The sequence below is a fragment of the Trematomus bernacchii genome, unplaced genomic scaffold (genome assembly GCF_902827165.1).
Source record: "Trematomus bernacchii unplaced genomic scaffold, fTreBer1.1, whole genome shotgun sequence".
In the NCBI taxonomy this organism is placed as follows: Eukaryota; Metazoa; Chordata; class Actinopteri; order Perciformes; family Nototheniidae; genus Trematomus; species Trematomus bernacchii.
In genome coordinates, this window is record NW_022987698.1 from 4,946,218 (window position 1) to 5,061,620 (window position 115,403).

Here is a 115,403-nt window from a genome sequence, read left to right on the forward strand (position 1 = left end):
CTTGGGACTCATCTTTTGACATTCAACACAGGTGCGACAATAATCCTCTATAGCTCTTACCACCCCTGGCCAGTGGAACCGGCTTCCAATCCGCTGCCTTGTCTTCTCAACCCCTAGGTGGGCCCCTAGGACATGGCTGTGAGCCAGATGCAACACTGTGGACACATATTGTTTTGGGACAACCAACAAGTCTCTTCGCTGACCTTCAACCTCTTTGGCATAGTATAACAGATTATTTTTTATTAGGAAATTAGGAACTTTTCCCTCTATTTCCGTAACATTGCTGCGTGCATGCAACAGATTGGGGTCCCGAACTGGCCCTTCAAACTTGGAAGCAATGAGACTTCACCCTCCTCATCACCTGTGCTTAGGTCTCCAGGGAAAGCAACAAAAGGGTTATCATTTGCCTCATCTGCACTGGAAGATTGCTTGCCTTTCTGCTCCTCCGGCACAGCACACACAACTTTGGGGGACTGCTGAGGAGAAGTACCCTGGGTGGCAATTTGTCCTTTCTCTCGTTTTCCTTTGGCACGCTTGGGATTTTTGGGATTCACCTCCTTCTGGTGCCGCAGGCGCTTGTATAGTGGGCAGTCTCGCCCCACCAAGACTGGGACTGGTAGGGAAGGAACCACCCCCACTTTCAGCTCACAGCTGCCTTTAACCGTGGTAAGGTGGATGAAGCATGTGGGGTATAATTTAGTGTCCCCATGGACACAGGAGACGGGCACAGTCTCTTCAGATGGCAAATGGTCGAGGAGGTGGGGTTGAATGAGGGACACCACACTTCCTGAGTCCACTAGCGCCTCTGCATCTGTTCCATTTACTTTGACTGGTATCATTTGAGCCAGGGAGCTTTCTTGTACCCAGCAAGAGTCAAGAAGGTGGCAGGGCCTTGCACCAGATGAGTTGGCGGTCGGCATTAGCTCATCCTTCCCTGGGCAGTCCAGGGAAATGTGGCCTGTCTCCCCACACTGGTAGCAACGCGGTTGGCCCTCTGGCAGGTAGGACTGTCGTCGCCTTACCTCTTCTGGTTCCCGTGGCGGTTCTCGTGCCAGTCTAGTCCTTGATGCTTCCCCACTGACTTTCCTGCCCCACTCGGTGTCTGGTCGACTTAAGCAGGTCCGCTGTGACCACTTGGCTCTCCACTAGGTTAACCAACTCATCCAGACTGGCTAGATTCTGCTGGCTTGTCATTTTCTTGATCTCATAGGGCAGAGACCGAATGTATTTGTCCATCATTCACTCTCTAAAACACTTAACTTTTCGGGGTTGCATGTCAGCCAGGCTCTGGTTACCCGGGCTAGGTCATACATCTGGGCCCTGGCTGACAACTCTGGCTTGTATTTCCAGTCATGGAACCGCTGGGCTCTTGCTGCTAAGCTGTAGCCATACCTCGCCAGGATTTCCCTCTTCAAGACGACGTAATCCTTTGCTTGGTCAGGAGGGAGGTCGAAGTAAGCTTGCTGTGCCGGGCCCAGGAGGAACGGTCCAACCAGATCAGCCCAGGAGTCCCTTGGCCAGCCATCTCTTTCAGCTGTGCGCTCAAAGGCTGTTAAGTAGGTCTCTATCTCATCCCTCTCTGTCATTTTGGGGATGAATCAACCTGGGTTAGGCTGCACGGTTGCTCCCCTCTGGATAGGAGTGGCTGCTGTTAGGCCTTTTTGGACCTCCACATGGAGAAGCGCATTCTGTTTCCGCTGCTCCTGTATCATCTCCTGTTGCAGAGTCTGCTGCTCAGTAGAAATGCGCACCAACTCTCTTAGTACATCCTCCATCTTAAAAACGTTTTTGACTGCAACACCACCACTAGAGTCCTTATGCCCGCATTCTCCGCCAGTGTAACAGGACTGGGCAGATAAAGAGGAAAGTGGTAGTGCAGCAATCACGACAGAGGCAGTGTTCAAATCCAAAAAAAGGCTTTATTGCTATCAAACTCAAAAATACTTTCCATTAAACAAAGGCTAACGTAGCCGGGCCGCTAACCGACTTACCAGCTTACCAAAACGTTTCCTTACACTGGGAGCCTCCTGCTCCCTCCATGTGCCACACACAACTGAGCAACTCTGTGTGCTTTGTCTCCATTGAGGGAGTGATTAGCACCAGGTGTGAGGTCTCCACACCTGATGATTGGAATATTTCAATAACTTTCCCACTTTCCTTTACCCTATTTTAATCAACAGCCTTTGTAATTGAGTATGAGAGCAGGTCACTGTGCTATTTCACCTAAGACAGGTGGTATTTACTGTAGAGAGAATGCTGCAGGCTATAGAGGATCACAACAAGAGAGAAGAGCTGTTCATCCATCTCTCCTGTATCAAACTGCCTGAACGAACGAAACAGCCAGCAAGGGTAAGGTAGATCACCCTTGCTGGCTGCTTCAAGCCCAGCCCCATGCTGCCTCGTAGACGCTACCAGAACTAGCTCCAGAAGTTTCTAAAAACAGAAAGCAAGTGGCCAAGTTGGCACACACTGACAGTGACAACCCACACCTTCAGGCCTCCCTACAAAGCCACTCCACAACAAAACATTTTGCCACGAAAATGGCTAAAGTTTGTACCTTTATTTCCAGTCTATGGTTTGTAGCCTACTCACAGCTGTGAACTAGGAAGTTTTGGAAGACTCCAGTGACGCGCAATGAGTGCACACACAGGTTGCGCGCAGGCAGGTAGACAGACAGGTAGAGAGACAGGTAGAGAGACAGGCAGGTAAACAGGCAGATAGACACACAGGTAGAGAGACAAGCAGATCGTGGAGGGACTTACAGTCCATTGAACAGTCGTAGACACCAGATTTTATTCAGTGTTTATGTTGGGGCATTAGTATTTTTGATTAGTATGTTAGAAGAATTTCAACAAAAATATCCAACAATTTTTCTAAAATACATTATCCACCTCAGCTCTCAGGATAAGCAAACACACATTCTTAGCTTTGGCTCTGTCTCAGTCTACATGAACGTAAGCCGATTTGACTCTTGTCATCGGCCTGCACTCTTGTATACACAACCACAGAAAAAAACACCAAATCCACCTACACAATAGGCCTATATTTATAAAGCTGAAAGGGAAAATGACTCCCCACAGAAAATGAACACATCACTTTCCTGTAATCTCTCCTATCCCCCTACATTGTCACACATCTTTAAATCCAATTGAATCAGCTTGAAATGGAGAGCAAGCAGTTCTGTAAATCCGTGTCAGTTATAAAACAGGAAGCACTGAAAACAGACTGCACATGTCATCATTCAGTTGCTTTGCATTCCTCGCTTCAGCTGGAAACAAAACCCTAACACCGCAATTAAAATGTGATAAATCAATTATATTCTTTGCTGAATTCAACTTACATTTTAGTTTCAAGAAAACAAAATGACTCACCTTTTTAACAAAATAATTAAACCTGCATATTAAAATGTGCTTTTAAATTGTAGGATGAAAATACATTTATTTTTGAAAATCATTGTTGTCAAAGAGATAACAATTATATATGTTTTTATAAGAGACAATAACAAATCTGTTTAGCACTGCTGTGACTGACAAATGTGTTAAAAGGATGATTTAATATTTGTTTAAGTATCCAACTCCAACCCATTCCCTCATAAAAAAACAAACATGTTCCCACCTGTTTATTGACAGCTGCTTGCTAGTAGGAGTGTGGTTTCACACATTACTACAAGCTAGACTCCATGCCTTATTTTCTCATCTTATTTCCTTATTATCTTGTTTGTTGGGTCCTCCTGCCTGCTTCTACTTAACCCTGCCTTGAGGAGCAATAGTGCTGTTAGACAATGACAACAATTGCTTACTGTTGGCCAAAGAGTTGAAGATGGTATATCTTTTCACTGTCATTTTATCTTGGCTACACATCATGAGATAACGTAGTGTAATTGAGAAATTATACTATGATTAATTTTTTGTCCACTGTTGTTAGGTGGGTTAGCTGGGCCAAATAGCTGTTGTTGTTCCTTTTGATTTCAGCAAAACCGTGTTTTAGATTCTCAAAGTCAAATTATTGTAATAATGGTGAAATCATGAGAGGAAAATTACCCTTATCACCACAGTTGGCTTTGGCTATTGAACATATTCATCAAAAGAGTAGGGATGGGATAACTGTCCTAAAGCAAAATGCACCTTCAGCACAGAGTAGCCATCCTTAGATCTACTTTTGTAGCCTGCTCATGTTGAAGGATGTCACATGAGAATGTTTAAAGAAAAATATTTTTAGGTGGGAAACTGTGTGCAAAGAGTAAATAGAAGCAGTTGAAACCACAAGTCATCTTGTCTCCATTGTCCCTAACCAAGACAGGCTAAAATAGCAGTGTTGGGAGAACACGCACACTAGAGCTGGAATGTGTTTTTATTAGTGCAGCATGGTTACGGTTTCAGTTCTGTTGGCTGATTTAAAGATCCAGAGCTGCATAAGAACATCTGCCTTGCACAGATTTATTTGGAGCACTGTGTGCTTCACACCACCCTCTGTCTTCTCTCTCTCTCTCCCTCCATCCATCTGAACAGTAAATGTGTTGCAAAGGCAGCGTATATCGGAAAAAAAGAGGATGAAACATTATTGATGAAATGAATCAGTCTTGGCATTACTGCCCCATGGCTTACAATGCATATGGTTAGAGCATTGAGAACATAAAGAAATACGAATGGAGGTAATATTTAATTCCTATGGCTTCACTTCGAAATGTCTTGTGCTAACATGAATACTTTCATGAGTAAGTTAAATGCCACAGTAATCTAATTTATAATGCCACAGGGCCTGAGAGAGCTCAGAAAACCACATTTGAATCCTGTCTCAAAATCCAAGCGACTCATTCTAACATTAACATTTCCATTTTAACACAGCATGCTTTAAACATCTGCTCAGTTGGGTTTGAAAATGTATCCCTCAAACAGTTTAAATAGAAAATATATTAACCTGGTTCACTGGTAGCTTGGTTAGGTTACAATTGTATGGAAGCCTGTTTGCACCACAAGAAAAAAAAAGAAATCCTGTAAGTCAATATATTGACTACTATCTCAATATATTGACTTAGCTATCTCAATATATTGACTTAGCTATCTCAATATATTGACTTACTATCTCAATATATTGACTTAGCTATCTCAATATATTGACTTACTATCTCAATATATTGACTTAGCTATCTCAATATATTGACTTACTATCTCAATATATTGACTTAGCTATCTCAATATATTGACTTAGCTATCTCAATATATTGACTTACTATCTCAATATATTGACTTAGCTATCTCAATATATTGAGTTATATATATATTTTTTTATTGAAACAATTATCTCAAATACAGAATAAGGCACATAGACATCAATGTTCATCATATAAGCGGTACAACTTCATATTAAGGTACACAAATTAACCATCAACTAGTTGTTAATTAACACGCATATTAGCAGTATATTGGCTCTTTATTAGTCATTATAAAACACGTATTAATGCCTTATTCTACATGACCATATTCTACAAGTAATCTGTGTATGGTACACTTGCATGTATGAGATCATTAAGTGCCTTGTAACTTCTTTGTTTACATGTATAGTTTCACTCCGTTTGAATGTCAGTGGACTGCAAATAAGTCAATAAAGGAGCATGGCTGCTCATTCCCTGGCTCTCAAAAGAGTTTGGCTGGCTGTTTAATCTATGTTCACACTGAGACAGTACAACAAATAGAGAGAACAGTACACCTATTGTGTAAGTATGATCACAAATACATAAACTCTGGTAAAAATCTGTTTTTATTAAAAAGTACAGGCTGCATTATGTGTTCTCAGCCTTCGAGAAACTTGACATGTGTTGGTACATGTGTCTGAACCTCTCTTTAGTTGTTCATTAATAAAACAGATATTTCAACGTGAGCCTACTTTGTTCATGTGCTGTTGAGGTTAATTTCAGTAGTTGTGTGCTATAATGTATTTACAAAGTGTGAAGAGGAGGCAACTTTAGAATAGGGAACCTGTTCCGGTCAATTAGAGTCAAATTACTAACTTATTGGTTATGAACAAGACTTCACTTTAAAATAGGGAACACATTCTTAGATAGAAATACCTAATTTTGAGTTATTTAGACATATTGAGGAGAGCATATTAAGACCAAAGCTCATGTACAACAACTTCCTTACTTGCAATAAATAAGGACTAATTAGAGGGTTATTGAGGTAAAAATCTCAACTAATGGCCTATTACTTGTAGAATATGGTCATGTAGAATAAGGCATTAATAAGTGTTTTATAATGACTAATAAAGAGCCAATATACTGCTAATATGCATGTTAATTAACAACTAGTTGATGGTTAATTTGTGTACCTTAATATAAAGTTGTACCGCTTATATGATGAACATTGATGTCTATGTGCCTTATTCTGTATTTGACAATATATAACTCAATATAATGAGATAGCTAAGTCAATATATTGAGATAGCTAAGTCAATATATTGAGATAGCTAAGTCAATATATTGAGATAGTAAGTCAATATATTGAGATAGTAAGTCAATATATTGAGATAGTAAGTCAATATATTGAGATAGCTAAGTCAATATATTGAGATAGTAAGTCAATATATTGAGATAGTAAGTCAATAATTGAGATAGTAAGTCAATATATTGACTTACAGGATTCTTTTATTTTTTGTCCTGTGGCGCAAACAGGCACAATTGCCATGGGGTTAGTGCTGATCAGGCTTAAACAAAAAAGATCCTAACAAATAAGCATAATAAGTGAACCACATATTAACAAATTAGGTATCAAAAAAAGTATTCATTGTGACAGCTGACCTGACCCCACTTATCCTTTTGTATTTTTTCATTTGTGTCAATTGTAGGCTTTTTTACAAAAAAACATAAAACATTGAACTTCAACAAAATAAAAACATTTAACCAAAAACACATTTATACAAGTAGCTTTAATTTGTTAAAGAAAATGTGTGTATTATTCTTTGGATTTGTTGTCAACCTGTATGTTCCTGCTTAAATTTAAAGCAGGCAACTAAACCACGTGGGAGTTAAAAAAATCAACCTGTGTGAAATCGTTTTTTTTAACTTATCTGGAAAAATAGCGGGATTTCTGGGCTAAAGTTACAGCTCTGTTTGGGAACGTGGGTTGCTCGCAGGCAGGAGCAGAGCAGGGAGGGACAAGAGGCGGTGAGAATGAGGTGGGGGAAAAAGGCAGAAAGGGAGAGCGTAGGACTCCCCTTCAGGCATCCCAACAAGTCTGGACTGTTCTGCTGCTGCTTGTGTTCAGTTCAACGCGTTTACGACTCCTGAAGGGATGCAGCGACAGAAGTTCACTTATTGAGCTACAGTGGATCATTGCCTTCTGTTTTTTTGCAGCTGTGACTTTGGACACGGGTGACTGGGAATACTTCTGTGACTTCCAGACAGTGCACGGAGAGCTAGGGCTGGATATGCCACAGGTGGAAAGGTGAGGAGCGGCAGGCTGTGGCCCCGGTGCACGGAGCAGACTTCCCCAGGTAAGAGGAGTCAGAGGCGGGGAGCTGAGCCCCGGCGCTGGGCTCTGTGGCAGCCCTTGTGTCTCATGTGCACTTGCATAATAAAAAGATATTTATGGAATTACTGGTGCTTTTCTGAATTGAGGTTGTGCACACTTTGTAAGCTGCATTTCTACTTACATTTTACAGAAATATATATATGTTTGTATGAAAATGTATTTCTGCATTGATTTACTCTGCATGTTCATGCTGTTAGGTGATAACTCTAGTCTAGTTGGACGATGGGCATTTATATCTACCAATACTCAACTCCTCAGATTATTAATTTCCCTGCAACAAACCCTTGACTTTGAACAAGACTGAGCAGAACAATCCCCTTTTTTTCACCCTTCATGAAATGTAATTGATCAGAATTTATTTGTAATGTCTATTTAAAGGAACGGATGTCTAACTCCCACATAATATGTAGGCCTAATTATACCCCTTACAAACACTGTCTGACTTTGCATAAGTGTTCATTACAGTTGCAAAGGAAAACGGGGGAGTGCACAAGCAAGTTGACCTCAGCTGAACCCATTTGGTTATAGGGCTATACTCCTGGCTGCTACACCATGATGCTGCACAAAGGAAGGGCATCAACTCCTTCACTTCCTCCTCTGCCTTCTCTGCTTTTATGTCTCGTTGGTTTCAATTGTCTGTTCCACTTCTAAGTGCATCCATGTTTTGCTGTGGTCTGTCTCTCACGCAACACCGGGATATAATTCCATTGACATTGACGTTTTAATTAATGGCTCAAAAGCCTTTAGCATGAATTATTAGACGGTGACCCTTCCTCTCTGCCTCACCTTCAGTCCCCCCCTCCTCATCTTTTCATTCACATTATCAATGCAGCCACACTTGGTTTCCTTTCTTGCGCCACTCTGGTGCAATATGGACTGATCCCAAGTGTGTCATCCAGAGGACTGTTGCTGATTACTGGGTCTGTTTGATGTTTTTAGAAGGGAACATTTTCTGTTAACTATAATAGAACATTATGTTCAGAGGGGTACTTTTAAATATTGTTGTTTCCTTCACAATGTCAACAACAATGGGCAAAGGAAAAGTTCTGGGTGATTTAAGTATTTTTTTAATGTTACTGGTTCTTACAAACGTTTTCCTGTGTTTATTTTTGGAATAAACTAGCTGTAAACTAGGGGATTTTAAACCTTTGTCTTCATTCATTTATGTCTTTGACGGAGATACCCTATTGATAAATGCAATAATTTCCCTGATTTATTCCATCTGGCTATTGTAAATAGTAACACAAAGCTTGTAAAAAAGGAGGATAAGATTAGTGCTTCCTTTGAAACTTGTTCCAACAAGAGGTCACAGAATATTTTTAAAAGCTGACTGCTTTTAGTACTTTTGTTTAGTTTGGATGAAGAAACTGACTTAAAGTTCATTATTGACGGAAGTGAGGCATGCTGTACTTGACCTGAGGGCACAGGTCAAAGGTGAATGACCAGTCAACTTGTTTTTGACCCCCAGACAGACTCGGAGTAAGTCTCTTCTGTTCTTGCCACCAGCAGCTTTTGTTATCCAAGTACACAACAGTCTGGTGTGTGAGCAAATTTGCAGGAGACTTTGGTAATTTACTGTGGCACCCCACCCTACTATGACCCTACATCCCCCTGTCCATGTGTGTCACTTTCTGTCCCCTGATGACTGATGTTATGCTGAGAGTAACTGGCTCTTACCCAATCCTGCACTCCGTCCCACGGCAGTGGCCTGTGGCCCGCCGCCCCCCCTGGGAGAATGGCATCTCTACTAAACCACAACTCTGTGATCCTGCCTGAGCCGAGCTTTCAGAATGCAGCCTCTGTACTGCTCCTACCAGATTCAGTGGGATGAGTCCAAATCTCTTTTTCTTCCTGTCCCCGCAAAGTAGGGCTGCTCAATTAATCGTATTTTAATCGCAATTACGATTTTGGCTGGCAACGATTATGAAAATAACATAATGGAAATAAATTAATAAATTATCTTTTTTTTTTTTTTTTTTTTCAGTTGAATTATACTTAAAGTTCAGTGTAATCAACTGTTAAAAACATACTGTTCACATTTTTCTTTCAATAAATGGATGTTTTCAAAATAAATAGATAATCGTTTTTAATAATCGTGATATCAATTATTGACCCAAATAATCGAGATTATGATTTTTGCCATAATCGAGCAGCCCTACCGCAAAGTCCTTTTCTTCCTCTATCTATGCCCTTGTGACAGGTTATTTTTTTCCCCACACCCAGTCCTCACTTGACTACTGTTAAGGGTGGCATTTAGCTGCACTTTGATACTAAACATTGACCTTCTAAACCCCTGTGTTTTGTTTAAGTCCCAGGTGCCCTATGGTGGGTGGGGCTATAAAGCAGTTACTTCCTTCTGTTAAAAATTCCAGGGGTGGAGTCCACCCTAGGAATGTACTTGATGAATGTCTTTGCATATGCTGTAATAAAACATGACTTTATCAGCAAAGGATGTTACTCCCACAGTACTCTAACTTTAGAAAGGAGCCTTAATTAGAGTAGGGTTTGTGGGTATGTTGTGTGAGTGACAGGAAGAGAAAGCTTTCAACATATACCGACACCAATTTTAGTTTCCAGCTGTTTTTTGATGGCTCTCACGTAATTAATGCCTTTTAATTATGATCTGTTAAGTAACTAAAGATGTAATTTCTCAGAAAAGGCTGTGGGTATGGACTGTGGTCTCAAAACCTGGTTAACATAATGAAACCAGAAATATGCATGGTTTCAAGATTACAGTAAATGAAAATAACATCAAAGGTGAACATGCTGATGTGGCTCGTCATGAGCTAATTGTACCTTATTTAATTGTATTGCCGTAGAAGTCTGAGAATAAATACTTTTAAAAAACGGAAATGAGCATTACATTTGGAACATATTAAGCTTAATGTGTGCCTTTTGAGTTTGGTAAAAACAACTTTTGGTTTTGTGGGCTCTGCATCTTAAATCAGGAACACACATTCATGGCTAAGTATGAGCTTCTGGCTTGAGGAAATGTCTAGAAGTCTTGAACAAATAAAATAAAATGGGAAAAGGCCAAGAGATTCTGGTGTATTTTTTGTCATGAGTGTTTTTAGAGTTTGATAATGAGTATTCACTGTGTCTATGCTCAGTACACAATGTATGAAAGTACTTTTATAGAAAAACCCAAGTCCTTCTAAAACTTTACTAACATAATTCTTTAGGAATAGTTTCAACATTTTGGGAAACTTGCTAATTTGCTTTCTTAGAGAAGGATAGATTAGAAGATTGATCCCACACTCACATCTGTGGGTCAATGTAAAGCTACAGCCAGAGGACATTTAGCTTAGCTTAGCATAAAGATTGGCAAAATGGTTGAAAAAGCAAGACTGGCTCTGCCCAAAGGTAACAAAATCCAGCTGACAGAACCCCTAATGAACATGTTGTCATATATTGTTTGTTTAATCCATGCAAAAACTATATTTTTGAGGGGTTGTGTGCCAAACTATTTCTTGGCCAGGTGCAGTGATTAAAACAACAACATTTTTTGTTGTTTCACTTTTTGCACTAATATCCAACTGAGATAGCAGTGTCTCCCTGTTTCGAGTCATTTTGCTAAGCTAAGCTAACTTGGGCCGTGTACTGCTATGTATGAGACAGATGTGACAATGGTGTCAGTTTTCTCATCCAACTCTTAGAAAGAAGCCAATACATGTTTCTCACAAAATGTGAAACTATCCATAACAGCTATTGTATAGCCATAGTATTATAGTACAGCACTGCAGCAAGAGCCCTTTTTTCTGTCTGCTGGGAATGTTTTGGGGCTTGTCTGCGTGATTATCAACTACAGCTGTCTCATGTGGGCTAGTTCTCAGGGGACCACTGACAGTCAGTCTGGTTCAGGTCAATGTCCTATCAATATGCCAGGCAATGAAAGTGACCACATTCCAGATGATGTTGATTTTCCTTGCATTCCTTGACATGCTCAGAAAATCACGTAAGTCTGATGTTGTCCTGCTGCTCTCTCTTATACATTTGGTTTCATCAACTTAAGTGGTTTCCGGTGGTTTTGATCCTGACAATGTTTACTGTAGCTACCATAGCTCTACAGAGTAGATCAGAGGTTTTGTCCGTTGGCTCAACATCTGTCAGCTATTTGCAGTAGCCACTGTGTCTTGCATTACCTCTATGAATAGGTGATTGTGTATATAGGTTGTTATGGAAAGAAGTACCCCACATACATATCGGATTCCGCTTATCAGATGATTGCTGTCACAGAAATTGGCTGAGATTGATAGCTCATAACTTGTGAGCAGTGGATAGCGACACTGATGATGTGTAAATGTGACACAGGCCAAAAAGAAAATCTATAATGTGAAAGTCCTGGACTGTCTTATTGTTTGCACCAAAGAATGTAAAAATTCAGTTTCATAATAACACAATTGCATTCAGTTCTGGTGTCTGCACTCCAGACATATAGTAGTACATTCTTATGGAAATATGGTTCATGCAGTGGGCAGTATGTGCTTTACTCCTGAAATAAAAATAGTTAAATCTGGCCAACAGACTTTAGAGGAGTTTATCTGCTGTACATTCATTTGTACATACATTTTGTCCTGATTTATTTTATGCGAGAATGCAGTGATTAATTTAGCTGGTAAGGAGAACCAATGTTGCCTTTTTTATTTGACAATTTAGGACATAAATGTGTGAAGCCAAGTATAATGTAAATATCTCATCAGTGATTGTTAATATTTGCATCTGACACTATACAGGTTAAACACAACAAATACAATACAAGTAATGAAAAGTAAAACATAAGCAGATCATTTTCATCATTACATTGCTCAATGTGTTTCCAACATACATGATTAAGTGTTTGCGATGTTTACTGTGTTGCATTGTCACAACAGTGCATGATGGACAATGTAGTTCTGTTTTGGCAATTAAGAAAATGAATTGTTAAATATGTGGGGTGTTGATTTCATACTCACAGATCACAATTGCATAAACATATTTTATCAACTTGAGTTTCGGGTTGCCGGTCAGGGAACATTTGTTTATGCGTATCTGGTATTTGCCATTAATTTGGATGTGTCCACACATGCATTGTACAATAGGTCAATGTTTGTATTGACACAAAGTTAATGATAAGAGTTACAATAATATTTTCCCTGGCTTCAGTGTGCATATTTTGAGGTCATTATCCATTGTAATTTGAAGGTCTTATTAAATTCATCATAACAATATATTATATTGTAATTTCGAATCAGCTCTGATTTGGGTATTTATGCTAGTGTAGGAAGTAGGAACTCTTTAGTCTGAGTAGTTTTACAATGCTAACAGTGAACATGTAACATGCAAACATGACTTTCACCTAAAACATCTTGTCAAGTTTAACTGGTATAATAAAAGCAAAACACTTGGTAGTCAGACAAACATTTAGATCAAGACAATGTGTTCAAAGGGAGCTTGGCAGGCATATAGGCGTATATATCAAAGATGCTAGGTGGTTCAGAACAGGTACAGGCAGGAACAATGGCAATAACTCTAAAGAAACATGGAGACTGTGACTAATAACAGGGCTTAACTACCCTCAACATAGGCTGTGGAACAAATGACATGTGTAATGCTGAACAGGAACGTAATAACATTAGGAGACTCAAATAAATTAAAAACAAATATGACTGTCTGACATCACAAACTGGAAGATTGACAATAATGTTGACTTTGACTTTGACATTTTGATGATTGTGATGAATATTATGGATGCCAACATTTGATCTGACAAAAGAGGGTTCCAACAGAGACTTACACGACCTGAAGCCACAAGGAAAGAAGGAGTATTAGTTCAAACCCTGCAAGAATGAATAATTAAAAATGTTTTCAGGTTTATTTATTTTGTAATACATTTGGTTCCCAATCAAATGTATTTTTCTCAATTTACTGGTACTACTTTGATGGTCTCAAAGAGTACAATTTTTTAATTGTTATACATTAGCAAAATGATAAAAAAAACACATATAGGTACATAAAGGTCTTTCTTCAAAGTGTGTACACCCATTCAATACAATGTAATTCAAAAGGGGGCTTCAATTAAATGTTTATGAAACAAATGCTGCTACAGAAAATGTAAAATAACTATAAAGTTACAATTTTGTAATGTGGTCAGACTGTTTTGCATTGAGTTCTGATGGTTTCAGACATGATAAAACAAGTGTAATCTACTCTCTTTGTGCCCAGGTTTGTAAAGATGGGGACCTGGTTTTTCAGTGTGACTGTCCTGCTGTTCTCCATGAAACAGGCTGAAGCTCAGGGTACATATAAATCACATTCTCCTCCCAACTACCACACCAGCTCCAATTTTCCTCCTCACGTGTTTGTTTAAATACAAAAAGTGTGTTCTCTCATGTATTCTTCATCCCTCTGTATTTGCAGGCAGGTGTAATAATGTGCAAGCAGCAGATATTGTTTTCCTGGTTGACGGGTCTTCCAGTATTGGCCGAGCAAACTTTCTTCAGGTGAAAGGCTTTATGGCTGGAATCGTCAAAACATTTGCCAGCTTTGTCAGCGAGACAGGGATACGGTTTGGTGCAGTACAATACAGCGACACCTCCAGGTGACTGAAAGGATTCATATTCACAAACATTCATATTCATTGCTAGGGATGTAACGATACCAAAAACTCACGGTACGATAATATCGCGATAACAAGTCCACGGTATGGTATTTATCGCGATATTGAAAAAGAAAGAAAAAAAAAAAGTTCAAAAACTTTTGGGGGAAACATTTATTTTGAATTCTTTTTTTTTTTTACTTGAAAAAATGTTCTTTATTAAATAATAAATCTGATTTGTACAGCATTTTAGTAGGATAGTAGTATTTTAAAGTGTCAAAAACAAAGTGACGGTAACAGACTGGAACAAGAACAACCAGTGTTTTTTGACCTACTAGTACTACCAAACAAAGTAGGCATTTTCTTTGTGCCACTGCATCTCACAAATAAACAAGGACATTTAATAATCAGACCCTGCAATAAAATAAATCAAGTTTCACTTTAGTTTTTCAAGTAACTCAACTCAAACTCACTAACTCACTCACTCAGCATCATCAGACTTTTTTAGGAATATGAGCATGTCCAAATTTCCAGGTAGATGCTGGGATGTTTGGGCATTTACAATATCCCCTGCTGTGGAAAAAACTCTCTCGCTTGGTACTGATGTTGCTGGGACAGCAGTGGTCGCGTTAACCACATTTTTTTTTTAACAATGACTGAAAAATCTGAAAGCAGTCTGTCATTTTGACAGATTAGAACAAACTCGGAAGAGCGCCAACGTTTCCCCGCAGCGAGGCTCTGGTGTTTGCCGTGTTATGCATGCCCTCCAAAAGGAAATGATATCCTTTCCAAACCGTACTTTGCCGTACGATCCTGTCTGTCAAAATGACGGACAGCGAAAAAGTCTAACGCCACCTCTGTGGGACAGAGAGATATGCTTTGGCCATGGGTGACAGCAGTGGGTAAAACTGTGCATTGTCTCTCCACCACTTCAAAAACAATACAGTTTTCGCGGTAGATTCTGTCAGACTCACGACGGAATTGAGACGTTTATTTATCGCGATACCGCGATATTCGGTATATCATTACATCCCTATTCATTACTCTTCTGTACATGCAATGACAAATGATCCTAGAGCAGGTGCAGCATTATGTATTTAATGTAAATTTCTCTCCCTCCAGAGTTGAATTTAAATTAACTACCTACCTGGATGGCACTGATCTGGTCAACGCTGTGGAGAGTCTGAACTATAAGGGTGGAAACACACGCACTGGTGCTGGTCTCAAGTTTGTTGCTGATAACTTCTTCAATCCTGCGTCGAGTCGGGATGTCCCAAAGGTCTGAGGAGCAGCCATTCTTAGGACTTTTGTATTTATAAAATTGCATACTTAACATAGTGCTTGTTGTGTTTCTTATTCCACCTGTGGGTACATTTCAGATCACCATCCTGATCACAGACGGGAAGTCACAAGACAGCGTGCAGGAACCAGCACAGAAGCTCCGCAGTCAGGGAGTTCAGGTGTTTGCAGTCGGTAAGTGTCTCACCTAGCAGTGCCTCTGCAAAGCAAAGAAATTGGGATTTTATTTTACACTTACAGTAAGCAACATTGATTTCTAATTTTTTTTAAATGTTCTGTGTTTTGTTAGGTATAAAAAAGGCAGACAGGAGTGAACTGTCTCAGATCTCCTCCCAGCCCAGCAGTGATTTTACATCCTTTGTTGGGGACTTTAAACTGCTGAACACTCTTCTTCCTCTTGTGAGCCCTCAACTGTGTACCAAAGCAGGAGGAGTTTACGCTAGTGATGGTATGTAGGTCATGTGGGTGATGTGGGTTACCTTAAAAAACGTAGACTCAGACTTTATTGTCACATTGTAAACCTGCATTTAATTGTATCTATGTTTCAACCTGCTTCCACCCTCTCCTCTACTTTCAGATGCGTTTTCTGGTCCGTCAAACATTGAGTTCACAGGCCAGACGTCTTATTCTCTAAGGTTTCGCTGGAATGCAGCGGGGGGTCCTGTGAGTGGCTATGTGATCCAGTATGTGCCACTCTCCGGCTTGGGTCAGCCTATCACAGCAGACATGCGTCAGGTAAGTTCAGCTGTTGAAAGTAAATTCCTGACACCTGGAGGTGACACACACAAGTTTTTAATTGCAGTTTAAGAAGCCAAAGTCAATCGTGCTTTGCAAGAGAAACACATGCCTTCAGGATTGGTATAAACATGTATTTGGGTGGATCTTCTTCATGTAGATGCTGTTGGGATTAAAACTTGGCAGAGCGAAGAGTAACATTTGCTTATCCTGGCAGACATAATGAAAATAAAAGAATTTCATGTCTCACCCATCTAAATTAGTCACTAACTTCGCAAAATATCCTCTGTCTCTCCCCGCAGGACACTGTCCCTGCCAGTCAGAGGACGTTTTCCGTACGAGAGCTGAGGTCAGGAACCGAATACCTGGTGACTATCATTGCCCAATACCCAAACAGTTTGGGGGAGTCTGCTTCTGCCAAAGAACGAACAAGTAAGTAAAATGTGAAGAGCCAACAGCTTCGGGCTGTGAGGTTAATCACCAGTCACTCAAAGCGTTCACGCCCTAAATTATGCATAACTTTAAGCCATAATATAATTTAACATGTGAGTTTTGTAAAAAATTAACCCCAATACAGTTGTAATAAATGGAAGTAGAGGCTATAGGTGCATTTATCATTTCATGTACTATTCTGTTCATATTTGTGTTTCTGCTGTAATGTTGGGAACATGGGGGTCTTTGGGGATTGACGCTCTTTTAGTGCCAGCATAAAGTGGCCATTTGAGTAATGCAGTTTTTTTTGCATCTTCAACACCTCTCCCACACAAGAAAGAACCCTTAATGTTTAATGTGTCACCGTCATACATCTGCAGTGTCTTTTTTTCCTCTTCATAAAGAATCTTTACCAGGGGTCACCAGTCTACGCCTGGCTCAGGCAGGCTTCTTCTCGCTCGCTGTGGACTGGGGTCAGCCTTCGACTCCTGTGCAGGGCTACAGACTCACCTATGGACCACGAGGTCAGGTCACCTTTTATTTAGTTTAGTTGAGTTTATTTGTAATAAGTATGTTATCTCTGTCTAACATACTTTCTCTTTCTCTCTGCCTCTCATCTGATTGACTGCATTAGAAACGTCTCTCCTCTTTTTGGCTTGAAAAAACATTAAGTACCTGTGTTGTAGCAGAATCATCTTTTCACAAAAAACTATTTTGACAGAATGAATGATTACATTTCAAATGAAGGAGAAAAGAAGCTGTAGCAGTCGATAGCAGTTAACCTTTGGCGGCAAGTTGGAAACATGTTGAGAATGTACAGCAGTCATAGCTGAGGAAACATGAGCTTTCTAACAGTTTACCACCCTCAGGCACCGACTGTTTGCAAGGATTTTTCTGCCAAATCATTACCTAAAATATATAAAAGTATATTCATCATCACCAAACTTTAAATACAGATAGATGGTGGAAACCTTCACTTATGTTACATATTGTCAGTAATTTTGTCCTTAAATTTCTAGAGACAGGGTGTGGCATAGATTATAACAGTGTCAAGATGTCTGGGTTCCTATGCTTTGATTCAGGAGAGAAAAGTGGCCCCTGAGGGCTCATACAAACAGTTTCTGCATCCGAACATGTGGCAGGAGTGCCAGTCTCACATGGTGCTCCTCTTCTGACTAGTTAGGCCTGAACATGTGTGAGAGTATTTAAATGAGGACTCTGTGTATCCTGTAATGAGTGGTGTGAAGTTTCTACCTGTTGCTATGTCTGCCTGTACTCGCACTGATAACTCCAGCGATCAAAACTGATACTAAAAGACACACACACACACACACACACACACACACACACACACACACACACACACACACACACACACACACACACACACACACACACACACACACACACACACACACACACACACACACACACACACACACACACAGCTGGCTCTGACAAGCTCTCTACAGTTGGCTTGCTGCCAAACTTAAAGGTGAGAATTAGGTAACCCTAATGAATTGAGGTCAGATCACATATTTTGTTAGTTAATGTATCGTTTAACAATCTGTACACTAGGGATGCAAAGATCCAACTTTTTAATTCCTGATGCTGATGAGTATTGGCCCATCCTGAGTTCTGATCCAATACCAGTCTTACATTTTAAGCTGTATGCCTCACTGTGTGAAAGTGACTGTGATCATGCTTATTGTCAAAGGCATCATCAGGCTTGACCTAACTAATGCTTACTTAATTTCGTAACAAAAAAGTTACAATTAGAAACATGGATACATTTTTACTGAATTGTTATTTATTATTAAAATTATAAATCATCATACAGAAAAATGACAACAAATCTTCAAAATGAACATGAATTCAAGTGTAACCCCTTTTTTAATGCAGCAACAAAAAAAAACTGATACATTGTTATTAAAATTGGCCAAGCATGTCATGTTAGTATTGTTGCATTCCTAATAAACAGTATATTTTGTGCTTGCAATTAGTGAAGTAATTATTATTCGGCATCCCCTTCGTCTTACACTGTCTTTTATGTGTTTTTGTTTTGTCAAGCACTTTGTGACTTTGTCTGTGAAAAGCGCTTTATAAATAAACTTTACTTACTTACTTTTTTGGAAGAGCAGGTCAGCCCGCTGCTCAGCTGTTGGAGCGGTCTCTGCCTGCAGACTCCACTTCTGTCACCCTGGAGTCCCTTCAGCCCGACACAGAGTACGTCATCAGCCTCTACCCTCTTTTCCCCCGAAACTCTGCATCCCCCTCCATCCTCAACGCCCGCACACGTGAGTCCCCCCTGTAGCCTGTTATGAATACCTTTGGTACTGTTATATGAAGATTTAAGTTGTAATTTGATCATAATCAGCCAACTCAATATAATACAGACATTGAAAATATAGTGATATTGTCTCCTTGTGGTTGGAATGTGTTTCAATACAATTGGCAAATATTATTCAAAGTGACTGAGTGTTCATGTTTTTGCATGTGTGTAGTGCGCCTTGAGGCAGTGGAGCAGTTATCAGTGGAGACGGAGTCAGAAGGCAGTGTTCGTGTGCGGTGGAGAGGCGTCAAGGGCGCGCAGGCCTACCGTCTGGTCTGGGGGCCTTTCACAGGTCAGGACAAGGCTCACACACACAATTTAAAAAATGTTTCCTTTCTGACAGTCAGTATTTACATATATCATTTTTGCTTCCCCTTCACCAAGGACGAAATGTCGAGACGGTGGAGGTTACTGAGGAGTTTCACACTTTGTCCAGACTGCAGGCCGACACTGAGTACATCGTCACCATCATCCCGCTGTACGAGGGCATCAACGAGGGTCCTGGAGCAACGGCCAGGTTCAAGATAGGTAGGTGTAGTCAGTAGTTTATCAAAGCACCAAACAAATGGTCTCTGTGTTTGTTGCCCCGTATTCCCTCTCAAAACTCACATATGCATAAACAAAATCAACAAAAATGCCACGTATTGTGTCCTTTTGGTCTTCCTGAAATGAGTGATTGTAGTAAAAATAATGCTTGTTGAATAGATGGTTGCTTCAGTTGTGCCCTGCTAAGCACAGGGACAGAAAGAAGAGATGAAGTAGATGACCAACAATCTTCTTTGCTGATTGTCTCTCTCCTGAAAACCGTTCTATGTTACCGCTTAGCTCTTCTTAAGGAACATTTCAATCACACCTACACACCCGTTACACACACACACCATCTGTCTCTCGTGAGTAAGGCCCATATGGTGTCACTTCAGTCGGACCGGTGTTATTTGAATGAAGTTCTGAGTCACCGCAGCGTCAATGTACTGAACAGGAAACCTTGTGTTGCTAAATCCTGCTTTCAAAGAAGTAAGATGTATACAGTGCTGTGTATACTGTGCACCACAGTACCTTGTGTGTTTGTTCCTGTGTCAACCAGAAGAGTGACTATTTGTAATGTCTGCGGTTTGTGACAAATTGTCTGTCCCTTCTCATTAGAAAAAAACATTGAATCTTGTTTTAGAAAAGACCACATTGAATAAAGCCTTTTATATTTATTTGCAACTTTATTGTTGATATTTGTATTTATAACATTCTCTCAGATGTAGGATCCCTCACATTAAAGGTAGGGTAGGTAAGTTTGAGAAACCGGCTCGAGATACACTTTTTGTTATATTCCATGGAATGCTCTTAACATCCTGATAGCAATGAATATCTTAAGTGCTTTGACAAAAAATCCATACAAACATTTCATCTGTGGAAGCCGTAATACTGTAAAAAGCACGACCAATCATGTTAGCCGGCCCGGCTAAAATAACTGGATGGCCTACCTGCCTGTCAGCCTTCCATCTGTGCACAAACTTATCTCGTGCCCTCATTGGTCATGTGCGCGTTTGTGTGTGTTGGAGGAGGGGCTCTGTAAGGAAGTGGCAGATTTTTTCCGGCTGTGTATTTTCAAATTCTGGCGCACTCGAGCTGGTTTCTCCAAAATGACCTACCCCACCTTTAAGTCCCAAACAATATATTAGAGACTGCAGGACATTTAAGGTCTGAGTAAAAATAATTGTAATGGATTTTATTTATTTTGTATCTTCCTTTTTAAATTCCCAACCACTTCAATAGCTTTGTATGGTGTTCAATCCAATCTGTTATGGTGTAACATGTTGAATTTGTTAGTGTATGTATAGTCTGACTCTAAGACGGACATCACCAGAGGCCTGTTGCTCCGCAGCTGGTCTGACTTTGTTCTCTGACCTCTGTGCTCCACACTGACACCTGGTACTTTTTGTTGATTTGTTGATATATTTACTACATGAACATGAAAAGACCCTTAAGCAAAATACAGTATCAGAGAGAAAGTGCTCTCAGGTCTGACCTGTGTGATATTTTTTGTCACAGATGGCATTTCTTTGAAGCAAGTCAACTATACCTGCAGCCTAAGGGCCGAGGAGTTGAAATCTTAAAACGTACTAACTGTATTTGTTGGCTTTCAGTGAAAGAATATGGGCAACTCCTCAAAACAGCAATTTTTTTTTAATGTCAATTAGCAACAGATTATTGAACCCTTAGGCAGGTTGTGTACGTTAATATGTTAAAATACTGCATCTGGATGTAATAATGGTTTGGAAGGGTTTCACAGTGGGATGTATATTCAGGATAACTTTGTCAGTCATATGTTCAGCTGTAGTTATATTTCCATTGACACCCTTATACAATCTATTACACATTTTACATAATGGCAATTGACGGTGACTATTGCACAAATATGTTCTGCCTTTGTAAGACTAACGTAAGACAAGATGCCATCATATGTTGGATATGTCATGATATACAAACTACAGAAGGATGAAGATGATGATTTGAGTAATTTCATTCTTTTAGGAAATATCCTTTTAAAGTAACCCAAATGATCTAATTTGAACCAATATTTTTGAAGTTAGACATTTTTAATTATTTGATTGGACTTATTTCATTGCATCCATTTTGGTTTGTCTGTAGGAGGAACTTCCTGTTTAAAAGCAAGGAGTAGGAGCTTCTCAGGGTTAGACCGTTGTTGAAGTTAGTTAAGTTCAGGTTCAGGCCAACCTGCCAAGCCTATTTTGGTTTTGTTTGACTTTTAGATTTCATTTTCTGTATAAGTTTCCTTTCTGTATATTGTTTGGTTTTCACAACCTCACCAAAACCAGCCAGCTTTTTGGTTTTGTGGAAACTTTAATTAAAATGTACAGCTAATGAAGACTGACTGACTTTGACATTTTACTGATTTAGACTGAAGCCTCACACTAGCTTAAGGAGGGTCAACACTTCTTCACAGAACAGGAACTGTGGAGTTTCTGCCTCATCACATTGAAAATAAAGCATTTCAATCTATCATTTTTCAATGATAAGTTGATGGAAATCTAACTTTACTTATGGCATATCACAAAATCACATACATATGATATATCATGTGTGTCCCTCAGAACGCCAGGAGCCGCAGGTGCTCAGAGCAGCCATCACCGGCCCCTCCACCATCCGCCTCACCTGGAGAATCATTCTGTCATCTCGGGGGTACCGCCTGGAGTGGAAGGAGGGGGAAGGTCTGTATGCATGTCACCTGTCCCTTTTGTAGTTGTTTAGTACATAACATTTAACATTGTATAGTTTTCAGGAGGACTATTGCTACTATGACGTTTTTATTATCATCAAAAGCGGTATGAAATAATGCAGGCTAACAATAGCTAAATCTAAAAGTATCATGTTGATGCAAAATGTATTTGTTTTAAAATAAACATAAAACACAACTAAAATAGACAACAGTAATGCTAAATGCAGTTTTCATACTGTACCTTGATGACTTGATTTTTTGTTTGATGGCTGAAATAAAACAAAAAAAACGATAAAATCAAAATGCCAGCTCTTTCAATTTGTATATACTGATAGTTTAGGTATATCTTGAACAATGCACTAGTTCTGTTTTTGTTTTGTGTTGGTTATGTTGTGTAGCATAAATGTACTACACTTGCATTTAAATGTGAAACCCTGTGTTACAGAATAGTCATACATTTTCACATCCTTGAACAAACCCACTAATATCCAACCGTGTGGCTTCCTCTCCAGGAGGCCAAATCCAGAGCCTGACCTTTCCTAGAACCACGACCAGCTATGAGCTAACAGGCCTTCAGCCCAACACAGAATATATCATGAAACTGTACACCCTGTTTGATGGTCGTGAGGAGGCCACACCTGTCTCCACCTTAAACAGAGGTCAGTAACTCAGCCTGGGGGAACAAAACTCATTATGGATTGATTGATGGTTCATTAATGTGCTGGGGTTGACTTCCAAGATGGGTTCAAAATGTTTTACTGTAGAGATATTAACATTTTGTTGTTGGGACGGCTAAAGCTCCATTGGTGGAGCTGGCAGCTTTTATTCTGTTTCTACAATAAAGGCACTGGTTGCCATTAATAAAATCTTGAATACAAAAAAAAAAGTTAAATGTTTAGCTGAGTGTCGCAAATCCTCTGGTCTTTCAGAGGAACAGCCAGTGGGGAGGGTCTCCAACCTGATAGTTGTGGAGTCCCTGGGCAGTACCGTCCGACTCGGCTGGACGGGTGTAGCCGGTGCCACGCAGTACCGCATCATTATCCTCAACAAAGCAGGTACACTGGCTCATTTTAATTAATCATTTAGATCTTGTTAGTGCCTGACTATGGATAAAAACAGACTAGTAAAACTGGTGTTTTTCTTGTCATGTCAGGGGGATCAGAGGAAATCCGGAATATCCCTGGAAACCAGACGACCCTGGACCTCAGAGACCTGACGGTGGGAGTGTCTTATGGGGTCAGTGTGACAGCGCTGGTGGGAGAAAACGAAGGAGACCCAGTCACTGTCTACATCAAACCAGGTGTGTGGTGCAGTGACCGTGCTGCTCGTAGCTTCATCCTGTTGTCATGTTCCTGTAACTGCCCAAAAGCAGATTTGCAAAACACCCATTTAATTGTATTAAGAATTAATTGAATTAACCTTCTATTCTGTATTTTGACATAACTTTGCTGAACACTGCACATTTTTAAAGGCTGTTCATAGATACTGTAAATTGTATTATACATACCTGCGATGAATGTACATTTAAAAGCCCATAGCTGTCTTCTTGTTGTCTTACTTGAAGTAAATCCTCAGACTTGCTTTCTTAAAAAGCTGAATACATAGAATTTTGCCACATGAGGACCTGTACGCCTTTCATTTCAGAGCAAGGTATTGGCAGAGTGACTAACCTCAGGGTGACAAACGCCAACAGTCGGCGAATTCGAATAGCCTGGACAGGTGCTGCTGGGGCAACGGGTTACAGGGTTACCTGGAGACAAGGCAACAGTAAGTGTTATATGATGTATGTTTTCAATGTGTTTGTGAGTGTATCCTTTTTAAACTTGTATCAATGTATTTGTATGTTTAAGGTCAAAATGAAGATCAAAGTCAAAAGTCAACTTTATTGTCAATCTTCCAGTTTGTGTGTACAGACAGAGAGATCGCAATAGCGTTTCCCACAATCCCGAATATAAAAACAAATGTATATAAAAATATGTGTGCAAATATATATATATATATATATATATATAAATATACATATACACAGTCAAAGACACATTTTTACATGTGCACACATAGCAAAAGCTGTATTTCGTCATTACTCTTTAAAGAAACAGATTTTGAATCTGACTGATTTATATCTGTACACTTAGTCTTCAGTTTTTGTGCATCATTTGTATTCCTTTCGGTTCTGCCTTACAGGTGAAGAGCAGTCCCGTATTCTGGGGGCGCAGGTCACATCCTTCACCATGGACGGCCTGCAGCCGGGTGAGGATCTGGTAGTTGGGGTTGCGACTGTGGTTGACCAGCGTGTTGGAGAGGTGGTCACACTGACTAGTCGGACTAATCCCAACGGGGGATCGGTGGCTGCCCTTCGCATTGTTGACGTTACATCTCAGGGGATACGCATCGCATGGTCACGTTCCTCCCGGGCAACTGGTTATAAGGTCACTTGGCGCAGTGATGATGGTAAGCAGTGATTAGCAAGTCAAGCAATATGAAGAATAGTAAAAGCTTAGTTTTTAGATATTGTTATTTAAACCTATGTATCTTGAGTTAGAGGAAGACATACACATCTAAATGTTCATTTCTCTGCCATGTTTTGCCATCAGGAGTTGAAACAACTCGTAACGTGGCCGCTGATGTATCTTCTTACACCATTGACGGACTACAGTCAGATTCAGCATACAGTGTATTAGTTTCTTCACTTACCGGCTCTCGAGAGGGGAGTCCTTCCACCCTGAGTTTCACAACAGGTACCACACTGAATCAAATGCATATTATTGCTTTGGTCTAGAGTGTCTTTTGGGAGAAACTTGGCTATGACGAGTGTAGTACAAAATAAAAATAACTGACTAAATGTTTCCTGTTCTGACCTCCAGAGTCAGATAATTCTGTGATTGGGACTGTGACGTCACTGCAAGTCCAGGAGGCTCGTGGAGAGGTGGTCCGAATCACCTGGGTTGGTGTGCAGGGAGCAACGTCTTACCGTGTGTCTTGGAGGAGAACAGATGGTAGACCTATAGCTTGACATGTTTTTTGGGGGTTAAAATCCCATATACATCTCACAAAGCATCAATTTGACTTGAAGAAATAAGTTGCTTTCTATTGTGGTGGGTGATTTATTGCAGCCAGACTGTATTACACTACTCACTGTTGCGACTATGTGATGCTGTAGGTGGTGAAGAGAGGAGTCAGCTGGTGGCGGGAGATGTGACAGCAGTGGATTTAGACCAGTTGGACCAGGGAGCCCAGTACGAAGTGCGGGTCATGGCTTTAGTTCAAAACAGAGAGGGAAACCCCGTGTCTGTCAGAGTCACCACACGTGAGTCCTGTCTTTCTTTACTCAGACATTATCTTATTATTGTTTTAATGCTTAAAATATCCAGCCAAAGTGTGTAGAATTTAGCAAAATAAAGCAACTAAGTACAGCAACATACTTTTTTAAAGAATGGATGCATATAACAGTACTTTTTTTATAAAAGTGCTTAATGTAGTAAAATATAGCTTTAGAATATAATACACAGTATATTGCATTTTAGGCCTCAGTAATATCTTGTTTAATGTCAAATGTTTCTTGCTAACATTCAGTGACTTAGTAAAACCTTGAAAGTCACTGTCAAGCCTGGGAATACTGTTTGTCTTGTGTGCCATCGTTTAATATATCTGTAAATCTTGGGTTCCAACAATTATATTTGTTGAAATGTCTTATGCAATTGAAATGCTGCTTCTCTATACCCATATATACAGCTGGTTCCACCTCCCCCCCATCACCATCACGTACCACAACTTTACGAGTTGCGGAGGTTACCAGGGATTCAGTGCGGCTTGGCTGGACTCCACTTCCTGGCGCCACAGGATATATTCTACGCTGGAGAGACGAGAGAGGTGAAGTGTTGCAATTAATTTCTTTAAGACTATGCCTGCTCTTCAGTCCCATCATTATAACTGTTCACATCTCTCAGACACTGGTCCAGGCTTGTCTGTTACGCTCCCCGCTGCGTCCAACTTCTACCAGGTGACTGGGCTGCGATTGGGCCTTCGTTATCGTTTCACCGTGCAGCCCACTTTTGCAAATGGATTGGGAACAGAGAGCTCTCTAGATGAACGCACTGGTAACAAAGCCGCACATCCTGTTTTATGTACTTACCATACCCATTGACACATTTTCATACCTTACATACCTCTACAACATTGTCTTCTCACAGTGTGTGTGGGCGGACGTCTGGACGTGGTGTTTGTGGTTCCGGCATCTACCGATCGAAGTAGCCTCGCAAAACCACTGCGTGAACTCCTCGCAAGTGCAGCAGGGTCTCTCAATACTATTGGAGCCCGGGACTCTCAGGTACTGCCTTTTAAAATAAATCTTAAAACAGGCAGTGGAGAAAACCTGCATCTGCTGCCAATATTCAGATGTATTTTCTGCCTGTTTCAGGTGGGAGTTGTAGTATATGGCTACAGACCCAAAACATGGTTCCCACTTAGTCGCCATAGCAGGTATGACACACTTCTTCAACAGATCCAGTCCACACCATTTGATGAAAGCCCGGGAAATAACATTGGTCAGTTTTTTTCTCCGTTTGATTACCTTTTCTGTACAAACTGCTTGATATGTTTGTGTTAAGAGTTGTGATATGGTGTGTCTCCCTCTGCAGGTGAGGCGGTGACCTACACCAGGCAATACCTGCTGACCCCCTCAGTTGGACGGAGACCGAGGGTCCCTGGTGCTGTCGTCATCATCGCTGACAGAAACTCAGCTGACAATCTGACTCTGGCAGCCCTCGGTCTTAGGGCTACAGGTGAGAGGACCAAGAATCAAACACACTGCAGTCATCTGTGAATGAAATGTAGTGTTTGCTCTACCTGGAGGTATGTGACCACATGCACCAGAAAGATCACTGTAGTTGGTTTCATCTGGACAATTTAGTCTTAAGATTTCCGCTAGCAAGTGTATGTAACTTGAATTAAAAATGTAAATCAAAAAAACAGCCATAGCTGTGACAGATGTCCCCTCGGGAACACAAATCCTGAAAAAGTTGATCTATTTTTTGTAGGGATGCTCCGATCGATCGGCCGCCGATCGTTATCGGCCGATATTCACTCTCGGCCGATCGATCGGTGCTCTCTATAAAGGCCGATCAGGAGAGCCGATCACATGACGTAAAATACATGACACTTTTCTCTGTGCGCGGCAAAACAAGCTCGCCAAAATGGCATCACCAGTCTGGCAGTATTTTAAGGTGTCCGAAAAAGACAATAAAGTAGCGGTATGCAACGTGTGTGAAGCAGAAATCCTGCAGCTCCGCCCGCTGTGACGGACCGGTGAGCGGAGCAAAACACACACTTCAAGTTAGACCTAACACACTTAGCTATTTTATCTACCTCTGGAACAAGCTAAACTAGTTATAAATATGTTTTTATGTAGGTAAGAATGGAGAAACCAGCTCGAGTGCGCTAGAATTTAAAAGAAAAAAAATCTGCCCCTTGCTTCAGACTTCCTTACAGAGCCCCTCCTCCAACACACACGATAAGTTTGTGCACGAGATGGAAGGCTGACAGGCAGGTAGGCCATCGAATTATTTTAGCCGGGCCGACCCCACCTTTAACTGAGTTTTAAACATCACTTTAAATGGAAGATCCCCATAGCCCCCATCCGATCGGATCGGCGATTGGTATAGGCCGATACTGATTCCGGCGATCGGCCCCAAAATTCCCGATCGGAGCATCCCTCATTTTTTGTACGGGTGTCTTCGTCTGAACTAACAAGAAAACTGAACTATATGTAAAAAAAAAAACACACATATGAGACATACAAATTCAAAAGTCTTCCTCCTTCCTGTGTGTGTGTGTGTGTGTGTGTGTGTGTGTGTGTGTGTGTGTGTGTGTGTGTGTGTGTGTGTGTGTGTGTGTGTGTGTGTGTGTGTGTGTGTGTGTGTGTGTGTGTGTGTGTGTGTGTGTGTGTGTGTGTGTGTGTGTGTGTGTGTGTGTGTGTGTCTGTAGGTGTGACAGTGTTAGCTGTAGGTATAGACCAGGCGAACACAGAGGAGCTGCGTCGGGCCGTGACGGACGGCAGCACCCAGAACATCCTTTACACCCGTGATGCAGCCCAGTTGGGCACCCTACACACTGACCTGGCAGACTTGCTCTGTGGCATTGCCAGAATACCAGATGTAAGAAGAAACTATGTTTTATTGTTCTTTTTTATTCCCAATATTGTGTAAATACAATAGTGTGACTCTCTTGGACATGGGTTCCAACAAATGTTGTTCATGGTATTTTGTGACTTAGCATGGAATCTAAATACAGTTATACATGAAGATAAAATACAAAACCCTCTCATCTCAGACTCATTTTTCTGTCCTTGTTTAGGTAGGTCCAGGTACAGAGCAGTGTACCGGTCAGTGCCCTCAGGTGAGTTCTGTAAATATACTTTTGCACAAAATCATGTGATAATAATGACAGTTTATTGGACTTGAAACATCTTTAAAGACTTTGTGGCTCCTTTTCCCTACTGTATGATTTCTAAATGTACATTTTTTAATTCCCTTTAGGGTGAGCGGGGATATCCCGGTGAGACGGTAAAGAGCAGACTTTTGATAAACGTTTTAGCACTTTCCTTTTAATTTGTATTATTCGCTTTTAAATGGCATGTTTATGTTTGACTCCACAGGGTGAGAGAGGCAGAGATGGCACAGATGGACGCAAGGGAGATCCTGTGAGTCCTTTATTAACAGTTGCCTCTTATCAGCAATCTACTGAATTTGTTTTCATACTAATGTTGTGTTGTATGTATGTGTGTGTGTGTGTTTGCTTTAGGGTCGTGATGGCCTGCCTGGGAGGGAAGGCCCCGGAGGCCCTGAAGGTCGCCCAGGTCCTCCAGGTCAAACCATCACCGTTGACCCCTCAGTGGGGGGGAAAGGAGAAAAGGGAGAGAGGGTGAGTACAGCTGACAGCTGAGGTTATTTAAAAGCTTGACAAACTTCCTAGTGAGAAAAACGGTAACGAGGAGTCTGTTTCCTGATCAGGGTTTTCCTGGCATTGATGGAAGTCCAGGGTTGCCGGGACGACCAGGTTCCTCTGGAAGTGGAGGGCTCCCGGTGAGTAAATATCATGTTGGTTAAAAACAGAACAACATAGAGTAGCCTATATGTGTGTGATTGGGTTCAACAGATAGTAGTTAAGTAGTTAGTTAGATCGTTTTGGGGGAATTGTAATGTTTCCTTAGGACAGAACTGGTGTGGAATTTGGTATTTGGTTATTGGTTATCTCAAACAGCAATATGAGGCGACCTTAGCTCAATTGTAAATCTTTGGTATGTAATTATGATCCCATAAACTAAAAGCAAGTAAAGGAGGAGGCTAAGGCATCACCATGTTCAAACTTTTGTCTGAGGCGAGGCCCACTGTCTCAAACTTTGAAGACCTTGTGCATAGAGGTAACAAAATTATGCTGTGTTTGTGTCTGTAGGGTTCGCAGGGCATACCTGGTATACGAGGAGATCCAGTGAGTACCTTGTTCTCCTGAAAAGTTGTAAATTGGATATTTGAATATTGTGACTATAGTTCTTTTTCTCTTGATGTAGGGTCAAATAGGTGGGACTGGGCCACTGGGACCAACGGGCACAAAAGGTGAAAGGGTGAGCTGAGCAATCATTTTCATCTTTTTCCAGACCCACCTTACTAGGATTTATTAATATTTATTGAATCACATACAATTATTTATTTGTGCGAGTTTGAAAGAGACAGAAAACAAAGTAATGTGCCAATTGTGTGTGTGTGTTTGTGTGTGTGTGTGTGTGTTTTTGTATGTTGCTTTGCTGATGCTTCAGGGAGAACCAGGCTCAGCTATAGGAGGGGGTCTTCCAGGGAGGAAAGGAGAGCCAGGCCTCCCGGGAATACCGGTAAGAAACAAACTGTTGTTACTTTGACTCCAACCCACCTATGCAGAAAGATCTTTATATCTATTTGTCTAACCTGGATTCTGTCCTCACCACCAAGTACCTACTGCTTATTTTATCATAGCTTCAATTCTTTATTTTGTCTATATGTTACTATGTTTAACGTGTCCTGTCTGGAAGTGATATGATTTTAGCTTACCCTTTTTAATAGCAGTTCAATTAATAAAGATTTTTCTTTTCCATTATTTTTATACTATATGTGACCCGCTCTATCGAAATCAGTCGGAAGTCGTAACGGCTCATTTCAAAATAAACGTGGATTTGCGTAAAAAAATAGTTTTTCAGGGTTCGGGTGTTTTGTTTGATTTTAAATAAACAAAGTCTTGGCTTTCAGAATATGAAACTTTTATTTCCAAAATCCCACGATAAATACATGTTTGAAGCGTGTAAAGGGAAGATGACAGCTCTCACTCGCACCCTGCTGTTCCGCAGCGCCGCTCCCCCTCCGGACTGAAATTATGAATGTAAGGCGTATAGTAATCATAGATAACACGGCAGGATCCGTGACAGTTTGTTTTCATCTGATTTCAAATAAGCAAAATCCTGGCTTTCAGAATATTAAACTTGTTTCGGCAAATTCAGATGAAAAATACAACTTTGAAGCTTGTAACGGCATAAATACAAGCGGAGAACGGAGTAACTTGACGTCACAGCAGGCATAACAAGAGTGTTTTCTCCGGGAAACAAACACACACACACAAACGCAAAAATACACTCACACACACTTGCGAGCTTCCCCCAGACCAGTAATCCAAACAAAAATATTTTCCCTCCGTACTACTTTGATAATTTGCTCCGCTAATAATCAATCAGATCGATGGATTCCAGAGAAGAGGAAACTTTGAAGGCCTTTTTCTCAAAATGATGACTGAGAAAAGATAAGGCTGAGTGAGTGTGTGTGTGTGTGTGTGTGAGGAGCTCCACGGATTGGTCCATTTGGACCTGGGCATGGTTACGTCACTATACTCAGGAAGAAATAAATGAAAGAAAAATCTCCAACGAGGCGTTCTTGGGCAGCATAGACAGGTCTTTTCTGTGTTAGGGTTTTACTCGCTACAGGGTGTACTTTGAGGGTTTGTGACTTTGCAGACCGTTTCCATGCAGAAAAAGCTACATAACACACAAGGGGACGGGTAATAACCGGAAAAGCATGACATGGGACCTTTAATATTTGGAGTACAAAAACAATCCTGATATCATTAGAAAGCTAGGAATATCCTCTTTCCAACAGTGTATACAACTCAACATGTGTCTTCGGGTCAATGCGACTGATTTCGATAGAGCAAGTCACATATGTACTTTGTATTGTCACATTAACTTGTAATTACCCTTCCAACCAAAACCCTCTACAAAGCCTTGGTGTAGCTGTTGTTGATGTATTAAGTATTTTCTGCATTCTAACCATTGTTTGTGTTGTTTACAAAGGGTTCTCTTGGTCGGCCAGGCAGCGACGGCGGCAAGGGTGGGCCCGGTGTTCCTGGGACACCTGGTCAGGCAGGTCGCGCAGGTTTACCAGGAACACCAGGACTCTCCATCAAGGTTAGCCTCACCCACTGCCCCCTGAAAGTATCTGTAGTTTGTATCAGCTCTTTGATACTTTATATGAAAATACACCTAATATAAACACCAGCAGAGTCACTCTATTAGCTCATGATGCTGTAACAAATCCAAACACAGACTGTCTTTGATATGCCATGCTCATCTTCTGTCCTGATGAAGCTGTGTTAACCAATGTCAGATCATTGGCTGCTGTCAGCCCTTTGGCATGTTGGAGTGACGTATGGACCAGCTGTGTTTAATTACCAATGTGATAATAATTGAAACAGAATTTCAAATGATTCCAGGCCATTTGGTGCGAAAACATTTGCACGTTTAATATTCAGGCTTTTTGACTCATTGAACTCTTTACAGAACAAGAACACATTTTACAGTCTCACATGCACAATTATGTTTTGTATTAAACCAATGAAACAGAAATATCTTGTTATCTAAAAATATGTTTCCCAAATGCACGATATCCAGATTGTTGAAATGACAGATGTGGTCTGTTCTTTCAACAAATAATCTTCTCTTTTAGATTTCCAAATTCTGTAAAAAAAACCTCTTCTCCAGTTTTCTCTATTGAGACCTTGATGAATTCTCAAAGGAGTCTCTTGGCTCCATCCACTCCTCCAAGATGAGACTGTTGTTGTCAGACTCATACACATGGTGGCAGCATCGAGCCACTTGCTTATTTCTTTATTGGAAGCTCAAGCATTTACTGTATGTGCCAGGAATGTTACACAATATAATTTCTAATGCACGATTTTATAACTTTTTGTCCATCCTTTTTGAGAAAAAAGACCTACATACAGACTTTACTTCATATAGTTTCCACTGCATCGAAAAGGTATTATAATATTTGTTAGAGACAGATACTGATTGTATAGGACAGATTATCTGGAAACTCATATGATTAGGAGTATCGGTTGTCACTCCTAGCAAACTATTACAGCTGTTTTAATTCCTCAGTAATAAAAATAAAGACAAATTATTTATTACTATTATGTCCCAAATTTCGATTTCCTTTTATTAGTTTGCCTTAACGTTGAGATATGTTTCCTAACAACAATATTAAGCACCCTTTTTGTCTTTCTTCCTCTTTCTGCAGGGAGACAGGGGCAACCCAGGAGATAGGGTGAGTCACACCACAGCATCACCTGCTTGTCCTCTCACTGCAGAAGTATCCCACGGAGCACCCGAGCATAATGATTCTGAGCTCTTATCTCTCTTTGCTGACAGGGACTTCCAGGAGTCGGCAGTGGGGTGGCCGTGAAGGGCGAGAAGGGCTCCCCAGTAAGCGCCGTCAATCACTGCCTATGTGCTGACATGTTGGGTTTGCAGATCCACTCTGAATGTGTGCATGTGTGGGTATTTTGCATTAACTAATTGCATTTTTTTTATCAGGGTACTCCAGCACCTGCGGGGACTCCGGGTCTTAGAGGGCTACCAGGTCCACAGGGCAGCAAAGGAGACAAGGTAGCTGCATATTGATTCGGTGAATGAGTGTTTGAGCATGTGAGGTGTTTAACCCAGAGTAATTGCTTATGGTTGCTTTTCAGGGTGACGGTGGTGATGGGAAGGCTGGACCTGCAGGCAGGCAAGGAGAGCCTGGGGACCGGGTAGGTTGAACACAGTCGTTGGCTGATGTCATGGTGATGAGTCCGGTTTTTGGACATAGTGAAGACTAGAAAACCCTGACGGCACATACCTCTTCTACACCTGAACAATCCTTTTCTTACACATCACAACCACAACAAACACAATGGCACAGCTAATACAAGAATGAAATGACTTCAACATTTTGTAAAAGAATGATTTGTGTGAAATTTGCTGGATCAAAGGTATCAGCATGCTTTTAAAATGGCCACATGGTCTCGCCATCACAGTTCAAACTTTAGTAGACCATGGCCCTACTTTCCACCAACTATCACTGAAATATCTTCATTTTTGTTAAACCACATAAATACACAGCACTGAAACATAAAATCCTTAATAAGATAATAAATGTATGAATACGCATTTTGCTCATGTCTTCCAGGGTCCCCGTGGGCCTCCAGGAGAAATTGGTGGCAAGGTAAGATAACGATAAGAAAATCACTTATCTTGTAAGCTTAAAATAGAAGAAATACCTTTCTCACTCTTTCCATATTGATAGGGTGACCGAGGACAGCCAGGTGAGGCTGCATCACAGGGAGACAGGGTGAGTCCTTCGAGGAGAGTGAATCAGTCAAGGATGTCTGTTTTTGAATGTGTGTGAGTTTGTGGAGTGATAGTGTGGGTTTTTAATAGATTAAATGACTGTGTTCCATATTCACAGGTAAGTACTTTGAGTCTCAAGTAAAGGGTGCTGGGTGCCCTGCCCATCATTTTCTTATAAAGGAAATGCCACTGTGAATTCAATTGATCACATTAGACTAAAAGAGCTTGTTTATTAAAATAAGAGAAAGATTCTTAAGTCTGTCATTCTGCAAAGTTGCCCCTTGGCAAAGCAAGCTAAACATTTCTGACGTTGTTAATGCGAGATCCGTCACCCTTTTTATGTAAAATGCAGGTTGTATTGACAATAAGTAAGGTCGAGGAAGAGAGAAGACATCAAGAACCAAACCTGAAAAGACTCTAGTTAAAACAATTAGTCACAGAACATGTAATTTGACTTGAAAACAATCAATGAATCTGGACATGTGTCTCTTCGCAGGGGGAGAGAGGACTAAATGGTGAAACTGGGGAGAGGGTGAGTAGAGCAGTAGTGGTTCAGTTTTTTATATAAATGAGTTCACCTGTTGAAATCCTTTCCTTTTAGTGCTGTTTTGTCCTGCTATTTGAATAATGTTGTTGTCTTCCAGGGGGACCCAGGGAAGCCAGGCCTCGCAGGAACAACAGGGTTGAGAGTGAGTGACAGACTGCCATGTTGTATTGGCTAATGGCATCAGTGCGCCTTTTTGTTTCATATTTCCTACTTTAAATGCAAAGATGGTTTCATTAATTAATCTTTCCATTTGTCATCAGGGTTTGCCAGGGGCCATTGGAGCCACAGGAGAAAAGGTGAGACTGATCAAATGAAATGTATTCATACGAGAAGCAGCAGGTCAATAGGAACGTGATTCCATCACAGGACCTTTAATAATCAGATTTAATGAATTTCCAAGCAATGATGAAAGAACAACTGAACCTGTCTGTTCCCAGGGAAACGATGGTGCACGTGGAGAGCCTGGCAGAAGTGTGAGTGATCAGATCATGCAGAAAAATGACATATAATAATGTATCTGTCCTTTCATATGGAGATTCGCTTAATGTCTATGTCAGTCTTTGTCTGTGATGATGACTCCTTACTGTATAATTCAAATCATGCAGGCTCCAGGTTTGGGAGGAAAGAAAGGGGACCAGGTAAACTATCAACTGTTATACTTTTGAAATCATTTAATCTAAACATGTCGCTGTTCCTCCACTCTGATGGGTTTCCTCTCGTTTTCTGTCGTCAAACAGGGGGACCGAGGCCTGTCTGGATCTGACGGGGCGAGGGGTGATAAAGGAGATTTAGGCCAGAAAGGAGAGAGAGTGAGCAACCAGAAGATGATGATGATGATGCCTAAAAATATCTGTTTTTGTCTGTGGTCTGACATTTTTTCCTGTGTCATTTTTGTAGGGGTCTTCAGGCTCAGGAGGCTCCGCTGTTGGATCTAAAGGAGAGCCGGGAGATAGAGTAAGTTCACAGCAGAGGCATCATAACCTCCCTTTTATCAGAGCAAGAAATGGCACATAATAATGTTTACGGCTGCTGTGATATATTTAAGCAATAGCTCACGACAGGCCGTGGTATATGCTCATTATATCACAGCTAAGGGGGTTGTCGACCCTCCGCTTCGCGTCGGGCCGAACCACGCCCCTTAGCTGTGATATAATGAGCATATATCACGGCCTGAAGTGAGCTATTGCTTTTATAAAACGGTTACCAAGTGTGGCAATATGAAAGAAAAATACACACTCCAATTTAAATAGTTTTTATTAGTAAATAATGATGTTCAAAATAAAATAGTCCCTCTGTTGCCTTCTGCACGAAACATAGTGCGAGGTGGTTGCTATGCAACAACACTAACAACAGCTAGCGAACATATTAGACAGAGAGCGTTGATCCATTATTTGGCTATTTATTTACATTAATGTGTATGTTGCCGTTTATTGTGCACCCACTGAAAAACTGTCCAGCATCAGTAGCATGGCTTACGTGGTTACTTGTATAGGCTGAGGTTGTTCTAGGCTGTTGCTTGGCGTGGCGAGAATATTGCTCCACTTTCTCCGGTCCCCGAGATTCGGCTTCCAGTAGCTCTGGAGAGAGCTTTCGCACCTGTGGCCACTAACGGTCATAATTTCTCTGCTTTGTTTCAAGACCCGCATCAGAAAGCTTTTGAATGGTGATACTTTTCCAGTTGGTCTACCTGCTCTTCACGTAGCTCTACATGTCGTCGTTTAGGTGCTTTTTGTTCTGGAGATAGGCACTCCTCAATCCACTCCTCCATAGTAAGACCCCCCCCCCCCCGGAGGTCGAAGTTAATCTTAAATGTTTTTGCGGACCTTTTTGATTACAGATTTGAAAACATTGTTGCTTGCTTTAAAAGTAGCACAATTCATTATGTCAAACCTTGGAAAGTATCTAAATATCCCTGCCCTAATGCCAAAGGAACTGCACACTGAATATGTTTTTGCCGTTTGATGTCTATGTCTGGACCGTTGCGTAAAAAGGAGGGTTTCTGCCCCGTTACTTCTCCGCTGCTTTCTTGTTCCAGTTTGAATTGCTTTTCAGCCCAACTGTATACTGTTTATCTCAGACGCGGAGGGATACTGACTTGTTGTGAAAAGTAACTTACAATTCTACCCGTGGTATACGCTCAGTATACCACGGCTAAGAACCAATCAGATTGCTTGATTTTACTTGTCCGTTTTATAATCCTGACTATAACATCTATTATTTATAAAACATTTCCCTTGTGCCACCTGTCAGTGCAAGTGATGCCTCAAAATCACTGAAATTGAAAATACATAAAACATGTGCTCTGCCCGCAGGGACTTGCTGGTCTCAGTGGAAGGCCGGGTGGCAAGGTGAGAGATATTTTATGTGCGCGTTTTAAGACTTTCTGTTTATTCCTGCTTTATTTGATTGTCAATATGGTCTTTTAACTGATGTTTAGGGAACTCCAGGAGAACTGGGAGAGAATGGGGAGAATGGGCGACCAGGAATCCCCGGAAAAGCTGGCCTTCCCGGGAAAGAGGTGAGTGGTGTATGCCACAACCATATCTTAACTGCCAAAAGTAAAACAATTCATTTTCCAACGATAGCTACTGCCACACCTGTTTTTAATATCCTCTCAGAATTCTCTACATGGATTAGGAATTATGGCTGGGTAGTAATTACTTTGAATAGAAGCTATTTTTAACAAAATATGAGTTATTTTTGTTTTGTTTTTGCTCTTTAATGTGAGGAGGTACTGCTTTTCTCTGGTTTTATTGCCGTCTAGCCAGGAACATCTTGGAGGCAATATGTTTTTGGATTGTCCCTCTGTCTGTCTGTACATCTATCCCATTCTAAGGATCGTGATATCTCAGGAACACTTTGAGGGAATTTCTCAACATTTGGCACAATCATTAAGGATGAACTGATTATAATTTGGTTTTCAGAGAGACAGCTTTTTGGCCATCCCTCGTCAATTCATATTCAAATTATGACAATTTCACACAATTGACTAATAAGATAAAATTATGAAGTGATGATATTTTGGACAGACATGGAACTGCAACCTGACCTTTTGGCTGAGGCATAAAACCACAAATTGCTATTTTAGAAAATGATTGTTAGTTAGTGAAGCAATGATGATCTTATCATTGTATCATGACCTTCTTTTAGGGGTTTCCTTTACATAGTTAAACATGACATTGTATTATTGTTATAACAAAGTCAAGCACTTGCTGTTATTGCATGTTTTTCTCAATGATGTAATCAAAGATCAGATTGCTGCTTTCTTCTTCTTTCTCCACCATGCGTCTCTTGTAATGATGCCATTTAAGAGGTATAAACAATTATTGGTGGGCAAATACATTTGTGTGCTCTGTTCACTGACCCTCTGCTCAGTTGCTCTTGTGGATTTAGAAATGTACCAGCATTAAGGTTCCCTATGTTAAAATGAACAAACTATTTTATTCTTTTTAAAGGGAGACAGAGGAGAAAAGGGTGATGAAGGCACACCTGTAAGTATATGTTTTTTGTATTGATGCAAACATCACAACATCCACTCTCTGCATAAAACGTGTGTTTATTCATAAAGATGATTGCGTACAAGTCACCGCAAATGTCTGGTTTGTTTTTAACTTGCTTTTCATCAGGGGGAATCTGGACTTCCGGGGAAGTCGGGCGAAAGAGGACTGAGGGTAGGACAAGTGTCTTTGATACATTTTAGATTCAAGTTTCCTTGTTAAACTTTAAAACGACCATGGTACATCAAAGGGAAGTTCAGTTGACATGTTTTTTTTTTTTTTTTTTTTTTTTAAACAATATATTTATTGATTTTTTCAATTTTCACAACACAATAATGACGTAGCACATACATGACAAGTACATAATTACAAAGCAAAAAGACAAAACATGACAAAAAACAAAACAAACAACAACAACACAGTTCAGTCTCAAACATACACATATGTAGGTGGTTACACAGTTGACATGTTGAATTGACCTCCCTCAGGGACTGGCTGGTCAGCCCGGACGACTAGGCGAGAAGGGAGACCTGGGAGACCCTGGAGAGTCAGGACGAAATGTGAGGCACACATTTATGTTTCATCATACAGACAGCTTTTCAATACGCTCTTGTGCTTTTTCACTAAAGCCTTGAGAGAAGAAGCACTAAGGAAGGTCAGCTGCTTATTTATTGATGTGTGTTCGATCATAGGGCAGCCCTGGACCTGCGGGACTGAGAGGAGATAAAGGAGAACTGGTTTGTTATTGGCTTTATTTTTTTAATTAATATATATTTGATTTCCTATCGCTGAATTTACATATTTCACTCTCTTCTTCAAGGGTCCCCAAGGGCCTCCAGGACCACCAGGAAAAGTGGTGAGTGTATCATACTCTACTGTATGTGTAAAACACAATGAACCCTAATGATGATTAATCAACATGTGTTTAATTAAAGCAAACTAGAGTTAGTAACTACAGTATGCAGCATCTTCTTACTTTTGAAAAAAACGTCCTTTAAACACAATTCTGATCCTTCATGTTTGGTCTCTTCGACAGGCTGACATCCAGGGCCAGCTGAAAGGAGTGGGAGGAGAAAAGGTGTGAACTCTATTTGTGAAGAGCCATTGGATTACAATTGGGACCCCCCTCCAGTCCAATTTCAGACAAACTGTGCCTAAAAACGCCCCAAATAGTCATGGTTACCTCTAGTTACGACTTACATGTTTGTAATTTCCAGGGGGATGCTGGCGACCCAGGAGAGCACGGCGGCAAAGGTCAGAAAGGCGAAGCGGGGACTCCCGGAGCTGCAGGCCTACGAGTGAGTTTGTCTCATTCTTGCAATTTGTAAATGCTTCCGTGAGCATCTGAGAAGCCCCCGTACAGTATCTGCAACTAGATGCCCACTGACCCCCTTCCATGTTGATTTGCTATGCGTGACTGATGATCCTTTGTGACTTCTCTGCTTTCCTTGCTGCCTATAAAGGGCCCTGAGGGACAACGGGGACCTGCAGGCACAAGAGTATGTTTTATTTCTGTCACTTTGTCTCTGCTTCAATCCTCATGAATATATGTATTTAAATACACTAATCGGTGGTGTTGGTCTTGTCGTGAAAGATTACCTTAGTTAATTCAGTCATTTTCTATGGTCTTTTTTTGCTTAGAGATTCATTTCCTAGAAACTTATGATTAAATCTCTCTTAAATAAAATATTTAAAAAGGGGCTTTTGCACATTTCTTTGTGGACAAGCTCAGTTCTAGAGATTTGTTGAAACAAGCATCATTGTCATTTCTATTATTTCCAGGGTGATGCAGGGGAAAGAGGAGCGCCTGGAGAGAAGGTTTGGAATCAGTGTGGCTGGTCCTCACAATCTCACCTATTGAAGCTACAGGAACACATGTCATTTTATCAATATTGAAAAAAATAAACTGGTCTCAGTTTATTTGTATCTGTGTAGAAGAAAGCACCATGGGCAGTGATACACTAACTGTTCTGTTGCTGTAAAGTAAATGTGTTTTCAAACCCTAAATGTATTTGTGATAGGGAGAAAGGGGAACTTCCGGGATAGATGGACGTTCTGGTATAGATGCTAAACCAGGTGCTGCTGGACCCCCTGGTCAGAGGGTACTTCAGTTTATATTATTTTTTCTCTAAAACCATAACAACACATTGTATGTAGAGATTCACTGGGTGGTGAATTAGTGCAGCTAATACAATGTATTGTTCTGTTCATGTTACAGGGTGATGCTGGAAAACAGGGGGATCATGGGAGAGACGTGAGTTCATTGCTTCTGTGTGGTTGTAATCTGTATTCTAAGCAATGATATGAAAAGGTATGCTCATAAATGTTTAGTGTTATGCTCACTAAAGTTGTGTGATTGATATGTATTGAGTAAGTCAATAAGATAAAGATAATATCAACTTTATTAATCCCAAATTGGGAAATGTTTTCGTGCAGCAGCATGTCAAATAAAGTATTGCACATAATTATAAATAAAAACAGTAGAAAATAAACTGATACAATACAAACATCTAAAAATAGAAGATAAAACAGAACTAATGGGGGAAATATAAAAGTTGACCGTGAATATACAAATGAAATATGTAGACTATCTGACTAATAAAACACTATTAAAGGGCTGTATCACAGCTAACACAATATAAAAGTAGGATGTTATTTACATTTAGTAAGCAAGAATGGCTAATTAAATATAAAGTTAAAATGTACAGTGTGAAGTTTTAAGTCCAGTTAACAAAAGAGAAACTATGGAGCAGTGAGTTCTCCGCCAGCAAGAAGTGATTTCAAAGTAGTTCAAAAATGTTTACTTTTGAGTTATGATCATATCATCCAAATTCTGTATCGAACAGTGTATTATGTTTAGGAAAATCTGCCCCGAATTGCATAGTATTTGCACTTGATGTGTACATGCTGCAGAGGGCACTGTGGAGGTGTTCAAATTCAGTTTGCACTCCTATGGCCAGTTGCATAAGATGTCTGAAGGTAGTCTTCATGCCAGTCCAGTTTCACAGGAGACTATAATAAAATATTGACTTTAATAATAATTCTGAAAGTCCTCAACGAAGTAACAATTAGTAAAGAGTCTGAATCTTGTTTTAAGGGGCAGACCCATGACTGATCTATTACTGCTGCTGTACATCCATAACTAATCACAGTGGCCATGTTTGCTAAGTACTAAATTAAACATTTTAAACTCTCTTTAGACTTTTCTCACATTGCTACAGTACAGTCCAAAATGTGAGCAAATATCTATACATTTTGCTCAATGGGCATTTATTCGAAAATGTGCGTTGGCTTTATTATTTACCAGGGTTTACCAGGATTTAGAGGGGAGCAGGGCCTCCAAGGGCCTGTTGGGCCTGCAAGCGCTGCAGGGATACCTGTAAGTACACACACACACACACACACACACACACACACACACACACACACACACCACACACACACACACACACACACACACACACACACACACACACACACACACACACACACACACACACACACACACACACACACACACCGTTAATACCTGTATATGCGTATCTCTTACATTTTTTGTTTGACCACATTTACTTTGGTTTTATTGTCCCGATCTGTGTTGTTATATTTCAGGGCAAAGCAGGTGGAGATGGCAAACCTGGTTCTGCTGGCAAAATGGTAACTCTTTACAAAAACTGTTATTTTATAATACTGGAGGTTAGCTTGTGTATAACAGTGAATGGGATTGGAAAGAAAGAGCATTTTTCCATGAAATTCCATGCACTGCTTTATTTTGATCTCTCAGAATATATCTCCATAATTCTCTGATTTGGTAATGGCCTTGTAAATAAAGGACTGAAGGAATATATATGTTGGGGTCTGCTGCATAATGCCAGTCTTAATTAACTCTGAAGCAACGGCACATAATTATCTGAGTGCTCCAGCAGCAGAGCGACCATTACTCAGTTTGTTTGTTTGAACGAGTCTCTAATGCGTTTTGTTTTAACCTACAGGGCGAGGATGGTGTCCCCGGTGAAGATGGCAGAAAGGTTTGTAGTTGTTTGTCCATTTATATGCACATCTACAATGTAGAGGGTAGGGTTTAGTCAAGTAGGGTTTTGTGATTGTTTTGAATAAAAGAGTTGATGCCCAACATGTTTTTGACAAATGTATCTGACACATCTATAACCTCCCCCGATATCCTCATCTAAATAGTATGTTAAAGTCAAGGATATTTGAATAGTTTGAAGAACACCTCATGTAAATCACTTAATAAAATTGACTGAATATGAAATAAAAAATACTTCAGATAGGAAAACTTAGTGTCTGTTTCAGGAAAATGTTTATAAAGATTGTGCTTATTATGTCTTTATTTATTTATATATCTGACTCTGCTGTCTTTATTCTGCAGGGGGATAAAGGAGAACTGGGAGCAGCTGGAAGAGATGTCAGTTTTTGCCAAGTCTTCTTTATATAACTATCTCTTTGTTGTTTTGTTGTCAGTTTGTGTCTACGCTGTATCCTGCCCTGTCAGCCTGCCCTGTCTCACACCCCGCTTCCTGTATTGATCCTTGACTTTATTGTATTACATGTCAGCTTCCTTCCTTTCTTTAATCCTCATCACTTTCCCTCTCAAGTGTGTATTTATCAACAGTAGTTTGTTCTGACATTGACATTACCATCACACTCTCACTCACTGCTGAATCAATAGCAGCTATATAACTTCACTAGCCTCTAATGATCAAGCCGAGCCTTTAAGAGGGAGCCACTTCTGAGAAGAATCCAGAGAGGCGCCAAATGTCAGAGTTCTGTTTTCATGTGCAAATTCACATTAATTATCTCTAGAACATCAGTGGAGGGGTGGCAGCGGCCACCTGCTTTGATTTTATAGTTCAGCCTTTTACGATAGGACAGGAGGAAGTAAGCCTGCATAGAAAGAGTCTCAGTTGTGTAATCACGTGTGTTTTCCAGGCCCGGGACGGGACGAAAGGAGACCGGGGCCTTGCTGGGGCGTCTGGACCCTCTGGCCCTTCGGGGGCTCCTGGCGTACCTGGCGGCATTGGTCCTCCCGGACAGGTGCTACTGTCTGAGACACATTTGAAATACATTATGATTTGGACTGTTAGTGTATTATCTTCACTAAACTACTGTCACTGTCTGTCAGGTGGTGTATGTCAAAGGAGTTGCAGCCTCACCGATCCCAGGCCCACAGGGGCCCCCAGGAACCCCTGTGAGTATGCATGACTTTGTAGCGTTCTAACATGGTTGTTAATTATATTATTTAATTGCATATTACATTTGCTGTTTTTCCTAATGCGCGAGTGTGTGAAGAATGATACGGTCTTTCAAGGGCTGATTTGTATTAGCAGAAGATAAAATGATTATACACAGAAACAAATTCTCAGCTTCTAATTATGTTTTCAAATGAATTTGTTTGTTTTTTTGCAAAAAGTAATCTTTACAGAAGCAGGAGCTAGGAACGTCTATCTGAGGGTTTCCAAAACGTTTCCATGCCAATACCCCCCAAATAGCATTAGCTAATGGCCCTTTTTGCAACAGTTTTTAAAAAGCCATTGACATTTTGATTTGCTTTCTTACTTCTATCTATCCAATAATAATAATAATAATAATTGTGTTTCAAACCTTTAATCATTGTAATACATTTAATACATCTGTTTTCAGGAAGCATTGCTTGTCCTTTTAGCAAGCTAATGTTAGCTAGCTACAGTTCAGGAGCAGACTGTTACAGGTCAACACTGACAAAAAATAGGCACGGCAAATACAATTTTGATGTTATGCTATTTTAAATTATATGTAATAATAATACACATTATAATAACACTTTTATTTTGTTATGTTTTTGTATATTTTCTTCATCTAACCTCCAATTTGCGGAGGCCCCCTGGCGGCCCCCACTTTATGAATCTCTACTCCTGCTGATATCTAGCTCTCATGTGGTCATGTTGTCCCCAGCAGCATCGATTGCCCACATGTAGCTGCAGAGATGTGTGTTTTTATCTACATCAGTCCCAGTTTGCTTCCGCAGCCCTCCCGCAGTCTTATCTCTTGATGTTCTTATCATTGTCCTTGCTCTGTCCTTCAGGGCATACCTGGGATCCCCGGAGCTGTGGGAGGCAGAGTAAGTCCTAGTTCACTGTATTGGTTGCTTTTAGATTAAAAACCACTTAGGCGTTTTTTTTCTTACCATTTCACTTTTTTTGTTCCAGGGGGATAGAGGTCCATCTGGCCTCAAAGGTGATGCTGTAAGTTAAACGTCCATCCCTACTGCATTGGAAGTGTGACATGAGTGAGGTTGTATGCGTTTTATGTTGACACCTTGATGTTTTTTTATTGGCAGGGCGACCCAGGAGAGGACGGGGCACCGGGTAAACCAGGGACAACAGTGGTAGGACACCAGCACAACTCCTGCCATGACTGGGACTTTTGGAATAATTTATTTTAGATATTTGTCCTCTCTGATGACTGATTTTGTGTATTTCTCTTCACAGGATGTACAGAGGGCTCTGTCCAGCCTTGGGATTCAGGTATATAGACTGTCACTCAATTAGGATTTGAAATTAAATTATTCTCTAATATTTTAGTTCGTCAAGCCTCTAAAGCAGAGGAACAAAACCTTTATAGTCAGTATTACATACGTTAAGGAGCTACATCTTAATTCCATAGATACATTTTTACATTTGAGGTTGTTGCTTGATGATTCCTTTTGAGATGGAAATGTCTGTAGTGTTGATGAAGAGTAATGGCTTCACACTGACTCCAAAGCACACATGTGTTTTTGATGGATAATTTTGACTGTTACTCTTTTTATCACTACCTTCATCAGAATTATTTCATTATTTGTATGCAGCTGTATACAACTACTTCCCCCAACAATTTACATGCTCTTAATGCTTTTTCAATGTTCTTGGTTAATATTCAGATGTGTGTAGTGGTTATATTTCAAATGTAAAAATGCATTTGTGTTGTGGAGTTAATTTGAAAATACATTGCCAAGCTGTAGATTTCTTTAAGACAGTAAGACACATTTTAATGGATATACGGATTCATATTTTTAGCATAATCTTCGTGCTAATTATGTTGTCCTAAAACTTTAGCAAGGACTTATTATTTGTTCATTTGTTCTTGCATGTGTCATTGTGGCATTTACATCGTCAGGATGTATTTATTACTTGTCAATTAGTTTATAAATAAAAATGTCAGAGTTGCTTTGCTCAAATATAGGATTGGCATTATATTAAAAAACGAATATACGCTTTAAAGGTCCCATGTCATGGCCATTTCTATTGATCATCATTCCATTGTTGAGGTCTACTAGAATAGATTTACATTGTTCAATTTTCCAAAATCACATTGGTTTCTCATACAGCATCTCTGTATAGTATTCACTCTCTGTCCTAAACGGCTTGTTGAAGCTCCTGCCCCCCCCCTCCCTATGAGCCCACTGTGCTCTGATTGGTCAGCTCGCCCACTCTGTTCTGATGAGTCCACCACCGTTACAGCTGAACATCAGTGTTTATGTGTTACAATGGCGTTTGTTAGCAACCAGAAAATGACACCAGTAATGACAAACAGATGAGAATGCTGCGTGGGGTCTGGGTGCCGTGTTGGCGGGACGTTGCGGGGCTCGCTGCTCCACCCTTTGAGGCTCGAGGAGCGGACAGTGTGAGCTGGATTACTGGTGTCGTTTCCTGGTTGCTGCGTGGGGTCTGCGAGACAGCGAGACACCGCAGAACTCAGCCTGATCTCCGCACATACACACACTCACGGCCGCGGCTGAGAATATAATGCTGAGTGTGTGTGTGTGCGAAGCTCCGCGGAGAAAAAAATGGAAAAGGAAAAATCTCCAACGATTCTGGGGAAGCATAGACAGGTCTTTTCTGTGTTAGAGTTGTACTCGCTACACGGTGTTCTTTGAGGGTTTGTGACTTTGCAGACCGTTTACATGCATAAAAAGCTACATAACACACAAGGGGACGGGTAATAACCAGAAAAGCATGTCATGGGACCTTTAAGTAGTAAAAGCCACAGCAATATGTTGGGCTTGTTGTGATAATGACATATAGACAGAGGTTTATGACTGTATTGTCACTTCTTAGATTGAATGTCACTCTGAAGTTTGCTTACCTTATTAAGTATTCCTGCAGTTAAAAAAAACATGTCTCAATCCCTCACAGCAAAAACAGAGTTTGTGCTTTTTCATTTTAAAAATGATCACAAGACCCTGCTTATTTTGAAATCCAAGTTATTATTATAAATCTGAATGACTTATAATGAGGTCTCAAGCATTTCCTCACATGTGGCTGAAAGTTACGAGGCTCTCCTCAACCATTTCTCTTTCTCCCCTCGCCACAGGTGTCTGATCTGAAGGTGGTTCTGGACAGAAAGGACACACCGTCAGCTCCCACATTGCAGAAGGCAGCTAAGGGTGACAAAGGTGACGGTGGCGAACCTGGACTGAGAGGACCCTCTGGTGCAGATGTGAGTATGACTAAGGTCTTTTTTTTTATAAAAGAACTTGATGAAGACTCTCAGTAAGATCACTGCGTGTCCAGATGGTGCACACTGTCCTGATGTATAATAAAATGTTCTGGCACACCTGTGTTAACTGTGTTTAAAATGTAGATTTGTTTACCTTTTTCCATTTCCTGCTGTGCATCAGGGTTCCCGTGGTTTCCAAGGAGAGAGAGGATCAAAAGGGGATCAAGGGGAGCGAGGAATCGTGGGAAATCCTGGGCCTCCAGGGAGAGCCATCGGAGAGCGAGGTCCACAGGGACCCTCAGGACCCGCTGGAGAGTCGGGCAAACCAGGGATACCGGGGGTTCCTGGGCGGGCTGGAGAACTGGGGGAGGCTGGAAGACCTGGAGATAAGGTGAGTTCAGGACTGGTGGGTTAAAAAAATAGAAGATATTTTCATTACCACATCCTCCTGCTGACATGATATTTGTATTTCAGGGGGACAGAGCAGAGAAAGGGGACAAAGGAGAATCTGTAAGTGTTTGACATTGTTTTTGTGGAACTCTACATCAACATTGTAAGATCAAATTAATGTTTCTTTATATACAATATGTAAGCAAGTCAGCACTGGAATCAGAATTTGTTCTGTTTTTCAGGGTAAAAGTGGGCTCACAGGATTAGCCGGCCCAGCAGGTCAAAAGGTAAACTTCTTCTCATCCTTTTTATCGATGCAGTAAAACTATGGAGATTGCACGTTTTGTCAATATTAGATACACATTTGTCTGTTGGTGTGTGTACTTTAGGGAGCATCTGCTGAGTCAGTACTGGTAGGACCTCCCGGGGCCAGAGGCCCTCCAGGGGTTGTAGGACACAAGGGAGAACCTGGTGCTGTAGGACTACCAGGACCTCAAGGAGAACGAGTACGATTTTCATATGATTCATATAAACACACTAACAGATCATGGAAAATCTCACGTCTTGCACCGTTGATTGTTTTCTATATGCTAATGAGCTACATATATGTTGTGTCTTAAAGGGGTTTGTGGGATCTCGTGGAGATAAAGGAGACAGAGGACAGTCTGGAGATAACGGACGTGACGGCTCACAGGTAGATGGCTCTCCTGATAGAATGGAATCTAGATTGGAATATTCTAATAATCAAGATCTTATTTTGATTTAACTGTTGCTACTAATGCAATGATACAAAAATATTCCATATATTAATAAGAAGCAATCTGTGTTTTGTTATTTCAGGGAACACCAGGAGAACCAGGAAAACCTGGTCAGGATGGGAAACCGGTAAGTGTGAAGCTCTTGATGTGAACTCATTCATAATTTTGAAGATGAAGTTGACAATATTGTGCCTTTTCCTTTTTATTAGAGCATGTTATATTATTGGCTTTGATGGTTAAGAAATATGTGTACTATTTATTTCGGCAGTTTAGGTAAGTGTGTTTCTTTCTTATGAGAATAACAATATATAGTTAGTTATATATAGTGAATAATATACTAATTATATTCCTGCTTATTGTGTATTGGCCTTATGTCGTTTATAGTATTGTTATACATAAATATATGAATGAACTAATGCACTCCGCTTTGTAAGAAATTAAACCAGCAGTTCCAGTTAATGTCCGAGGACACGCTAAGTTGTTATCATTCTCCTTACCATTTTATCTACAGTGATCATTCAAATCCCATACACAAATTGTGTTCTCTATAGCATATTTGTCTGCTCGGGTGCAGGGATAAATGAAAATAAAAGAGAGGGAAGGTTTTAAGCACTTCCTCACACTCTTTGTTTTCCTTCCCTCCATGTCGGAGCAGGGCCCAACAGGGCCTGCTGGGCCTCAAAGTCTACCAGTGAGTAACCAGCAAGGCTTGGTCTTCACAGCAAACCCCTGGGTTGGCTTATGGAGCTCTTTTCCCCTCTTGGGCCGAGTCTTCACAGATCCTAGAGAGTAACCTTTTGCAGCTGGGCAGCTAACACCTCCCTCTTACCTGCTCTCTCTCCTCATATGTTTCTTATCTCTGTCCATTTCCTTTTTTGTGTTGTTTGTCTCCCCTCTTCCATCCCACCTGTCCCCCCACCCTCCTGTCACCCATCTTCCTCTATCTTCCATCCTCTCCAGGGCATGCCTGGGTTCCCAGGAGTTCTAGGCAGACCGGTAGGTTTCCTGCTGCTGGCTGGCATGCTTGAGCTCTGGGGGAGGGAGAGCTGGGGAAATGTGTCTCTGTGTGGGGAATGCACCAAGGCTTTAGAGAAACATAAAACAATAAAGGACATCATACATTAAATGTATCCTGTAAATATAATGTATGATGTCCTTTATTGTTTTATGTTTCATGTGGAACCTATATGCTGCAGGTCTCCCTTGAAAAAGAGATCTATGATCTCAATGGGACCAATCTGGTTAAATAAAGGTTTGAAATGAAATGAAATGAAGAGATACCTACAGTATGTGCTTTAGCTCAGACAGGAAGTAGATGCTTTTGCATTAAACACAGGAGACAAGTAACCAAATCATCAGGATGCACACATTGTCATGTACCTTCAAGGCCAATTTTACCCCTTTTTAAACTATTTGTATTGGAAATATACTTTTGGGAGGTGCAGTCTGGGATAAGATTCAGACCTTAATCAGTTTCTCATTAAACATTAATCAAGACCACCTGTCCCAAAAGCATCTGAGCCAATCTCACACATTTTAAACTTGTGAAACACCACATATTTGTATGAAAAGATGAAAAGAAGTCGGCTGACATCCTGAGCTGACGCTCTCACCACGATCCAGTGTACAGCAGTAGAGAGGAATACGAAATTAGGATTTTGCTCGTAGAATTATTATGTTTTCAATTCGCTTGAGTCTGCTTATCGTGCATGCAGCTGTTCCTGCTGCTGTCTGTTGTGCTTATCTCTCGCACGGCACTGATTTTTCAGAGCTTACCATATGAGTGTCTATCTGTTGACATTGTTGATCCTCTGTGTTTGTGTTGTTATGAGTCAGTCAGATGTTTATGTGTTTGTTTATTTGTGTCTCCTAGAGAGATGCTTGTGAGAATCAGTGGCACGTCTTTATATTACTTATGTAAACTCCATGTTGTTTAATATTGAGCAAGAAGAATACAACTTTTGTGCTACATTTTTAGAAACATATTTATGCATAAATATGTTGCAATGAGTAATAGTTTGACTTTTTGGGAAATACAGTTATTCTCTTTCTTTCATAGAGTTAGATGAGAGGGTCAATACCTGTCATACATGTTCCTTTTACAAATTGCTTATCAACATGTTGTCATATAGGACTTTTTTTTACCAACTGGGTGCAGTGGCTACCTGGAGTGTCGTCATGACAGTGGGGTTACCAAGCAATCAGGGCAGACTCCAGCTAGCCATATTTATTTAACACGAGTGATATCAATCTTCTCGTCTGCCTCTCTTCAAATACAAGGTTTTCCAAGATGTCAAAATATTCCTTTAAAATGTGGCATGTGTGCAGGTTTGTGAGTAATTGAAGGATGCAATCTACTGTATGTGACTTGTATTTGCTTTTAGGGAAACCCAGGAGAGCCTGGCATGAGGGGGCCAACTGTAAGTATTGCACATACAACAGCATGGGTACAAATACATGATGTTAGTCGAATAATCGATTAGTTGCTTAAGAAAGATAATTGCTATTGCTAACTATGTTGATAATTGTTTCACAAGTTATTTTCTTAGCCTCTTAAATATAGAGATTTCCTGCTTTAAAAAAAATCTAATTCAACTTAATATATTTGGGCTTTTGGACTGCCAAAACAAGACCTCACCTTGAACTTTGACCAACTGTGATCAATATTTAATTTTATCTTCATATTTCATAGACCAAGCGATTGATACACAGTGAACATAATCCATAGTCTCTGCCCTACACGTAACAGCAGCAGTTTAAATATTTGTGGTCTGTGTTTTGATCAGGGCCCCATGGGTCCCAATGGCCTTCCAGGTCCATCAGGTGTGAAGGTGAGTTAGCTATATCTTGGTGTGCTAGGTGTGACGACATATATGCTTCTTTTAATTTAATTAACAATTCTTATAATAATGCTTTTTTGTTTGTTACTTTCAAAGTCATAACAAGTTTGTTTCTTTCACAGGGCAATCAAGGAGAGCCAGGCGTTGGTGTCAAGGTAAAACAACTTCACTTCTCTACTTGTCTTACTAAAATCTTTGAGATTTAGGTTCATTTGCCCTAATCAAATTCCAGTTGAGATGGTGAAGCTTTAGATGTGCAGTGTGTGACTTATTGCGTTGCTCTCTGCAGGGTCCTCCGGGGGCCCAGGGGAGCACAGGGCTGCCAGGACCAGCAGGCCCCCCCGGAGCTGTGGTGAGTGTCGCCACCTCTTATCTTCAGGGAAAAACTGCCCTCATGTTTCTCGTGAAATTCATCAAACATCTGATTATGTGTATCTAATTATGTTCCTTCTTACTATTGTATTTATTTCTCTCTGCAGGGTCCTCAGGGCGCCCCAGGACGGTCAGGGCAGGTGGTGAGTATGCGAACCTGAGCTGGCTGCCATTCTACGACCATTTTCTTGGTTTCCTGTTTGTTTTGAACATGTGTTATCATACCTCACTAATATGAAAAAACAATAGTATTGATATTAATTGATCATTTTTGGTGTTCTTGGTAAATTAGACATAAATTACAATCAAACATACTGACGTTTGTGGGTTTTTGTTTTTAGGGTGAAGCTGGTAAACCAGGAGTCCCTGGAAGAGATGGGGTGCCTGGGAAAGAAGGAACACATGGATTACCTGGGAAGCAGGTGTGTGTCAGTGTTTGTGTTCATGTAATCTACTGTGTTCGACAGTGTTTAGTGTGCACGGAGCGGTTTTTATCAGGTCTCCTCGTGACATCATTGTGTCATTTGCTCCTCAGGGCATTGCTGGACCTCCAGGCTTGGGCGGCTTAAAGGGGGAGCAGGGAGACAGCGGTCCTCCAGGGAAGGTGAGAACATGCTGTTTCTACCCATCAGCCTCTGGCTCAGCAGACAGTCAATGAAATTGCATTTGATGTTGCTTTTATTGGATGTGAAGAAAAAAAACATCTCTGTAAAGCTAACAGTGGCTTACTGCTGCAAGACTTTTCATCTGAGGCCTATTCTGAGTCAGAGGTCGTGCTCGAGCTGCTGCTGTTCGTCCAACTGGGGTTGCCTGTATCCCTGTAATCTTTACTCTTCTTTATGTCCAGGAGTCGGTTTTAGTGGCTGCTAGCTGTGTGGTATTGTAGCGCTCTGTATTGTATCTCTGAGCAGATTGCAGCAGTATGAGCCTTGAGCCTGTAGGGAGAGGAACATGACTAGCGCTCTAAACAGCTCACAAACTGAAAACATCATAAAATAGAGACATTTTCTGTTGGAGAGGGGATCTGTCAGTAGCCTAAATTCAGGAACAACAATACAATGGGCATACATTTTGCGTGTTTAAATCAAAAAGTGTTGTTGTACATAGCAACATCAATGATATTAATATTGTTCTGTGATGGAGTTATTTGTGAAAGTTGCAGATATGGCCACTCATTACAGAAACATACTGTATCAAACTTCTTGTCCTATCTTAAGTTACATTTCCAAGAGATAGCCGTGTGCTGTTTGCTATCTTCCTTTTATAAAAGTGATTGCTAAATTCATTGCTTTCTCTTATCCTGTATCCGTCCCCTGTCCATACAGTCGGTAATGATAGTATTATTAAGTGATTCATTTTTGTAATAACTTTTGAATAACTGAATCCTAACTATAGCTACCATGCCTGTATATTTGATTTGAATTTCAACAGCTCTCACTTTTCATTGTCTAGCAACAGTAGTTTGCTTTTATGGGGAAAAAGATGGAGTTTCATTTTAGCTATGAGTAGTTGGAGCCACTAGTCAAGGGAGGAAAGGAAATGTCAGGTATACTCCCAATTATATATGTTCTTGGAAATGTAAAGAGCAGTTTTAATAGCCTTTTGACAATTATATTATGGTGTTCATGTTGTTCCCCATTTTTGTTGTCATTTCCATACAGACTAAATGTTTTTTAGTTTGATTTATGGGAAGTGTTTATGCCATCCTAACTTAGGAATCTTTAAATGATCGTTCTGTAATGGCTTTATTTCTATCCCAAGATAAGACAGTCTTATAAAAAATCCTAAACTGGGTCAGACAGGATTTCGCAAGGTCTCGTTTTTGTTTCTCATGTCGCTTCTATGCAAAGGATGGGGTCTAGTACACCTTTTACCTGGGGAATATGTCGGTGTGGGTAATCAATTGTGTGTGTCTTCGTTAAAGTATGTCCAGTTCTCTGTGGTAATACAGCTGCCTCTGTATGAGAGGTCTGTAGATCTGTATGAAAGCATTTTCCATTAACTTCTCTCAATGATTTTGCTTAACAGTATAGGGACACCATTTTTACAAGTTACAAGTCAAAGGACATTATTTCTGTCAGTAAGCTACCTAGTAGTAATATTAAATATCCAGCATGCAAAAAAATCCCCCCCATTTGATGGCTATTTTGAGCAGGGATTACGCAGTAATACAAGAGCTCCATTTTCCCGGGCGAGCTGTCTCAGTGGGATTTCTCTGTTATGCGACTGTTATTGATTGACATTCAAAAAGCAAATTCTCTGGCACTTGCTCATCCAGTAAAATGAGTTCTCACTTATCAGGAACATATATTGTCACTCTTTCTTGTGTTTGCACTACCCTCACAGGTCTGTATTATCTGGTGCAGCACAGCCCTGGAGTGTTTTCGCAGAATGGTAGCTAAATGGGGAAAAACCCTGTGGAGGCCTGTCTTGCCTCCCACTCTAAAAATAACAGAGGAGCCAACCGTGAATGTGTATTTCAGCTAAATCCTTGCATAGATTCATGGGTAATTGGCTTGAGCGTTCTGTAGCAGACTGTCAGTCTGAAGGGGCAAAAAGCTGGTCTGGATTTTATGTGTAAATGTATATATATCTTGTAAGTGCGATGTTAGCAACATCCCTGGCGGGTCAGAATTCAGTTTGCATATAAAAGTAAAGAGCCCTCTTGACAGATACATTTTGCAATACTCAACGTATTATCATGCAGCATTCTCAGCCTTCAAATGGAAACCACCTTACCACTGACACCAACATATAATTGTCTGCATTTGAATGACTGCAGACGTCTGTTAATAGGGATTGGCTCGGCAGGACAATGTCTTTGCCAATACTGCTGATGAGGATCACAATTAAGCCACATTCAGCTCAATGAGACAGAAAATGACAGAGAAGGTCAAATGCATTCACAACTTTTTCTCTGGAGGGCTCATCACTTAATCACATAACATCATCGCTGCTGTTTGTCTCTTATGAAACATGGCTCAAAACACCTTTTTGTTCACAAATTCATATTATTATTATTGCAGTTAGCAACACCAATCTCTAACTTATGAGTGTGGACTGTATCCTATGTGGTGTTGCTGTTGAGCAAATTACATCTGTCATCAGGAAAACGTTTCTTTGATTTTGTTTAACGCCTTTTCTAACAATGTTTGCTTGTAAAACTTTTCGATTTTCCTAATCATGATGCCTTTTATATGGTGCTTAACTTAAAGGGGACCTATCATGCAAAATGCACTTTTGTAAGTCTTTTATACATTAATGTGTGTCCCCGGTGTTCCAGGGAACTCACCAAGTGTCAGAAAACACAACCCTCTCTATTTTCCTCCATACCCAAATCTCTAAAAAAGGGGCTGCAACGGATCTGATACAGACTGATCCAGATTTGAACACTGTCCTGACGTCAGGACAGTGGCGCTACGGCTATTGGGCCAACTCCACCAATCAGGAGGAGACAGCCACGGCCATTGCCGTTCGAAAGTGCTGGAGACGCTGTAGTACATATGCCAGGCCTGTAGGTGGTGCTGTTCTCACAGAATAAGCCCTTGCAAAAACAGGGGTAAAAAAGTGCAAATTGAGCAAAATGAGGCATGGCTAAAATGCATGATCTGTTTGGTATTTTGAAAAAAAAAAAGTATAAATATGCCTTATATAGGTATGGTCCTACACTATATTATTATAATATAGCATGATAGGTCCACTTTAATGTATGGTAGCCGGTATCCGACTCAAACTCACATGCTATGCTAGAGTAGCCTCTTGTGTGGCTTTAAAAGCTTCTACACTCTGTCTCTACCTTAAGTTAATATCATATTGTAACCTTTATCAGAGAGAAGGGTATGACATGTAAGGTGCCCAGCTGGAGTGGAAGCAGGGATGTTGCGATTACAGCATATGGTCTCCGTCTTAACAACCAACCAGAAGGTTAAACTCCTCACAGGAGTTTCTTTGCCAGTAAAAGTGTCTGGAGTAAAAGACACAAAAAGGGAGCTTGCTCGTCAGGTTCTTGGTATTCGCCACCATTCCCGCTGTTTGTTATGTTCACATGAATCGTGATGAGTGTTTTGAACAGCTCCCTCACTGCTGACTGCCTCAGGTTCAGCACCTTGGACAGAGCCGCAGTGACTCTGTCAGTGAGTTCACTCGTTTGATGAATAACGAGGCAACACTTTCCCATCTGCTCAAACGCTCCACCATTTGTTTAAACACACACGTACACACACACCCAAACTCATTTAGATGAAGTAACATTGCATTTTCCAGCCCCGCAGCTGAAATCGACTTTTAAAAACAAACATGTGCAAAGCTTTTCTAAAATACAGCTGACATTTTTTTTTTTTTGGTTTCAGTCCTCCTGAATGAAAGCAGTAGAGCTTCCTTTTTGCCCCGAAAACCTTTCTGGAATTTGTCATTTTGTTAACACAGAATTAAAAATGTGAGACGCCCCAAAACAAGAAAAACGGCACTTCACAAAGTAAATTGTGAGCAATAACTACCACAAATTGTTCCTTAAATTGTCAACGACGATTTCAAAATGACGTTATTAGCACAAGCATTTGTCAAGGAAGTGTTATGGCCTTGCCTCCTACAGAGAAGACACATATAGATTGTGGATAAGTAGTAGGAGTTGTGCATTAAATTGGCTGTCCACACAAAAGACATTAAGACTCTTCATCTTTGAAAGCCGGAAAAGCAAACGGTTCATATACTACTTGAATACCATGACTTTTAAGTGTACATTTCCATCAAGAACCCTTACAATTCTGCACAGGTAATTACTATTATTTTCTCCATTTTTCTGCACTCAGGCAGTGGCTGGACCCCCTGGACTGAAGGGAGAGAGGGTAAGTCCCTGTTATTAGCATTAACAATTTTTTCCCATTGAACTGAACATACCCAGTAAATGCAGATCAGTGCGGAGATGAAAGACTAAAACTATTTATGAAATAGAGGAAGCAGAACAGAGTGGCTCAGTGAAGCTGACATCTCTTTCCTGGTTATGATTGATGCAGGGTCTTAGTGGTCAAACACTGCCAGGAACGGCTGGAGAGAGAGGTCTATTGGGAGAAAAGGTGAGGGTGATCGAAACCATTAGCCCTGAAGGTTCCCTCTCAGCGAGTGCCACCAGACACGAGCGTGGAAATGTCAAGTGCTTTTTCATTAATATGGTATCATAACTGCTTTGTTTCAGGGTAACAGGGGAGACAAAGGTGCTGGTGGAAACAAAGGAGAGAGAGTGAGTACCGTCATGCAGCGGGGAAACACATATTCATAAAGTTAACTAAACTAAAAGTTCACGTTGTGTTACCTTTCGTTATTCTAGGGAGTGGATGGTGAAGCAGGAGACCCTGGAGAAGATGTAAGTAATCCGCTCCTACTGCCACTGCTTTCTGGATTTTGTGGATTTGGGTTGTGTAAATAGACTTCTGATCCCAAAGGTCTAAGGCGATCGTCTATCCATGAAGTTTCATACCGACATAACACTACTATTAGGGATGTAATTTGGGGTAAAGTTCTATCAGGATGGGGACAAAGATGTCAACGAATTAAAAAAAAATTCTCAAATGACATTGTGTATAAAAAGATAGCCTGTTGATTATGTCTGAATCACTGCTGAAGAGCTATTCAGATAAACTTGTATTACCACTAAACAGTTATTGGTTTTATAATGTATTAGGATGCTTTGTCAAAGTCCCTTCCTTGAAAGTCTGTCAAATATTTCATTCATCCCTAATCAAACATTTAACAGCGGTGTTATTGAAGTCTCCAGACCTCTTATCTAAAAGTGTCCACTGTAATTGAGACCAATCTCCTCTGATGCTTGAGGTTTTGATTATTTGTTGTCCTTGAGGTTAACGAGGTTTTTGATGTGTAACTAAACTTATGACAGTACACACCTATACTGATTAAATGTGTCTACAGTGATATAATAATAAAGGCAAACCAGTATTTGGTGGGCATACAGAAATGTTTAATACTTTAAACAAACTGCAACTGTAAGATATTATTATTCATGCGTCTTTTATATAACAATAGTTGACATGTTTCCATTTCCAATCATGTTTTATTGGTATGGGTTTCAATCAGTTATTCCAGTTTCCAAACCCCTATATATCTGTTTTTGATGCAGGGGGCACAAGGATCTTCTGGGTCAAAAGGAGATAAGGTAAGGATCTGTTGTGTTTAAATAATAAGCCTGAAATCTGAACCCAATCCATGCTACAGTTATGACAAAATGTTTGTTGCAGGGAGAGAAGGGCATAGGGCAGGCAGGGCCTCCTGGAAGGAACGGGCCTCAAGGTTTGAAGGTGAGTAACAGCATGAGGTGCGCTACAGTGTACATGATGATTAATAAGATGTGCCACATGTCAAAATCTAACTCTGGCTTCACTCAGGGAGATCTAGGCCTTCCAAGTCCAGCTGGTCCTCCGGGGCTGCAGGGGAAGGCAGGGAGTACTGGGCCGCCTGGCCTGAGGGGAGAAATTGGACAACTAGGACCTCCAGGACCACCAGGGGAGAGGGTCAGTGGAGCGGCTGACTTCCTTATACTGCATGCTATCTGTTTTAATGCTGGTGGTTGATTTTCAACTATTGAGGTCTTGTGTTTCAGGGCCTACAGGGCTTTGGAGGCCGTGCAGGAACTGTCGGACCCCCTGGTCCTTCTGGACCCCCTGGACAGGCAGTGAGTTTAAATCCCTTTTTAATTACACTGCAATTAGTAGCTAGCCTCAGATTAAATTAAATTATTTAGGCGTGATTTTTTATCCTGCTTAACTTCTGGTTTTTGTTGTATGAATGCTTATAGATGGTTTCCTAAGTTAGGACATGTGCAAATATATTTTATTTTGTTAAGGCTGAGAGTACAAGAGACAACAATGATTAATGCAATACTTTGTTTTCCCAGGGCTCTCCCGGTACTAACGGGGGCAAAGGAGACAAGGTGACTATCCTCGCAGGCACATATTCCTGTCTACCTGCCTTAATGTCAACAGTTGTTTTTAATTGAGCAAATATTTCTGTTGCCAGGGGGAAGTCAGCGCCGGTGTCCCCGGTCCCAGAGGAGAGAGAGGAGATTCAGGGCCGAGAGTAAGACATCATTTTCAACATTGAGGATGTGATCTAATGTTAATCTGCCTCTGGATGATAGAAACTCTGTGTACCTTTTCCTTTCTGTCATGTCTTAGGGAGAGGAGGGGCGTGCTGGCCTGGATGGGGAGAGAGGGACAACGGTAAATACCAAGAGTTCATTTGTATCCATCACTCAGGAACATCGCCCAAAGCCTTTCTTCTTGAGCTTTCATTGTTGTGTTTTTCAAAAACCTTCTTTAACCATGAGTCAGTCTGTATGAAGGCGTAAATGGAAAAACACATGCAGAAATCATTAGAATAAACAAGCTGTACAAAAATCAATATCTTAGATTGTAAACTTGTTTTTTAATAGGCCTTGTCCTCCCTCACAGCGTTGCAGTGCTTATAGTTTTTAGAAAGGATCAACCCGTGCTGAACCTTTTATCAAACTGTACACCCTGAGGAGTCGTGACGTCACTGGGATTTCAGTTTTGCTGTCAAGCCTGCAGTTAGAAACATGGATGGTGGTATTTCTGTGTGCAGCTGCAAATAATGTGTGTTTATGTGTTTGTCAGGGTCCCGCAGGGATTCGTGGTGGTCGGGGAGAGAAGGTAAATACTACCAGTCCTTTCCTCATTAATGTGTCATCATGCTAGCTGGGTCCCCCAAGCTTTCTGCTTATGTTTAGTGCAGAATAAATTGACAGATCTGAGTGAAATGTTTTGCCCTCTATCTTTTTTTCTCAGGGAGACCTTGGGTTGCAAGGTGACAAAGGAGAGAAGGTGAGTTCATTTTACTGTCGTATAAAATAGTTGCTCTCTTTTACTCTCTTTCTTTATATACATTTTTGTATTTGTCAAGATGACATTGAGACAAAAAAGAAATGGAAGAGGAAAAAAAAAAGCCTTTGTGTGGGTATTTGCTGTTTTGAACGAGCACTTTCAATAGCGAGCAGGAGGAATATATGAATACACACAATGTTGATTAGCTGTGATAGTGTAAGTGACACCACTCAGGAAAAGACGACAGGATGAATCGTTTTGCGTTGATGTTTTGGCGTTGGATGTTTACAGCTGTTCTGTCACTCACAGGGGGACACGGTGCTGGTGGGAGGACCCGGTGGAGAAAAGGGCAACAATGGAGAAACGGTCAGTGATGGTCCTGATGTGGAATAAAGAAAATATCCACTTACATTTGGTTTTGCTTGTTGTTGATTTAACTGTTGTTCCATTATAGGGGGACAGGGGACCCAAAGGTGTACAGGGAGAAAAGGGGGTGAAGGGTCAAGAGGGCCCTCTAGGAGAGCAGGTAAGATTGTCTATTGCCATTACATCCGTTGTTTATTTTAAGCATTAAATCATTTGAAATCTAAATAAGACGCGGTTGATATTTTGTCATCTAACATGGATCTGATCTCTTGCAATTAGTATTTTAACTTAGAAATATGAATCACCTAAATATCACAAAGTATTTTTTTGGTTTGCTTTCTTCTGTCTCGTTTCATCTTTGTTTCTCTTCTTGTTTATTCCTATGTAACGATGTTTTGATTATCAATACCTGTATGTCACACTAAAAAAGAACAAAATAAAATAATTACAACACTACAAGGCAACCAGAAAAACATTACATTTAGACAATAATTGATATTCCAATAATTAGAGCAGATGTCACTCAAGTGTATTCATATAACAAGTGATCAATTTCATATTTCTGTGTATGTGTTCGACATCAGGGTCTCAGGGGAGAGCCAGGAGACCGAGGATCCAGTGGATTCCCGGGTGCCCGTGGGCCCGGTGGACAGAAGGTGAGCAACGCTGAGCACGGATGATTATTGTGATTGAATCAGTGTCATAATTATTAGCAAAGCCAGTCAGTAATCAGTGCACGTAGTAATTTGACTGCTCTAATTACTGTAATCCTGTCGTGTGTCTGTAGGGAGAAGCAGGCCAACATGGGGTACCTGGTGAATCGGTCTGTGATTTTAATTCCATCAAAATACAGATTTTGCATTTTCTGTGCATGGTTTTCTCTCTTTGCTGGACGGAGAAAGGAATGGTTTCTGTTTTATCTTCTAGGGTTTATCAGGGAAAGACGGGCTGCTGGGGCAGAAGGGGGATAAAGGAGAGCTCGGTATCGTAGGAATGAGGGGAATCAAGGTATTTCCTGTGTGTTTGTGTGCGCGTGTGTGTGTGTGTGTGAGAGAGACGCTGCTTGTTCATTCTGTGTGGTTTCAACCTTGAAGCACCTTTCAGGAGCCAGTGATGCAGTTCGCATTTCAATGAAATTCATAACATTGATATGATTGCAGATTATTACTGCAAATTTTGTTTAAAAAATGTGCCTGCAGAATATTTGCCTTAACCCTAACATTATGATGATTAATACCCAGAAATTGGATTTTTTTTTTTTCTCAGCCATTTTTCCTTCACTTCAATTATTTATTTGAATAACATTTGAATCACTGAAACAACCAAATATAAAGGTGATGATTCGGAGGTTGTTTTCTTATTAAAATAACCTTTTATTAAAGGTGGGGTAGGTAAGTTTGAGAAACCGGCTCGAGATCGCTAGAATTTGAAAATACACAACCGGAGAAAATCTGCCACTTCCTAACAGAGCCCCTCCTCCAACACACACGAACGCGCACATGACCAATGAGGGCACGAGATAAGTTTGTGCACAGATGGAAAGCTGACAGGCAGGTAGGCCATCCAGTTATTTTAGCCGGGCCGGCTAAAATGATTGGTCGTGCTTTTTACAGTACTACGGCTTCCACAGATGACATTTTTTTATGGATTTTTTGTCAAAGCACTTCAGATATTCATTGCTATCGGGATGTTAAGAGCATTCCATGGAATATAACAAAAAGTGTATCTCGAGCCAGTTTCTCAAACTTACCTACCCTACCTTTAAGTAATCTAGTTGAGATAAAGATTTGTTTTGCAAAGGAGACCACAGTGCAGCAGGAAATATAAGTACAGACAGAAGATGTGCAACAAACTCAACACACAAGCAAATACAAAAAAGCATCATGGTAATTGGACTTATATATGTGTATATATGTATATATACACATATATAAGTACAGTCCATTTACCATATATATACCCTATATATGTTCAGGTGGATGAGACTTGAAGCTTTAAAATAACTTTCCAACATTTAGGGAAATAAAGCTTGTTTGAATCTGTCCAAAGTTTACAATTCTACACCGTCTTCATTTACAATTAATGCAAATTATTAATTAGCTTTACTGCGATGCAGGAAGACAAATGTTGGCAGGCTAGCTGTATTCCTTCCCCACCGAGCCGTCACAATTGGTTCATGGACTTTGGTTCTGAAGCCTCCAGTTCCATATTTATACTGCCTCCATCTTGTCTTTTTGCAACCATCAGTGACAAAAGAGGGTGGATCTAAGTACAACCAAACACCTACAAATACATTTTTAGGCAACAAAGAGGTTATAATAAATGTATGTAAATGAACTGAAAACACACTGGAAAAGGCTGTAAACAAGACTTGTAACCAGCTATTAAGATAATAAACTTGTCAGGAAAAAAGTAATACGAGAAGTAGGTTCATTTTCTTATAGACTTCTATACAATCCAACCTCTTTTTGAAACCAGTGCTGGATATTACAGAGCATGCACGTTTAAGGCCCTTGGCATTGGCTTCACTCTTCAGACCCTAAGCTCAAAGTTCAGACTCTTCATTTTATTCTGTACTAAAGTTGTGTGAAATACTAGCCACATTTTAAGTCTACAAAGAAAGATGTTGAAAGAAAAAGTCCATCCAAGTTCACTGTGTTCGTTTGAAGATAATACCAGTGTGCTATCACATGTAAGGGTGGATTTAGCCCGGCTGGAACAGACAACATCCGCCAGAGCTCTGCAGCTGTATTGCCACTTGTCTCAACACCCGTTATCAGGAGAATGAAAGCACCCTGTTCCGCCTCATGTCCGCCGCTGTTTAGAAGTAGCTGGTGACATTGTTTTCATGTCCACTCTATGTGTAAGTGCTCAATGCTGCAGTCTGATTGGCAGGTGAAAGCACTGAATGTATCTGTAGATGGGCTCTGTGTCTGTCTGGCTGGTATGGAACGTCTTGTCCCTTTTGTGACTCACAAGCCTCTCTATTATGTCTCTATCAATTATGAACTTGTGTGTTTCCAGGGTGACCGAGGACCCAAGGGGGCTTGTGGAGGCGATGGACCCAAAGGAGGCAAGGTGGGATTTAGACAGGCAGAGAACATTTTGTAGGAGGAAGAAGAAAAGAAGAAATAAGCATGAATACAGAAATTGTAAAAGGGATAATTTCCCACCCACTGGAATTTTGACACTTGGGTTTTTATTCTGTCCAAATAATGAACAAAGAAACGGAATCATGTTAACATTTCTCTAATAGCTAGTGGTGTAATGTTTTGATTATAATTCAGAGTTGTATAAATCATATGAGTCAGACATTCATGATTCATGTACAGTGTGGTGAGTATTTAAACATTGGATGAATCGGAATGTGTGTGTTCAGGGGGATTCTGGTATTCATGGGCGATCAGGCCTACCAGGAAGAAAAGGCGAACAGGTATGAGTAATATCTGTGGTATAAAAAAATTAAGTTTTTCATTAAATTCCTTCCTGTGACAGTTGAGATTGGCATCTACAGGCATGCTCTCTGTTTCCCAGGGGGAGCTCGGACCTTCTGGGGTCCCAGGGATCTCCGGAAAAGAGGGACTAGTGGGCCCCAAGGTATGTGCTTTATTATCTCTAACTATCAATGTGTCCGAACATAAAGTGTAACCACTTTTATTTGACTCGAGTGCGAACCAAGTCCATAATGCAGCGATTTGAGTCTTTGAAGGATTAAAGCCAGTCTTTGGAAGATTGCCACATGTTGACCAGTCTTGCAAAAAATCTGTAAATCTGTTTAGCTGGTGTGTATGTTGGAACGGTGGAATGATTTTTCAGTCTGTTTTAGGGTGACCGTGGCTTTGACGGGCTTGGAGGACCCAAAGGAACTCAGGGAGAGAAAGGTGAAAGGGTGAGTTTCTAACTTCAGCTTGAGATTCACCGTACACGCTGTTCCTTATCTCTGTGTACTATCAGAAGCACAACATCGCTCATTCTCACAACTACAGGAAACCTTGAGATCCATAGATAACTGTCTCTGTGCTTCTTCTAGGGCCCGTCTGGCGTCCCTGGCCCCCCCGGCCCCAGAGGAGTGGACGGGGTCCCGGGCCTGACTGGCACTCAGGGACTAGCTGGTGCTGGTGGCCCAGAGGGTCTTCAGGGACAAAAGGTGATTCTCCTTACTTTTGCTGGAGTGCGACAAATTCTACACGTCACATATATGGGGGCAGTCTATAAAAATAATACTTTATTCACAACATGAGTTACCTTCGGAATTTATTTTTGAACATACACGTTGGTGAGAATCCAAAAACAGAGAAACTTTGTTGAGTTTAACAACAGCAACAATATTAAACATCTGTCTACAAACTCACACCGCACGGTCTCCGATTTGCAGAGGTGTGCTACTTGTCCGTGCAAATGTTGTTTATGTGGAAGTGCTTTAAACGCCATGGTTTTAGCATCGTTTCATGTGTTTGGGAAGTTTTGCTTTTGCTAAACTCTGAACCCAATTACTTCGCTTTATCAAGAATTGTCTCAGTTTTTTTTATTCTTTGGTTACTGTTGAGGCATTTGAGAAAAACAGTCTTCTTCAACAATTTGAACACAAGGTATATAATACATACAAATGTGATATGCAAATTAAACAAGCCTTTCTTACAACAGTTAATTGGTGCCCCATTAATCAAGACTGTGAACATTTAGGCTGGAGCCACACGGGAACGGTAACGGTCGTATCCGCTACAGTTCTCTATCATATAGACGGTTCGGCCACACGAGGCCGACAGGGAAACGTAGATAACGATAACAATAACGATAACGGGTCCCAAGGTGGGTAGATCTGGGGACGCAACGCTCTGGGGGGCCAAACGGCTCTGTGTCTACGCCCTATACGATCATTTTCTGAGAACGATTAAGCAATAGCCCCGCCTCTCCCCACCTCTCCTGCTCAGAGATCAGCTGCTGGGCTGTCAGAAGAGGGGGAGGAAAAGAGAGGCAAACGGAAACTCTGCCGCACGGTTCCCTCGTCCCTTGGAAGAGGCGGAGAGGTGGGTGTTTTTCATCTGCTGGTGGACTACCGGGGAGATTTACAGCAGGAGCACACGCTTGCCTCAGGGAGGGAGAAAAAGAGCCAGAGCCCTGCCTCTCCCCACCTCTGCTGCTAAATCCACCGCGGAGAATAAACAGAAGGGCAACCATGGCAACCATGCTAGGGAAGTCTTCTTCGCTACATTTGGTGTATTTTGTTACAGGCCCGGCATATGTACTACAGCGTCTCCAGCGGGTCGAGCGGTCTCGTGTGGAAGGACACGTTTCTGGTGCATATTGCGCGTGGAAGACTTTTTTGATATCGAATTCGGTTCGTTTGCGTTACCGTTCCCGTGTGGCTCCAGCCTTAGTGGTGACCTAGCAAAGAACACAAATGTATAATGGAGTAAGATTAGACAAGGTACAATGGCTTCACTATGATTGCACACAGTTTCAGCAGTCAGAGGTGCGTGAGTGGCAACAAATATACTTTTTTCGTTTTTGACAGTTGTGACATTTAGGATATAATGCAAGACTGCCATAAATAGAATAGAGACTTTTGTATTACTCCTGAGTTTGCTCTCCTCTTCTTCCTCACCTGATTGCTGGTTTTGATTGCTGTGTATTGCTTCATGTTGATTGACAGTTAGATGGGCCTTTCTGCTGCATCATCAAGTAAATAAAGAAAGCCGGTGACAGGAGAGCAGGGCTATATCGAGTCTCTTTGATGGGCGCACCTTTTTTCCAATTGAGTCAACCTAGTTGCATTCATTTCCCAAACCAATATTTGAGCTAGGGTGCAGCCTGAAAGGAAGACTGAGCATATGTTAATCGGATGGAAAAGCAATAAACACCAAGACAAAAACTTTAAAAACAACCTAAAAGGACACAACGAACCAGAACTGCATAATGAAAGTATTAAAGTTGTATTCTTTGTAGCTTTGATGTCTGAATCATCCGTTTGAGTTTTGCATACAGTATCTGGTTTGAAGAAGCATAAGTACAATGGAAATGAAGTTCAACCTGAACAGTTAACTTTCTTTTTTTCACTGACACTCTGCAGACAAAATACCACTTCCAGGGAATATGTACACAGGGACAATAAGATAGTTTGTAACATGAATGTTTTAACTTGTAATGCACATTTTGTTCTAAATATATCCACTGCAGACACAAGATAAGATAGGATTTTATTTATCCCGAAGGAAATTGTTGTGCCAGTTACAAATTGTGACATATTTTGTGTTGTAATGTTGTGTCTCAGGGAGAGAGAGGTCCGATCGGCCCCTCCATGGTGGGTCCACGCGGTATCCCAGGAGTCTCGGGGGAGCGCGGAGAGCAGGTGAGTGTCACACTTATTTCCTCACTTGTGTTCTTGGCAGCCATCTTTGATTTAAAAAAAAAAGAAGCCTTTCCAGGTCGGGAAGTTAATGGAATACTTGTAAAAAACATCACAAAAATATTTCCATCATTCAGCACTTGTTAAAATTCAGTATCACACATTCCACAGTGTGCCAACTGCATACAGTTTGTCAGGGTAATTTAACTTCAACTGTGCATGTGAGCTACTCTGTGCCCTTTCCTTTTGACAGTTACATTTGTAAGGACCCAAGACTGGTAATCTCAAATGACAACCACATATTATCAGAGCTTTCTCCGCTTTATTTTCATACATAGTTTGTCAAATGGATCCCATACACAGGATGTAGACACTGGCAAACCAAGTTTAATTACATTTATTGAATGTATATGTAAAAGTGGCAATTGCAGTTTTGACTTTTCACTTTGACTTTGTATTTAGGTCATGTGCCGCACCTGGTCTCAGCCTAATGTATTAATGTGCTGCAAGCCTCTCTGTGGGGTGTGTGTGTGTGTCTTAATACCTGTCCATGTTGCAGGGAGAGCTGGGCCTAGATGGAACCAAGGGAGACAGAGGAGAGCCAGGCATGACGGTCAGTGCTCGAGCTGAACCGCGGGGCTCAATCTGAACAGGCGGACACCAATGAGCACACAAACATATGCAGAGTTTATATTAAAGCTATGTTTGTAAGTGTTTTTTCATCTGTTTCCACTCTTTATTTCGAATTCAGGAGTATGAAGTGAGAGAGTACGTTCGCTCGGAGATGGGTCAGCACTGTGGTGAGTCTTTCATGCAGCTTGCATTGCTTATTTATAACAGAGCTGTCCCCAAATTGAACTTCAGATAGTAATCACAGCACATGAGTCACAGCCTCCACTGAGCCCTATGAAAGTAAGATAGTGAAAGAGCTGAAGAGAACTACAACAAAGCCATGACTCTTTAGACTGACCTTTTTTCTTCCCTCTCTTTCGGCTTCCTTCCTGTCCATCTGTCTGATCCTCAGCGTGTGGAGGTAAGTGAGCCATTCGACTGCAGCAGAAGGGCTGTGATTTAGCATGAGTCACAGCAGTATGCTATACCACATATGCTGCTGCAGAGTCTGTCCTGAGAGCAGTCAGTCTCATACATTACAGTATATATTAGTAGAATGCTTTGGGGCATTTGCCCTCATTAAGCATTTGTGTGTGGTTTAAATGAGCATTTAACCTCATGCACACAAAAATAACACAGAGACATTAACTGTTGGCAGCATTGGGGTCAAAGTCAAGATGGGCTTACAGTATATACTGTAAGCTTAATGTCAAATATTTTTTAAGATTAATCTTAAAAAGTCTCTCTGCATCCTGTGTAGGGGATCCTGCCTAAGATAGATCTTTAAAACATCTGATTAATGGACTGAAATGGCTTATTATGTGTATACTTTTGTTGCTCTTTGATTTTGAATTGATTTTTATGATAATACACATCACTGGATACAATGCTCAAACGAAGGCAATGACTTTTCTATTATAATGCATATCATCTGAACTAGCTGAAATAAACAACACATTTTTCTAACCAGTGAGAAGGGATGGCCATTATAGACTCAAAATGATCAACTTTTCCTAAAGTTTTGACAAAATGTGTTTGTTTTGAACTGCTAATCAATTCAAAACGTCATCTGTGTTGTGAAGCAGCAGTTAATAAATATGCAGTGTTACTGAGAATGAGGCCAAAACACACATTTCACTCATGTTTAATTCATTTATTATTACCTAAGAAAAAGTTTCATAATTTGCAATCGGTCACGGTTTGAGTCTGGGGTGTTTAGTTGAATCTGCGCTGATTTGATTCGAGTCAAAAGATATTTGACTCGAGTGCGACACAAGTCCATAAAGCAGTGACTTGTGTCCTTAAAGGATTACAGCCAGTCTTTGGAAGATTGCCATGTGTTGACCAGTCTTGCAAAAACTCTGTAAATCCTTTTAGCTGGTGTGTATGTTGGAACGCTGGAATGATTTTTGTGGTGCTTATGGGTTGTAGTTGGCTCTGAAGGTTTTACTACCAGAATACTCGGTCCTTTCTTTTATTTTTTTACATTATGTAAGCTTTCCGGTCCCCCTTTTCTCCCTCCTGTGTAACACTCATCCCGCTTTCCTAAATCCTGTCTCTGCTCCCTCGGTGTCCCTGTCCCCTCCATTTTCTCTATCTGGCTCCTCAGGTTCAGGCCCAGTAAGTCGGTCCCAGCCCCCGGTCAGGGCTCGGCCTGCACCAGAGCAACAGCTGGTCGTGAAGGGTAAGGAGGGTGAGTGTGTCCGTCCATCGCTCTGCCTGTCTGGTCGCCCTCGATCTGTGTGTCTGTCTGCTGTCCGTCCCTAACAAACAGTTTTAACTCGTGGTGCTGCATCTGGAGATCTCTGAACAATGGGTGGTTTTCTCATCAAGAAAACAGAGAGCTCCATTTACGTCCCACTTAATGTGTTCTGTGTATCCAGGCAAATATAATCTCTAGGAATATCAATCTTTATTTATTTATATAGCACATTTTAAAACAACCTCAGTTGACCAAATAACACAATAGGAGTAAAATAATAAAACAATAATTAAAAACAAGATAAAAAGCACAATAACTAGAAACATATAAAAACACATAGCCTACAAATGTCAACATGTTATGTTCAACTAGTATTAAAAGCCAGTGCAAAGAGGTGAGTTTTTAGCTGAGATTTAAAAAGTCCAATAGACTGAGCAGTTTGGATATGTACTGGGAGCTGCAACAGCGAAAGCCCTGTATTAAATATGCTTCCTGCTATGTGAATCATGGGCCGTGGTGACGGAGGTGACGGAGGTGAAGGATGTGACCTGTGTGACGTTACATTTCTCAGGTCGTGAGCTGCGTGTGGTGGTGAACACCAACGACCCGGACTACGAACACATCTACTCCATTGAGGCGTACGACGAACCTTTAGACGAGCTGCTCTACTTCACTCCTTCTGCAAACCAGAGTGATGGTACAGTGTGTCATAGTGACCAACGTTATCACACATTGAAATAACACTTTTCCCACACACTGGGCACCTCCTCAGCCAACCTGGTCTCGTGTGAAACTTGCAAAATGAGCACATTGTCTAAGAAATCGAAGTGTTCCCTGCTTGACAGTTGAAAGTTTCCCAAAGTTAAAATGCCTAAGGTACCTTTTGGTGTTTATTAGAATCTGAAGGTATTCGATCACCCGACAAGCAGTTTGTGGTTTCATTTCTCAAAATAAAATTTGCACCGCAGATTTTTGGAAGAGTTTGAAATCTACATGGTTACATCCATGTTGGCTTGCTATTTGCCCGTGTGCAAGCCGGCATGCATGTGTCTCCTTGAAAACGTACCGAAAACACAGATGAAATTAGGAGCACTTACTACCTTTAATATGGATTACAATATGGTCTAGTGCAATATCCAGTAAGCAATATCCAATATCCAATCACATAAGTGCAATATTTGATAAAGCAAATGATGTGAAGATATCTGAATTGATTAGTTATTGTGGTGCTGCAGAGAAGTCCTAGCCTACAAGCCGTATTCCACAGACTTAACAAAACCTCCTTGTTTGATACAGATACTTTTTAAAAACCATTTCATGGATAATCTGATTATTGTTTCAAAAAGGGTAATTCCCTGAAATATCTGGAGTAAAATCGCAAATGAAGTATCAGGTAAAATAATCGCAACTAGTTATTCTTTCCAGAAAGTGCAGTCCTAGTATACTGTACATCTGAAATCGAGCAACCTCTCCAAACTTATACAATCAAATGAGTGTTGATTTTTGTGCGAAATGATTTAATCATGACCAAATCATTATCCTATCCTCAAAGAAATGATTTAAGCTTATTGATAGGACCACATTTCTATTTCTATTAATCTGTTATGATGATTATGCTGAAGTCTAAAATGGAGGTGATGATTAAAATGTTCAGTCACAACAGACAAAAATACGAGAACAATAACATATTCTGGGATTTGCCTTTTATCTAAGTTATAATGTCCCTAACTCTAACAAAATGCATTCACACGCTACAAACTTTTCAGTTCCATTTGATAAACAAAAGATGGCAAGTCAAATCTTTGCTTGTGTCCCATACTATGGTTTATTCAATCGACACATAATCAAATTTGCACCAGGGGAGCATGTCTCATATTAAGTGTTTGTGTTTCACTTTGTGCTCATTTCATAACATTACGAGACTTTGTTGACCATTCATATTCTCACACACGCAAGCTACAAGCACACACCATCCTGAATGACTGTGAACTTTAACGTGGACCGTGTTCTTTAAACCCAATAACACATTAATGCAAAAAGTCTCTTTTTTTTTGTTTAATTACTGAATGTTTCGATTCCTGTGTGTGTTTGTGTGTGCGCCTGTGTGTTTGTGTGTGTCTGTTAACAGGTGAGGTTGTCAAGGATAACACTGACAAAACAGTCAAAGTTCAACCAAACAAATCAGCCTCAGCTGACGTTAAGAAAACAGCAAAAGATGGTGATCAGAAAGCAACCAAAGTTACCACTCTGAAAGCAGTCATGTCCAGATCAGTCAGGTCCAAGAGGAGAGTCAATGGGGAAGGTAAACCCGCGGCCGTGCTGTTGACTGGTTCTGGGATGGGATCAGGGTTACTCCTGCCTGGTGTCTGGCCCTCTCTGCATGTCTCAGGCTGCATTTGCTGTTGACTGTTGAAAGGCAGTAATGCATCCAGTAAAATAAAAAGAACAAAGAATAATACATTAGTGCAAATGAGGTACTTTAATGGATTAACGCTATGGTTTAAATAAGTTTGATCTAAGTTGGCTTGAATGTTTGTTTTGGGTCCCCTATTGCTCTGTGTTGCTGCTCTGCCTCTGCTCCTTCCTACCTCGCCTGCCCTTTACTCAATGTGTGTGCCTTTTGGTGTGCACACTCTTCACCTGTGTGTCTGTGTGTTGTGCAGCTCCAGCAGACGTGTGCCTGCTGCCCATGGAGGAGGGGAGCTGTGGACGGTACACGATGCGCTGGTACTTTAACAGCCAGGTTCAGGCCTGCAGGCCCTTCATCTACAGCGGCTGTGAAGGAAACGACAACCGCTTCCTCGAGCTGGAGGAGTGTGAGGAGCTCTGCCTTGGGGGGTCCGAAGGTACTCACACACACACACACACACACACACACACACACACACACAAACTCACACTAGTTAATGTCAGGTATTGAATATATGCTGACTAATGAGCGGTCTGTTGTGCAGGTCGTCCTTCCTTGAAGACAGCACAATGAATGAGGACCAATCTTCCTCTGCCACTGGAATGTTAGCCTTTATATAGCTTTTAAAGAGTATTATTTTGTCAATTGTCAACATTTGTTTTTGTTTATTTATTGTTTTTGTAGTCCTAACCCAACCCCAGGTTAAGACGGGATGCCAGAGTGCTTCCTTGCTTTATATTCTCCAAAACATGCAACTACAACAAAAAAAGCCAAAATAGTGTTTATTAGTAGAAAAATAATTTTGTATTACTTTCCTTCTTGTGCAGTAGAACATTACAATTAAGAACAAATGTATTTGCTTTACTCTTATTTCTCATTTGAACTGAACAACAGTACTGTGTTAAAGTACCTTCCATATCTTATCCATTTCATGTTCCACACAGACTTGTATGCAGACAAAGGACTTATGACTGCATACAGAGAGGGAGTGGACGCATGACTCACCTCACTCTTAAATGCTATATTCCTTAAGTATGTACCAATCTGGTGAAGTTCATTATGTTCCTTTTTTAAGGCCATAGTTTGTAGTATTGCTCAGAGATTTTTTATTTTACATCAAAGCTGTTACTCCACTTATCATCAGAAAAAGAAAACTAAAAGACATTTCTCTCTATTTGGAAAATGATTGTAAAATTGGTCCAAATAATTGCATAATTTGCAATTGAAAACACTTGTTCAACCCTTTCGACATTACAATGTCTTCCATTGTTTGGTATTGACTAGCCACTTTGTTTAACAAATATTTTTCTTGGTATATTTGGAAAAATAATAGATACAAAAAAAAGCACTTAACGCCGGTTCATTTTATCTTGCAGTTATTGATTGGATGGTCGCATTAAAAATAAAAAAGGTCTTCGAGGTTTCTTATGTGTATTTATATCGCAAAGATTAGAGTCAACAATTTATAATAAGGCTTGTTTTCTACCTCTGTGCAAAAAATGTTGCGTTATTAAAGACCTCCATATTAAAGTTAATGCATACTGCTTTTTGGCATTTCACAATGACTATGACTCACTTGTGGAGCAGCTGTTGTTGTCATGATTTGCAGCCATTGTTACATAAATTGTAAAGTGTCACAGAGAAAAATATAACAATCCCGAAAGCAGCATTAGCTAAAAGGAACATGAAAGAACGTCAGTGTTTTTTTACAGACCGCAACAACAAACACCCTTTATGAACTTCACCAAACTGGTAGTTACTTCAAGGATAAGGTGTTTTCATTATTTTGCTCACTCCTTAAATGTACAGACTGTACAAACTGTACACACTATTTTTTTACACATTTGTACCAATATTTCAAAGTGTTCTTCTAATTATAATTGTACTGTAAAGTTCTTCAACATAGACACACAGGAGTCACTTTTAGTTTAGTACTTCAGCTTTGTTTCTGAGAAATCATGTCTTTGAGTCAGTTTGGTATTTAGTAGTAGCCTCCGCAGACCAGACACAATTTGAAATGGAGGAATTTGAATCTTCTTTTTATCATCACACATGTACACTGCAGCAAATGTATGAATGTTAGACTCTTCATTTACCCTTTAATAGTATTAGGAGTGGGGGGGTTGGTGCCTGACTCATCCCGCATCGCCCAGAAGGAGGACTGGCACCTCTCCAGGTACAAGTCTATACACTGCGTACTTGTTCCATATGAAATGTGTCCCTACAAACTGAGCTACTGCTGCAAAGCTAATTCAAAATAACATAACATGACAAACATTACAGGTTTATGTAAAACAAACAAAAACATATACAGCTAACTTAAGTCCCTAACAACAGAGTTGAAATTGACTTCTATTCTACATTTCTATGAACTTTTTTATCAAAGACGCAGATTTATTTCATGATTAAAATGAATGAATTCAACCAGATGATTTTCAACCCTTTCTAATCCCTGAAAGTGAAAATAAAAATGAAAATAACTTCCTGAACCCCAGTGGCCTGAAATAACTCCTCACATTTCTCTACATTATAACTATGCAAGCACATCTATATTTGTTTATCATTATGGGTACAGTTTTGACAAATATGAAGAACCTAGCACAATATTCTGCCAATATTTTGTACATAATGTATTTCATCGTTTGGGGGAACTTGTGTTTATGATCACGACTGCATGTTTATCTGTCAGAGAAAAGGTGCTATTTTTAAAGGTATTTTTATACTGTGTATTGAAGATGTATATTCATGCGGTGCAAACCTTTTTTATGTAGTCTTATAGAATATTTTAAAAGAGCTTTCTAATAAACCAAATGTTTCAGTAAACAAGTTTGGTATTTTTTTTTATTTCTGCAAACACAAACTTATTTCACGGTGGTCACGAAACTTATGTCATGACCACGACATTTTTAAATAGATAAGGCCCTTAATTATCAAATCAAATCAAATCAAATCAAATTATCTTTTTGTCACACAAAAATTAGAATATTTCTGGTCAAAGAAATCCAGTAAATAACTTGATTATGTAAGGGTAATGGAGAATATTAGGAGTCAGGAAGTGTGTGTGTGTGTGTGTGTGTGTGTGTGTGTGTGTGTGTGTGTGTGTGTGTGTGTGTGTCCGATCAAGATGTTCTAATTTCATCAGCTGATTTTATTAATGAGAGGATTTTCTGCTTGTTGGCCACGACTCCTCCCCCCTTGGTTTTTCCGTGCTCTCTGCCCTCGGTTGATTTCCCCCGGTGCTTCATCTCTACTTCATCACACTCGAACAGGTCTCACGCAGCTGCGTCATCACCTCATGCCCTGCCTTTACCTGACTTCATTTCAGAAGTTATCTCAGTCACCACCTTTACATGCTGTGGGCTTATATGTGCTGGCACAGGCTGTCTGACAGCTGAAATAATGCACACTGTGACAAGGTCAAGATCACAACATGCTGACAGTGATCGTGGAGATATAGATAAATAGGTGGAAACGGCTTCAAATTGCTCAGTTGATAGAAAAACTGCGGCATGGATTAAACTGATTTCCTCAACAGTTATTATTGTTGTATTACTTAGGCTTTCCACTATGTTTTGGAACCTGGCTGCTTTGATTTGAGCTACAATACTAACGAAGTCTATTTTTTACTATATATGTAAGACTATTTAGACTCTTTATTAATAAGATCCTAATTAGGACTGCTGTGTGCCAAGTGGACCCTGAAATAAATTAAGAACTTCGTCACTGTCTCACAAAACGTGTACTTGGTTTTGCTTTCAAATGTACTTAAACACTAACAGTTCAAAGCAGCAGCCCCTCGTGATAGCACAGCGTGGGGGGGGCTGCCGTCTCTCAGTAACAGTTACCTGCTGGGCCTGAAGCACTGGAGCTTCATCAGTGAGGCTGACTTTGTAATGAGCTGTTTCTATCAGCTCATAAACCCAATATGAACCACATGTTTATTTGGAAATGCTTTGATTTACTCAAAACACTGATGTCTAAAATAACATGGAAATACAACCCTGGCTGTGCCTAGCATACTGCAGGCCTACATTTATTAATGTTATGTATGCTTCTCACGCTCCATGCTTTTCCCTCAGCATGCATGATTTCTCTCGTCTCTTACGAATGTGTATATTTGTCAGTGTGTGTCGTGTGGACGGATTTCATCATGATTCGTGTGTCTGAGATACATTTCACATATCCTAAAAATAGCTGCCGTCACTGATTTCAGTTGCCGAAACTAGTCGGCTTTGCAAGACACAAGAAGCCCTTGCAGTCCTGCAAGTCTTTGAAAAGTGTGTGTGTGTGTGTGTGTGTGTGTGTGTGTGTGTGTGTGTGTGTGTGTGTGTGTGTGTGTGTGTGTGTGTGTGTGTGTGTGTGTGTGTGTGTGTGTGTGTGTGTGTGTGTGTGTGTGTGTGTGTGTGTGTGTGTGTGTGTGTGTGTGTGTAAGACTGACTGCGAACTTAGGTCTCAATGAAACAAGGGGATATTTAATAACCTTAACTAATTTCATATTCACTCTGGTGCTCCAAAGGGCTCTTTCTCTAAACACACACACACTGAATGTGTGACTCAAGGTTGTCCTTCACAGACTTATGCTAATGTGTGTCTGTGCATGTTGACTACAACTGAATTGTAATTCAATAGGAACTAAATGCCCCCCTCACTGCGTTTATGTGTTGAGTTATATTGGTGTTATTGTTATTCCCACCATAACGATGTTAATGCTGCCATCACAGTTGAACTCATCATAGGACATTAATAAGTTGATGAGCTATTGCATACAAAACAGAGAGCATGTTCAGGGTTGCTTGCATATGATTTTTTTTAAATGCAGAAAAAAAGGTTCATACGAGGTGTTTTTTCGACATAAGATAAACCACTTTGCAAGAAAAAGGCTTTCAAATAAGACACAATAATGATTATTATCCTTGACCCTTCAAGGGTGTTTTAGACAGCCACCATTCTCCTTCAGCTGGTAAGTAGTGGGTCTGGTGGAGGACAATCATATGCCGTGAGCACAATAGTGGCTCCCCCTGTCTGTGTGAGGCAGAACTGCTTCTTATCGCCTCTCGGGTGATGAGGAGTCTGCAGAAACACGTTTAGGAGTTGTTCATTTTTCCTCTTCAGTGACCTTGACTGTTTAAAGCCCCGGGGTCCTGGGGTTGGCAGAGAGCTGGATCAGTAGACCCTCGCCAAGAGAGAGGAGCAAGTCAAAGTCTCTCTCTCTCTCTTTGTCACTCCTCTCACTCTCAATCTTGCTCTTTTTCTGCCACCCACTTTCCTCCGCAAGTACAGAGGCTGTTGCTATAGCAATGAAACATGCTCACTTTTACCCTCTCAGCCATATTAGCATATGATCCATATCACTTGTATCTTTATTTCTGTCCTACTTGCTCGCATATTGCTCATTAAACGAAACCTGAACCGTTTGTGTGTGGGTCCTTTTAAGGTGCCCGTGCACTTACTTATCTATACGCACAAACGTGCGTGTCAGGACAAAAATGAAGAAGGAAACGTGAGGGATTACTGTAAAGCTTGTGCATGCTGTTCACAGCAGATTCCCTTCCATGCTTTGACCCGGTGTTTTCTCTATTTCATCTCCTGGAGTTTGAGAGTGTGGACAGAGGATGAGAAGTTCCCCCTGTCCGTTAAGTCTTTCACTCGAGCACTCAGAGTTCTGCTGGTCCAAGCATGTATTCAGTCTATTGATCTGAGCATTTGGGTTGACCTCTCTGGACTCCTGGCTACTTTACACACCTGCTACTCAACTCATATCACCCTGACTTTGGGCCCAGATTTGTATGCATGGAATATTTGAATTGAATGGTGAGGCATTATCTGATCATTAATTTTCAGATTTTGTTTGGAAATTCTTCCTTTGTCTCCTTTCATGTCCATCAACGAACTGCTCTCTGTTTGGGTGTGAAGGTGTTGTTTACTTTGTTAGCAGATGAGTCAGCTATTAGCATATTCTCTTCATTATGGCGGTAATGAGCACAGAGTGTCACAATGCCTCAGCATTATTATAAGCCTCTCATGGGACATATCGGGCGCATAAACGTAAATTAGCATATGCCATTTCTCATCTCTCCCTGCTGTCATTCAGCAGTCCATGCTCTATTTCAATTTATGCTCAAACTAGTGATGGCCTGGGATTTTTAATTTTTTTTTCTCAGCTCTCTATCCATTACTCTCCCTCTCATCTTTCCCCCTCTCTCCTTCAATATTCGCCCTCCAGCGATCCACTTCCCCCCTTGACTGTAAGTAAATCTGTAATTTTGCAGCTGACTAGGAAGCAGAAAGTGGGGGAAATTGTCGGTTATTGGTTGAGAGTAGGAGATGGCATACAGATTGTATCCTTTAAAGCACTTCCTGCTCTTTGGAACCAGTGCAACACCTAGACCTATTCCTGATAGTGCTGTGTAGCAGGATGAACAGTTAATGATACATTTTCAATACAACTGTACTTTTAAGGCAGAAACACAGTATGGGTGAATAGGTTTTTGTGGAAAATACCCGTCACCCTTTGGAATAAGCTCTCAAAGATTCAGAGCATTAATGGAAAACTAATCTTCCCTGAACAAACATTAACAGTCCATTAATAAAGTTAAATCAACAGTAGGGGGGGTTCAGGTGTAGTATAAAGCTCAGACTGCACACAATAGATCAGCAGATGGATAGTGAGAGGTTAAAGAGACCACGCTGAACACCTGTTTGATTAAATGTAACTCACTCTGCAAACTAAGGGTATGTGAAAGTATAGTTTACCCGAAGGTTTACAATTATATTCTAAGATAAGATAAACCTTTATTGATCCCGTAGGGAAATTCAGGTGTTTTAGCAGCAACAGTAATGAGATAGAAACACAGAATAGGACAGGTGTTCAAACAAGGTATAATTAGAATAAGTTAGTGATAGTATAGAATAACATGAAAAAAAAAATATATTGTTTACATTTATACAATAAGAAATATTATGAACATGTTGTGAATATTTGAATATGTATAAATGTGTGGCTCTAGAGATGTTAATAAAGATCAGTGGGTCGGTCTATGACTTTAGGCCAAACAGAGGCATCTCAACTACTGTTGCTTTGTATTTTGATTTGAAGTTTTATGAGATAAAAGAAAAAATAATAACGTATTTTGATTCAATTTCTGCCAACAGATCCTGCTAAATGTAACAATTATTCCTCGTTGTCTGGATAGCAACAGAATCCATGTTGCTCATTTGAGCTTTTCATGGTTTAGCTCCAACTCAGCCCCCTAAATGGGATGAACAACTTATTTTAACACAGCAGCCACTAATTGTTGAATGGACGAGTAAAGCTGTTTATCTCAGTACAATTCATTACATCCACTCATTACATTTCTGAGCATTTTATTGAAACAACTCATAACACTAACATGCTCATACAGAGAACATATTGATCTGAATGATTTTCATTTTTCCTGAATTCTGAGCTAAATAACCAACCATGGGCAAAACTCTCATGTCTGATGGGGGACACTGGTGAGCCTCCCTCTAAACTAAACTACTGAACATATGGCAAGTAAATCACTGACAGATCAAAACATTGTTACACTAACGCAACAAACTAAGATGGTTAACGTGGTACAGGCTAAACATCGCTTTGTGAACACTCTGTAGATTTATAATGATAATGAATCCACATAAAATACATTTGTTTGTGTAGTGACCTTCCTCCCACATGGTTCTCAGTGCAGTCTGTTGACCTCTGACCCCACTTAGCCAGTAGACTGAGATGCCAGACGACCTTGTCAGTGAGACCCTTCTGCAACTTCCAGCTTGTATTTCTGTTTTTTCCTTTTTATTGTTTCCTTTTTTAATTGTTTTGGATAAGTTTAGTTCGAGTTAGGTTTTGATCTCTTTTGGACTTCTATACCCATTCAAACGTCATAGGTTTGAAACGCTCTGATCTTCAATTTAATCATGCATTGCCTTAATGACTCAAACCGTGCTGTGGACCCTTGGGATCTGGACCTCAATGAGTCTTCTGGGGCCTCATTTATAAACGTTGCGTACGTTCAAAAGATGGCAGACGCCAGTTTCTAAGCAATCTTTGCGATTTATAAAAAATAAACTTGACGGGAAAATGTGCGGTCCTCCACGCACACTCTGACCCATCCGTACGCGGTACGCACAAAAACGGGAGGGACGAGAAACTGCGACACCGTTGGCAGAAGGAAGAATGGAGAGAAATATGTGGAAATAATACCATAAATAAAATGTTACCTCTCATTTATCTTATATGAAGAATTCATTTTCACAAATTGTTTAAAGCCAATCTTAAAATGATTAAACAAACGCCTGTTTGAGACTCCTCAGTGCACACAAAAACATAACTTGGAGAAATAAATAAATGTGGAAATGTTATTGATCACCCCTCGATTATGTTCTCTTGTTAATTAAGAAATGTATTCTCATAAATGATGCGGTACGCAGAAGGACAGAATTACTTTAAACTGACGCCGTTTAGCTTTTCTCTAGGTTGCATAGATACGAGCATGGTTTATACTATCATGTTTAATCATGTTTTATGCCGTTCGCCAACACTTGATAAGTCGCTCGTAAAACACAGGAGGTATGGAAACTAAGAACACCATATTTGGTAAATTGTACAGCTAATATAACACAACACAATGTGATTTATCTCGACCTCCCCAAAATAACCTAAATCTGACACGGTGTGAATTGTCTTTTTTAGCTGTTCTGTCGTCATTTCCTGCGATCTTCTTCATGCAGTCAGTCAAAAGGAATATTAATACGAGGCGTTTCTTTGACTATTTATATGGGCGTTACGTGAAGCCCGCAAAAGCAACGCCAAATTTCGAGTTGATCGTGATTTATAAAGGGAAACCGGCGTAGGACGTGCGTGCGCAGTGTTTTATAAATCGGAATATTTTTGTGCGTATTTATTTGCTTTGTCCTACGTAAGCAACCTTCCCACGTGAATCCTACGCACAGCTTTATAAATGAGGCCCCTGATCTCTGCTCTCTAACCAACCTCATGTAACCTCTTCGACTTCCCTAAGTAATTGCTTACTGATTCATCAACACTTGTGTAACATGAGGCTCTCTTTGAATGAAGAGGTTGCAATGAAACAGAGAGAGAGGGATGACAAGGATAGAGAGAAATCTAGTCGGAAGAAATAAAGCCCGACGAAGTGAGGCTGAGGAAGATTATCTACTCCTCGTCTCTGTAGATGGATGTGTGACCTCTGTCTGTGACGATGTATCGGTTGTGATTTCTGGGCTCCAGGGTGCCGTCTCTCTTATTCAGAATATTATATCTGGCAGGTTTAAAGTGATATCTTCACTCTGAATCAAATAGCACCCTAAAGAAAACACAGATACAAGTTGGAATAGGTGGTGGCTCCTTTGAAATGTTTGAAGATGACGACCACAGGCCAATCATCGGGTTTATGCATGCAGGTGGAGGACAGGCAGGCCCTGCTGTTTCTGTGTTGGAGTAGTGAAGTGAGGCTGAGTGGGGATTGGAGGGAAGTGACAGGCTGTACGTGTGGACGAGGAACAGGAGGGCAGTGGATGTCAGAGGCAGCCCAGGGAGAGCAGACCGCACAGGCAGGGGTCAGGAGAGAAGGGGCAGAGAGAGGAAGCAGGAGGGGGTTGAAGTGACAGGTCAGTGCGCGTCTTGGTCCATCACACAGTCCCTTTGTGGCTCAATCAAACCAGAAATGTCTTGACTGAATTTGACTGCGGGAGCACAGGTGAATGGGTAGTCATGCAGACACCTGTGCCCACTTCTCTGTACTAGACAAAAACATCATCCAATCAAAAGACATGAAAAGACATGTCAAATTAAACCTGTACAGGCTGGTCAAATGTGTTTCCTAAAGAATATATGTAAATTGTGGATTGGAGCATTTTTTGTAATGGCTACATAGTATGCCACTTTAAGTGAAAATGCACTTTCCAAACCCGGCTTTTAGGGAAACTAGATAGTCCACAATTGTTCTGCGGCCATATTGTGTGCACAGATAAAACTAATTTCACAGCCCATTACACTTATTTGAAAAGCAGCAGACGGTAGGCTCACAGTGCGGCATGCATCACAAAAAAATATAGTTTACAGTGGCCAGAAAATAACATCTAAAGGTGACTGGCCAGCCGTGGCGGGTCACACTCTCAGGGTGACACAGTCAATATTAGACCCACTGTGCAGGTCCATGGCTACTTCCTGGTCGCAATAATGAGAGGGTAAATCATGATGTCAGTCTACCCCATCCTTAGGCAGGACACCATGAGCTTTACAAATACACTTCAGAGGTGGCATTTAGTGAACCGCCCTCTGTGAGCTCTGCTTCTCCTCATTAATGCTGGGAAGAGGTAAATGTGTCCCTCCTTATTCATAATGCATGATCGTTATTGGTTGAATTCTGCTCCAAAAGCTACTGCAGATCTTCTTGTCCTTCTGTCTTTCTTGACTTTCCCTCACTTAGGTTATCCATTGAGTCTATATTTTCAGCCCTCTTATTGGCTACTCCACCTCACCCATAATCCTCTGCTTCTGCCCCATGCCCCTGGCTCAGCGATTGCTTCCCTTAAACCTCAGCTCAAGGTCATTTTGTGAAGCCATGGTGGGTTTTTTCTCTTTCCTTTCTTTGCCTTTTTTTTCTTATTCCATCTCATGCATACAATTATCAGGTTGAATCGTTTGATAGTTACCTTTGTCTTCTCCTATGTCAACTCCTCTGCTTATTATTTGTATTACCCATCTGCACTTAAGCACTTCAGTCCGCTTTTCTTTAACAGCATGAATTCGGTGAATGTTGGTCTTATGCAATCTCTCCTCTCAGGTTTATCTGATCAATCTTGCTTCTTGTGTTCGAGTGCCTTTCATTTAAGCTGAGTGTTACTCAGTCAGTGGGTGACATTGTGAGGCATCATGAGATATTAATTTATAGTTTTCTAATATTCTCTTTTGACACTCCAGATGGCCTCTTGCTGTCTCTGACTGTCACATCATTTAGTAGCACGCATAGTCGGGTCTACATTTAAACACATTATTATTATATTCCCAACCTATTTATTACCTTTAATAAAGAGTATGTCATTATATTTTCAGACCTTGGGAAATGTGGTTTTCTAAACCTGCAGCTCCCCAGTCTTTGGTAGAAGTTTTGAATGGAAATACAGGACAAGGTTAATACTTTCTGTTCAGTGGTCAGTGCGGCTGATGCTAGACTGGGTCTCAGGTCTTACCAGAGGTTAAGTCAAGGTCATTGATGCTGAGCCTCACTGCCCGGCATGCTGTCGGACAGGACACAGGGACATACTCAATTATCCTCACCACAGAGTCTACGGTAAGTGCCAAACAATACACATTTCATTTCATTCATTTCATTTCAATCTTTATTTCGAACAGATTAAAAAATAACAAATAAAAAATAACAAATGTGAAAAAACAGAATACCGTATTGTTAAAATACAGTATTTATCCACATTCACGATAATATTTATATATTCAACAAAAAAAATCTTCATATTAATAATAATAATAATAATTAAAAATAAAAAAATAAATCATATGTGTCCGAAAGGGAGTAGGAGGAAGCAAATGCTTATTAATTCTCACCCCTTACTTGATCAATGATTGTCCTTTAAGTCATTATGCAAGTTATTCCTACTTACATTTACATTTATACATACATATACAATAATTTCTCATCTTCAATCACCTCTCTTCATTCTCATAGTTTACCACTGTAATAAATGTTTCATTTCGACATTGATCTGGAAAAGTGACCTGATTACATTCACTTCCTTGTAAAAAAGAGCGAAGATAAAGCTAGGAGATGTTGATTTATTATGCCTGTAGGAAAAATCTATCTCAAGGGATGAAACAGGGAGGAACACAATACTGTGAATTACCTGCTACAGGAAAAAGAATCGTCCTTAACACTACTAGGGATTTCATTTCTACATAACAACAAAACTTATCAAGCATCTTGTGGTTTGGTCGTATGCTTTTTTCTTATTCCAGTAGCAGACAGCTTGAGATGTTTCTGCAGCTACAATACAATGAGGCTTTAAAGAAAACTTTCCACTGCTGTAACATGTAAGAGAAAAGGTCACATTTTTATATCACACCTGAAAAATCAAAGAGCATGAGCATCATTTAAGCCTCAGCATTTTGCACTGACATTTAACACTCTTATAGGAAACCTCTGTAGAGGACTGAGATAAATGAGGTTCTATATAGACTGAGTCACGTGTTGCTTGTTGAGTTTCCCTTGCCTTTATGTTGCTGAAAAGAATTTTGGGAAATATAGAACATAACTCAAATAGACAGGTGTTAACAAGGCAAGATGAAATAAAAGTTAATATATCCGAAGCTGCTGGAATTCGCCGAACATTGCAAATGGACGATACGTTTTTACATTTTTTGTCAGGCTGTGATGATGCTTGTGTGTATGTCGCGCAATACTTTTATTATGTCAATCTCTATAGGCTGCAGTATGACTCAGCGCATATTGTAGATGTCAATTGTATTCATATTTTTGACAGTTTTTGCATGTGTGATTTTGTGTTAATGTGTCATGTACGTATGTTTTTATTTGCTTTTAGTAAGGTGTCCGTGTTAAGATGCATTTTTCAGTATTTTTCCTTGGCTGAGTGACGCGGGCATATGGTAGGTGGGTGTTTGGCAGATGCTCCTAATCACTGGCTAGCTTTGCATTTGTATGTGACTGTTTTCACAAGAGATTCAGATCGGTAGCAAGGGCAATTATTTGTGTTTGTCGGGAAAACAATACTCGACTGCGGGCTCACAGGGGTCCTCACTGTCCTGCAAAATGTGTGAAGCAGTGAAAAAGAAAGGTGGACCACAGGGAAAATATGGTGACAGAGGTGGTGGGTTGTGAAGTGGGTTTCGGGGGTTAACAGAAAAACTGCTGAAATGTTTAGACTGACACCATGACACGTTTAGAAAGATCTCTTTAAAATATCACACAGTCATTATGTTACCCCGCTTTTGCTCCCATAACCTTGCAGTCGCTTTACACACATTTCTTTGTTGCACACACACATAAAGCCTAGCACCAAACATGGGCCTATACAGTAATACAATGTGAAGACACAATAGGTAGAGGTAGCCAAGAGGTAGATGAGAAGATAGCTACCACTAGTTTAGCTTAGCACAATGACTGGAACAGCTAGCATAACTTTGGCCATAAGTAACAAATCGTCACTACCACACTTTTTATATATAAATATCGTAATATATACTGTTGTTATGTGGCTATAGTCTTGAGGTTGACAGGTAATCTTTGGTTACTTCAGGAAGTTACTGCTTCCAGAAATTGTCCACCACATAACCCCCTGTAAAACCACAATGGAGTGCTTCAGGGATGCTGTCTTTTTGAGGCACAAATACAATCTCCAGTAAAAAGATGAAATTGGCTATCAACAAAACTATGGTTGCATGCACCACTGAGTGGATACGTTTCATTCTGTCCCTAACAACCTCTGTAATCACCTTTAGTCATTACTAAGCAACTTCCTTCTTTAACAAACATTAAAAACGCATTAAGTATTTACTTATGTATTTTATGTTGTAGAACAAAATGTAAAGAATTCTTAAGTTTGTGTTGACTACAAGACCTTAGGTAAAATAAGAAACCTCTTCAAGGCAAAGGAACAAATGTGCAACAATGCTAACTAAATGCTCACTTATGTGGGTTTGGGACTCCTGCAGGACTCTGTATAAAAAGAGGTATGTTTTTTTGATTGCTGAGCTTTAGAGGTGTTGTGAGGTACATTTCAGTAAAAGCCATGCTGTAAGTTTCCCTCAGTTTCCAGCCATTATGCTAAGCTAGGCTAATCAGCTGCTGACTGTAGCTAAGTTGTGTCTATCTTCTCATCTAACTAATTTCAAGAAAGTGTGTGAGCATATTTCCTAAAATGTCAAACTATTGCTTTAAAAATAACACCTTCACGAATAAAAACTGAAGGGCTATACTCTATAAATCATGATGATAATACTGATACAAAGTAGAAAAATGCACTGTCAAGATAAGGATAAAATATAAAACACTAGGGCAAGGAGTGTGGGTGGAGGTGCATGAGAGGCATCAATGATTTTATTTAGTTTAAGAGGCATGTCATGTTTCTTGTTCAAGGTTATATAAACAGTATTTATTCCACCATCTGTTTATTAGCATAATACGGTCAAACATGGAAACTTCAAATGCAAGTGTAACAGGGTCCAGGAACCATTTACCAAATATCAGTCTGGTTTTGTAATACATTCATTTGGGGAAAACAAACATAAAAAGTGTTAATTAAGATGTTTTGGTATATTAGCACACATTCCACTATGGGAGTTTCCAAACAGCCAAAGCCGGCTGACCCGGCTTTCCTCAGACACTCCAGGTGTTCACACCATTTATCAAAATCTCCCTCTGCACAGTTTCTCTCACATATTCACGTGCACAGTAATTTACACCTCTTTCTAAAACAACTTTCTGTGTTTCAGTGTGAGAACTGCAGTGACAGGGACCTCATGTTTATCCTGCGCCCAAGGTCACAAATTTCCAGTCAGTGACCTTGATCTCTGCACACAGCTAGTAATCGTGCTTACAATACTCCACATGTAAGGATGCCGCTTACATTGAGATGATAATCTCAGGTGAAATATGTATTCAAGCCTCATCAATCTTCTCTTTAACCATCTCATCCTACAGGAGTGATGAAGTCGCCACATGGAAATTCAGATATGAGACACTCGCTGCACAGCCTGTGCAGCAAAGACATAAACCTTCAAAAGCCTCCTCCACAGTGGGGGGAGACTGATATTATCGAGTCAAGCCTGAATCCAGTCATTTTCCTTTGAGGGAGTTAAGGTGAAGTGTGTGTAAAATGTTTTAGAGAGGGAGAGGCAAGTAATTGGGAGATCTCGTTGAATTACAACAGAGGAGCGTTCACCCTTGAGGAATCTCAGGTCGTCCTTGTGGAAGGAAGGCTACCCATCACACACAATCCCCGGCCCCCCACTCCTCCCGCATCCATTTCTCCTCCTCCCCCCTACAAAACCCCCTTTCCATCCTCCCTCCCTCCCTCCCCCTGCGCTTGCAGATCACCGTATTGGTCGATGGGATGGAGCGACTGCGCTCCAGCGAGCGGTTAGCGCATTATCATGCGTTTGGCCGGTCCGTGTGTGGGATGCTGTGCAAGTCTGCTGCATAAAAGTGGACAGGTGGAGCGCCTTGTTGAGTGGGGAATTTTAAGAAAACGCCCAAACATTGTGAGATTACCTGATGTGTTGTGAGCCATCACTACTGAGCTCTGCATCTGCAGACGTGCAAGGTTCTCCCCCCCTCCCGCTGTAATATTTATGTCAAAACGGAGGCAAATTATTCTGGTCACGTTTTTGGCTGACAGTCGGCTGTCCTGGAGAGCTCTGGAGTGAATCGGGGTCCAGTGTTGGAGATAGCGCAGCGCACCGACACCTGCAGTAGGATGTAAAGGGAATTCCCACTCAGCAAACTGGTAAGTTTAACACTCGACTAAACACTTCCTCTTATAACACTAATATTTAAATTTCAGGAAAAAATCGTCATTATTTTGATAATGTGTTTAAAAATACCATATATGATAAAAATATGTGGGACAGTTGGAATAAAAGGGATCATAAGGGATACAGTCTTCTGAAAACAATCTCTTGCAAAATGAAACAAATGGTGGGCTGTCTCGTGGAGGGACAGGACAGTCCAAACCTGTTATGATTCCGGACTCGAGGCGACAATAACAAAACACCTCATTGCCAGATATGCACTTATGAGGGGCCTCAAACAGCCTCGGGACATGTCACCGGTTGATTTTAATCCTTTGGCTTTTCGGATTTAAGATGATTTCCTGTGGGACAAAAAGAATCCTTCTGACCATTTGGCTTTTTCGTGCTTGTGCAGCAAAAATCAGACAATGCCTATCCCGGAGAGAAATCACATCTCGTATAAAAGTCTCCCATTTTCTTTAGGACCCAAATGGATTGTTGATGTGCTTTATACATGAATGCGCCACGCTTACCACGAAGGTGTCCCGTTTAAGAGCAATGGCTCATTTTAAAAATGTGTTTTGACATTTAATCCTTTAATAAGATAACATCACACTGCACGTGATTAGTTGGTCTTAAACTGGCATATCTCTGAAGTCCATAATTCAAAGGATTGTTAAAAGGGAATCTGTGCATTGTTTTAATCTAATATGAAGATGACCAAAGAACAGTCAAAACGTGGGGATTCAAAATTCCTGTCTTGAAAATGTTAAATCTGAAATATGGTTATCACAGGTTATCAGTGGTCTCATAGCTGTCTTTGCACATTGAGAGCACATTGTTTCACCCTTTAAAATAAATGTTTTATGTTTTAAAATGTACAAATTCTGATGTTTTTTGTAATGCGGCACTGTCTGTGTTTTAATATGAAGCAGTAAATCTTGTAGATGAGATGTAAAATGGGAACATGTGTGGTTGGAAGGTGGTAGAGTATGGCTTTCTCCCTGCTAAACACTAGTAACATATTCTCTAGTAAATGTAACAGCGACATTGAATTGAATGTCCAACTGCTGTCTGGTTGCCTTATTGACAGCTTTCGACATGAAATGTCTTTCTTCCACAGGGTTTTTGCCATTTTTTAACATTACTTTTCAGTTCCCACTCACTGTTCTCCCTTACACCACACATTACATTCTCTCACATTATTGTTTTCCCACTTACACATACTTAAAAAATCTCTAATTCATTGTATCGTCTTGCAACACCTATTGCCAATACAAATGGCAACATTACATTTACTTTTAACTGATTCAATACTGATGCAGATCTAATTATGTAATTCGCGAAAAACAGGCAGTTTATCAAGACTTTTTTAAATTAAAGAAATACTATCATCGGCAGGATTTAGGCCTATCTTTGTTGGACACATTGAACATACATTAAATGTGGGGAATGCAACTAAAAGGGCATTATTGGTAACATGACCATATTTTATTCTCTTCTCAATCTCATCAAACAATCATTCTTCTGAACTGCCACTGTAGTTAATTGGCTCATCTTCATGATAAATAGCCAACCTTTTTTTATAAGACTGAGCACAAACATGCCGTTTACATCTTCTGTTTGATGTTTTCTGGATCGGTGTGTTTGTGCATGATTTTGTGTGTATGTGTGTTTCCTTCTCTTCCATTTAGAATCCCAAAGGGATAATTGTTTTAACGTTTTCCCATTTCCATTCACTCTCGTAGTTGCAGCCTGTGTGTTTGCTTTGCATGTGGGTCATTGTGTGTTTGCGTCTGTGCGTGTATTTATAGAGAAGCTTTGATGCTGCTGGTGGGGAAATATTCCACCACACGCGTCACTCTCCAGCAAGATGCCGCAGCTTAGTTGAGTAAGTATATTCATATATTTTCTCAACTAAGGGAAATCATATATCAGTCTTATTTTGTGTCAGCACGATGAGCAAAGGAGTACTTTACCTCTGATGTTATGAGTCTTATTTACCTTTCATATAACAGTGCTGAAAAGGAGATGGTCAAAGTTTTGCTGAGGTTATTATTGGATGACGTTGAGAGAAAAACAAACAAGATTTATGTAAGAGCTGCTCTATTCTCATAACGGGCTCTCACATAGTTTCTGTTTTTGTTGAGTTGTTCTGAATACAATTAAATTTGGCTTAGAGGTTAGATTAGAACTTTTAAAAAATGATAGTGATACGTTGATGTAAAGAACCAAACAGCTACACTGCTGATTCACACTTAATTTAAAGTGGACCTATCATGCTATATTTAAATGATATATTGTAGGGCCATACCTATATAAGGTATATTTATACGTTTCTGTTTTCAAAATACCAAACAGATCATGCATTTTAGCCATGCCTCATTTCGCTCTATTTGTTGTTCTCCAGCACTGTTTTTGCAGGGGGCTGATTCTGTGAGCTGCAGCTGACCACGCCCCCCTGCAGGAGAGGGGAGCGCGCTCTGAACAGCTGCTGGGCTGTCAGAAGAGGGGGAGAAAAATAGATCTCCGTCTTCCGCGTTTTATTATAGCCTATTATTATATAGAGTCGTTATTCATTTGTTTTAAAGCTCAATAAATAACAAAGAAGACCTTGGACGGGCACTTTTCAAATTTTGTCCGGAAGATTTAAACTTTAACGGACATCTTGACCGGCGAAAGAAACTGAAACTGAAACTCTGCTGCACGGTCCCCTCGTTCCTTGGAAGAGGCGGAGAGGTGGGTGTTTGTCATCTGCTGGTGGACTAACCGGAGAGAATTACAGTGCTTGCCTCGACGGGGAGGGATTGCATTGAATTAAAGCAGCGGGAGCAAACGCTTGCCTCAGGGAGGGAGAAAAAAAGCCACAGCGGAGAATAAACAGAAGGGTAACCATGGTAACTATGCACGGGAAGTCTTCTTCGCTGCTTTTGTGGCAGACTACAGCGCCACTTACAGGCCTGGCATATGTACTACAGCGTCTCCAGCGCTTTCGAGCGACAATGGCCGGCCGTGGCCCAACCCCACATTCCCCTGATAGGTGGAGAGTTGGCCCAATAGCTGTAGCGCCACCATCCTGACGTCAGTAAAGTGTTCAAATCTGGATCAGTTTTGATCAGATCCGTTGCAGCCCCTTTTTTAGAGATTTGGGTATGGAGGAAAATAGAGAGGGTTGTGTTTTCTGACACTTGGTGAGTTCCCTGGAACACCGGGGACACATATTCATGTATAAAAGACGTACAAAAGTGCATTTTGCATGATAGGTCCCCTTTAACTGAGAATTTATTATTTTTCACTAAAAGGCTTATATCACAGTATATATTGAAAGGACCCCCCAATATATTCAAATATTCCTTAAAACTGAATTAAAGTACCATTGGCTTCAACAGCAGCCACATACATTTTTAAAGCAGTTACTTCAAAAAACAAAAGAAACAAAAGAGTACGTCTGACTAAATTGTTCTGCTGACTCAACACATTAACTCAGGAAAAGTTTCATCTGCAGGAGAACAAATATTTGAAATCAATACAGTATTCCTGCGAGCCTTTCTGCATATTTGTATATGTTGAATTGTCGTCTGCTGTCTGTCCTACTTTGCATTCTAGATGAGTGCATTAAAGTATACCAGAATTCACTTAATAGTTGATCCTCATTTTACTGACAATTCAAACATGTTTTTAATTGTATCTTGATAAAAAAACATGGCAGATGTTAAATGAGCATGTGCAAAATGGTACTGCGGTAACTACAAACAAAAGCCTCCAGCAACAGGCTTTTATAGCAGCAGCATTAAAGGACAGATGGAATATTTTTCTGATTTAGAACAATATTTTGACTGGATTGGTTGAATCCTTTTTTAATTGTCCTAGTTGATTCAAGCCATAAGAACAAGCTGTCAAACCTCCGGACTACAACAACAGATGTTGGTTAATGTGTTTTGACAACATAAGTAAAAACACAACACCACTTACTGTGCATTTATTATTCACTGCTGAGGTTGGTCATCCTTTCTTGTCATCATGTTCACCGTGAAGCTAAAAGCATGCTGCACTTAATACCCTTACCTTATTCCGTAAATAATAATGTTCCTCAAAGTGCGTGAGTGCAGGGAACCAAAGAAGTGAAGCAGATCTTAGCACCTGATAGGACGAAAGCAGAAGCAGGAGGATGGTGAAAAAGTGAGACGCACAAAGAGCAAATAGAGAGAAGAGATGGACCGATAAATCATTAGAGGAGCAGAGTGGAGTGACCAGAGAGAAAATAGACTACCAAGAGGAGGGAGACAGAGGCAACATGGACCCATGGACCGTACAAAATACTTTATATATCACTGTGGCCACCTCAACAGAAATACAGCTGTTCACGCTTTTCATTTCTCATATAAAATCGGCTTATATGTTCATGCTGAATTACTTGGAAGTGGACAAACAGACATTAAGGTGTATCTGAAAATTACATTAAATTGACTCCATCAAGTATTTAGAATGCACCTCATGTTCTTTGGCCCTCCTGGTTTTCTTATTAAACTTTTATATTAAAATAGAAACTGATTATTTTAGACCTCTGTCTCTCATTATGGTGTGAGAAATGCCTGCAGTGATGTTCTCTGCTCTTGGCCAATGATAAATGAGGAGATAAATGACATGTATTGGGCTCTAATTGCCTTATGGAGTGGAAAAGCTTAATCAATTTAAACCATCTTTATTTTTCTAGTATCCCATCAGTTCCACTTACATCTTTGCTCTTATTGCATTGCCTTTAAATTCATATTTCCCTGACCTATTCAACTGCTTTCCAACTCTCTAAAGCCTGTCTATGGACGCTGGACGCTGAGCAAGCTTCAGATAGCTGTAAAGTGAAGAATAAGAATGCAACATTCCTGATTTGTTGTTTCACTGCAATATCTTTTAAAAGTACGTTTGCACACCATTAGCGCTATAGAGCAATGTTTTTATTGGTGAGCCCCGGTTTGGTCTTTAATCACCAACGGTTGCTTCTGTGCTTCTGCTGATATGCAAGTGGCTGTAATGTGCCAAGAAACATAGCAAATAACCTTTTGGGAAGGGAAGAAGAAAAGTGCTGGAAAGTAAACAATGATATAACAGCGCAGATGGAGAAAATAAATTGCCGATGTTTTGTGAGAAAGGAAATGCATTCAACATGTTTGTTAGGCCTGCAGGATACAAACAATGCATTTCAGTAATTAGGTAAAAACGGTATTCCAGAGGGCACCTTTAATAATAAAATGTATTCCTCTTTCAATATGGTAAAAGAAAATAAATCAAGGCAACTGCACACTTTTTCTCCACTGCATATACCAAATGTATTGTCTCATTTGGTCAAATAAACTGTCACAGCAACCTAAAGTGAGAGCTTTGACAATACATTTGATGCATGTAAAATATATAAAATCAAATTGTTTTCATGCAGACTATTTTAAAATTGAGATTTAATATGGGGTTCTTAAAATTCCCTTTCTATGTAAGTCAAGATATAAACCTGAACTTTATAACGCTGAGTTTTTATTATGACGTAACTTTATTTCATGTGTTTATTGGTGGATTGCACCTTAACACATAATGAGTCAACATCTCTGGTTTGTGAGAGTTTGTGTATGGATTTGTGTTTTCCTGGCAAAACATGAACAGCATTGGACCTTTTTTCACCAAATGAACACAGCTGGCTGCACCACTCTAGCCATTTGACGCCTGCATTCGGACAACCATTAACTCCTGATTACAATGGCTTTTGACATAGAGAGATTAAGAGATAATTTGCTATTCATATCTAATCACTTCAGAACACATAAGGAATGTACTAGTAATTACTGATATAACAGTAATATAATGAACGCTTTTATATCTGTCCTACGTATTCTCCTTTTGTCTTACCTTCATTATTCCTAATCATTGCTATTCTGTTGGAAGGGCCATGTGAAAAGCTGTCCAAAGCACTGAATTACGTAACGTTCTCCACTTGCTCTGGCTCACTTTTTACTTCATTTCGCTAGCTTTCACACTTGATTTAGATTTCCTCTTGTTTTGAAGAACTGTGATTGCATGGTAGCCTTGATTAGTACTTATCGATGGGTGGTGCTTTTAATAGCAAAATTACAGGCTTAGGGTATCATAGCTGGATATAGGATACCAAGGAGTGTCTTTAATGAATGTGTGGAGCCAAATGAAATCCATCGAACACGCTGTCAAGTGATAATGATGCCTCGCACCCTGTGGACCAGAGCTGTCTAAAGACCAAGGTCTTTCTGGAAAGAACTGTTCCTACAGTTTACAGGCTGTGATAATTAACCCACCTACTATAGCTTCCTTATTGATGTTCTGATAGCAGCCTGTCAGAATGGCGGGATACAAAGAGGCTGGACATAACTGTATGAGATTTATTTTATCTGCAAGGTCTCTGATGTGCTGACAGCAATGTGTGAGTGGCTACTTGCACTTTAATATTCAAAATCACATAATAGTCAGTCCGGACGATCTGGTGGGATTACACATGGATATTGCATGGTATTAAAGCAAAGAGCTATGTGCTGGGTGTAAGATGGATGAGGAGGCAAGGCGAGGCAGCACAACCGGGACTATTCAAAAGAGAGATGGATCGTGGTAGAGAGCAGGGAACAAACATTCCCCTCCAGCGAGCACACAACTCAGCATCCATCTGCACACCCCTAAGCCTCCCTCCCATCCATCACTCCCTCACTGCACCTAGCCCCCGTTTTCATCTTACCTCCCGTTACCCCCGTCCCTTTTCTCCCTTACTGGTCTCAGGCACAAGTGTGGATGGGATTCAGCAGTTTCTTAAGCACACAAGATGTCATTCACCTCAGATGGCAATCCATCTTCTGCTATATCTGCAGGGAGCGTGAACAGAGACGTGGGCTGGTGGTGGGTGGCTGTGTGGGCGGATGGCAGTTAGCCGTGCATTGTTGACTACATGGTGTGCTTGTGTGTCTTCAACCAGCTTGGCAAGAGTTATGATAGGATAGAAGGCGTGTGGCGCAGTGGATAGAGCGTTGGTGTTTGGATCAAGGGAGCACAGGTTCAAACCCCACTGCAGTCAGCATGTCGTTGTGTCCCTGGGCAAGACACTTCACCCCAAATTGCTCCTGTGGGGATTGCCCACAGTATTGAGTATGTAAGTCGCTTTGGATAAAAGCATCTAACAAGTAACAAGTAACATGTAATGATAACACCTTTTTAAATTGCACAGTGTTAAGTGTTGCTAAGCCTCGCATAAGAAGTAACACATACACCTGTAAGAAACACAATACTATGTTTGTTTCACTTTCAAACTGCTTGTCACCTGAAGTTCCTGGAGTTGTCCTGATCAGAAACACATGGGATAGGGTGAGATGCTGTTGCTCACACTGAGCCGGTTGTGTTGTTGGCCTGTCCAGGCTGGTTTGTTGGGAGCCTGCCAGGGATGCTGCTGCCCAGCTGGTGGCTGCTTGCTGTTTGCTGCTGGATGAATCGAGTGGGAAAATTAAGCCTTTGATCGATTGTCTCACTGCGGACATTAGGAATACCTCAGACAGCCATGAGTCAGCGTGCTGCATGCGCCATCATCCCGATTTCTGTCGTGTCCCACTTTTTCTTCTTCACTCACCTGTCCCTCTCATATTGTTTCCCTTTTCTTCCCTAAATGTCAACTCTGGGTGTCTGTCCCATAGAATCAAAGAGCAAAGGCTTTCTTCTAGTTTCCCCATTTTGTACTGACATTTTAGATAAACCACAATACAGTGCATCTGTAGTTCAATACAATGATGCCCTCTTGTAAACATAGTTTCTTGTTATCTGAACAACCAGGCACTGCTTACTACCAGAGCATTTTATTTTTCCAATATAAGAAAAAAAGAAAAGAAAAAGACACTTCTACTTTGGTTATTGTTGTGCTCATGTAAACAGCACTGACAATCCCAATCCCTGAGGTGGAAGCTAGCTCAGAGCCTCATGGAAGAGATGGATCTTTTCCAACTGCTGAATATAAACCACAGTAGCAGGTATAATAATTGCAAATAAGAAGTCCAGCAAAAAAGGGACAGACTAGACTTACTTAGAACAATCCAATGTGCTCTATTAAACAGACTTTTCTGATAACATAAGATAGCTGAAACCTCATCTTATCAAGGTCTGATCTGCTTTATGTCATTCTTAAGTGCTCATGCTTCCTTTTCAAGCTATTATACTTATTGTCTAACTTACAGCAATACTAAGGGGGTCACATCATAATAATCACAACATGATGATGATTTATAATATGAAGAGATTGTCTAATGTGGAGAGTTACACCCTCAGACATATAGGCAAACTTAGCATAATGTTTATAGAGGGCACAGGCAGTGATTACATTTGAAGACTTGGCATACTGAAGTTCCACATGCAGATTGCAGAGGACTGAGGTGAAAATAGGAGCGTGTCCTAAGGGCTCGTGCTGAATCAGCACTTTTAAGGAGCTGGCTGACACCCTCGCATGCAGTAGCACAACGGACAGTATGACACAAAAGGACAGCTTTATTAAACGTTTTCTGACACATTTCAGAAATCCCTGTGTGTGTTTTGTGTGTGTGTTGTTTATCAGACGGATGCATTGGCCTGGAAGTACAGTTGTCATATGAGGTTAATCTTGTGTGAAATAGGTGAAGTGTGCCTCTACCAATTGGCATAGGATCATAGGAGTGACAAGTGTATTTACAAGTCCATGCTGTTTGTGATTGCCATTTTGTAGGGAACATTATCTGGCTCTGGAAAGCAGGTGTGCAGGTGTATTCAAAAACAATCTACAAAAGAGCTTCTTTGAATGAAAATGAGAGCCATTATACATATAATAGTATACTAATTTAGAGAAACACAATGCCTGATTTAACAAGGGACAACGAATGGTGGCTTGAATTCATCTTGGCTTCCAGCGAGCTGCTGCAGCACTACAGTATGTTGATTTTACCCTTTTGATTTAACTGTTGCAGTATTTTGCTGCAGTTATCTTGGGAGTCCAGGGCATATCAACTGTATTTCAGCTTTGCTCCTGGACTCTAAAATACACAATGCTGGACTGTGTCCATCCTATTCCTGTGACATATTTTCTGAATGTAGTAATGTTGTGTGTTTGGTTGTTTCACCAATACATACCCTACAATTATGCAAAGTTAATAAAATGCCTTACACTTTATTGTTTTAGAAACCGTCTGGTCTACTGTTTGTCTTTGATTTGGGAAGAAGTCATTGAGCCTCTGGCAAAAAATGTGATGTCAGGAGAAAAAGCTAAAAAGAGGGATAGCTTAGAGCGTTTGCTAAATTAATTAAGCAAAACAAAATAGAAAAGAGAGAGACTAAACTTCTGAGTCTGACAACAGGATCCTGAGCACTTACCCTCTGAAATTGTGAACAGGGGCTTGACAACCTGTCATCTACTACCCGGCAACACCTATAATAACTCAGAGAGCAGGCTGCAGGAAGTAGTGCAGACTTGGAAACTGCCAGTTATTTGTTGTGGTTTTTGGAGAAAGCATAGAACACACCGTGATGGAGATACCAGATTTGATGAAGTCAGATCTGTAGATGTCAGTTTCTTTTTAGTTTTCAAACTGAACAAATCCGACACAATATTTAGCTTTCAAATGATGCTTTTGATTGATGACTGTGGAGAGGGCGTGTGGGTTTAACCGAACCAATTTAAGACTCTCTGACTGAATTGATGCCAGCCTCTATGACAATCACTCATAGAACTCAACAGAGCTTAGGCTTTAAAAAAACCTAGCTTCACATATGTTTGTCTTGATGATTGCAAAGCTGTCAGACAACTTAAGACTATTTGGATTTGAATGCATGTTTGTTTGGGTCATATATAATATGTTTTGTAGTACATAGTACATACCCTAAGCTAGCTCTGCCTCTTCCCTTCTGTCTGACTTGTCAATCACACGCTTGATTCATGGGGTGGAAGTTTCACCTTGTTTCAAGCTGTTTTCTGTTGCCACAATTCATTCAACAGGTTAAAACAAGCATGCAATCACTAAAATTCCCTTATGGTCTCTCTCGAAAACTAGACCCACGTAACAATGAGATTTCCTGTATAAGTAGAGTTGACAAACAGAGAATATACTGCAATGAGTTCTCAAGACCAACAAATGTGAACAACTAATCTGCAGCCTCAGATGAACCCATCAAGTATTTACAATTTTCCCTGAAAGACATCAACACTGATTGTGCTCATTAGAAAAACACCCCAAAGTTCACCACCCTTTCTTCACATTTGAGTTGTCTTCTTCTCTCTCTCCTTGTTAATACTAGAATATTGTGGCTGTTCCTGCTCGCAGGTTAGAGTCACAGCTGTTCATTCTAAGGGCTTATGACATTTTGTTTTGCCCTGAAACTACATGCTAACTCAGACTTATTTTTTCTATTGTTTTGTTTGTGGCCCTTTGTTTCTCCAGTTTATCAAACAGTACTGAGTATCTATTATCACAGGACTGATTTTGGCTCATTGTTTCTCTTAGCCAGAGTAACATAAATGACTCTTGTTGAAAGCGATTCAGCTCTCTTCACCAGTACACAATCATCCCTTGTAATTAAGTGCAGAACGGTTAAAAGAAGCGCATGATTACCTGATGTTTGTATGTGACTGATTCAAATCAGTGACTGCAGAATACCATTTCATTTAGTCAGAAAAGTGCCCCTGTTTTGCTTTCACATCATTTCAAAAATAAGATCAGAGTCGATTTTTGTTGTATATCACTGAATGTTTTAGAATGTTTATTTTATTGTACTTATGTGTGAGCACAATTAGCTTCTTCTCCTGACATTAATTTACTGAAGTGCTTCACACACATGCCACAAACACACTCACATTGGATGAAATACATTGCTTTGTCAATGCAGTATTGACATGTGTGTTTGCTGTAAGTGATTGGCTGTCAAACATAGTGTGTCTGCAGGTTTGGTCCTTGATTCTCTGTAGTACCTTCATGTCCGCCATTTTGCACAAAGACTGTAAACACAATTGGATATTCTTTTATGAGTCTTTATCTCGGAACACAGGGTGGATTTAGATATGTTTTAACTCCCAATACCATGTCTTTGTATAGCCCAATTCTCATTGTTGGTTAAACACTTTTTTGCCTGTTTTTTTGAATACTTAATACTACAAACACTGGAGTAACATTTAAACATACTATATTTGTTTATTTAAGTCCTGTAGGCCATGATGCTGTTGGCTGTGTAAATTGATTACAACACCTACGACAAACTAATTTGCTCTCAATAAATGTATGCATCACTTAAAATGAGACCACAGGTAGCCTACCCTTGAGTTGAGGAGATAGGGAGTCTGTTTTTGTGCAGCCTTGCCTCAGGCTTGTTAAATTGGCAGATCGATGATGCTTTAAATCAATGTTCCAGCAATACCACAAACCCCATGGAACCCATTAGTGAATTAAGATAGACCACTGTTTCACGCTGGGTCCTGTTCTGCCTGCAGGTCCTTTCCACATGACAAATGGGGGGGGAAACTGTGAAATAAAACAAAGGGAAAAGGGCAAATGAGAGGGTGAGAACAAGCTGTGGGAGAGAAAAGGTTGACAGGAAAGGCCGAGGTCAACGCTGCCTGTAAGGACACACCTGTAGCTTTTGTTGCAGAGATGAAAAAAAAAATGTTCTCTATCTATAAAGAAAAAGTCTCATATCCCACCAACCAATGCTTCATGATTCCTTCTGAAAAGAGCATCCAGTGAGCCCTGAATAACATGCTCTACATGCAAAGTAGTCTGTGTCACCCAATAAACTGGAAAGGGAACAGAGTAGGAAGAGATGTGAGCGATGTATGAGAGCAGATGAGACAGAGGGGGTGTGGAGAGAGAATGCCAGGGGAGCCGGTCTTTCTCTGATAGCATTGTTTATGTGCCACTGTCTGTGCATCATTGATCCATTCGTCTTCATTACGTCTCCCTGTGAGAACTATTAACTGCTGCCACCCTCAGTTGGGGTCCTGCAATGTTGACATGCACTGCACGGCCTCTCTACCAGCCCACAATTGTCCCTGCCACCTCTCCTCTTTGAGATAGACGCTGACAGTTTTATCCTGATTGTGGGAGAAAAAATTGCATTTATTGAATTAGGACAGGCATTCATTGTGTACAAGGTACTTTGTTGATAAAGGATCAGGTACGGGTATCTTACTACTATAGACAACGTGTAGTGTGTAACTGCCATCTTAGCGGTACCAGTGTAGTTGGTTTCTATATGTTTCCACATGCCTTATTATGCATGCTTTATTCTGACCCATATAATCTATGTTGCATAATAATGAGTCAAACATCCACCCACTCCTTCTCATGAGAAGCATAGTTTCATTTTTCTTTCAGAGTATTTAGCACAGTATATGAAATGTAAGCACAGGCAGGAAATAAATCCCTGTTGGTTTGTTAAAATGTGTAGCTAGTTCAGGCCAAATGGTGAGTCCCTGCCTAATGCACTCATACTTGGAAATGTCCCCTAAGAGACTTTGTGCTCCAGTTCTTGTCTGAACTGTTAGCATTGTCTATGCAAAGCATGTTGTTGTCGTCTAACTGCCTGAGCCCAGTGAGACATGGTGGGTCATCAGCAGCAGCTTGAACCCCACGACTCTAATCGCATGCCAAGATCACTTTCACCACGTTGTGTCAACTCATAGCTTCTCTCCACTTGTGAAATCTCACAAGTTTGACTTGTACTTGCTGTACAGTGTTACTTTTGAGTAAATATGAGACAAGCTGTCTAATAACTGCTTGATATTTCTCTGTCCTCTGTCTGTCTTTCTACTCCTTTCACAGAATCAACCACAGATCTGGCCATCATCCTCATCACTGTCTCGTTTGAGCCAGAAGAAAAAGAAAGACGAGCATGGTCTGGTGTGGGGGCCGGTGTTGCTATGCTTGAGGGAGTGCTGTGGCGTCAATGGAGACCGAAGGCTATCGTGACCTCCTGGAGACCAGCGATGGTCAGGGGGTAGGCCTGCTGGATGGAGGAGGTGAGGTGGGGGTGGAGGAGGGCTGGAGCACGCCCTACCCCCTGGGCTTCCAGGTGTCTTTGACCACTGTGCTGCTGCTGGAGCTGGTGTTGGGCTTCAGCAGCAACCTGACGGTACTTGTGCTCTACTGTGCTCAGTCCAACCTGGTGGATTCAGTCAGCAACCTTGTCACAGTCAACCTCCACGTTCTGGACATACTGGTATGTCTGTTGTGTCTGCCACTGACTGTGGCTGTGATCCTGCTACCAGCCAATGAAAGTGGAGTCGGCAGCCTGGCCACGCTGTGCTGCTTTCACGAAGCCTGTGTCACGTTCACGAGTGTGGCCACAGCAGTCAATGTGCTGGTGATCAGTTTGGACCGATACGACATCTCCGTGCGTCCAGCCAGTCGCCTGCTGACCCCAAGGCGTGCAGCTCTGCTCCTGGCAGCAGTATGGGCCGTTTCCCTTGCTGTCTTCTTCCTGCCCTTCCTTGAGGGGAATTTCTTCTCTTCGTTGGTTGAGGACAGTGAGGATGAGGAGCCAAAAGGGCAGAACAATGTCTCTGAGTTCACCACTAGATTGACCAACATGTTTTCCTCAATCTCTCCTTCCTCCATCTCTCCTTCTTCCATCTCACCTTCCTCCATATCTCCTTCCTCTTTTCCATCAACGCGTCCTTCTTCCTCTTCACACCACCTGACTGCAGAATGGCAGAATAGGACATTGCTGTGCGTAGGAGGGCAGGGGTATTATACAGGACTGGCTATGTATTACCACTTGTTACTCCAAGTGCCATGCTTCTTCATCGCCGTGGCTGTCATGTTATTTACCTACTCAAGGATCCTGCAGGCCCTCAACATTCGCATAGGCTCCCATATGATGAGGGGTAAGCGGGCAAAAGACTCCACCTGCAGAATACGCTGCAGAAGGCGTAAAAAGAAGGACCTGAGTCTGCCAACCGAGGTAGTGTCCTCCAACCAGAACAAGAACCAAACCAATCCAAACACTCCTACACCAACATCGCCCCCGCCACTCCCCTCCATGCCCCAGGGGATTTCTGACAGTGGAGCAACAGTCACTACTGTCAGTACTGCTGCCACCACCCCCATCGCCACTACACCGGCCAGTCTTGCTTCTCCACCTCCAGCTTCAGCCTCATCCCAGCCCCATGCCAACTCACCACTGCCTGCCTCCACCATGGGTGTACAGGCCTCGGTTTCTGCCATCATCGCCTTGAGGCGGGCAGTGCGTAGACACAGGGACCGTCGAGAACGTCAACGTCGCGTCCTTAAAATGTCCCTACTCATCATATCCAGCTTCATGGGCTGCTGGGCCCCTCTGTCTGCAGTCAACATCCTGATCCTGTGCATGGGACCCAGCGACAGCCTGGTGCGGCTGCGCCTCTGCTTCTTGGCGATGGCTTATGGAACCACTATTTTTCATCCTCTGCTCTACGCTTTCACCAGGCAAAAGCTGCGCAAGGCCCTAAAAACACGTGTAAAGAAAAGGGTAGTTTCCCTTCTGCAGGTGGACCCGGCTCCCAGCGGGGGGACAGTTATTCACAATTCCTGGGTGGAAGGTGGAGGCCAGAGGAAGAATCGCAAGCCACGAGGGGAGGCCAGTGATTGCACTGATCGATGCCTCACAGAGGCAGTGAGGGAATAAGTGTGTGTGTGTGTGTGTGTGTGTGTGTGTGTGTGTGTGTGTGTGTGTGTGTGTGTGTGTGTGTGTGTGTGTGTGTGTGTGTGTGTGTGTGTGTGTGTGTGTGTGTGTGTGTGTGTGTGTGTGTGTGTGTGTGACCAATTTGCTAGGGATGGTTTGTGTGTATATTCATTCATGGGTATGAGAAATTCCAGTTAGTTTACAAAGGTCAGGACAAATCCCATGACCACTGGCTCCATGTATATGTGGAGACAGGTGAGCCCCATGCTCTTATTAGAGCCTGCTTTCTGCTCTACTTACAGAGGCCCTCATTAGTCCACTTTCTGACTGACAGCAAGGCCCATGTGTCTCCATGACTACACTGGTCAAGCATTTTGACAACTTCATAGTCCTGGCCAGTAAAACTACTAGTGAGCACGCTACTTGTAGGATAAGGGTTAGACTACAGCAAATGCATACATTACTGTTTTGGCGTGCAATTTCAACATGCATGTGCATGTAAATATGCACATAGTAACAGGTATTCACACATACTCACACTTACATTGCACACTGATCTATATTCAGTCATAATCTGTGAAAGCACACCAATATCTACCTGCACAGATACTCTCAGTGAGATAAATATTAATGGGAGTCTATATTTCTCTTTTTTTCCCTCATTTGTTCATGCCTTAATTGAGTTATTAATATATTCTTGTGGTGCTGAATGTCTTCTGTATGTTTACAAACATGAATTGGAGTGAAACTGTTTGCACATACTGTATATGGTATAGCAAATTAATTGCAGGTAAATACAAGCATTCAGATTCAAAGTTTACAAGCTCATATATAACTACCAGGAAACTGCAAAAAAAATCTAATTTTGTTTCCAGTAACCACCATGTTTCAAATAATGTGTGCCGTTTAAAGCTAAAAAGGCATGACTTTATTATTTTGTATTAAATAAACTTGAGGAGCAACAGTCATGATTGGTGAAAGCGAGGATGTGCGATTTTGCCTGCATGTATGCATGAGTGTTTGCGTGTGTGATGTATAAGGAATAAATGAGCGTGTGTCTGTATATCTGTGCAATAATTAATAAAAGCAATGACCCCTAGGATGTGAACAAAGAGAATATGAACACTGAACTGTTGGTTTTCTACTTAAGGTTTAGATTACTGGGGAAAGAGAGAAGAAAGGGGACTTTATCTTCGTGATATAAAACAAGAACACTTTGAGCAATTGTAACTACAGAGGCAACTGTAATCTTAATGAAATTGTATCAGTTCAGCTTTGAAGTAAATATCAAAGGGCCACATTTTTCTGAAAACTTAATTTAAACTGTCAATTGTAGTCACTGCAGGTAAACTAGCATATTTTACAAGAGAAATCCCATTATGGGGCCAAAACACTTCCGACATGGGACATCTCCTCGTGTTAGCTGTTTGTTTCTCTGGACTCACTGCTTTTTGAACAACACTTTGAACGACTGCAGAGGCAGAAAAGCCTCTCTGGACTGAGTCCTGGACATGTTACATGATATCCGTGTCTCTCTTTCTCCTCAGGGTTTCATGTCTCATTTTCCAACGGGCTGGACATAAAATAAGAAACCCGCCCTCAATCAGCTGTTGTATAAAGGGTGTTACAGAGTGTAAAGATTTATGTAAGTTAGTAGATAGAGTACACTTTCAACTTTTATTGGCTCTTGGAGAGCGTCTTTGGGATTTGGGCTATCTCCTTCATCCTCACCTCTTTTACACAATTTGTGAGCCAGACAAAAGACAATAATTATTGTGTATTCATGTACATTTTTCAGGGATGTAAATATTGAAGTGTCTGTTTTGGGTTTTAGTCAAAGAATTTTTTTTTCATTTGGTCACAATCATCTGCCGGACAGAAAATCAGCCATTGTGATAAACAAGTGAGTTGGAAAGCAACTGTAAAGAGAAGATACATGTAATTGTATTTGTGTTAATACTATATGTGTGTACACTGTACTGTACATTGATGACCATGTGTATAAAGAAATATTAGTATTGTATAAGATTTATATTATGTGTTATTGTATAGAACAGAACACAATCTGTATTAAAAGATAATCTCTCTAAGAATGTATCCATCTCCGTCTCAGTTCATACGTGTTTTATCTTCGATGTATTGGTAGACGAAAATGTATTTTCTTGACATATGTGCATTTTATCTGCAAAAATTCTGGAAAGAAAGAAAAACGTGTAAATAGCTGTCTTTTTTCTTCTTTCTCTGAGCTTAAAGACACAGAATAGAGATGAAAAATAACTAAAGTATTACAAAAGAAGACGTGTTATTATGAATAATGAAAACAAATAATTCAACGAACACTTCCTAACATGTTATAAGTACAGTCTTAATAAATAAGAAAACAAAAAAAATCCCCTTTTGTATATATTGATCTCAATAAATACATAGTTTTCCTCCTACAGTACCTTCAGTGCTGTATACCAATCTAGATTTATGTGGTGTGAATTGCCAGGAGTTAGAGATATTAGCAGTGGGGATGTCTGCCTTCTCTTTAATATAATAGAAATCATGTTACTCAAGGTCAAAATAATCCACAGACCTTGCTGAGAGCAGTTTGATGTAGGAAATATTTAATCTTCCAAAGTGTCACTGAGCAGAAGGAAGGGTGTCCTGGATGAGAGTCTTGTGACAGCCCCAGGTGTAAATATTAATGGCGCCCTCCTCGGCTAAGCTGTAGTGATGGTTAGGCTAGGTCAGCTCAGGTGAGCAACTCGTTCAGAAGTAGATGCATGCTCCCTTTGGTGCAGTGATAGAAAGAAAGCAGCTCCCGGAGCTCCTTGGTCTGTGGATTATCTTGAGTAACTGGGTCATGATTTCTGGAGAGAGAAGTATTTGTTTAAATGTATTTTTGGGGCGATTCGACCACCACAAGTAAAGAACAAGCAAGTCTCATTGTACAATTGGCTTCAATTTTGAGTAAGAGATCATTTAGGTAGAACGTTTTGTCACAGGCTCGTAGCTGCAGCTGTATTTCTACAGTCCTAACAAGAAACTGGTTATTTTCTTCGTGCTCAGTGTAAGGAACTCCTCCATCTCTTTTCCTCTGGACCGTATTGTCCATATCTGTCACTCATTTTTCCTGTCATTCATCTCGTGTTTGCAATTCCAGTCTCTCTGATCCCTAACTTGAGAAGCTCCGTCCCAGATCCTTATTTATTGTTGACTGTATAGCGAACCCTCGCTGTGACGTTTCAACTGTGCTAATCACCAGTGCTAATGAAGATAAAACTTGTTAGTCAGGTAAGCATCTGTTGAGGCAAACAAATCTGTGTGCTTATGTGGCCTGTGTCTCTGTGTGTGTTGCCTCATTGCTTAATGCAGTGAGTCAACATCATGGATTTCTCCATTCTACTTTATAATCTCAAATCCCCTCCTCTTTTATTCCTTCATTTCCTTCATGGTTCTCCTTCCCTTTATTCCGTCGGTCGGCATCTCTCTCATATCTTATCCACACTCAGGCCTTCCAGAACAAAGCGAGGAACAGCTGCAGTGTCTGGGAAGGAAGGAAAGTCACCTTGGGGGATGACAGAGGAACAAAAACGTGAGAGAGGAGAAAGAGAGAGAGAGAGGGTGAGTGAGAGAAAGATAATTGAGGGGAGATTGGGGAGAGAAGAAAGAGGAGAAGGGAGGCATAGAAGCTGGCATCGGGACATATGACTAATAAAAGGACAGCACTGCATCACTGAGTCCCATAAAAAAGGGAAAAACCTAGTGCAGGATGATAAGATTAGTGAGCGTTACTGTTTTCTACCACTGCAGTATTGCATGACTGGCCCAGTACAGTCATGCACACTGCCTCTGCCTTTCCATCAACTGTGAAAATGTTTTGGGTGTCATCCAAAATGCACACAAGATGGCCAACAAGTAAGTATTTATAGTCTCGTCGATATTTTGTGATTTATGGGTCAACATTCAACCAGTGACTTCAGAATTGCATGGGAATAAAGAACACACGAATGGCAGAGTTTAGGGTTCACTTGCCCCAGTTTTTACATTCATATCTTTAAGTAAATCTAAATGTTTTGAAATTGAGTTGCATGTCATCCTTCTTCTCTTTTACCCCACATTAATCTCTTCACTAACAGATAAACAAATGCATTACATGCCTAAAACGGCATTTCGAGAATATTATGTAGTAGTTGGATGCATAGATTGAAACTATGATGAGGCGTGTGGCGCAGTGCGTTGGTGTTCGGATCCGAGGAGCACAGGTTCAAACCATAGACTGTATAGGTAGGTTCATACAGATATGGTTCAAACCTGTAGGGATTGTCCACAGTATTGAGTATGTAAATCGCTTTGGATAAAAGCGTCGAAGTAACATGTAATAATGATTGAAAGCATCTCAACTATGCAAAATGAAACCAAAAAGTGAGACATTATGAAAAAGAAAACAATCTTATGATGATACGAGTTTTAGCAAGCATATATTACCAATAATACAATGCTATTTTTCATAGGTTCAATTTAGTTTTAAGATTCATAGTAGATCGGTATGGTCGACAACGGCGCCATCTTGTGTTAAAACCATAAACTATACATGAAGGTTCAAATATTATCTAGGACGACGACGGTAACTTAAGCTAAACACGGCTAAATGTCGGAGATTGTTTTTTCAATGTATCTATATTTGCGTTGGGCTTTTTCTTCCTTTTTGGAGTCGCGGTCCCCAAACCCAGGTCGAGAGGATCGTTCACTGAGCTAGGTTGCTTGCGTTAGCCAGCTAATGTTGCCGCATATTAGATTGTGGATAGCTATCGGAGGAAAACTATTCAACCTTACAAAATACGAGCTCTGTAAACCTCAGTGGTAGTCACGTTTGTATATATACGACCAAGACCACGCCTGTTTAACGTGCGCCGAAATAGCTCAGTTGGGAGAGCGTTAGACTGAAGATCTAAAGGTCCCTGGTTCGATCCCTGGTTTCGGCAGCAATGATATTTTTTACATTTCAATCAAGGTAAGATCGTCGATGCTATACAAAACTTTTGTAGAACTGTGATCAGAAAGATATCCGTGAATTACTTAGCCTGTATATATCAAATAAATAACATAAATAGTGCATGCAACCTGTATGTAGTGGCAGTAGCTCAGTGTGTAACTGCCTCCTGCCCTGGTGAGCCCTCTTCGTTCTGGCACCATTCAATGCATGTGTTTATTTGTACTGTAGCCTACGGTATGTGTATTCCGAAAAAAAACAGAGTGGAAAACTGAATTCCATGATGATGATCACTAAAGGAGGTTCATCTTAACCTCACACATGTTCTTAAATAATTAACAATACATTGTCACTTACCTCCTCATTCAAATATCTAGGTATATTGTCAACTGCTTCTTGTGTGCAGTGCATTAAAGCAGGCTGGAAAGTACAATCAAAAAGCATTTATGCATACCAAACAGGGAAGCTATTTAGCTAGGCTACATACATCTTAGTGCTAACTACATAACCAAGAATAAAACCAGTTCACATGAATTTTCACGAGGGGGCGATATTGTCAAAAGAATAATTGAACCGGAGCGCTTCATCTCACAAATTTCAAAACAAGTGGAATTGCAGTTAATCTCAGGGCAGTTACCTATTCCAGGATATCCATGGCCACAATATATCAATTTATGCAGTCACAAAAACCGAACATGAGTTGAGATAGACTTGACTGGTAACGCAAGCATGTGTTCAAAAGTGCAGTTAAGAGTTGATTCCTGAGTTAAGTTCCTGGAGCTATTTAAAATATAGGTTCATGTTGAATTTAAAACATGTATTGAACATCAACTGACTGAAATTCAAAAATTAAATGATATGTTTTGTCCTCTAAAATAAGTTTTATTGTATTATACGTTTTATCTGTATTAGATGCGGAGCTATAATGCATTCATCAATTTCTCTAGTATGGGCCATTTCTTAATTGTTTTTAGATTATTGGTTTGTTTATTTTTATAAGGGGAAACAACAGATAAACATTGAAAGTTGCAGAAGCAGTGTCCGATTTACTGTACACGTGTATATAGCTTAAGCTAATGTGCAACACCAGTCACTTGATAGTCCAGTAATCATTAACATTACATGTTACAGTTTAAAATCTTAAAATTAGTGCATCTTGTAAAACATACAAGACATGACAATACAAACAGTCAAACAAACATTCAAACAGACAAATAAAACAAACAAAACAGAATGCAAACCATGATGGGAATTGACTCAAATGCACAAATAATAACTAGTTGTTTTGGTCAAGTTTTAGCCAGGCTTTCTACAGGATTGAGCTTTTAATTGAGCTTTTGAAATCAGCCAATCAGCACTGGGGCACTTTTCACCCACAGGAAAGTACGATCTCTCAGCAGGCTCTAAAAATGGGGGTAAAAGTTCCCGAGATTAAGTACGATTTTTGGTGTGAACGCGACATAAGGGGTACTAACGGAACTAAACGCGAAAAGTACGGTGAAAAGTACTCCGGTGTGAACGCGGCTAATGTAGTCTTATTTACAGAGTCAAATTTTAAAATGTCCTTCTGATAAACTCCAGCTGTTAGTTGCAGGATAACATATTTATTTAGGACATTGCATTGATTCAATCTAAGTGGTTTCTTGCCCAGAACCTTGACAGTTTTGATGTAAAGGGATGTTAAAATTGTAACAAAGTATGAGAGATGATAATGTGCTCTATACCTTTACAATCTGACATTAAATACCTAAATACAATTAAACACATTTTTATACAATAGACAAAATAAGCTCTCATAATAATATAACATCTTAAACAGTAGCCTATATATCAGCAATGGAACATTAACATTAGCAATAACACAACATAATAAGATATATATCATCAAACTCTCTCTCTCTTACTCTCTTGCCTTCGTGTGTTGATATTACACTGTGACTGGTTATACAAGTTACCTTATAAATTGTGTTTACTCATGAAAGGAACAAGGTTATGTGTCTACCTTTAACAACATATCTTTAATCACAAACCAAAAATTAGTTTGAGAGGGAATGCTTCTCTCTCTATACCACATGTGTCTGTGCATTTAGACCTTTGTACACATACAGTTGAATCTATCTCTGATGTCATTAATTCACCATCACTTCTCTTTCAGTTTGTTCACTTTCCTTACAGACCTGTTTCTTTGTGTGTGACGGTCCTCAGCCACCACTCCCTAATATACTTATAGACATCTTTCTGAGGGTTGGCTGAACCCGGTGCCCTTTGAACACGTGTTTGAACTAGTCTTTGATCTGTTAGTCGATATTAAACAGGATTTTATTCTCAAGATAAAAAGTGAAGCAACCTTCATGTTCAGGATTTAGTGTCTTTGTGCTTCTGTATGGTTCTACTCTTGTAAAATAAGTCTATTTCACACCTCAACACATGATTGTTGCTCAAAAAATAAAGTAAAGTTAAAAGTTGCATGTTATTCTCAGTGTTAATAAATTGCTAATATGGAGGCTTTAAGCAGAAAAGTACTACAGAAAAAGTTGAATCACTAGATAATCTGTATACATTTTTTTTGCTTCAAATCAAATCAAATCAAGTTTTATTTATATAGCATATTTATAAACGATTTTTGGTTGAGCCAAAGTGCTGTACAAATAATAAAAATACCCTACAGTAAAGACTTTTTACAGCTAATATAACAGCACAGTTTGTTCAGAATATCAGTATGAGAAAAAACGACACCCTCTGTCCTTAGACCCTCACATTGCTTGAAGTCAGAGTATAACTTTTTACTGTGGGTTTAATATTTAACAGTCTATGTCCATGGTACAAGGTAGAGTTTGTGAAATCTGGCAGTTATCCCAAACCATGATTTACCTTAACAACCAAGCAAAACATGAACACATTTCATGTTTTGTGGTACTGTAACCCATAATTATTTGACTGTTTTATTGAAGATAAAGTAATGTGGTCTAGTCTTTGGTAACTGCATTCCCTGGATTTTGTGGTGAGGTTTTCATACAAAGACAGGGTGATGATTCAGATACAACTCAGCCGTTCACATCATTTTGACTATATGTGGTCAGGCCGAGTTTTAGGACACCTTTTGCAATGATGTATGTTGGTTATACAAGGAGTAAACATTAGGGTTGATGCAATTATTTCAGACCCTTCCTTAGCCTTTTCCACATTAGAAAACTCAACATGTTCTTGCAGGTAAAGCACTGCTTGTACTAATTGTATTAATAATGCTCCAGCCGCTCCATTTAAGTGTCCCAGTAAGCAATGACAAAGAGCCAGCCTGCAACTAGAACACCTAAATTCGACCCAGGCAACTGTTAATAAATATTATTAATTGGATATACGCTATAGTGTTCACGTTTTACAGTCGTTGTGTCCCACGGTTACCCAGTGTTGTTGTTGTGATTATTACAGGAGAAGTTGCCCTACAACAGTTGTGCAGTCAGCAGTTGTTGAGTTTTGGACATCAGCACTGCCTAGAGAGGACAGGATGAGCGCTTTTGTTTCGCTGTACAGATACTCCAAACAGGCGTACTTCCTGTATTTACCCATCCCCCTTCCAAGTGCACTTCCTCTTTTCAGACCTTTAACTTGTGCTCAGTTTGCTGCACTTGAGAATACACAGGGCCATTGAACCCGGGTAGGAAACAGGAAGACTGGCGCCTCAGAGTATCTTATGAACTGAAGTCAGAGAAAGTGACACACGGACGCACAAAAAGTACTTTCTTTCAACTGTGCTGTCATCATGCGCACACTGTGGTAGGTATCAGGCCTTTTGCCAAATACACCAAGATAAGCCAGATCTCTGATGAGAGGAAAGACAAAGCCTCTCAACCTGTTCATGTCCCATCTGTCCCAGTTTACAATCTGCTACTGTTACTTACAATCTGCTACTGTTACTCACTATTCTGCATTCAAAAGATCCCATCCATCTGGTTTGGTGTATCATTTAAATATTTTTAAAAGCAATTCCCATTGTTTTTTGTAGAATCTATGGAAATTGAGTTTTCCAAATATTTATATTCTTCCCTCCATCTTGGAAAACTTGTATCTTGATCTCATCTGACAAGTTACAACAGAAGATTTGCCTTGTCTTTACAGTTTGATCTGAAGAACAACAGCTGTCAATGTTACAAGATTGCCCATTTCGGTAGTGCCAATGTTTATATACATTTATGAGAATGTACTTTAATTATCAAGGCCGTTAAACATTTGATGACATTCTAGCCATACAGCATCAGGTAAAGAGCTTGACCCTCACACTGAAATCCTTACTACAGGATTTTACTCAGTGTGATTTCTTTTTTCTTGATTTCTCTCAGATCGTTTGTATCTTACTGCCTCATTTTTACCAAATCCTCTTTGAAATGATGGCTAATAGTTGATTAAGTTTATTTTACAATCAGAAATCATTTCCAGCTAAATTACAAGGTCCTTGAGTTCTGGGAAATGTAACTGTAGGTACATTTATTCCATTGTAAAATACTTGTTTCTTTTCTCATAACATGTGGTAGATAAGAAGGCAGTGGGTGGCATGGTGAGATCTTGGTGTTCTTGCAACTATCATAGTCTGTTACTCGTCCCAGACAGTCTGGAAACTAAAACTAAAACTCTGTCTGTATGAAGGACTCTTATTCCAGATTTATCAGGGAAAAACAATGTCAAACAAGTTTGCCCTTTCGTTTTGCTTTCCCTTTCATTTCCCTTGAAGGGACTAATATCAGTCTATGAATATATTGCATTTCTTTTCATTGTTTGTTTGACCTGTGTCTTTGGAAACATGCCCAACAATTCCAAGCAAGGTAATTCATGTTGAAAACAGCAGGAAGTTTAGAGCACTCAGGATTGCAATTATAGGTTAGTTCAAATGTTTCCTGTCAGCAAAAAACAAAGAAGTAAAGCTATAGTAAAGTTATGATTGCAGGAAGGCTGCAGCTTTAATTACTCTGTTTTCATTTCATTTCTCTGATTGAGACTAGGATTCAGTTTTATAAAGTTTTATACATTTTTCATTTTTAGATATTTAATGTGCGAACTGGGACCAGCAGAAAGTGTTCTGAGACACCTTTAGGAAGCTGGGGAAATTACATTTGGTCTTAACCTTCTCTTGTTTGTTTGCCAGCAAGTCTAGCAGCTGATCTACTGTCAGCTTCTGTTGCACACTTGGAACTGTAAAGACGTAATTCAGAAAGCATCAACAAGGTTGCCTGTCCCGTCCTCTCCACTCTCCTCTCTTCTCTTTCCAGTTGTTGATTGGCGGCGTGAAATGCGACCCAGCGAGACGCATGCCGCAGTGGAAGAAACGCTTTAAGGTCCTGCAATACTACCCTTCTATATGAGGGTAGGAATTTCCATTGACCGGTGCGTTATTTATAGCATGGGACTGAACCTTTAAAGAGTGCTTGCACGGGGGGTTGCTGCAACGTGTTGCAAGTTTCTGTTCCTGTGACCCCTGGATCAATGTGTTCCTCTCCTTTCCTGTTCCTCAGGAAGACACAGGGTTTCGGTAGTGTGCATTTGCACGTCTTTGTGAGACGGTCACAGAAGAGTCTTACTCAGCACTGACTCAAGCAAAAAGACCATTATTTTCTAAGCCTTCACAGTGCTGCATATCAACTGACAGAGCGTAGATAAACAGTTGGGCTTCCTTTAAGTCCTCTGATGATAGAGAGCCTGGTCCAGCCAAAGCCCAATGATGATCACAGAGACAGGGGTGTCATCTGTGTAACACCTGTGGCCAGCAGGGAGGCTTTGGCAGTGTTTGGCATCTTTGCCAGGTGACATTAGGTGTAGTGGGACTGTCAGCTCAGCAGATATGAGGTTTTATAAAGACCAGGTGAAGCAACTACATATTTGCAAGCATACCAATCATCCTCCTCCCCGTGTGTGGTTATGTAGCCCTAATGTCATGTATTCAGCGGCCCTGCCTGCTTTTTACACAGATCAGACAGTTTCTTGAGCCAGGGGAAGAAAGAGAGAGTTAGCGTATTTATGTTAACTTTGCCAAATAGTACTTGACTACACTGCTGCAGTAGACAGCTTTTAATACATGCAATGAAAGACAGCAACAGGCAATAGACTGCAATAGTTATTAAGTGAATTTTGAGTCTCATGGTCCAAATATATTATATATATCTCAGTCCCCTTTTTAACATTGTTAGAGTTTATGGCAAAACAACAACTCAAGACAGTTACATTCCTACTTCATTTGCTTCTATCAACATGTTGACTGTGGACTTGATCTCCTTTGAAATGAGAATCCTCTGCTAAGATCACTAATTGACAGCAGAGATGACCCACTTTTAAGCATAATCGAGGTCCTCTTATCCGTCACACGTGTTGGAACATAGCCTGTGAGATGAAATCATGCACTCTATTCTTGCCATTTCTCTCGGGATCCTGAAAAACAGTCCATCAGGTCGTTATTATTATCTCTCTGAACTCATTCCATCTTCCACTCACTGACAGACGCACACTCGCGTAGTAGAACACGAGCATATTGAATGTGCGACTGTGAGGTGCTCTGCGGTGTTAGGTGACCTGCTGGATCCCTTGAGACAGTGCACGTCAGAGGTTGTCTGGTGTAAGTTTTCCGCGACCCGGCGTCTCAGAGCACAAGGTGAAAGGGTTAGGATGAATAAGTGAAGCCCTTAGGAGCCCTGACACAGAGACACACACTATCAGGTAACACCTGCAGCACCACTGCACTACTCAGTGTACACAGCCTTGTGCTGCATGGATACATGTTGTGATTTAAAGTTTGATATAAAACACATTTGGAGCTACAGTACATTTTCTCATGTTTATTTTATTAATGGATTCAGATATCTTGAAAAATAAAATAACTCATGGAGGTAATATAGCCTTATATATAGTATAGCCTTCTTAGATGTTAACGAATAGACGTAATTGGACTGCAATATAGGATTTTTCCCCAAATAAGCCAAATCAAAATAATTCACTAGTTATTATTCTTACGAAAAATCATTATCGTTATTGTTGGGGTAGGGAAACAAATCAAGAACAGAAATAAATGGAAATCATTTAAGAGGCAATGGATTATTTACCCAGATTATCATATGTGTATTTTTTATATGATATCAATATAGCACTCTTTAAATATAATAGTTATTTCAATACCTCTACACCCCGAGTACAAAAACACAGTACATCTTGTGCGTGGGCTCACTGTCTTCCTAGCTTAAATTCTCATTCAGAAGCACATTTATAACGATGTCCCTTGTTTGTTTGTTTGTAGCCTTTATTTAACCAGGTGAAAAATCCCATTGAGATCAACGATCTCTTTTTCAAGGGAGACCTGCGGTACATTGGTTACACATAAAAACAACAGAAAACAAAAAGGACATCACAACATAAGGACATCACAACATAAGGACATCACAACATAAAGAATGTGCCGGCACAGAAGAATTTAGTTTTATGTAACAGGCGAGAAAATCCTCTGGTGGGAACAGCTCTCTGAACCCACCTGCCTTTGTTAGAGAGCTCACAGTGAAGACAAATGAGAAAGGGGATGGCATGTGACAGGGGTCCCAGGCTGAATTCGAACCCAGTATATCATGCATAATGTGATGGACTCTGAAGTACAATGGGTATTAGTATTAGAGCTATTTCATAAACCCATTCGTAATCATTGTATTTGAGTATTTCAGCTTTAGACAGTCTGACATATATAACACATAATTATCCCGTTCAAACAACCTCTCACCCTCCACTGTAGAAACAATAACTATTACTTAGAACTGCATAAGCTTTTCTACGTACTGCTCTTTCTCTCTGTCTTCCTATATCTTATGTAAGAAAAGGATCTCTGGCAGCACATGTCAACAGTCACTGCCTGACTGTACTTACTTTTGTTACGTCTCCTTGTGGTGATCTTGCAGGGGTTCTAGGTCAGATAAGCTGTGCTGACACCCGCTCGCCACAGAAGATAAATGCCTGAAACAAACACACACACACACACACACACACACACACACACACACACACACACACACACACACACACACACACACACACACACACACACACACACACACACACACACACACACACACACACACACACACACACACACAAACTGTGTATATTTCAGTATATTCTAAAGCAAGATGAAGTTGACTGCTGACTTTAGGTGGTGACAGGGTTTCATCTCACTTTTCACCTCCGTCATATGCAAAAAAGACTTGGAGGGACTTCTCTCTGGGCCTCTGTCGGTCTGAGCAGGCTCCTCTGGGAGGAAGGTGTGGCATGGGGAGAATGAAGGAGGAAATGACACTGACGTAAAGATTTGAAAGCGGAGATGGAGTCCTGCGTGTGTAAATACACCAGCTATTGCTGATCTAGGGAGGTAGTGTGACTAAGCTAGGGGTAGATTGACTATCATAAAAGCAATTCTACTGGGGTATACAAGCAAGTTTATACTGTGAATGCATACGATGGCCCACAGATTGTTTTTTATATATGGTGTGTTTTATTTAAAGGGGACCTATCATGCAAAATGCACTTTTGTACGTCTTTTATACATGAATATGTGTCCCCGGTGTTCCAGGGAACTCACCAAGTGTCAGAAAACACAACCCTCTCTATTTTCCTCCATTCCCAAATCTCTAAAAAAAAGGGGCTGCAACGGATCTGATAAAAACTGATCCAGATTTGAACACTGTCCTGACGTCAGGATAGTGGCGCTACGGCTATTGGGCCAACTCCACCAATCAGGAGGAGACAGCCACGACCATTGCCGTTCGAAAGCGCTGGAGACGCTGTAGTACATATGCCAGGCATGTAGATGGTGCTGTTCTCACTGAATCTGCCCTTGCAAAAACAGAGCTAAAAAATGTCAAATTGAGCAAAATGAGGCATGGCTAAAATGCATGATCTGTTTGGTATTTTGACAAAAAAAATATATAAATATAAATATGCCTTATATAGGTATGGTCCTATACTATATTATTCAAAAATAGCATGATAGGTCCACTTTAAGGGATGTTGAACAGCCAGAAGGTCCTTTTTGCAAAATGAACCTTGACGTTGTGCATGGTTCCGTTGTTTCACCATTTGCAATTTCAGCGATACGAGGTATCTTTCCTGGGAGCAAGGGTAGAAATTGTTCAAAGAGATGTACGGTGAGATGTGCTCAAATGTTGGCTATATTTAAGCTGTTCTCTTTAAAAGTAAATGTGTCTTCTCATCCTCTGACAGGCTGTAATTTACTTCCCTTTCTTTCCTACTGAAGAGCCGGGCTGTTTTTAGCATTTTCTCTGAAGGTTACTTCTATACAATCCCTCCCTCCCTCTTGCAGCACCTAAGACGATTTCTAGGTTGCTTCTGGATTTTTTTTGCTTTTCTAACTCTCACAGATACTTAACCTTTCGCCCAGGGGGACCTGTCCCAGTTTCTGGTTCTTTTTTGAGCAAAACTTCTTTTTGAAGACTGCTCGCCCCATCAGGGAGAATAAGAAGGAAATTCAGATTAGGTTTGAAAATCTCCCGACTTCTTATCTGCCTCCCTTCATAATATCTCATAAAAGTACACTACTCTTCACTACTGTTAAGCAGTACCTCAACCACAAAAAGATAATTTATGTATCAATTAGTCCCCTCATGTTACCGTGAATTTCTGAAGAAAACTTTTGTGTTTCTTACTTGACTTTATGATGAACGAAGAATCAAAAACGTACACAACCTGCTACTCATCTGTGCAAGTTCTACTTAAAGGAACGTATTAAATAGTAAGGTTTCGATGAAGATACATGTTTTGGGAAGTTGTGATAGGATACATAAGACTTTATATACATTAGATTTTGCTGTTGTTGTTGTTGTTGTTATAGTTGGATCACTTGTACTATAGTTGATCAAACAAATGTCAGTTTTTTTTTTTCATTGACCATTGATGACATATGGGGAAAAACTTTGAAAAGTGTTCTTGAAGAGTTCAAGATACATGGGAGTCTGTGTTCGCATATCTTTTCACAGAGTAAGCCGGACTGCTTCCTGGCAGGGCTCAGTGTCCGCTGCCACAGTGTTCTCACTCACTCTGTGTTCTCAGAGGAGAGAGCCAAATGCCCTTTGCTGCCTGCCAGTCGTACAGCGTTCTAACCACGGCCCTTCTCTGTCATTCTGTCTCTTCATTGTTCGTTCTTTCCTCCTTTTGTCTGATCCCTTTCTTAATCTCTGGGATTTAACGGCTGCTAGTGATGATGGGCTCTGGGTGTCAAGGTTATGCAACCCC

At 40.5% G+C, this 115,403-nt stretch overlaps 2 protein-coding genes and 1 non-coding gene across 3 annotated transcripts; all 3 read left to right on the plus strand.

Moving 5' to 3' along the window:
- The first annotated feature begins 7,295 nt into the window (after positions 1-7,295).
- col7a1 (collagen, type VII, alpha 1) lies at positions 7,296-72,870 on the plus strand. The gene is made up of 119 exons (XM_034138509.1): positions 7,296-7,488; positions 13,728-13,801; positions 13,923-14,103; positions 15,223-15,379; positions 15,480-15,573; positions 15,689-15,847; positions 15,977-16,134; positions 16,437-16,566; positions 16,971-17,090; positions 18,708-18,863; positions 19,071-19,190; positions 19,283-19,426; positions 22,006-22,122; positions 22,643-22,789; positions 23,060-23,185; positions 23,284-23,430; positions 23,775-23,897; positions 24,315-24,581; positions 24,725-24,868; positions 24,995-25,126; positions 25,291-25,437; positions 25,863-26,000; positions 26,078-26,227; positions 26,321-26,457; positions 26,548-26,674; positions 26,768-26,911; positions 28,113-28,282; positions 28,482-28,523; positions 28,664-28,690; positions 28,783-28,827; positions 28,929-29,048; positions 29,138-29,209; positions 29,580-29,615; positions 29,695-29,748; positions 29,941-30,012; positions 31,495-31,608; positions 32,720-32,746; positions 32,851-32,904; positions 33,016-33,087; positions 33,171-33,230; positions 33,650-33,685; positions 33,767-33,811; positions 34,307-34,342; positions 34,455-34,499; positions 34,618-34,653; positions 34,795-34,830; positions 34,963-34,995; positions 35,095-35,166; positions 35,255-35,311; positions 36,670-36,705; positions 36,795-36,875; positions 37,813-37,848; positions 37,984-38,028; positions 38,343-38,414; positions 38,547-38,591; positions 38,675-38,710; positions 38,891-38,932; positions 39,072-39,152; positions 39,318-39,353; positions 39,637-39,672; positions 39,876-39,956; positions 40,073-40,108; positions 41,162-41,233; positions 41,467-41,511; positions 41,847-41,882; positions 42,245-42,280; positions 42,805-42,909; positions 42,998-43,063; positions 43,937-43,972; positions 44,061-44,096; positions 44,192-44,239; positions 44,343-44,378; positions 46,207-46,332; positions 46,514-46,723; positions 46,807-46,842; positions 46,965-47,009; positions 47,112-47,228; positions 47,345-47,416; positions 47,563-47,607; positions 48,441-48,476; positions 49,865-49,900; positions 50,267-50,311; positions 50,443-50,475; positions 50,610-50,672; positions 50,800-50,835; positions 51,034-51,114; positions 51,228-51,296; positions 55,501-55,536; positions 55,705-55,764; positions 55,884-55,928; positions 56,016-56,051; positions 56,823-56,858; positions 56,941-57,000; positions 57,088-57,213; positions 57,303-57,374; positions 57,597-57,632; positions 57,719-57,778; positions 57,877-57,921; positions 58,336-58,371; positions 58,507-58,542; positions 58,852-58,908; positions 58,997-59,068; positions 59,493-59,564; positions 59,696-59,731; positions 59,836-59,916; positions 61,933-61,986; positions 62,288-62,341; positions 62,443-62,505; positions 62,735-62,797; positions 62,939-63,055; positions 65,180-65,257; positions 65,814-65,867; positions 66,006-66,054; positions 66,279-66,287; positions 67,476-67,559; positions 68,140-68,265; positions 69,697-69,870; positions 70,232-70,414; positions 70,523-72,870. The coding sequence occupies exons 2-119, from the start codon at positions 13,738-13,740 to the stop codon at positions 70,549-70,551; spliced, it is 9,258 nt and encodes a 3,085-aa protein (XP_033994400.1). The 5' UTR covers positions 7,296-7,488; positions 13,728-13,737; the 3' UTR covers positions 70,552-72,870.
- A 12,249-nt stretch (positions 72,871-85,119) lies between these two features.
- Positions 85,120-100,183, plus strand: LOC117489413 (G-protein coupled receptor 22). Its single transcript, XM_034138653.1, has 2 exons — positions 85,120-85,497; positions 98,320-100,183. The coding sequence occupies exon 2, from the start codon at positions 98,444-98,446 to the stop codon at positions 100,160-100,162; it is 1,719 nt and encodes a 572-aa protein (XP_033994544.1). The 5' UTR covers positions 85,120-85,497; positions 98,320-98,443; the 3' UTR covers positions 100,163-100,183.
- Positions 100,184-105,056: 4,873 nt separating this feature from the next.
- Positions 105,057-105,129, plus strand: trnaf-gaa. Its single transcript has one exon. It is a non-coding gene; the product is annotated as a tRNA-Phe (tRNA).
- Positions 105,130-115,403: the final 10,274 nt, after the last annotated feature.

Excerpts from the sequence above, each read along its gene's own strand:
- col7a1 (XM_034138509.1), top strand. The coding sequence starts at position 13,738 with ATGGGGACCTGGTTTTTCAGTGTGACTGTCCTGCTGTTCTCCATGAAA. Across the intron at positions 44,097-44,191 it reads CTGGCCTCAAAGGTGATGCT|GGCGACCCAGGAGAGGACGG; the intron begins GTAAGTTAAACG and ends TTTTATTGGCAG. Across the intron at positions 57,922-58,335 it reads ATGGGGAGAGAGGGACAACG|GGTCCCGCAGGGATTCGTGG; the intron begins GTAAATACCAAG and ends TGTGTTTGTCAG.
- LOC117489413 (XM_034138653.1), top strand. The coding sequence starts at position 98,444 with ATGGAGACCGAAGGCTATCGTGACCTCCTGGAGACCAGCGATGGTCAG.